Source organism: Hippopotamus amphibius, chromosome 4 (assembly GCF_030028045.1).
Source record: "Hippopotamus amphibius kiboko isolate mHipAmp2 chromosome 4, mHipAmp2.hap2, whole genome shotgun sequence".
In the NCBI taxonomy this organism is placed as follows: Eukaryota; Metazoa; Chordata; class Mammalia; order Artiodactyla; family Hippopotamidae; genus Hippopotamus; species Hippopotamus amphibius.
Window position 1 is genome coordinate 135,210,245 of NC_080189.1, and position 137,679 is coordinate 135,347,923.

The 137,679-nt window shown below is 40.0% G+C and overlaps 1 protein-coding gene across 7 annotated transcripts; it reads right to left on the minus strand.

Annotated features, from left to right (window-relative positions):
- Positions 1-15,334: 15,334 nt before the first annotated feature.
- On the minus strand, positions 15,335-98,678 carry WAC (WW domain containing adaptor with coiled-coil). 7 transcript variants are annotated; one of them, XM_057730433.1, is made up of 14 exons: positions 98,558-98,678; positions 97,660-97,696; positions 95,879-96,074; positions 49,871-49,977; positions 43,689-43,804; positions 42,991-43,103; positions 38,488-38,796; positions 25,955-26,200; positions 24,587-24,709; positions 23,563-23,711; positions 20,885-21,003; positions 19,151-19,337; positions 17,845-17,972; positions 15,335-16,331 (listed from the first exon to the last, which is right to left on the minus strand). In XM_057730433.1, the coding sequence occupies exons 3-14, from the start codon at positions 96,015-96,017 to the stop codon at positions 16,262-16,264; spliced, it is 1,806 nt and encodes a 601-aa protein (XP_057586416.1). In that variant the 5' UTR covers positions 96,018-96,074; positions 97,660-97,696; positions 98,558-98,678; the 3' UTR covers positions 15,335-16,261. The 7 variants fall into 7 exon arrangements, with proteins under 7 accessions (XP_057586416.1, XP_057586414.1, XP_057586415.1 ...); XM_057730431.1 differs by lacking the exon at positions 98,558-98,678 and adding an exon at positions 98,010-98,475; XM_057730432.1 differs by lacking the exon at positions 98,558-98,678 and adding an exon at positions 98,048-98,474.
- Positions 98,679-137,679: the final 39,001 nt, after the last annotated feature.

The following is a 137,679-nucleotide window of genomic DNA, read 5'->3' on the forward strand; positions in this document are numbered from 1 at the left end:
GGAGACTGTGTGATAAACAACAACCCATCGCTGATGCCTCTGGGCACCCTGGGTGGGGGAGAGGCCTCAGGGGCTGCCTCGGTGCCTCTTTGACAAGAGCAGACCCCCAGGACTGAACTTCCGGCGTAGAACCCCCAGCCCCCTGGCCATCCAGAGGCCGCTCTTCTACCCACAGGACAGGCGAGCAGGCAGCTCCCCGGCTGCAGAGGCCACAAGCTCAGGCTTCCTGTGCAGCCTGCAGGGCTTTGGTGCCCCACAAGCAGGAGGGACAGGACCTGTGCCCGAGCCGGCCTCTGCCAGCTTCCCCCACGGCCGCTCAGCCTACCCGCCCAGCACCGGCAGCCCTTGGTGAAGGGCCTTCACCCCCAAAGTTGGGGCCGTGCAGCAGAACTGCCACTGCAGCCTCCCCCCACAACCACTGCCTCAGGGAGCACCCGGGACCAAGAAAGGGGCCCCTTCCTGGAAGGAAAAGCGTTCCCCCCAAATGTTTATTTGGCATCTGGAAGCACAGATAGAGGTGAGGGTTCAAAATAGTTTCCAGCACATTCTATAAACCCGGGTTATGAAAGTGTGGTCAGATTTCACACCTTAGTGCTGCCGGCTGGAACGGCCACTTCCCCGTGGAGAGAAGCTTATTAACAGGAGGAGGGGGAGGGCAGAGTGGGAGCTGGGGGGGCAGCGGCGGGGAGGGGGGCTCATGGCCTCTATTTGCTCCTTAACTTCCCTCTTACCTTCCTGTCTTTTTTTTTTATAATATTTATTTATTTATGTATTTGGCTGTGCTGGGTCTTAGTTGCAGCATGCAGGATCTTGAGTTGTGGCACACAGTATCTAGTTCCCTGACCACGGATGGAACCCGGACCCCCTGTATTGGGGAGCTCGGAGTCTTAACCACTGGACCACCAAGGAAGTCCCCCTTCCTGTCTTTTTGATGGGCTTCTAGAGGCTTCCATACTTAGAAGCTGCATGTGAATCACGTCCTTCGTCCATGACTCCCCAGAAGAGGGCTTTCTTTCCCCCTGGGATGCACCTTTCTTTTCCCCTAGGCCTCCAACCCTCCTGACAAGGTGGGCTTGTTTCATCCTGAGAAACAATCAGCTGGTTGGACTCTGCTAAATGGTTAGAGCAGAAGTGAAGAGGGGCTCCCCTGGTGGCGCAGTGGTTAAGGATCCGCCTGCCAATGCAGGGGACACAGGTTTGAGCCCTGGTCCAGGAAGATTCCCACATGCAGCGGAGCAATTAAGCCCGTGCACCACAACTACTGAGCCTGCGCTCTAGAGCCGGCGACCCACAACTATTGAGCCCATGTGCTACAACTACTAAAGCCCACGTGCCACAACTACTGAAGTCCACGGACCTAGAGCCGCTGCTCCACAACAAGAGAAGCCACTGGAATGAGAAGCCTGTGCATGACGCAGAGTAGACCCCACTCGCCACAACTAGATAAAGCCTGCATGCAGCAACGAAGACCCAATGCAACCAATAAATAAATTAATTAAAAAAAAGAAGTAAGGAAAAACATGACTTGATCTCATCACTGAACCCAAGAATTCCACTTCATTCAGCTCTGCTTCCAGTCAGCAGGGGGCGGGGCGGGGGAGGGGGGGCATCCGCTCAGGCCGATGGGTCCAGTGGTTCAGGGAGCATCTATCAGGCGGGGATACGATCCATCACCCTCAGGGTAAGAGTTCTGGCTGTGAGCGTTGGAGGCCCTGGAGGGGCCAAGACAGCAAACAGGAGCCGCTCTGTCCCAGGCAACTCAGGCGTGGGGCCCAAGCTGCTGGCCGCTCTCCCTAGGGCCAGGGGAGCTTTGGTCCTCTTCACAAAGAAGGACGGTTAGCATCCGAGGAAGTACAGTTCCGTCCACTCTGCCTCCTCTGACCACAGAGCCATCAGCCCACCCGGATCCAGGGCTGGTATTGGGGTCCTAGAGCCAGCGGCCTATAAAAGGCCTCAAAGAACAAAGGTGGGCTTTTATTTCCCCTTGTTTAACAAACCTCGTGTGGCATGTTTGCCAGGTCCACAGGGTCCCTCTGTCCCCGAGGGCCTGGGGCCCTGATGAGGCAGCATCACGTGGTCACGCCTCTGCTCCCACCTACCCAAGGCAGCACCCCCTCTTCAGCCCCTCCCCTGGCATTTCCTAGAGGACCCACCTCACAGGCCAACATCACTGCTCCCCTGAGCCACTTGAGGACCACAGGCGCTGAATGGTGAAAGTGGGGTCCTTACACCTGATCTTGGGCCCCTTCGTGGAGGCTGCCTCCCACCGTGCCAGTGCTGCAGGCGCCCAAAGTGAGCCTGCACCGTCCACAGCCGTGGCCTAGGGGCAACCAGGGCAACCTCCCCATCGCTGCCTTATTTCTGGAACAGTGGGGTCCCCATGACCTCTCCCCTCCTCTCTCACTGTCCATCATCCAGATCACTAGGCAACGTGGCCAGGCCGCCTTCCCAGTCCTCCCAGGATCCTGCCTTCCGTCACCGCCCAGCCCACAGCATCTCTGCCTGGACTGTTGCAGTAGCTCCTAAGGGCTGTGCTTCTCCCCTCACTCCACCCCAATTCAGTCTGTTCTCAGCACACAGCCCTTTAAGATGTAAGCGTGGTCGGCTCCGACCAAAGCCTCCAGGGGACCCGTTTCACTCCTCACGATGCCTCCAGGTCCCCGTGTGATCCGGACCCCATCACCCATCTAAGCTCATCTCCTGCTGTTTCCCCCGCTGACCACGCACCAGCCCTGCTCTAGCCAGTAGGCCTTTGCCGGAGCTGTTCCTCTTCGCAACTTCCCCCAGGTCTCGGCTCCGTGTCACCACCTGACCGTGCTACTTACCATGGCAAGAGGCTCCTGCACCGCCCACACATCTGGACTGTCTCATCCCCCTCCTTTTGCCTCTTTCATACCACTTACCACCTTCTAACTCCCCACATGATTCACTTAAGTGTGATGTTTACCATTTATTATTTGTTTGCCTGTGGAAGTGTGCATGTTCCAGGGGGCAGGGGATTTTTAGTTCACTGATGTGTCCCAAGTACCTGCGACATTTTCTGGCACACGAGAAGATGCTCGATTACTGTGTGCTGCATGGATGGGCAAAAAGAATGTCACTCTTTACCAACAGACGTCACAGCTTGTACTGGGCCCTGAAGCTGCCCTGCAGGTGCTGCTGGGACTCCCAGAGCCCACGGTGAGAACGCCCCTTCCTGCTAACTCGTAGGTGTGTCTGCATCTCAGCGGTGCTGCACAACTGGGATTAAACTGGCATCACCGGTTTAAGCCAAAGATGGAAGGAAGTAGGAGAAAGGGCGGGAGAGCTCCCAGGAGGTGGCTTCCCTGATGTGGCTCTGTGTCAGAGAAGCAGAGGGCGCGGAGGAGGCTTGGTCTGGTTCACAGATCTGGCCTAACTCCCAGCCACCCACCTAGGTCACAGAGGTCATAAAGATGATTTTGTGTGATAACCGAATACGTAGGAGGTACTTGATCGGTGATTGAACGCAGTGTCTGCCTTTGTGGCCCAAGCAGCGCGGCTGCACTTGCCTCTCAAGTTGGTCCAGCATCTCCGAGGCTTATCACTGCTGTCCAGGCACCACTGGCTTGGCTGGTAGCTGCCCCATAGCAGTCCTGGCTTCATGAATGCACCAGCCTGGAATGGAAAGCTGAAAGATCAGAGAAATGCAGTGCATGGACCCGTCACTTATACAACAAAATATCCGACTAGTTCTTTATGCTAACCCCTCTGTGCTTCCTCTCCATAGGACGGCATAAACACAGACCTGACAGAGGGTGAAGCAAACGCACCACGTTCCTGGTTCAAATGCAACATCCACAGGTGTGAACTGCTATATCAAACTCATATGCTCTTTCCCGTCAGGAAGATTTTTCAACTTCCTTCCTCGTTGGGTAAAGAAAGTCCCAAGCTTTGCTTCTAGAGCCGCCACGGTACTGCTCGCAGGTCTGCAAATACAGGAACCACTCGCTCCCTGGTCTCCCTCTTTGGAAAAGAGAGGAATCGGGGTAGGTGGGGGGGGGGGCGAGGGGTGTTGTTGTTTTGCTTTTTCCTACTGCCCTACTTTGGATAAAGTTCAGACTTCCTAGTGGTACACAAGACCCTGTATTATGTGAACCCTGCTTACCTAACTTCTCTGCTTCAGTTCTCATCACTCACTCCCTCAGCCGCAGGGCTGGACATGAGCAGGGTCAGACGGAGAAGGCACGAAGATCTCACCCTATCTGTGTCTGGGAGTCATTGACAAGAGGCCTCCAGAGGACGATGATCACAACTGCATAAATGCAGCCTCAAAGCAAAACCCTTAAGTGTCAAGAAACTCAACTAATATTGATTGTTTTTAGCTAGAGTTAGAGAGGAATCTGTTTCCTTCCATAGATTTGGCCACTCCCGGCTGGTTTCTGCCTCTTTCTGTGCCCCCTGGGGCTCCGAGCAGAAAAGCAAAGATCAGATAGAAGCCAGTCCAGCCCACCCTCAGCCTACTGAGGCAACGTCCCCCTTTTAAATTCTTGCCAACTCCTAAGAGATGCAAACCCCACTATCTTCATAATGCCTGCTTTCCCCCAAATTAGATAGATAATAAGTAGCATCGATTTAGCACCTTCTGTTACATCCTTTATCTCATTTAGTTGTCACAATCACCCTTCAAGATCACACAATCCCCGTGTTACCCGCGAGGAAGCTTGCACTCCCGGAGCTGGTTTTCCCGAGGTCACAGAGCTAGAAATCTGCAGAGCTGAGATGAGAACTCAGGTGCATCTGAATTTCTTTGCACAGGTTGTTCTGGCTGGTGAGCTGGTGTTCCCAGTGGAGATTAATCGCATCTCGCCCTGGACTGTAAACCTAGCAGGTAAGGAAAGCCAGGTACCCATGTGCCGGCTGACTCTCAGCTTGTCCCCAATATCCTTTCAGGGTTCGGCTGCCTTAGTTTCTTCATCTTCCAACACAGACCCTATTTTAGAGAGCCCAGCCCTGAACTACATTGTGAGTTTCTTGCAAGCCGGGACCTTCGTGCCCCTGGTCTAGGCACTAAGTGTTCGTGGTTGTTGAACTAGACCTCAGTGTCTGCCCGTGGTCTAGTCATTTTTCCTAATTCACCCAGGCTCCCACCCCTGAGGACCAGTCCTGCTAGCAGCCCCTGGCGGGCATCTTCCTGTATAAACAGATCACGGTCTACGGTGGGCCGCTGTCCCCCTGGGCTCCTGACCTGTCCCGCCCACTCACAGGAACTCTCATCAAATGGCCCACTTCCCCACCCCACCCCCGCCCGTCTCCTGTTCCCAACTAGCCCAGGTTCTTTCTCCTCCAAACCAGTCTCCAGCCCGGTGGTCCTGGCACACTCGACACTAAAGCCCACTTGCGTGATGACAGTGGGTGGTGAGTAGAACCCCCGCCAGCCACAGCCTCTGGATGGATTTTTCAGGGTGGATAGAAGAGGGTAGGCAGACGGCTTCCTGCAACAGCCCAACACATCCTTCCCTCAGGTTCCATGTTGCTGGGACAAGTTTCTCCTTTGTTCCTTCCCTGTGTCCCAGGCACTACCCAAGACTGCTCATCTCCAAATGGACAACTAAATCATTTGTCCATAGGGGCATCAGAATACTGTCCTCAAGGATGTTTTCCAGCTCTGAAAGCCAACTCTATGATTTAAACACCAAACAGTAAACCTACAGCCAAAGAAACAGCCAAAAGGAACCAAGGAACTGCTGAACACAAGGCTGGATGTGCATCTCAAAGGATGCAAATTTGAGCTACTGTCATGGGCACTGCTTATCTTCCTGACAGCTCCAGAACCATCAGGTCAAACAGGACGGTGAGAGCTCAGATAAAGGGCGAGAGAACTTACCAGAGGGTGTGACTGCTTCAGTTAAGGGCTGGAGGGTTTACTCATTCAATAAATCTCTACTAAGCACTTACATGCCAGGTCCTGCTCTAGGCGCTGGGGACACTGCAGGAAACAAACAAATAAAAACACGGACAAGGCCCTGCCTTTGTGGAGTTTATTCCTCAAGAGGTGGGAGAGAAACCACAAACACATAAAAACTAAATCTCTATGAGGTTGTGCAGTCCTGCTCTATACACGTGGCTGCTGTCACCTATCTAACCCTGGAAAAGAGTCCACTGTCCGCCCAGGTAGCTCTGGAAAACAAGTCGGCTACAGCAGAGGCAGCCAGGTTTTCAGGAGGATAAAGCCAACAGGGACCCGATGATGGAGAGAAACGGATGCTCACGGCCGCAGGGCGTGGCATGTGCGTTGTGTCGGGCACGTGCTAAGGACTTTCCAAGCATCCTCACGTTTGTCCCGCCCAGCAGTGCTACACAGGATAAACAATATCGAGCTTTCTTGAGTTCATGGCAAGTCAACTCTGAAGGGACAGAGCCTGGATTTGATGTCAGTACATTAGACCCCAGGACAGTGCTCACTCAATAACCCCCCAAAAGAAATGTGTTCATAAATACGTTCCCCGTCACCCCCCTCTTTCTGTCTCTTCTGGGTCTGCTCGAAGTTCTAGCATCTACTTGGAAAGCGTAACCATCCTCCTTTCTCGCCCCAGCCTGTGTCTGGGGGAGCTTCTGGCGGGTTTGGAAGATCTGCCTTCATGCAGCCCAACACTGCCACCTAGTGTCACCAGCGGGACGGCCCAGCCTGCACCTTGCTCAGGTATACTGGCCCTGATGCAGCTTCACTTTTTTTTAAATTTTCTTCTCGTGGCAAAAGAAGATGCTTATTGTAAAATTGTCAAGTATGCTTGTAGAGAATGGTTCTAAAAGTTCGCCTCTCCAGTGGAAAGCCCTGATTTCACCCCCACATGGAGATTTCTCTAATTTTTGTGAACTCTCTGAAACTGCACCAAATAGTGTCTGTTCTTGTGATACAGTGTTATTGGTTATGTAAGGGACTATCCTTATTGGTGGGAGAGTCACCCACTAATGTGGAGGGGTAAGTGCTACAATGTCCACAACTGACTTTCAGATAGCTTGGCGGGAAGGCAGGGGGCGGGGCTATAACACTGTTAGTGACGGACTCCAGATGGTAGCACACAGGTATCCATTGGACAGGTCTCTTCGTGTTTCGTGTGTTTGATAGTTTTCAAAATAAAAAGTCACAAACATCACTGGGGTGTGTGAGCACAGAGGCCAAGCATGGTCCCAGCATCAACATCCAGACTCAGGAATATGGACGGTGTGTGCCCTCGAGTGGGACTCCTGGGGGCCTGTATGCTGCCTTGTGGGCAAATCTGACCCTGGGGGACTGGATTCCAGCCAACAGCCTCGAGGGCCGCCCTACACTTTCTTGGAGATTAGTGACTTTCTCTGCTTTAGAAGCTCGGTGACTCTAACCAAACAAAATATGGTAAACCTTGCACGGCGTTCGACAGAAGGTGATGGACAGGAGTGACTGTTTGGAAGCAGAGAGGATGCAGGGAGAGGGCTGGCCTGTAGCACAGGTGCTGGCTTGGGTTGACTCCTCTCAAGCTCAGTTTCTCTCTCCCAGTTGATACACAGGTGTCGCCCCATCCCCTCTCAGTGCCGGACACGGTTCTGCTTATATTCACTTTCGTTTCGATCCAGCTGACATTCCTTTTGTACTTTCATGCTAAAGCAGGAAAGGCTTCAGAAACAAAATGGAAATTAACAATAGGTGAAGGGGCTCGGGGAAGGGCCCCAGGTGTAGGCTGACCCCTCCTCCCGTGGGGTTTGGGGCAGCAGGGACGGTGCACATGGGGGAAGAGAGTCCTCCAGGAGCCAAACCGGACAGGACCACGTGAGCCACAGGTCGCGTCACCCCTGAATTTCATTGCTCCCATCACCAAAACATTCTTGCTGTGGACAAACCCTGAGCTAAAGTAAATGGTTAAAACGTGGGCCACTTCTTCCCATAACTGGAAGCACCATCGAGGGGGAACACAAAGGCAGGGAGAGGGCACTTTGTAAGCAACCCTTTTCCTCCAGGTCTGCGGTGAGGTTCCCCTAACTTAGGTCACTGATGGAGCCCGTGAAAGTCCTGATTGACCAAGCACAGCCTCACCCTTCCTCGGGAGACAGGTCCTGGCTGAGAGAGGGTCTGGTCTGGTGGGTCTGCCCGCTGCCTTTCCTTCTAGTCGTGTCCACTGCCAGGACAGGGGAGACCAGCCCGGGGACTTGTCTATTGCCGAGACCAGCTCGGCGACTCGAGGTGAGTGACGGGTGCCGCAAGCTTGAAGAAGACACAGACACAGACTGAAGAGAAAAGTGGGACCGGGGGGCTCAAGACCTCTCGGATCAAGAGCCCTGCTGACTCATCCCAGGTTGCTTTTATTGAGTTCCTGGGCTAACATTCTCAGGTTACACTCATAAACAATCAAAGGCCTCACATGACTGAGGCAATTATCTTTGTTTACTTCCTGGGTCTGAGTTGAGTAGGTGTGGATTTGAGCTGGGGGTGGAGAGCAAAACAGCCCTGGGGGCAGGAGACCTCTCTCAAAAGGATTAAGGGTCTGTGCCCCACCCGTGTTGGCCCCTCTGCAACTGTGCCTGTCTTAGGTTGTTCCTCCCTTGAGGAATCTTACCCGTCTCTGGCTAACCAGTCATCCTCCAGGGCCAAATACGGTGATATAAGGAAGGTTCTATGCACCACCCCTGTTGGCCCCTCTGCGGCTGTGCCTGTCTTAGGTTGTTCCTCCTCTGAGGAATCTTACCCGTCTTTGGCTAACCAGCCATCCCTCAGGACCAAACAGGGTGATATTCGTCTCCACGCCCCACACCCTCAGCTCCTCCACTGCTCAAGCAGGACATTCTGAATCCCATCGCTCGGCCCACATACTTCAACATTTTCAAGGTTTCAAAAAGGTTCCAGAATGTCTTCCCACAGTCTATGTTTTGATTAACTAAATATTTTGTATGGTCATGATGCTAGTCAGATATGCAGAAGTGTGCTGATGAATATTTAACGACAGGCTTCGGGGGAGTAAAGCCTGATTTGAAGGTGAGCCCATTTCCATGGTGTCAATATTACCAGCATGGCCAATCTCGAGTTATGATGTGAGGTCATTACACACAGAGTTGGGAATAAATGCACACTATTGCAGAGCCAATGCCCTTAAGCTTGACTTCAGGACATCACTGAAAACCACAGAAGTATTTCCCAAACAGTATTGGAAGTAACAGAGGTGATAAAAGTCTTTTTTTGTTTGTGAGATTGTCTGGGACTGAGTTGTACTGCGGGGCCCAATGTGATGTGGAGCCTGACATGCTACCTTGTTCTCCTTCCTCACGTCTTAAGGGAGACTTTTCCAGGCTCCGCGATAAACCCCTCACCTCCCTCCCTCGTGGGTCTCTAATTTATTACCTTGTTTTGTTTTCTTCATAGCAACTATTTCAGTATTTATTAGGCATTTGGTATTGAATTCTGAATTTTTTGTGCATTTACGTTTTCAAGTCGTTTATGATTGTTTTGCTTTCCCTGGAGCAAGCACCTGACCTGCCCGGGACAGAGCATCTTTCTGCTGGTCAGCCTCCTGTTTTCCCCCTGCTAAGAACAAAATGAGTGCACTTGTATTTCCTCCCACTTTAAGAGTTTTATTGAGGACTTCCTAGGTGGGGTAGTGCTTAAGAATCTGCCTGCCAATGCAGGGGACATGGGTTCAATCCCTGCTCCAGGAAGATTCCACATGCCACAGAGCAACTAAGCCCATGTGCCACAACTATTGAGCCTTTGTGCCACAACTACAGAAGCCCACATACCTAGAGTCTGTGCTCCGCAACAAGAGAAGCCACTGCAATGAGGAGTCCACGCACCACAGTGAAGAGTAGCCCCCACTTGTTGAAACTAGAGAAAGCCCGTGGGCAGCAATGAAGACCCAACACAGCCAATAAATTTTTTAAAAAATGTATTAAAAAAATTTTATTGATATAATTGACATACAATAAACTGCATATATTTAAAGCATACAATTTGATATTTTATTTTTTGTTAGTAATGTGTATATGGCAATCCCAATCTCCCTCTTCCCACTTTCTTATTCCAATGTCATCGTGCTTTCCTATACCATGTGCCCCATCTTCTGGGGTCACACTCTAGGTTGCTTCCACGTCACCAGCGGTGCTTTCACCGCCTGCTCCCTTCATCTCTTGGTTAGATTTTGTCAGTTATTGCTTTCTTCAAGGTCTCTGACTCTTATGTATGGGAGTGTCTGCTGTCTTTATATTTGAACAACTTACTAACTGTAACACGTGGCTCGCAATGTGTTTTCTCAGACACTCGAGAACTTCATAGACGGGGCTCCATTACCACCCCTGTCAGGAAATGTGGCTGAAACTGGCACACTTTCTCCCATCCCTTGTTCTGCTAGTGAGGTCAGAGGTCGAGCTGGTTATTTGCTCACTCTCAGGTCCATGTGTCTCCCATTTCTTCCCTTCTCAGTGCTGCAGGACAGGTGCCAGGCTCTCTTGCCCTCTTGCTTCTGGTTAAGTTCTGCCAACGTGGGCAGAAGCAGAGGACGTGGGGAGATGGGGTGTCTCCCTCTCTGCTCAGTTGGCATCTTAGCCAGTGGACTTGCCTTCTCCTTGGACTCAGCTCCCTGGGTGGGAGCTGCCCCTCCATCCACCTTTCCAGGTCTCTGCCTCCCCATTCCCCCTGGTCAGGCCTGCCTTGGTTCACCAACCCTCCCCCCCCACCCCCCCCCACAAGCCAGCTTCAAGTTCCCTCCTTTGGAAATACCCAGGGTGACTTCTACTTTCTGACTGACCCTAAGTCCGGGGTGATGAGATGTCTAAACTCCACCAAAATTTTTTTCTCTCTCCGGCCATCACCTTCAAAGATTATAGAACAGGTTTGTGCTTTTTTCGTTGTTTTGGTATTTGTGGAGGAATGCTTTTGTCTCTTCAAAGACTTCTGTGAAGCATTGGGGGTATTTCATCAGCTCTCCTATCCTGTGATTCCACTCTCAGTATTTTACGTAGTGTCTCTGGAACACTTGTGTTTGTGAAACAGGTAAAGAGAGAGGGAGCCTGAGACTCTGCACTGGCATTTTAAAACTCAGAGTTCTCCAACCATGGAACTATCTTCTGCTTTTATCACTTTAACGGTTTTAGCTCAGAAAGGTGATAAAAGGTCAAGGTATCAAAATGGGGGAAAAAAGTGAAATTTAAGGTAGTGGCCTGTTGACTTGATATTTCAGAATGACCCTGTTCAAGCTCTCTTCTTGAATCATGGTTTAAATAAAAACGTTTGAATGCATTATGCTTAAATACTGAATACAAGTTTGAGCAATCCTACAAAGCAAATATGTAAAATGTATACTCATTCGTGCAAAAATATTTGAGCACACACTATGAGCTGATATTTCTAGGTGATGGGAATACACGATACAGAAGAGAAACAAACATCACTGTCTTTGCATTCTGTCTTTTTCATCCAACATAATAACCCTCGAACTACCTAAACAGGATGAGAAAACCTGAGGTCTAACACACCTACATAGGCTGGTCAAACTGGGCAACTGAACAGTAGGCACATTAAAAAAAGACACCTGTTGATGAAGTACCCCCAGTCCCCAAAGCAGGGAATTTTCACATCCTGTTTTCCTCTAGGACAGATGCGTGTAATAAAGATGTTCCTTCATTAGTGACATATCTTAGAACGTAATATGTGTTTTCTGCCTAAAAAACCTGTCCTAAAATTTAGTCAGAAGGATCTGGTTGGATGTCAAGCCATCATCTGAACCAAATATATGGGCCCATCAAAGCTTCCTACATTGTGAAACCTGGACCTAGTCCCCAACCCCAGCCCTCACCCAGTCACGCCCTTCAGAAACAAGGCCAGGTCCTCCTGGCCCATCTCCCCAGGCTTATCACATCAGAAGTAGCATCTTGCTTCTCAGGGGCCTATTTACTGCTAAAATGTGTTCAAGTTGACTAATCTGGCTGAGAGAGAGACCGCATTTCACAACGCCAGCAATTAAAATGGTTTTGGAGTTAAATCACAAGCCAACTGTGATTTCTTAAAAGAAAAAAAGCCTAGTTGTTGTTCCTTTCCTTATCTCCCCAGGTGAGAAGACCAAAAGCACAATTTGAAGAAAACACCCTGTAATCTCCGTCAATCTTAAAGTGACTCTCTTGTAGCCCTTTAACATTCATAATTCATTCAGCAAATGTCTTCTGAAGAGAACTAGTGTGCAGGCATAGTGATGTTCTGATTTGGATAGGTGGTCAGGGAAGGCCTAGCCCCTGCAAACCCGGCTCTCCAAGCCCAGAACGCAAAACCTTGGGGGTGGGGGCGCCTGTAGTGAGCAAGGGAGACACCGACAGAAAAACTGGACACGAAAGCGCGGTGACACTTGGGGCTTGAACACGCAAGCCATGGGAAGGAGCTGTGGGTTTTGTTCTGAGCGTGACATCATGAAGAATAGGCTGTGCAGTTTCGGGGGGTGGGTGTGCGGTGTGTGGTGTGTGGATTAGAAGTGAAGAGGAAGGCAGGCAGGAGGTCGTGGCAGCGTCAGAGGACAGAGGACTGGGCTGGAAGGGGAGACAAGGGGGCAGCGAGCTCTCAGATCTAAAGCCCATCATGAAGGCAAAGCTTGCGAGTCTTGATGATGGATAAGTACACGGTGTCAGAGCCAAAACGTTTGGGTCTTGAGCAACTGGGGGAACCCATGGCGTAGGCTACTGAAAATGGGAGCAGTGGAGGACAAAAGTCTTAAGCACAAGTTGTTTTTTTTTGTTTGTTTGTTTTTCTTAAAGAGAATTTGCCATGTTAGGGCAAGCATTAAACCAACCTGTTGGGAGCTCAAGGAAGAGACCAGGGCTGGAAAAAATCTGGATAAAACTGACCTAAGAGTGGGATTCTTCACCAAGCGCCTGGACGAGATCACCTAGGCAGACTGCACTTTTAGGGCACTCCCAAAGTTCAGAATCAAGCGAAAAGGGTACAGCAAATGAGAACAGGACCTAAAGAACCCCAACTTTAAGTCAAATTCTTCATTAAAATAGTGCAATTAAGAAGTTATGGGAAACGACTGGAACACAACTGCTATCAAAAATTTTGTAGAAACCTGGTATTTTAAGTTTTCTTCCTCAAATACATAAAATTATGCACTCTTTCAAAACAGACTGTTCTGAAATAACTGCACAATATAGTCAAAACATATTTATTACTTTTCAGTGTCATTTTGTACACTCCAGTACAAATACAAGAATATAGCCATATTTACAGGTATTGAAAAGAAATCCGTATATTCAAACCCCACATCTAAATACAGTAGCTTTAAGTCCTGAACTGTAATAGTTCTGGTTTGCAGTGAAGAATTTCGCGCCCTGCCCCCTCCCCTTTGAAACAATCCCTTGAAGTTAAGGTTGTGTTTAAAGAGAACAATAGATTGTTTCTGAAATGGGTTAACAATTCTTTTGTAAAGTTTTAAGCACCTCCTTTCCAAGGTTTTACAACTGTGAAGCAGATATATAAAATCTGGAAGATAAAATCACTGATTTGGGCTATTAAAAGCAGCATAATGTCTTTAAAAAGGGCTGACACAGAGTGTTCAGTGTGCTTAAAATCTGGAGATAATAGCCCAAGTTTTAAAATTAGAAGTTAGTCAAACTAGTTAAACAGAAAACAAAGGGAAAAGAGGGTAGGGAGGCTGGCTCTTCAGGGATAACACTTTCTAACAGACCCACCTTCACAAAATACATTTTATTACATCAGTTTTTAAGGTTCGAATGTGACACTACTAATGTCCCTTTTAAAACAGAAAAATAAAAACCCTGAGGTTTCCTAGGGGCTATTTGTATTTCTATTCTCAATCTATCTGAACCAAGGTGTCCAACAAAATGAGATACATGCTCAAAGCCATGGCAACAGGACAACCAGATAAACAATATTCTGGGATATTATGCCTATTTTAATAAATATTCCCTGGTTACCTCAAGGTGGTTAGTAGCTGGACACCATGTCTGTATTAAAGTGCAGTATTTAAAATAATTCACTATAGAATAAGTAAATCAAATATTGTAAAAATATTTCCACAAAATTTTTAATTTTTAAAAATTCACTGGGAAATTTCAAATTAGGCATCATATATATATATACACATATATGTATATATGTATATATACACACATCACACACATACGTGTGTGTGAGCAACTCCTTTAGGGAATAAACATTTTTTAAAGTCAAAAGAATAAGGTGACATAGATCAATAAACAATTAGCAAATCAAATTCAAAGTTACCTTAAATCACAAGTCAAGTTGCCATCTGACTGGGAAACATCTGCCTACTACATCATCTTTCCAGAAAAGATACAGGACTACATCAGTAAGGGTTCTAACTTAACATAGTTCTTCAGTTTCATTTACATGCACTAATCAAGTCCAGCAAATATAACAATCTCACAGGTATTAACATTTCACGACGATATCATTGATGACATTTTTCTTACATTTTGAAAGTATCCTCAAGTTACAATTAAAAAAAAAAAATCAGTTTCCAGTATGACTCTAATTCTTAATTACACTGGAACATTTTTATATTTTAGAAAATATTATCCATACTATTGCTTACAGTTTACCTTTTAAAATTTATTGAAAAATCTGAGCATCATCTTCTATATTTTAAATATGCTTAAAGCACAAGAGCAATTTCGAATTTTAGCATCCCAGAATGTAGTAACAATGTCTAACATCACAAAATAAGCCCTTGGTGCTGGCAGTTCTGAAAGCACATGACTACATCTGCCTCAATGGGGAAAAAAAAGTCTCTAAATCGGATAAGATTTTGAAATTAGGAGGTTTTTCTGCATAAAGAAACCCTTGTGATCTGATTTAATACTGGCAGTGTCATGCTAAGGCCGTGTGACCAATATTTTAGCAAAGAAAAAAAAAAAAAAGCCAAGGTGATTTTATAGTAGCAATAGTTTCTTTTTTTATTTTAATATACTTTAGGAAACAATATACAAAGCTGAGCTTTCCCACCGTTTCCAGGTAACAGCAGGAAGCCCCAATTACACAAATTTAGCGTTTTGTGATGGCTAAGAACAGCAGTCAGCACCAGACTTGAACAGTTAGCTACAACACAAACATCCTTCAAAATGAAATGTCATAATAGCAAGACAGGTAAACCAGGGTTTAACAAATGCCAACCACGTGGAAGTGACTTAATCATTCTTGTTGAATTTCATATTTCATTACATATTTTTATACACAATTTCCTGTTAATATGCTTTAAACAAAACCTCCCTTAAGGAATTATTTCAATTAAGTATAAATGTTCAACAAGAATAGTTTCGATAAAGAATCCCCAGGTAGTTCAAATTCTAATATGCACTGACCGAAGGTAAAGAAAAATAACAGTTTTTGTTTGTTTTAACATGTTTATTACAACAGATACAATTCACATCTGACTAGCTCTGTTTCCTCTTCCCCCTCCCACAACCATGTTCATTGGGCCATTTCCTGATATTTGAGCAATCAATGTACTTTCAGCACACATGCCCAGCAGTACTTTTAAAAGTCCATCCTTGCAGGGTGCAAATGGATTTCAATAATTTATACAAACAAGTGGGTTATGCTCAGTCACTGCAATGTGAAGCTACTGTACACAGGAATGAAAAGGTTATAGAAAAGTGCCATAGCAACAGTGCCTTAAGAAAGGAGAAAAAGAGGAGCCTTAAAAAATGGATAAAATCAGATCAAGGATTTCAGAGGGAAATGGAACACACGGGAAATGAAAAACATTTCTCTGCAAAACAAATGGAGAAGCACTGCTCTTGATCAGGTGCGCGTGTGGTAACAGTTGTTTCATGATACTTTGTACACCACCCATATGGTTCACAATCACATCCTTAGAGACACAGACCGCCTGGCGCTTGCACTGAATTTTTGAAAATGCAAGATTTCTGAATGATAAATTAACCCCCCCAATTTTTCGGTAAAAAAGCTCATTCTGCAGACAGGTTTACATGTGAAAGGCTAGGTATTTAGCCACCTCAGCACTGATTAGTTTTGGATGTCTAAGCTCTGTTACACATGGCTTCCCATGGCTTCACTCTACAAAACATATTTACAACGTGAAGAATACATCTACAAGAAATCTACATTTCAAGGGTTTTACAAATCAATCTTGTATCTTTCCCCTGAATTGAATCTCACAGACCCCGACCCCTTGTCATTTCCTTTGCCCAGCTTAACGGTCCAAAGTCTACTTAAATGCAGCTCAAAAATGTTAAGACTGGGCAACAGATTTACAGTTCCTGTTCTCAACACCATGTGCAATTATTCACATCTTCACACCATGAAGGAATTCTGATTTTTTAGCTTTTCGAGTTCCTTAATTTGTTGTCTCAAAAATAGTATCCTGAAAAATAAAAGTGGGCATTAGAACCTATGTGGTCACTATAAATGTTACAGAAAAACCAAACTTTTAACTATAAAAATAACTTTACAAAGAAAATGAGTAACTACTAGTTAAGATGAAGTGATTTAAAAATGATTAGTCTAGTTAAGACAAAGTAACCATTTGAAAATGACATATATTAGAGTATGAGGATGAAAAAAGAATGTTTCCTAGTTTTCTAACCCTTTCTCAATAATTGGTTTGAATAAAATGATTTAAAAGGTTCACTGTATCATCATCACACACAAAAGGCAGCAGATATTAAACATGAGATAAACTTACACTGCATGTTTTCTGGACCATACTATAGTATGCCTAGAATTAACTAGGTGCAAGAGGCTAATCGTTTTTGAAGAACTCTCAATAAAAATGTAAAAATGGAACAGAGTCAAAGTCCAATTGACATGTATATTTAAAACAGAAAATAAAGCACGAACTCCACAGCTAACTAGATTTCCAGGAACTTTGTAACACTGATGCTCTCTGACCCCCTCCTTTTCTGTGAACGAGACAATTACTGCTTGATACAGCATATCTGACTGTACAGTCAAACGTGACATGTGACATATGACTGGTACGGGATGGTGTTTCAGTAAGTTACAGTAAAGACAACCATCTGTTTTAGCAAGCCAAAATAAAGTTAAGTTTTACATATGTGAGAACTGCTTTCAGAGCAATCCTAGAGTAAAAAAATTCCCAGCTGATATTCAGCAAGTACCTCCAGACATTATAGCAGTTGAAAGGTTAGACAAAAACTCACTTTTCCAAGTTTACTATAAACCCCAACTTGGTATTTACTAAATTTTTGTGGTTTCATAACAAGATTAACTCTACTAATGATCCAGTGACTCAATACAGACAGGATGTGAAGCTACTGAAGGTTCTGTAATAGGCATTAAAAAATATCTGTACTATTTAACACGAAAGAGAGATCCTACCTGAGTAAGATACTAGGTTAACAAATGTGAAACAGAGTTTAGGTGAAAACAATTAAAGAAAGCAGATATATATCATTAAACATCTTGGACAACTAAATTCTTAATGTAATTTCCAAGGGATCTATTGATGCTGTGAGGATAATGCAAACAGTGGTTTGAATTTCAACTGAAATATGTACCCTCAGCAAGAGAGCCCTGCTCTCAACCCAAGAAGGGACTCGTGGTAATTGGTTGCTGTTGACACCTCACTTTTTAAACAAAACATCACTGGTACCTTAGAGTGTCATAATGCAAGGAAAAAAAGTCTAATAATGAAGAACTTACCATGGGTTAAGAGAAATAAAATCTAGGTGCTATTACCATTCATCAGGAATATTACTAAATTATGAAAACAGTTTACAGTATTACAGAATGTGATACAATATATCAGAGAGAACTTTAAATTTCAGAAATGAAATTCAACTTATGTTCCTCAGTTTAATTTGAGATACATAATGCTGAAAACACTGAAACATTTATTTCAGTGAAAAGCTTACCTTTGCTCTCGCAAAGTTGCTTGAATTTCACATACTCGGACTAGAGATCTTAAATTTTTTAACTCAGTACAAATTTCTGACATATGAACGCTTCCCATGTTGTGGGCTTCTTCTCGCAATCTCGATGCCTATAATTAAAGGAATGAAAATCTCATGAAATGTAAGTCATATTCACACACAAAAAATAACATTAAATTTGAGTGTAACTTTATACCAAGATCACAGAATAAAACTTTTCCTTTAAATCAAAAATGCTCATGAATCTAAGGGGGCAATTTTTCTTTTAAAAAACTGTCTCTAAAATGGTGGAAGATATTCATTTAAAGATTTCCCCATCAGGTTTCTTGAGAGGGTAGCATTTCCAATCTCACAGAAGTACAGCATTGGGATAGAAAGAAGGACTCATGATTTGGGATTCATAAAAGATGCTGGATCAGCCAAAGCAAAGTTCAGGTGTAACACTGATAAAAGGGCCTTACTGTATCCCTGTATCAAGAGATATACAATGTAACTGCATGAACTTACGAACATTTCAGATGGTCAGTCATCTGATAAAAGGGAAAAGCCAATGGAAGAACTGGAATGTCCTAAAGTCCCTCATCCCTAACCCAGTAGCTAGTCATGGGAGAGTCATAAGATTACTAGTAGAGCTAAACCCTGAACAACAGAAGTCTGAACTGGGCAGGCCCACTCACACATGGACTTTCTTCAGTAATAAACACCACTGTGCAGCACGATCCAGGGCTGGCTGAATCTGGGGTGGGAGACTCTGGATACGGAGGGCTGACTATAAACTGTACCCACCTCAACTGTGTGGAGGGTCAACCCCCAATCCCTGCGTTGTTCAAGGGTCAACTGTACTAATAGGTTCTACAACTATCAGAGCAGCTGGCTGAGTAGAAAAAGCACACTGCCTTTGAGCTGTGTCACTGGGTGGCCTTGATATAAACCTATTTGGTCTTAAGGGCCTCATTAGTAAAATGGAAAACTCATTCTCTGCACTGGTTACCAGCTTTAGAAAGTGGAGAAAATTAACATAAAGCACTTAGCACAGAGCTAAATGCTGAGTACTTGATAAAGGGAGCTATAATGATAATTAAAATATTTCATGTGAAACCACAGTTACCTCACAAATATCCTATAAGTACACATTAAATATTTTATAAAGTGACCACAGACATTCTAATCAGAAATTAGTTGTTTTAAATACAGCTTGATCTACTGGTCCAGATTAGATTTTTCTCAAAGTCAAATGACTCTGCCAGTCATCCAAAGGTAAAACGTCTGCTGTAATCGTGCAACATACCTGCTTCTCTGCATGATCCGCAGGCCATCCTTGAACATGTTTGATGAGACTCTCACTGAAGTGTGCGGCGAGCGTGGGTGTTAATGAACACGGAGGGCGGGCAGACGAATTCTGCGGCACAACTGCTGCAGCTGATGCGTTACTACCAGAAGTATGATTTGGACCAGGGGACGGACTTCTCTGGCTACTAGAAGAGAAAACACAAATGAATGTGTAGTAGTGTGTGTTTAAAATTGAATGTGTCTAAAAGTGGTTTCCAGGTATCCTAATGCCTTTCATTAATTTAAAGATAGCCAACTTCCTAAGAAAAATTTACTATTTCAACATTAAATAAATAGAATTTAAAATCCAAAGTGTACTTATATATTCCTAACACACTTTCAGGGGTTAAAACAGCCCTTTTAACACTAAGGTCAGAGTTGAATTTAAAATATCAGTACTCTCCCAAATTTGAGAGCAGAACCTGTTGATTCTATACACTACAAACACTAATAAGAATGTAACTATGCAATGGTCACATTTGAACCGCTGTAGATATAAAGTACACCTATTATATCTTAAATACATGAAGATATGGAGGGAAAAGTACACTGCCTTTGACTGTTTAATATCAGAGGCAGAATTAATGTAAAACAAAATTGACATTGTAACTTCATAACAATGAATGAGTTTAGTGGCAAAATAAGATCGAAAAAAGCAACACTCTGACACTTGTTATCATCTTCTAAAACTATATGGTTTGGGCTAGGATTTGGGGATGTGGTGGTGAGAAACAAAAATTTAATCACCCAAGTTGATTTCCTATCTGCTTCACACCAGACTTGGCTCTGAATGAATTTCAGTTCCTTCCAAAAAACTAAATTTTCCAAAGGAAGAGGAATTTGCATCACTGAGGATATTTATAATTACACTGCAGCATCTAACGACAATTTAAAAGAATTTCCCAAAAATGTTCTGAGCAATGGCAACATTACTGAAGTTAAGGAGATAGCTTCCCAAAGTGATTATACTGAAGGGAACAACTCATTTGGATGTATATGTTCTGAAGTGCTTGTTCAGAAAACAGTAAAAACAACAGCTAAGTTATTTTGCCACCGCGTAACAAGAAATAAAAATAGGAGAAGCAATCGAATAAAAATCATTTAAAGCTGTATTCGTGAATTAACAAAGAAAAGTGACAACACAATACAGCTCTATCGGACAAGCAACCTGTATGGGATCAGTTAAGGCTGTTAGGAAAGCCTGAGACAGACAGACAGACAGACACACACCCCAGTTGGAAAACACACACACACACACCACCCCCCATCACCACCACCCCCAGTTGGAAAATACTGGCCCAAGTTTTAGATGTGAGATTTTTGGCTTTATAAATACACTCAAATCTAAAACTTCTATTAGGAAGTTAAGAATGGTATTTTCAACAAACGAAGTAGTATAAAATCATGTGCCCTCTACAACAATCACATATTGTTATTCCCATTGTATTCCACCAAGTAAAATTCTAAAGAAAGAGCCATTTTCTTCAAAATAACCCATGATTCAGTACCAGAGACAATCTACTTATTGCAGTAAGATCTGCCTCTGTAAATTTTATAATACACAAAACTATGTTAGGCTATCCATGGATTCTTCCAAGATCAAGTTCTACTATGCAGATATTACAGAATCCAAATATGGCAATATGCCATACTAAGGAAAAACCAGTTGTCTCAACACACAACATCAACTTACTTTGAGCGCTGAAGACTTCGAGGAGAGACAGGCTCATGACCTGGCTGCTTGTCAGCAGTTACAGGCTGCTGTGTGGCCGACTGTGAAACTGGTCCTTGCTTAACTACCGGAGTACTAACCTGAAACATCAAAATCTGGTAAGATAGGCTTCTACCACAGAGACAAAAAGCATGGAAACTACATTAGAGCAAAAGTTCTACCAATGAAACTTTCCAATTATCTCTATTCAGTGATTTTTAAGATAAGAGTTGTCCAAACTGTTTCATAATAAGATTAGTACTGGTGATAGAACCACATTTAATTGCGTAAACTATTGTCATCTAGGGCCCAAACCCACAGACTCCAAGTCTAGTTAATCTTAAACACTATAAAATCTAGAGATTTAAAGAAGTAGAATCAAAAGTTTCCAAAGGGCATGCAGTTAGAAGAAAGTTTTGAGAACTTAAATCTAATTTCTTCATAAAACGGCCCATGGCCAAAAAAATTACTTCACAAACCAGCACGAGAAACTACTGATTTTGAGCCCATTTTTCTTTCCAATACACTATAAGCTCTTCTGATTTACTGTTACTTGTGCATCAATAAAAATAAATGTTACTACATCATACAAATACAGATGCTCAAATTTCAACCACATACGAAGAGAATGTATACACTGGTCTATCAAAGAATGAGCTATGGCTCGTACCCAATTCAACTGGAGTGGGCTTCAAAGAGATGTCACCCTACAGAGGAAGACCAACAGGTCCACGGTTGCTGGTGGGGACACATATTCATATTCAGGTGCAACAGAGAGAAAACAAGCAGTCTTAAACGTAAGCCTAAAATTAAGGCACAAAGGCAGATGGAGGCATCCGTGATTAAGTCACATCCTTCAGCAGCAGAGTTTGTTATTTGGGTGTGTGGGGGTGGGGGTGATTATTAACACCATCCCAAACAAATCTGTTTTGCACTGCTACTTCTGAATATAAAAGAGCATGTTCTTTTATAAAGAACATTTTTATAAGATCTACGTAAGATCAAATGTTCACTTTTAAAAACAACTTGAAAGTTTTTAATGCAAAAAACTGAGAACCACCTGCTTAACGGATTTGAGGTGACAATATTATGACTGACTGTAAACCTACCACCACCACTCATGCCACATGCAGCCACCATTCACTGCACTCTTAGTGTACCACCAAAAGATGAGTTTTAAGTGCTAAGAATAAGGTTTCTTTTGCTAAAACTCACATTTTAATTCCTCTCCCATCAAAATACAGGCAAACAATACGGAATTGCACAAAAAAATTAACAACTGTTAACTCAAAATTTTAAAAATCAATCTTAGAGTGACCCTAAAACACACAGACAAATGGCTGAAGCAGGGAAGGGATGAGCCAACAGGAAGACCTAATTTCAAGCTATGTTTCTATACATTTTTATTTTTAGACTTCTGCTTATGATTTTATTTGAATAAAAAGTTCTCTGGCATGAAAGTTTGAAACAGCCGCACTGTTTTACAATTAAAAAATTTCCTCCTAGGGGCTTCCTAGGTGGCACAGTGGTTAAGAATCCACCTGCCAATGTAGGGGACACGGGTTCGATCCCTGCTCCAGGAAGATCTCACATGCGGTGGAGCAACTAAGCCCTTGAGCCACAACTATTGAGCCTGTGCTTTAGAGCCCGTGAGCCACAACTATGGAGCCCATGTGCTGCAACTACTGAAGCCCACGCACCTAGAGCCCATGCTCCACAACAAAAGAAGCCACGGCAATGAGGAGCCCGCTCACCACAAGGAAGAGCAGCCCCCACTCACTGCAACTGAAAGAAAGCCCGCGCACAGCAAAAAAAAAAAAAAAAAAAAGACCCAACACAGCGAATAAATTAAAAAAATTTCCTCCTATAGTTATCAGTAAGAGTTAGAAAAAAAAAAATTTACAACCTGTATATTCCACCTTCCAAACAGCTCGAGTTTTACTGATGGATGCTACAAAGCAAAGAATGAGAGCACCCGGGAACTGCTTATGAATGTGTGAGCAAGATCCACAGGGTGTAGTATAAAATTTGACAGCAGCATCGCAAGGTTCTGTTCACAGTCCAGTAAGAATGGAAACCAGCAATTTTCTAACTGTGCTCTGAGCAACCAAACCACGTTAAGACTGTGCTTGGACAAACAGGCAACACAGCTTAGAATAAAACGGTTCTGTATTCAGAAAGACCTAGGTCCCAAAATCTGACTCAACCACAAAAATCAGACTTAAAGGAGGATCTAATTTTCTATTAAATGAAGCAAAGTGTAGCTGATGTGAAAATTAAAATAATACATATAAAACTCAGCACAGAAACTGACTCATTTCTGTAATAAAGTATGGGGAAAATCACTGGAAAACGTTCTCTCATATTTTAGTTTAAAAATTCTATAAATATGAAGACTGAATTAGTATACCTTTTTTACCCACAAAGCCAATGAAGAGAACAGCATCAACGTGTAAAAGTGGCACAGATGCAATTCCCTCCTCCAAGCCCTCAATTAACTGAGAACCTAACCTGTATCTATTCTCAATCATCTGTCATTCATCCCCCCACCACCTCATTCCCAAAAGAGGGCTTTTTCTCCACTATATATTCTAAAACATTATGAAACTTGTTTTAACCAAAACTGGTTTCTTTCCCCATTTCCCTCACAGGTGACATACCTTTGGCTGTGATGAAACAGGAGGAGTACTAATCAAAGGTTTGATAGGGACTGTGTTAGTCTGAGGTGTGCTTATTCTTGGAGACACGTATGACCTTGGGGATGATGCATCAGATGTTAAAGACATTGGAGACTGATTAGATGGCTGGGCTGTAGAGAGTAAAATAAACCAAAAACTTCTGTAATTTATGTGGAGGGGACCTTTACATCCCTCCACATGCCCCATCCCCCAAAGAGAACAGCTATCTGAAAAAGTCAGCATCTAAACTACTCACTGGTGCCACACTGACCAAATGAGCTGTTAGAGATCAGCACACCCAGTGTGGCCCCCACTCGAAGTCTGAACACATTCTCACCTGGAAGGTATCCTCCCATTCTTACTTCTTCTTTCTTACTCTACAAGTAGGCCTGACTGTGGCCCTCAGATCCCTGCCTCACGAGACTAACCAAGGCCTGGCAGAGTCTTTTCAGTGCACACTGCATTAGCAGACCAGATGTTCCTGCTCACTCCAGCAGCCTTCTGCACTGGGGCTGGGGGACAAGTCAAGTGACCCTTTCATTTCCCGTTTGCTCCTCTGTGTCTGTCCCCTACTGGATACCTGCACAGACAAGAGGGCTGGCTAACTCAAGGCAGGACTTGAGCACTTCTACATCCTCTGGTCAAAAACTAACACCAACTTGAACCAAACTTTAGCTCTTAAAACAGATCAAATGATTCACAAAGATTGAAGGCATATCCGCTTGTTTTAGCTTTGGAGTAAAATATCTCATTAATGACAAACGCTGAATTAAATATATACTATATTACAGATTTAAAGGCAATAGTGAAAGATAAATGTCAAAAGCTTGTTTCATCTAAAAGGGTAAAGAAAAATACTACTTGTATACAGCAGTTAAAAAAAGAAAACAAAACCATTATTATAGCTATTCTCTCTTCAAAAACTAAAAAATCTGCTACTAATCCCACCTGCCCCCGCCCCGCCCCACCAAGATACAATTCTAGAGGTATCTAAGAATATAAATACCTTGTGTAGAGAGCTGAGCAGCTTGAGAAATCAGAGAAGTTATGTTGAAAGCAGATGGTCCAGCAGTAAGAAACTTATGAATTATAGACTGCAATGAGGCTTGTGTCACAGCTGCTGTAAGAACTATAAACATATTATATCTTAAATTCAAATAAAAACACAGTGGCATATGTGGTATTAGTAACAACTTGAAAACTCAAAAAGAACCCAGAAAAAAACTGGAGTGTTTCATATTAGAACTCCCAAAATAAAAGTCTAGAAGACAGAAGTAATACAATGGGTCTAGAAATGTGACATGATCTGAGGCAGAGGCAAAGAAATTTAATGGGATTATACAGTAAAACAGTACAGTTTCCTTTATGCTAAAATTTAGGTGTCCAGTTAAAGAAAACTCCTCTTTGAGACTTTTAAAACAGCAAAGAGAACTCACTGGAACTTCTGATTACAGCAGAAACCTATCCGTACACAGGCAAGGTGCTTAGTACATTACTTGGAATTAACTGGATAAATAGCAGCTGTTTCATGTGACTGCCTCATTAGACAAGCTGAGCACTCAAACCCTACATCAACACCTACCCCCAACAATCTTTCAAAAATGGATATTAAAAAGCTGGGTCCTTTGGAATACCATGCATTTTTGAAGCATAAGCTCTTTTATTATTGACATTTTCTTAGGCTATCATTTCTTTAAACTGTTTTAAAACCCCACTTTGCCTAGTAAAATGTTTACCTATCAAACAAGAGAATACAGAAATGTTGAGGAGAATAAGAATGGAAGATTAATGACCAACTAGCCTGAGATACATCTATTTTTAGGATAGAGGAAGAATTTAAGCACTTAACACCACTGTTAAATATATTATGGTAAAACATATGCAAATAGGATATTTTGCAATGTTCGTTAATGTTTCAATCTGAACAGTTTATGAATTAAAACTGCAGTCACTTTTATTCAGACTTCAAGGTGACTGCCTAAATCCTTTAGTAGTACACTGAAAAGCAAAGTTGGAATTAACAATGCAATTAATTAGGAAAAACAGCATGTTTTCCATTACTTCCCTTCTCAAAAATGTTTAAGTAGTTTAAAGAAAAAAATTCACCACATACATTAAGCTGACAGAACAGTTATCTTCAGTAACTACCAGGTACACAGCAAGTCTTGAAAACTGCACAGAAAATCCAAGTATCGCTAATTCAATTACAATACCAAAGGCCTTAAGCTATGCGGGATACAAATTTCAAAGCATGAAGTTCAAATGTGAATTTCAAAACAAAATAAAGATCATTCCTACATTGGGGATTTCACTAATTACATAATTTTGCACAATGCAAACGAACTTTTTTGAAATTGTTACAATGAAAATTTACCTTCATTTATTTTGGATATGTCCACATTAGAATTATTAAGTTGCAGCGTGGCTTGCAAAGCAGGAAGCAACTGTCTAAGCAGATTTGGGTCCTGAAGTAATGGAGGTATTGGTGACTGTGGAACAGGAGAGACAGGGATTGCTGAAGCAGATGCTGGAGGTGCAGATGTGGGGTTCAGTCCAGAGGCAGAGGACGTGGAAGGAGTTGTGCAAGAGTGTGATACAGATTTGTCTCCTGATGTAGATTCTAAATAAAAAGGAGGTAAAAAGGCTGAAAAACATTACTTGAACAGAGGAAACTGTAACCAACATCAAAACAAGCAACATCCACGTGCCAGGCACCTAACTCAAGTAATCCCATCTAATATTTACAAGGTAGCACAGAGGGGGCTCAGTAGATATGAGGTAGACATTTTATATCCTGATTTCACAGATGAGAAAGCAACCTGCTTGAAGTCACAAAACCTGGTAAGGCAGTGACTCCTCCAAACCCATGTCTGAGTCTCAAAGTACCATACTCTGTTTCTCAGTAATGTTGTCTCAAATACATGTACAAGCACACCTTGTTTTACTGCATTTTGCCTTTATTACATTTTGCAGTTACTGCCTTTTTCTTCCCCCCAACAATTTGAAGCTTTTGCAGCAACCTTGTATTGGGCAAGTCTATCACTGCCGTCCTTCCAACAGCATTCTTCTTTTTTAATTAAGATATGTATTTTGCTTTTTAGACACAATGCCATTGCACACTTAACAGACTACAGAACAGTGTAAACATAACTTTTACATACAGTGGGAAACCAAAAGATTCATTTAATTTCTTTTATTGTGATACTTGCTTCACTGTGGTGGTCTAGAACTGAACCCACAATACCTCCATGGTATTGTCCTGTATTAGCTACACTTTCAAATAAGCTTCCCTTATGATAAAAAGGGACAATATAATTCTCCAAGACTTAATTTCTATGTATCATAAAATAAGGTAAAAATGTTTACAACTACAAAAACAGTCTACGTAAACATGACAATGACCTTAATACCAATCAGGATAGGCACGACTGGGAGCAGCCCCAGAATGGACTAAGGATGTGATGAATATGAGACTCCTACCTTGAACTTTCATACTTAACAACTGAGTTTTAGAATTACATACTCCTCTTTTGGAATTAAATATATAAGCTAAAGAACTACCTCTATCTGTATCATTTAAAGATTATTAGCACTAAAAAAGATCCTTTTAATAGCAAAAAACTCCCACAAAACCCCAACCTCAGTGTTTAAAACTAAACCAAAAAAATGTATAAAACATGCACGAAAAATTATCATTATCTGAAAGCTGTCATTTCATATTATTTATAGAGCTTCAAGGGAACAAATTAATACCACAATAGCATTTTTGGGTAGCATTTGACAAAATGATCCTGCAACTTATTTACCAACTTATGGCAGATTAAACTTTTGTATATACATTTAAGTCTTTAGAACTAGTAGACAAAAACACAAAAAATAACTTTGATGCAGAAAATTATAAAGAGCAAAATAATTACACCCAAAGTACTGGTAACCAAAATGCTTTAAGGAACTCCTATAAATCAAAAAAGACAAAGTAAACAATAGAAAAGTGAACAAAAGACAGGAAAAGACAATTCACAGCAGAAACCTGAATGAGCATCTTTTGGTTTCTTAGGCTAAACTTCACTGATAACCATGAAAATGCAAATTAAAAAGCAACCAAGTATTCTTTTATGTTCATCAGACTGACAAAAACGTCAAGTCTAACAACACCAAATGTTGGCAAGGAGTAATGGAAACAAACACTTAACATCTCAGATGGAGACTACACTCATATAACCACACTGGAAAATAATTTGGCATTATCTAGAAAAACTGTAGGTACATGCACGACCCAGTAACTCCCCTCAGGTATACACCCTTAGAGAAACTCTGATGTAGTAGATTAGGAGAAATATTCAATAATTCTCATAACAGTATTATGCTTGCTTCTTTTTATACCATGGAATTTTACTAATACAGTCACTTTAATGGAGGAAAGAATTAGAAACAGAGGTCCAGTGGGTAACGACATTAAGACTAGATTATTCAAGATATTCATACATAGTCTCTTACAATCCTGGCCGAAAAGCTCTTTCATTTCCCATAAATACACATTTCTTGAAGATTTTCAAGCTCATATACACATTACATAACTGAATTAAGACCGCTACTATGATGTGTTAAAGTTTCAGGAACACTGTATTTGAATATTACACTGCTACCTAGTAAGTATAAATCTTCATTTCCAATTTTAGGAACTAAACATTCATTAATCTTCACGGCCCCAAAGAAGCCAGGAATTACTGTTAAATAGCAAGCTTATGGCCCAAAAACCTCTTCTATCGGCCTTTTTACAACACTATCACAATGGTCAAAAGGACTAGGGACAACAGCTCTCTAAAATACAGATTCATAGCTGCTTCCAGTACATTTCATGGATGTGTCGATCTCTTATGATCCACTCAGAATGTCTAAGACACCTTCATTTTTGTAAGGCAGATATTTTCATTTTACAAGGCACACATTTTAAAGGAGGGTCCATAAGTCTAGGAGATTGCCTACCACGTTCAGCTTTGCTGTTTCAGAATCATATAAACAAGTATAAAGAAACTTGGAGGAAATAAGAACTTCCTGCAAAAAGTTATTACTTCCTTGTGCCAGTTATTACATTTTATGAGGCAATTATAGACTATAATAGCAGTTTTCTCCAGATCATATACCTTAAGGTTCAGCCTAAGGAAGAGACAGTTTAAGGCAAGTTCTGTTTTTACTTCCTGCATGAACAATTAAATTAGTTCTTATATCCCTCTGAAATGACCCTTTTGTTACTTTTATTGTGGTTTTCCTCTGCGTTTAATGATAGGAGTTGGATAAGGTCTAAGCTGTTTCCAAATTTGTTTCAGTGCTGCTAAATCTATCCACACATCTGAAAAATCAACACATGCTTGAAAATTCTTCAGTGCTGCTATTCAATCCAGGAAAAGGAAAACACTCCAAAACAGAAAACTAATACATACCACCGCAAAGAAGTAAAGGAGCAAAATGTAAATAAATACGTTTACTTATCCCGAGGATAGATTTCCTTTGCAGTTCTGTGAGAGATTATTGATGAACAGTACAGAAACCAGTTGACACTACTCAATACTTATGGGAACCTTGAGCAAGTGAAGTCTCCAAATGCCAAAATCTCTCTTTTTAAAGGTTTGATTTTGAGTATGACCTCACCAGAACTACCTGTAAAGTTTAAAAACAAAGAGCAGATACCAGGGTTCCATCCCTGTTCTAATGAACCGGGGATGGGGCTGGTGTTAGTCCAAGCAAATGGTGAACTTGCATGAGTTCTAGGGGTGATTCTGGCACACACCTTGCTGGTTATGAAAAAACAGCTTAGAAAACTTGCCAAATATTCCTTTTAACTTTAAAAACAAAAGGAAATAAACCAAAACAAAATTTTTAAAAATATAGCACAAACATGGAGAACTAGTGGAGAAAGGGCAAGATTAAAGACAGGAAAGCTAAACCGCTTTTCCAGGTAGGTCTTCAGCATGCTATTTTCACACTATTTAAAAAAAAAAAAATATAGCTTCGCTCACCCCTTTCTTCCTAAAAAACACACCCATACAAATGCCCTCCCAAAGTATACTACATCTTAAACATTTTTAATATTACTTGCTTCAATCTAGAAGTATAACTGAGAACATACGATCAAGTGTGATAATAAAAATATAAAATACCATCTTGAAAAGCAGTCTTGGTTTTATCATTAAGATAGAAAAGAAAGCTCTTAGTGGGTGCCGATCCTGTGCATTTCAGGGCGCCCTAACACAGCCACTACCCAGCATCTTCTACTATACAGCTTATTCTCTCTCTCTTCTATCACAAAATGAACTCTCTCAGGACAGGAATTCTGTTGCATTTATCTCTGCAGCTCTGCTGCAAAATGGGCTTCGGCACCTACACTGGCATCAGCACGCACCTGTGCCTGATCGGCAAGAAGGGCCCGGTGCACGTGCATGTGCGTGTGCTCTCCTCCTTAACCTCCAGGTTCAGAACTTGTAACGGGGAGAGAAGCCTAAGGTCTCCAAAAGGAATCCATAGAGCAGACAACCAACAGCTCACTTTATGCTATTTTTCATAAAGCCAAGTAATACTACACTGTCTTAGAGACAAATTTAACTTATTTAGGCTTATTTTAATAATCACAAAATCCTCAGCCACTTTTCTCTTTTTTTAAACACACAAAGGCAACAAGCAACTATTAACAGTCACTAAGTGTGGTTTTTCTACACAGATATTTAATTTTAATTAACATTCCTACACATCTTTTTAATCTGGAATCTAATCTGTTACAATGTTAGGTTAATATACTTTAAACAGTTTTGTATCAAACTAAACAAATTTAAAATCTCAACCTTTGAAAATACAGATAATGAACTTAAGTGAGAAAATTAATGTGGTGTTTTACATCACAGCCAGTTCAAAAGGCTCTTCTGCTTTTTAATATCAGCCTCCAGTCTCATTCTTTAAATGAAAACTTTTCCAAGCATTAAAGAAACCTAGGTTGCTTTAAGCCTATTTTTTTCAGTTTTTGGCAAAACGATGGTATCTAATTTTAGCTCTAGCATTTTTATTTTGTGTGTCTGTGCCTATGATTTTTTTAAGGATATGTGGCCCTGTTGTCCTACAGTATTTTAAACTTAAAATGAACTCAGTCACTTTCCTACCTCATATTTCTATCATTTGCAGATCTCTAACCAATTCTTTAAGACATGAAATAAGTATGTTACCGTTTGATTTTAATTTAAATTGTGTATATTAGCTTTGATAAAACCCTTGTCTCTCCCTTTATGCTTGTAATTATGAATTATTCACATATATGTCCAATTTTCACCAGTAGGGGGAGTAACCTACCAAAGACTAGACTTCACATAGAAATGTTAACCACCACCTAACTTTTTAAAGCTTAAGGTCATACCACTTGCTTCCTCTAAATATAGGTACCCTTGAAAAATACCCAAGACAGCAAAGACCAAAATCAAAATTTCCTGACCTACACTTTTCTGGTATGCCAAATAACTCCTTCTCAATATGCAGTAAGATCTAAAAAGATATTGCACTTAAAGAGTAAAAGGTACTGACTGCATTTCTAAACATTCATTTCCTACACTGTTCTGACAGTTGCTGTAATAATACTGAACAGGATACGGGCACAAAGCTCAAACCACTGATGCAACAAGGGTGGGCTGCTTGTCCCCTGTGTAGCAGTGGTATTACACAGGAGGGTGCTACATAGGGAAATGATAAGGGAAATAAAAGTATACAATTACAGTAGAAAAAACCATCAAATAGCTAGGTGACAACACCTGCTATATAATCTGTGACTTTCATTTTATTTTTTATAATCCATAATTTTAAATCATGTGTCTGTCTAGAACTTTTCTGTGCATTTAAAATGTACATAAAAGTATTGCACTGATGTTTTATAACAATTATGTTTTTGCAACCTGCTTTTTTATTTGACCGAGAAAATCTTTATGCTGATACACACAAAACATAAGCCTATTTTAAAAATTTTTAACAGATTTTACTGAAGTGACCTCCATAACAATCATCTTACTCCTACTAATTGTGTTTCCCTACATTCAACTGCTAATTGTCACTAAGCCTAAGAGTGAAAAATCTCACTTTAGTTTCCAATATTGCACTGGTAATCCTTCTCTTGAATTCTTTTATGCTGGTAAAATACACAACATAAAATTTACCATTCTAACCATTTCCGGGTTTACAATTCAGTAGCATTAAGTATGTTCACGCTGTCATGCAAGCATCACCACGATCCACGTCCAGAACTTTTCATCTTTCCAGACAGAAACTCTCTACCCAGTTAAACAACTCCCCATCTCACAAGCCCTAAGCACTATTCTAGCTTGTATGTGTCACTATGAAGTTATCCATTCGAAGTTCCTCATATAAGTGGAGTCACACAACATTTGTCCTCTTGTGTCGCTTAGCATAAGGTGTTCAAAGTTCATCCGTGTTGCAGGGTGCATCATGATTTCACTCCTTCCTAGGGCTGAGTAACACTACATGCATACGTATCACATGCTGGTCATCCTTTACCTGCAGGTGGACACTAGGACTGTTCGGCTACTGTGAATAGTGTTGCTGAGAACACTGGTGTATAAATACCCGTGTGAGTCCTTGGCTTTCAATTCTTTTGATTACATACTTAGACATGGAACCACTGGATCTGATGGCAATTTTATATTTCACTTTTTGAGGAACTGCCAAACTGGATTCCACAGCAGCCATGTTATTTTACATTCCTACTAGCAATGCACAAGGGTTTCAATCTCCACAGCCTCAAAAACACTTGTTTTCTTTTCTTTTTTTTATATATATAAAAACCATCCTAATGGGTGTGAAGTGATATGATATTTCACTGCGGTCTGATTTGCTTTCCCTGCTGACTAATGATGTTGAACACTTCATTATGTGCTTATTGGCCATTAGACTATGTTCTTTGGAAAAAATGTCTATTCAACTCTTGCTCATTTTTGAACTGGGCTGTTTCATTTTACTGTCGAGTTACAGGACTTTGTATTAACATATTCTGGATATTAATCCCTTATCAGATATGATACAAGTACTTCCCCCCATTCCATGGGTTGTCTTTTCACTCCAGAGTGTCCTTTGATGCACAGAAATTTTTTAATTTTGATGAACTCCAATTTACTTTTTTCTTCTGTTGCTGGTGCTTTTGGTGTCATATCCAAGAAAACACTACCAAATCCAGTGTCATAAGGATTTTCCCTTGTTTTCTTCTAAGAGTTTTATAGTTTTTAGTTCCTACGTTAAAATCTTTGTTCCATTTTGAGTTAATTTTTCTGTTCTAAACCAAGACTGGCAATCTAAAATTCCTTTTCTATACATACCTGTTTATATCCTTGTCTCATTTTTCTATTAGATTGTTTTTTTCATACTGCTTTGATGAATTCTTGATGTATCCTTAATGTACTGTTATTTATATATGTTGCAAATATTTTCTCCCAATTTGATATTTGTTTTTCAACCTTTATTTTATCTGTCATAGAGAAGTTTTAAATGTCTTACATGCCCAAATTTACCAACTTGTTAAGGCAAATGTCCTGATTTTGGGTCCTGATTTAAAAGGTCTTCCTTGCCCCTCAAGTTATAAACAATATTTCCTAATATTCTTTCATCACAGGTATTCCCCCTGCCCCACTATTTGAAATGCCATCTTTATTAAGTAATGTAATTTTACTGACTAAATCACATTAAATATCCCTGTTAATGTCCTCAGTTACTCAACAAGTATTTGAGTACCTCTATGGCCAATTGGTATAATTTTACATGAATATTTAGTAAACCTAAAAGTAGTTTAAAAAGTAGTTTAAAGCAAAGCAAGGAAGGGCTGAATGTGGCCCACTTACTGCCAGCTATGACCTCCTATGTGAGCTATACAAGATTACTGCCTTAACGCATACTGAAAAGGCTTCAGGTTGATTTTAATTTCATTCAGTCTACAAATATCATCAAAACACAAAAAGGAAGTTTATTCCAAGTGACTAACTCACACCTCATATTAAAGAATGACTAATCCCACCCCCTCCAACCCCCACCATTAGATTAAGACTACAGAACCAGTATGTAACTATGTGACTCTTTAGACATGCTAATTTTCTGAGAGCTGGCCTAAGGTCACTGTATAGCTCTACCTCTGTGGTTACTCAGGTAAGTTTGAAAAGTAAACTATGTTAATAAACCATTACTCTAAATTGTTAAATAAGAAACTTAGTCATTAAACTTTTCTGACTCTGGCACTTATTTGGCCAAATCAAAAAACAAGGACCCACGTCATCTCCTGCCTATTTTGTCATTTCACAAATCTGGAGAAGAGGATGGAATCAGGACCACTTTAGAATGGTCAGTGGGGTGCCAACCTATAAAAATCAATTTCTTTTTTTTTTTTTTTTAAAACACATCGGAGTTTCTCTGTACTTTGTTACATGGCTATCCAATAAAGTAATCGTGTCAACAGATGTTCAAATGTTACCATAAAAAACAGACATAAATCTAAAAGGAGATACCGGACACCCTCACTTCACCCTACCTAACACTACGATTATTCTCTGCAAAAGAGCACAGCTCCTCCACATTTCTGTCCCTCAAGCAAGCACAGACTGATTTATCTTAGGTTCTTTTTATCAAAAGACACATTGGCATTAAAGAGATCTAAATCTATTTCTGGTTTCTTTAATTAGATGCACAACACATATAACACTCTTTCTTTAACTCCAAATACATTTTTTAAACCAGGACCAATGCAGGTGCTTCTGCAACCCTCAACACACGTATTACCATTCTTTCAGTTATTTATCTATATACCACAAATACTCACTGACTGCCTATTATTTGTCAAGTACTGGGGATACAGCAGTGGTTAGGACAAAGATCCTGCTCTTGTATTACTACAGCATTCTACTGCTGACATCCTTAAATGCAGTTTAGCTATACTATTCACACTTAAGACCAACAGACCTATCTTATTTGAACCATCAATCTCAAAATAAATTATTTGTTAATGACAGAAAATCCAAATGAGAAAATCACTATGTTGATGAGAAGAGTGAATAGGAAGCTTAGTTTAAATAAGATGGATATCTCCATTAAGGGAAAAAATATACATCAAATTAATGGACTTTTCACAAATTTAGACTAACTGGAAAACAATCTGAAAAGATCCAAATTGTTATACAATTTATTTAAGAAAATAATATTGTCTTCAATTCACATGCAAGGGGAAATGCTTGGAAAGATCATACTATTTTTCCTATATACATATGCAATGCCAAGGTAATCAAGTTTCTTTCTGTAATTTTAATATTATTACAACATATAAAATTTTCATATAAAATTTGTGATCAGCAAATTCTACATACTTTGTAGAATTTAAACATGATTCGTGTGGAGTTTTGAATTGCTAGAGTCCAAATTAATATAGATTTGTGATGTCTTTCATTACATAGTTTTATGGAAAGAACATAGATTTTGGAGACCCCGCCTTTTACATTGTATGTTTAAACTTTAGTAATGTTCAAGCTCTTCACATCTAGAGACAATTCCTTCTCTCACAATGTTTTACGGAATAACCTAAAATGTATAAAAATATTTAGCACCAAACCTGGTATATGGTTAATTTTTAATTACACTGACATTTGTCAGGAATGGCGCTTGAAGCTTGGAGGGAGAGGGTAGGGAGTGAAAAAGTACAAAATGCAATAGATCATAATGTCTAACCCTACACAGGACAGTCTAATTGAAGGAACTAAAATTATAAAGTGGTAAGTGCAATAATAGACCAAAAAAAAAAAAAAACCAAAGTGTTTGAGAGGATAACTGACACTGAGAACCCAAGGACATCAAAGCTGGCTCTTAAAGAAAGAGTACTGATTTCAACAGAATGGGAATGAAGAAAAGAATATGTCCTTGGGCAGAAGATCTAAATAAGCATTTCTCCAAAGAAGATATATGGATGGCCAAGAGGCACATGAAAAGCTACTCAACATCACTAATTATCAGAGAAATGCAAATCAAACCTACAATGAGGAATCACCTCACACCAGTTAGAATGGGCATCATCAGAAAATCTACAAACAGTAAATGCCGGAGAGGGTGTGGAGAAAAGGGAACCCTCTTGCACTGTTGGTGGGAATGTAAATTGATACATCTCACTGTGGAGAACAGTATGGAGGTTGCTTGAAAAACTAAAAATAGAAATACCATATGACCCAGCAATCCCACTACTGAGCATATACCCAGAGAACACCATAATTCAAAAAGACACATGCACCCCAATGTTCACTGTAGCACTATTTACAATAGCCAGGTCATGGAAGCAACCTACATGTCCATCAACAGATGAATGGATAAAGAAGATGTGGTACACAAATATAATGGAATATTGCTCAGCCGTAAAAAGGAACGAAATTGGGACATTGGTAGAGACATGGATGGACCTAGAGACTGTCATACAGAGTGAAGTTAGTCAGAAAGAGAAAAACAAATATTGTATATTAACGCATATATGCGGAATCTAGAAAAACGGTACAGATCAACCGGTTTGCAAGGCAGAAACAGAGCCACAGATGTAGAGAACAAACATATGGACACCAAGTGGGGAAAGTGGGGGGGGCCCTTGCTGGGATGAATTAGGAGATTGTGATCGCCATATATACATGACTAATAGGAAAGAAAATATCAAATTGTACACTTTAAATATATGCAGTCCATTGTGTGTCAACTACCTCTCAATAAAAGTTGTTCAAAAAAATATATATCCTTTTCAGCAAAGGATTAAAACAGTAAAGAGCATAACACGATCTAAAAAAATGTACAAGTTTGCAGCAGATGAACTATATAGGGAACGTAAGAGTGAAATATCGCAAGCTAGTAAGACAGCTTGCAACCAGACTGTCAAGGACTTGCTATCACCTTACTGAGAAGTATGGACTTTATCCTTTGGATAAAACCATTAGAAAATTTTAAGTGAGGAAATAACACAACCCAATCTAAACTTTGTAATGATGTCACTGTAAGTGGATGACTGGGTAGAAGTATCAGAAGGTTATTTCAAGAGTGATGATATGAATCTCAATCATGGCAGTGGCAGTAACAAGAGAAAGGATCTACATGAGTAAGATACAGGAGGAAGAAACCAAGATTTGCTGATGGATGGGTACGGGTAGATGGGCAAGAATGTTGAAGAACATGGAATAGTTGGGAGGACAGTGTTGTCACTGAGAATCTAAAAATGAAGGGGAAAGGGAGGAACCTGGGACACACCACATTCTGCGGGGATGCTAACAAATACCAACTGCTCAGGGAAGGCAGCAGACGTGTGCATCAGAAACAAAAATTTGGGAGTCACTGACGTAGACAAGGTAGTGACAAGAATTGCTACCTAGCGAAAGACAACATGTTGGTAAGAAAACAGAACAAAACACAAAGCCTGAACTCTTGATACTTAAGGAGTAAGAGAATTGAAAGGAAATTAAAGAGCAGCAGTATCCCAGAGGTCAGGGAAGAAAAGAATTCCAAAAAGGAGGTAAGAACTAAAAAGTGTTTGTTAAACGAACAAGAGGTAAAATGAGATAAAGACCGAAGATCTTTTTAAAGGCCAAAGGATGTCTTTTCAAACAGAAAAGGGTTTTTTAATTAAATTTTTCTGTAACCAAAATAAAACTGGCAAAACTGAAAACCCAAAACATCCTTTAGAAAGCACTACTACACTAACAATGCATTAATTCAGATTTTCTCTCTCAGGAATTCTCTTTTGTAAATTTAATTCTGCATCAGGGCAAAGATGACTTGTACATATGAATTATGGTACAAACCATCTTTGGGGAATTTGACAACATTTGGAATAACCTGTTTATGTATTATGTATACCATAAATGTATGATTTAGTAATGTGTAACAACTGCTACAGGGGAAATTCAAACAACATACATAAAAGGAGAGGAAACTAGAAGCAAAAGAAACCCAGTTACCTAAATCCTCTGTCAACAAGTGAAATCAATGTGAAATAATGAGTCAAACAATAGAGGAAAAGCTTAAAGACTCATTAGGTCCATGTAGCATCTCCTAAACCCAAAGGACGTAAAATTCCTCAACATTTACTGATGCTAATCTGCTAATTCATCTGCTTATGGGTCTACCCATGGTGATTTATTTACTGAACGCCTTTAAATTTCCTTAGTTTCCTAAAAAGCTTAAGTCTGGGACTGGGACTGGTCTATGCAAACATGCGTATCCCATCACCCTGCTTCCATTATGCATCACCTCCCAAGTGGTGGTTGTCACAGTTTTTCTCTATTTTGAACATTCTACGGTTATTAGCACAGAGTTGGATGAACAAAAGTTGGATTGCAAAGTTTAACTTCTACTCTTCAGACTTAGGTCTTAATTCAGACATTAAGACTCCCTATCTCATGGCCTATAACTCAGTTTCCTAATTCACAAACTGAAACCAACAGCTGCATGTTATGTGGAAATGACAAGTTTTTAAATGTCTCTATTCATATTAAATTTTAATAGAAAATTGAGACAATTTCTAAACTAAATCATGAAGACAATTATCACAAAAAACCAAAACTTACTTTATGCAAGTATGATGGGACATTTAGCTTTAATAAGTTTTTTTTATCCATTACTAACTGCTATAAATTAAGCACTTGACTTCAAAGTGTCAAAGGCAAAAAACAGTTGAGGCTTCATAATTAAAAATTAAAAAAAAAACTAAATATGGCTAACTCTAGATCTAAATCTACGCAGTAACATTCTAAAAGACTTTTTAAAAGAATTTATAATTAAGTCTCATTTAAGCTAACGGAAAAAATGTAATATAATCAGAAACTCAAACTGTAGTTCAACGTGCAGCATCTAGTAATAATGGCATACCTTTTCTTTCTGTTTTCTGTGCAGGGACAGAAGATGTGGGTGTAGGCAGTTTTGATAAAGTAGATGCTCCATTAGCATCAAATGATTTCTTTGGCTGGTGATCAGACTGTAGCGTAAATGGACTAGAAGGAACAGTGCTTGGGGTGGCAGTTGGATGAACCACTGGTTTGATGGGGTGCTGTACTGGCGTAGAGCTACTGTGAGTCTCTGCTCTTGGCAGTCTGTAGTCTCTGTCATTGTGTCTGCTTGTCTGAGACAAAATATTCTGTGGGAGCAAACTACTGGCATCACTGGAATGCTTGTCTTCCACTTTAGTTCAGAGTTCGGAAAAAGAGATGTTGGAATGATGGAAGGGGAAGAAAAAAGATTACGTTAGAATCCTGTCTTTAACATCAGCTACTTTAGCAACATACTTGTAACTTACATCTTTTTATAAAACTGCAAGCCCAGTTAGTGTCTGCAGTTTTACCACTAGCATATAAATATGCAAATACTGGAAGAGGAATTTCAGCTCAACTGTAAATATTCATCTATACTCAGATTTCAAGTGGGCTACTAGTTTTCGGGGATTCTTTAGAACCATACCATAGATCAAACGAAACATTTTTTTAAAAGATCAGTATATGGAGTTTAAACATTTTACTCAAAAAAGATTTTTTTAAATAGAAAAAGTAAACGGCCCATTCTTTTAAAATATGGATCTTGATTCTAATAACTGACTGAATTATCCATAGTGGTTCAACTACAAATGAATATTACTTTGTTGTTACAGTATTTTTCTGAATACTGAAGTAGCTAATTAGTGGGCTCTAAAGGAGTTGGTACTAGGGCTTAAATAACCTCATTTAGGGATGGCTGAATTTATAAAGAACTCTGCATTCAATAAGTAAATCAATGCATATTTTTAATAATGCTAACAAATACCAGAGTTAGTTATAAAATCAAGTTACAGATAATGCTATCTGAAAACAGAAGCCCTACATCTGCAGCAAAGTCAAAAAAATATACTTGGTAGTGTCAGTTATGTTAAAAACAGATCCTCTTCCAATTGAAAGCCACGAAAATATTTTAAATTCAAAAGTACTTTTGCTTCCACAAAAAACAGAGTACAAAAGAAGGAAAATTTCAACAACCACAGTAACAAAATTATATTTATCAAGCCTAACTTACAACAGTCTCATCAGTAACTAAAGGATTAAAGCAACTTCCAAGCAGAAAAACACCTTAAGATTGAAGCACGTGATACGTAATGATATTACCAAAGGATGCCCTCCCTGTTGACTACTGTGTCATTTTTTCCAATTCATGGTTCCTCCAAGTCTAGAGACCATGAGAGCACAAAGAAGGAAGCATGCTTAAACTACCAGTCAGTTTTCAAGTTGCCAACACAACTTCTACATGTTACAGACAAACAAAAGGTACTGGGTACTGCCAAAAAACTTCAGTCATATCAAAATAATGTCTTTTGAATCGAAGACTTAATGAAATTCAGTTTTACAAACTATGCATTTATCTTATCAGAGAAATGAACAGACTGAGCTATCACAGCAGATTACAAACATCTGTTGCATGATATTAACTTATCAGTAAACTATCAACGTGCGTGCACATAAAACTTTTTAAGTTTTTTAGTCTAGAGTTTCTTCCTGAAAAGAATACTATCACAACAGAAGCTTTCATAGACAGATATAACAGCAACAATACCACGTCCAATTCCCACCAACTCTGTCACTTCATTATCTATAACTTTTATTTCCTCGCGAAGGAAATGCCCTTTCTGTTCTGTATTGACTATAGCCAAGATGTATCAAATAAATGTATTCAGACAAAAATTAAAGATAATTCTAACATGTGTATACTTTGGGGAAAAAAGAAATATGGCAGCAGCATCACAGCAAATGAGGATGCTATGGCCCCAACAGCTTTCTATTACGACTCATGACAAAACACAGTTAAACAGTGACTCGATCTGCACATCTCCCACAACAAGAACATTTAGCAAAAGTCTGGAGACATTTCTGGTTGTCATGCCTGGAGCGAGGAGAGGTGTGCTACTGGGATCTGGTATGTAGAGGCCAGGTATGATGCTGTACATCTTACAACACAGGACAGACTCCACAAGAATCACCTGACCCAAAATATCATTAGTGTCACTGTTGAGGAATCCCAAGTTAAAGTTTCTCTAACCATAGAGCAATCACTCTATGAGGCACAGATTAAAGGTAATAATAATCAACAATACAACTCTGTCAGCACAATTACAGTAGCAATAATATCAAATTTACAATTTTATCCATACAATTTCAATGTCAAATTGTGGATAATATTGTTTGCTACATTGCCAAAACACCCCAAACACAAAAATGCTGAATCTTTTCTTCTACCTTTATCTCTTTACATATAAAATGTTCCCAATCCTCCCTGTACCCCCCAACACACACATACACACACACCTCTTTAGTTGGCTGTTAGGAACAGCACAGCTGTAAGCCCTACCCTACATGAACACCAATGTACAGGACATATGGAAAACTCTGCCCGCACTTTTTGAATAAGCAAAGTTAAGCACTTCAATGGCTTAATGACTTTTACTATCACACCAGGTATAGTCAGCTGACCAATTTAAAAAAAAGTAGCAGCAATATAGCTAAAACCCTTTCTCAAACATTACTTAAAACTCAAGAAAGTGTGATATGTGACGATACTTCAACACAAACACAGGACCATGGGCTCCTCATTTGCACTTCTTAGGAATTTGGCTAAGGAAGTGGGCAAAAATAGGAATAGCATTGTTCACTTCAGGAAAAAGCTAAAAACCATGCCAGTATCCACAGATAGAGGATTATTTATAGATGAGGGCACATCCAAAAACGGGACCACCATGTAGTCAATATAACACATGCTGATTTATAAAATGACAAGAACACAATGCCATTGCATGCAGCATTTTAGCTTCTGACCAGGGATCGAACCCACACCCCCTGCAGTGGAAGCATGAAGTCTTAACTACTGGATCGCCAGGGAAGTCCCATATCCTCGAAATATTACTGAACAAAAGAAAAGGTTAAGAACAGTAACATATAATTTGATTTTTCGTGTAAAATACATACGTATGTAGTTTTCCATATACTTTTACATGCAGCTAGAAAAAAGTATATGTCCCCAAGTGTTCCCAAGTCATGAGATTAAAATACTTTCCCTCTTTCTACTTTTAATAACAAACACACCTAACTTCTGAAATTATAAAGAAAAAACTGATTTCACTTTTGAAAGAAAAAGATGCACACGCAATTTAAAATCACAACTCTTGATTTTATTTCCTTAAAGATATTTTTTTTAGCAGACAAAAACAGTATTTTTACTTCCATCAACACTTCTATCAGATCTCTAATTACCCCAAGAGATGACAAGGGACTAGATTATTTTGGAAAGAATAAACATACCAGGCTCTGCTTTTCCTCTCTGGGAACCAGCAGCCACTACGTGGAGAGGCCTGGCCCAACAACTAAAAAGTGCTATGTTTACACCCATCTAGCCACTCTTCCTGGATACCCACAATTTCTTCAGGAGGACCACAAGCTGGGCACTATATTTTTTTAACCTGGAAGGGAAAACCTCTCATTTTCAGTTATTTGCCAAAAGTCAGTTACTTAAGATATTAAATGAAATTGGGACTACAACTCGTCTTCCATCTCAAATATAATATTTCTTAATTTCCTAATTTCAGTACTTTAAACCATTTTTATTTTCTAAGAAGTACAATTTCACTGTTATAATAAAAAGTTAAATGTTCCAGGGAACATATCTCAAACATTCAGTCCTACAGAACTGTATTATCTGTTTCATCTTAAACAATTTTTCCCATCAAAAATTCAATATCCCCTACTGGGACCAAATGTATCCCTACTTTTTGTTTTGAGTTACAGAAGGAGAATTCAAACACTTTAAATCTTAAGAATTCCCAAATCACATCTTAAAATTCTCAAAACTTGAAAATTTGATGAAGAGCCTAAGAATTCTATGTGGCATTATGGAGACAGCATACAGATCTATGACCGTGGTAAAACCCATTTCCAAATATAAGGATGAACAAGTTTCTCACTGATAACAAACAAAACAAAGATAGGCACTTCACATGCTATGATTCAATTATTAGATTGGAACCCAGGGAGTTTTGCAACATCCAGTTTAAATGGGGGTAGGGGCTCCTGTTTTAAAAAGTCAATCCGTAACATGAAATTTTACTTTTTAACCAACTCAATGGCATTACAGCCATTATGAGTAGTGATGAATACACATGTATACTATTCTACTCTGCACGCTTTCCCTTTTCAAGAAACAAAATGATGTAGGTTACGAGGACAGGTCCAACATAAAACAAACCTTTTATGTTTCTATTTACTTTAGTTTACATATACAAATGGCTATACACATAAATCTGTAAGATAAATGAATGAGAGGACTTAAACATTATACCGGTTCAAAGAAAAAATTAATACTTACTTCCACTGGCAAACCCACTAGCAGCTGTTGCTTGCATCACCTCTCTTCTGTAATCCCTATCTTTGGGGAAGCTATTAACTGCCACCTTGTTTGCTTCTTTTTGTCTCTGTTCTCTAAAAATAAAAGATAAACCCATAAAAATTACAACAGATACAATGAATCTACACTTAACACTTCTGGTCAAATGCTCAACAAAATGGCACAGGGAACATAAGAGAAGGCAGTAACGTCACTTAGCTGGCATGGGACGTGGGAGTAGCAAATGACAGCAGTTCTCGCTGACGGCAACTTTATACATCAATTATTTATACGCCATTAACCTTACAACCAAAACTCTGCAAGAATAACTTTACACATATGAAGGAAATGTTGTCCTGTAAGACTGATAAAGAGTTCTAATACAAATTACAGGGAAGATTGTATAAATATAGATTAATATAAATGTTTAAATTAAATAAATATACTGACTTTTCACAAGGTTCCTGTGGACAGTTGCTCACCTGTCCTAGTTTTTTGGTTTTGTTTTTTGAGGTAAAGAGAATTTATGGAAAACACAGACAATGGGCCAACCACTGCAAGTAAGAGGAGTGATGAGCACCACACTAAGAAACCTAAACTTAGAATGTTTAGCATCCTAAGATGTTAGCCTGCAGAATCAAGAATGAGAAATACTGTTCAATTAGATAAAGAGCAAATACCTTTCAAGCCACTCTTTTGGTTTTTCCCACTGTGAAACCTCTGTTCGACAATTGTAGTAGTATTTTTTCCCAGAAGAGCTAATATGCTCAGACCAGTCATCTGCAGAATCATAAGGCTTAAAAACACATTTTACAAAATTAGAAAATGTTAATACAATTTAATCACTTGATATGAAATATTAAGAATGTCAATGGTTTTCAAAGCATACATATGGAAAAAGACTTGAGATAAAGGTGCCCTGATTTAAGATGTCTAAGATGTAATTATCTGCATATACATCTTAGGAGACCTTAGCCTATGAAAACCTTCAAGGGTAACAATGGAAAACTCTATAAGATATCAAATTAAATAGATTCGTAGGTTTATTAGGCACAGGAGGAAGACATGAAATTAACATCATATTTACCTTAGAAAAGCATTACAAAAGTTTTAGCTGCTGAAATCTAGTCACATGGAGAAGCCACTCTCAAGTGACTGACTTGATGGCATGAGAGCATCACACTGCATGTGATGGCTACTGTGCCTACACCCTTTGAGGCACAGTAGCCACCACATGCAGTGTGACAGAGAACCACCTGCCTGTATTCACTGCTACTTGGTAGGAAAAAAAGCACACACAAAAAACTTGAATGTAAACACAAAGCTAATTGAAAGCTACAAATTTGTTTCAACTTCAAAACCCACGAGATGGTCAAGTACTAACTAAACCTTGTCTCACAAAATATACAGGATCAGCAGTGTCGCTCATTTTCCCATAATTAAAACTGGTCTGTCTTCCGAAAGTTCTAAGATACAGTCTCTTGCTAGTAATTTCATAGGCACTGTATAATAAAATTATAATGAAGTTAGAAATATCTGAAAGGCTCAGTTCTCAAGGAACTAATCTCAGCAAATGTAATCTTTAAGTGCCTGCACTGGCTCCAGGAAATCTGGTAGAACCCCAAGTAGACTTCTACATGGATTTCACTGTTTTCAAAGGAGCTTTGAGATTAAGATGAAATAGGCTTGTAACTTTTTCAGCCCATCCTTCTTCTGGGTTAACCACAGTGCAGAGGGACACAATTTTAAAGCTTAGGGAAAGGAACTCTTATGCACTACCTACTCAGCTTTAATTTACCACGTAGGAACAAGCTGAGAGAACTTACAAATTGTCCACAGGTCAGAAAAGTAATTACTGGTACAAGAAAGCATCAAAATTCAGGTTTCCAGATATCTATTATTTCCACTAAATCAACACCAATTTTGGAAATGTAATAATAATTTTCAAGATAGCTGAAGAAACACTGCAGACTGCTCTTACACTGGTGTCTCAAAATCACGAAGCTGCTGGAAATCAGCCCTGTGCTTCCAAACCTTTAAAGATCAGCGGAGAGTTAATTCTCAAGCCCCCTAATCACAGAGGGCCAAATTCAAAAGGTCTTTTCCACCACCTTACCACCCCTAGACCTAAATTATCATGCCAACTGAGCCCCTCCACGGATGTATCTGGAAGATTTGGTTTGCTGAGCAGGTAGTTACATGGGATTACTAGTTTGCTCTGAAGAGACAGGAGGAGATTTGAGGCAAGTAGAGAGAAGACATCAGAGCAGAGCAGAGGGTTCTAAACCAGTGCTCTTCAAAGTGATGGTTGTGCGAACTGTGACCTGTCCTGGAGGAAACAAGGAGCTTGCATCAGAATATTTATTAACACACTGCTTCCCAAGCCAAAGGTCTTGCTTTAAAAAACAACACATACCACAGCTCAACTAAACAGTGTATTTAATAACAGTTAATTTCCATTCTGGCACAACCCCCAGGACAGTTAAAGTTCACAGACCAGAACCTTGAAGAGCATGGGTCTATCGAATCCTAGATTAGTACAAGTTAATGTCTTACTTAACAAAATGTGCTCCAGGGTACAGCATTACAATCACATGCTAGTAACTCAAGTTCATCTTCTCCACCCTACTTCTATCCTCAAAACAAAAGGTTAAGGAAAAAAACCTTTAAGTAACAGGGTAATTTTTAAAATGCTGATATGCAACAGCAGGTGTTAAATTTTTTCCCATTGTATTTTTATCAGCTTTACTGAAGCATAACTGACAAATAAAACTGTAGGATATTTAAAACACACAAAGTAATGATGATACCCATATACACTGTGAAACGATTCGCTCACCTAGTTAATTAACTCATCTGTCTCCGTCACCTCACTCACAGACTTGACTTTTTGGTGAGAACATTTAGGTTCTACTTTCTTACCAAATTTTAATTATACAATACACTGTCATCAATTATAGTTCACCATATTATACATTAGATTCTCAAGTTTCTTGATTTAAAAAAAAAGTATGTAAAATTAAACAAAAGCCTTGCAAACATTTCAAGTTTTCTAAATTAGGCTTGGTGTGGCTGCCAACATAAGCTCTAAGGCAATAGTTTTACAAGTGCTGCCCAGAAACCCTTGAGGGACACCGAGATCATTCACAAAACCAAAACTATCTTCATAATAATACTAAGACAATACTGTCTTTTTCTTCCTCATTCTATCACAAGAACACAGTGGATTTTTCTCAGAGGCTGCATAGGAGATCTGATATCACAGAAGAGTGAATGTAGATACTGAATATAGCTATGAAATTCTAGGTATCTTCTCCCTACTCAGGCATTAAAGAGATGTCCAATGTCTATTTTTTTGTTTCAGAAAGTTATTTTTCATAAAAATATATTACATGTGTTGACATGTAATAGCTTTACAATTTTTTAAATTACCTTTCAAATTTACCAGTTGTTATTTTTAATACAGTTACTTACGACAGAGTCCACATAAACGAAAGCTCTCAATTTTCATGAATGTACAGGTCTGGAGACTACAGGGTATGAAAATGGCTGCTCTACAAGATTAGTACTAAATAGTTACTGAAGCACCTATCTATTCTTTCAATTCAAAATGTCTTTTATAACTCTTATATGAACAGCTTTTCTCTTCTTAAATAAAAAAGCATCTCCCTACTTAACTCTCCAAAATACAGAGTTCCACCACTTCTCAAAGTTAAACTACGGAAAAACGAAGTGAATCTCGGAATTTAATTGTGCATGGTTAATAAAGAATAGTTCATTAAATAACATCAAAGATGGCATTCACTGTAACAAAGTATTTCATGGAGTCCTAAGAGTTCTATGATTAAGTACAGTATCTTCAGGCAAGAGTGGTTACAGAGAACAGATCTGAAGAGCCTCAAACTTGAAACCTCCAGAAGATTGTTAACTGATAACAAGGGGAGTTGGAGTATAAATGCAAAGTAACATAGGATTGAATTTAAAGCACCTCCAGCAAAACAAAATTGGTAAACAATACTTAGAAGGGAAGATTCCACTTATGTTTCTAAATGGAAATAGAATTTTGCTTTCTAAATAGATTCTCTGAATAAAGAGGTCACTTTGAAAAAAAGATCAGGAATAGGCATAATATACTCTAAAGTAACCTACATGATGTCTGTAAATCCTATCATGAATTAGGTTAGGAAGGAGGCGGCATTCAACAAGGCAAATATTTAAATTCGACAAGGCCTAGGTATTTACCATGAGCCAGCCAGGCTCAGTGTTAACCACCACAATAAATGTTCCTCATAGAACCTAGCAGACAACTATCCACACACCTGACTATCTTAATCCTAAACAAATAAGGTCATTTCAACTCGACTTTCAACAGTTAACCTGATCAATATAAATCATCCATACAACCATATGTCTGTGCTCGTAACTCCAGGTAAAACTGCTACTGATTTTCAAAGACAGATTTCAAACTTCAAAAGCACAAAGAAAAAATAAAAACCCACTTAAAAAAAAAAAAAAAAAACCCCACAAACTACTGCATATTTTACACTGGGTTAAAACAACGTGCTGACCACGGTTACCTAATATTCATCTGTCCATCTCTTCCTTCATTACGAAAATTGTAACGGAAGGTGATTTTACATTTCACTTTACTACTCAAAAAACTTGCATTAGAAGTGATTTTAAGACAAAATCAGTTTATAAGTAACCTTCAGAAATATTCAAAAGCCAGCTTCTCAGGTAACATTAAATTTATAGTTTGTAAAAATGTCATGCCTGATGGACACATTATGATGAAAAAGGCCACTACTTGAAGGTTAATTATATACCTAGAGTTGAAATCTAAAGAAAGGGGAGCCTTGATTCTGAAAACAGATGACACTTAATCTGTCTTTAGTTACCACTCACATAGTGAAATCCCGACACTAGAATTTGGATCTTTCAAGCTTATCTGATGCCCACTATTTATTCTTCTGATTTCAGTATGTCGATCCATTTCTTGAAAATCAAAATAATCAGAAATGGTTTTCCCTGAGTGAGGAATTTTTTTTTCACCAAAACAACGTCCACATGGCCCACCTCTGTCCTAACAGCTAACAAATACCAAATCTAAACCGTCAGTGATAAAGGGAACATCAGGTTAGTGCTAGCCTGTTAAATTAATGGGGCCATTTTTCACAAAAATAGAGATACTCATTGTAAAATCCTGAGTATATGTCTTAGTGAAAATGATTCAGCACAAGCAGTGTGATGATAACACCTGTGAAGGTTTATCAAGCTGTTGTCTCAGTCTCAATACCACCCCCTTCTACATTCTGTGATGCTAAGGCTGGGACAATGCAAATTACTTTCTATTTAGCCAGCTGGCTTCCTGTCAGATTCTGCCAATATCAGACATTAGAGGAGGATGGAAAGGCAGGAGAAAGAAGCCTTACAGCCACAGCAGGTTCCCGTTTCCAGCTCTCAACCCAGAATCAGAGCCGGCTTCATCATCTCTCTCAGAGGTATTATGACCAACTGTGCTGGGCTCCTCCTCTGAGCAATTAGGTTCTGATAACCCCAGCCTCTTCCTTTTGTTCCCAGCCTTAGAGGTAATCACTATATGTGTTCCTTTTTGTTTCCTGTATTTGAAATTCTGTATGCTAAAATAACCAGTATAATTTCTGTTTTCCTAAATCGGACCCTGACTAATGTTTAAAACTATTCTAAAATTTTTATGAAAATCATTGACATTTCAATTTTCTGTGCAAATGTACTATCCACGGTGATTCAACAAGAGACAAAAAATAAATCCCAAGGGTTTTCAATATCGATTAAGGTGTGATGATCACCTGAATAACCAAGGCAATGCCTGCGACATTCAACCTACACTTGTATAGCCTTCTAATTGTTCTTGCTTCTTATAATGTATTTTCCACACTGCTATCTGATGTTTTTTAAATTGCAAATATGGAACTTCACTGACTATATCCTTTAGTAAGCTCTCCACTGCCTTTATATACAGTTCATATTCCCTGGCAAGGTAGAGAACACTGTGTGATCTGGCCCCACTTCTCTCTGTAACCTGAGCTCCTGCCATTCTTCCACACCATCAAAACCCACATTCTCCAAACGCGCAGTGCTATTTCACACTTCCATGTCTTTGTAGGTACTGTTCCTTTCCATGCTACACAAATCCCAGCCCTCTTCTCATGCTGCTTACAGTGAGGCAGCCAGCCAGCACACCTTCCTCATCCAGGCCACAGTCCCCTCTTGGGGGCTCCCCCAGCAATATTAATATGCATTGTTTTAATGGTTTACTTTTCAGTCTCCACCATAGGTCCAAGAGTTCCTTTACGGTGCGCTACATTTTCTTAGTTCTATACATCAACAACCTAGCACATGCCTGGGAAATTGAAACCTTATTTTTGAATGAATGCGTTAGAACTTTCGTTTGAATCTTGACTTTAAAAAGTTCAACCTGAGTAATAGTTACTTCATTAACAATTACTTCACTTTTAGAAATATCTACAATTTCTCACTGGGTTTCATGCCTTTCAGGACAGGGACCTCTATATCACTAGTGTCTTGTATTGTATATAATACACAGCAGATATTCAACAAATTTATAGACTTTTTAATAGAAGTTTATAGATTATGAAAACAGGAAGCTCAAGTTAAGCCACAAGTTTCATAACCTGAAGTTCTTTGTATCTCAGATATCCCAATGGTGAATTCTGCTCCACCGAGGAATGCTGACGGAACAATACGAAGACGGCATACTCTGACTATGCTCAGTTCTAGTAAGGCTAGCTCAGTAGTTCAAGTGCACTAAGATCCATATATTCCCCCCAAAAAGCAAAATTGGGCATGTTTATATACTTACTGCATCTGAAGTTTTGCTTGGATTATTGCTTGGATTAGAAGAATGTGAATTTGAACTATGAAGAGCACTATGGTTGTGTGAATTTTCTTGGGGAGAGTAACTGGTCCCTTAAAAAAATAAAAAGCAAAGTGAATTATAAATAAGTCATATTTGATGTTTACACTAGTTTCTACCATACTTCAGACCATTGTATATCGCTAACTCATCACTGCAAAAGCTTATTTTTACCACTCCTAGCAGCCTGCAGGTTTTTTAAAAATAAAAGTTCTATTAAAGACACAATGTACATACAGAAAAAAGAAAAAATTTTCAACTGTTAGAGAACTAAAAGTCACAATTATCCAATATGTTTTCGCAATTATTTTTCAACTTCTTAAACAGTTTCCACACTTGCTCTTATAAGTTTTGCCAAATTTCAACTAAAACAGTATCAAGTTTTCAAAAAGTTAAGTTTCAGTGCCTGCTTTCAAGATGATGATGACGACATTTATCTCCTCAGAGCAGGACCAATTCTTCCTAAAAACTGCTTAAAAGTAACTCATGAGTTTTATGAATAATCTACACATCTCAGAGACCATCGGGGATGACATTTTTTATTGTCTTAAGAAAAGCCAAGATATAAAAATCCAGACTTGATTAATGATACAAAAAGGTCCACTACAAAAGTCTATTTGTTAGTATTTCAATTTCATTCCATGTATTTATTTTTCAGTATCAAGGTAACATAATTCAACTCCCAAAAAAATGAGCTGGCAAGTGGAATGGAGGCTAAAGGATAATGAACAAAAACTGGAAGTGGGAAGAGCAATATAGATGGTCCAGTGGTGCTGCAAACTAATTAGTCAGCACCAGAGCTGCTATGAGAAGAAATGAGTAAGAATTAACCATTTCAATCAACAGGAACAACTACAGGCCTACCTCTGTTTCATAGGGCTTTGCTTTATTGCACTTCACAGACACTGAGATTTGTTGTTGTTTTTTAAACAAATGGACGGTTTGTAGCAACCTTTCCAACATTGGCGCCAATTTTTCACTTAGCATCTCAGTGTCACATTTTGTTAATTCTCGCAATATTGCAAACTTGCTCACTGTGACTACGTGTTACAGAGACCCGCGGTGAGGCACCACAAACCACCCCCACACCGGACGGCAAACCTAACCGATAAATAAATGCTGCGCGTTTTGACTCCCCCCATCCCATCTCCCCCTCTCCTCGGACCGTCCTCTTCCCTGAGACCCAACAATACTGAAATTAGGCCAGTTAATAACCTTATAATGGCCTCGCAGTGCTCACGTGACAGGAAGAGTCATGTGTCTCTCACTTTAAATGAAAAGCTGGACAAGGTCAGGCTTACTGAGGAAGGCAGGTCAAAAGCCAAGACAAGAAGCAAGCTAGACCTCTGGCACCAAATAGCGAGCCGAGCTGTGAATGCAAGGGAAAAGTTCTTGAAGGAAAATAAAAAGTCCTGCTCCCGTGAACACACCAGAGGAAACACAACAGCCTCACTGCTGATGTGGAGAAAGTTTGAGTGACCTGGATAGAAGATGAAACCAGGCACAACATTCCCCTAAGCCAAAGCCTCGTCCAGTGCGAGGCCCAAACACTCTGCAGTCCTGCAAAGGCTGAAAGGTGAGGAAGCTGCAGAGAGAATTCTGAAGCCAGCAGATGGGGGCTCATGAGGTGGAAGGAAAGAAGCCGTCTCCGTGACAACAAAGTGCCCGGTGAAGCCACAGCTGCTGCTGCAGAAGCTGCCGCAGGTCACCCATGAGACCCAGCTCACATCACGCATGAAGGCACCTGCACCAAACAATAGGTTTTCCGTGTCGACGCAATAGCCTCCCACTGGAAGAAGATGCCATGCAGGACTTCCAAGGCCAGAGAGAAGTCCATGCCTGGCGTCAAAGCGTCAAAGGACAGGCTGTCTCTCTCAAGGGCGAAGGCTGTGGGTGCCTTGAAGGTGGAGCTCAAGCTCATTCACCACCTGAAAATCCCAGGACCTTTAAGAACAACGGTGAATTGACTCTGCCTGTGCTCTGTAAATGGAAAAACAGAGCCTGGATGACAGCACATCTGTTTACAACATGGTTTACGGAGTATTTCCAGCCCACTGTTGAGACCCCCTGCTAAGAAAAAAAGATTCCTTTCAAAATAGTACAACTCACTGACAACGCATCTAGCCACCCAAGAACTCCAGGGGAGATGGACAGGATGCGTGTTGTTTCCATGCCTGTTAACAAGGCACCTATCCTGCAACCCACGGATGAAGGAGTCATTTCAATTTCCAGTTCTTTTTTAGAAATACATTTCATAAGGCTATAGCTGCCATAGACAGTGAGTCTTCTGACTGATCTAGGTAAAGTGAATCGAAAACCCTCTGGAAAGGATTCACCATCCAGATGCCATTAAGAACATTCAAGATTTATGTTAAGAGGTCAAAATATCTACATTAACAGGAGTTTGGAAGAAGCTGATTCCAGTCCTCAGGGATGACTTGGAGAGGTTCAAGACACTGATGGAGGAAGGAACTGCAGATGTGGTGGAAAGGGCAAGAGAACTAGAACTGGAGCTGAAGATGGGGCTGAATTGCTGCGATCTTGTAATAAAACTTGAATGGATGTTGCTTCTTATAGAGGAGCATAGAAGGTGGTTTCCTGAGAGGGAATCTACTCCTGGTGAAGATGCTGTGAAGACTGAAAGGACAATAAAAGATTTAGAATATTCAATAGATTTAGTTGATAAAGCAGCAGCAGGAGCAGGGTTTGAGAGCACTGACTCCAACTTTCAGAAACAGGAGCTTTTTGAGTAGGGACTAGATTCCACATTCTATGAAACAGATTTATCTAGAACACTCAGCAAAACTAACAAGTGTAACAACTTAAAAAAAGAAGTGAAGAGGAAAAGGAGTTTAGAAGTGGATCAAGAAGTCTCCTCCTTTAAAAAGGTGAAAGGTAGGGGACTCGAATATAATATAATAAACAAGCACTAAGAGCTCAGAATGAAGTAACAGCATGGTAAAAGAAAAGGCAACAACCAAGATTTAACCTTGGATAGGAGCCAGCTTATTGGGGATGCCAGAAGCAGATTCAGAGACCCAAAAAAGCTACTGATATGACAAAAGACAAAAAGGGTTTAAGTACCCAGCAAAATGTAGATGGTACAAGGAAGGAAATTTCCCAAGACTGTTTGAGATGCCTGATGGTTTCTTCATCTACTTAGTTTTCATCTTGCTGGATGGCATGTATTTATGTAAAACACCCTAAATTTTTTTTAATACAGTGATCAATAAATTCCTCGATAAACATTCTAAGGATGAACACAATTGAAAGAAGAAATCAGTCAAGAATAAGCACCATGTACAGGAAAGCTAACATGGCAGCCTGAGACTGCTATCCTCAGAAAAGCCTGCTTGCACAGTTGCTCCTTGCCTAGCACAGTGACTGTTCAGGAGGGTTCCCACAACAATAACTGATGAGTGGGGCTCACTGTGCCTAAGCTGTCATGAGGGCAACATGTTTTATGCTGAACACCCGCTTTCCTACTAGGAAATCCAGACCTTTGGTACAAACTAGGCAGAGATGCCTATGTAAGAATCCAAATCCAATAAAAACCTTGGGCACTAAATCTCTAATAAGATTCCCCGCAGACAACAGTTCACCAGTGTTGTCACAATTCTTGCTGGAGGAATGAAGCATGTGCTGTGTGACACTACTGGGGCAAGATTCTTAGATGCTTGTACCTGCTGTCTTCCAGGTTTTGCCCCATATGCCTTTTCCCTTTGCCGACTACAGTTTGCATTCTTTCACAGTTAATAAGTCATAGCCACGGTAATAACTATATATTGGGTCCTGTGACTCCTCTTAAGGGAATCACCAAACCTGGGGGGTGGTCTGAGGACCCCAACACATTCAGTCACAAAGAAAATTTAATGCTTCAAATTAAGACTTTTTAAAGAAAATCTTAGCTCTATGCCAAAATTTGCACTTTTTCAGAAGTAACTCATAAAATTGTTTTTAAAAATCAGCTTCACAGCAGCATGCAAATAAGAACTAGTAACAGGGACTACTAGAACACCATATTTGTACACTACGAGTTGAAATTTCCATGGAAATTTCCTTAAGTACGTTGGCAATAATGAAGAAGAGGCCAATCTCACTGACTGAAATGATCCTCAGAGTAGTTCATTAACAAGCCCGGGTCAGATGCCGTGACATTTGCTTGCATGCTTTCTTGAGCAAGACACAAGTCTATGAAATAAATGTGCCACACTAAAGATCTGTTAAAAGACATGATAGGGAGAGTGCTCTATAAGCCTAAGATATACTAGAAAGAGACTTACTGATCTGCCATGAGGTTGAGATACAGAAATTCACTTTAGTGTTATACTTCGTATCAACAAAAATTCAGAACCTGACAAGCACCCAATTAATTAAGCTCTTAACCTCTGAAGAAATGACATGGCTTCCACCAGTCTGACTGATGTTATCAGACAGTTTTTAGGTCTACTATGAGTGTTTTCACAGGGCATAGCATAATAATTAAAATCCGTAAGCATCAAGGCACACTAGCCTAAGACTTAAGAATCAAGAGAAAAACTCAATCAGCTGTTAAGAGGAAAGTCGTTTTCAGAAACAGGAGCTTTTTGAATAGGGATCAGATTCCACATTCTATGAAATTTATTTCATAGATTTATCTAGAACACTTAGCAAAACTAACAACTCTAACTTAAAAAAAGAAGTGAGGAATAATTCCCTGGAAGTCCAGTGGTTAGGACTCTGCACGTTCACTGCTGAGGGTGCAGGTTCTATCCCTGGTCGGGGAACTACGATCCCACAAGCCACAAGGTGTCCCCGCCCCCCTCCGAAGAAAGTGAGGAGCAAGATTAAAACACAGATATTTTACTGAAAGACTAAGAATAAACTGACATTCTTAAATAGAATCCAAAGTAAGTAAAAGAGGTTTTATAGGAAGCATGATAAAACAGGCTATAGATTCTTAGATTAGGGCCAGAAGGATGCACTTAAGAAACTGAAGGCAGGGCAAATTTGCCTCTGAACAACATGACTATAATATGTTGAACAAAGCTACAGTTTATACTATCTTCCAAAGTATTGGGGGTGGGGGGGGAGCACGGTATCTCATGGAGGCTTTTCATGTCTCCATGTAGTTTTTTCCAAACTGAAGTAACATGCAAGCAGAAAAATAAGGTCAGAGAAATGATTATGGTTATGATTTCCCACAGCCATACCGATAAAGTGCTACAAAACAGTGTTTCTTTGAATAAATTTTTATATCTTACCCCATGACGGATTTGTATGTTTCAGGATTAAGAACAGAAGGGTTTTGGTTTTTTAGTAGTAGTAGTATAATGCAGAGTCTAAAGCTGAGAAAGAGTAAGTGATTTGTGGATGGTAACATATCCAAAGAAGAGCAGAGACATGCATAAAACTTGAGCTCAGATTTTCAATGCTAAATCCAGATGTGTGTGTGTGCGCGCACACACGCATATGCTGGTGAGAGATCATCTCATAGATGCTGTTTCGCATAACAAAGTAAGGGAAGCAAAAGCTGTTTATAAGTCTGGTGCCCTTTATACTTTCTTTACATTACCAAGAAAAATGCTTGCTACTTTAAAGGAAAATAAATTATTTCCTTAAGAAAAGTAGAATTTGTAGCTAAGCAGAATAAAACTGGTTTTAAATAATACATATTTAAACCAACCTAAAGAAATTAAAGTGAAGACTGATGAAGCAAGTATTCAAGACTTCTAAGAAAGGGATACTACTGAGAATTACTTGGGGTCTTGCTTTTGTAGGAGCGGGCAAAAGGTGCAGGGGGTTATGTTTATGCTTGCAACTTGATCAACCTAAGGAGTGAGCAAAGTTCTCCTGCTCGGTGCTTTAACCAAAGGCAGATATGAAAAGATGTGACAACATGACTGAATACCAGTATCACACTAGGACACACACGGACCTGCTGGGTATGTGTTTTTACTAATAAAGTTTCATCAGAACACACCTGCAGCCAGCCACTTACAAATTATCTACAGTTACTTTTGCTCTTTCAATTGTGGTAATGACTGTGTGGACTAGAATTTTTACTATCCAGACCTTTAAGAAAAAAAGCCTGCCAACTCTTGGACTGGGCAATATTTATCTAAGATAGTTAATGTAACAATGAAAGATGCTGACCTCTTCCCTGACAGAATCTTCACTATTTAAAGGGCAGAATAATCCCTACTTGTCATCCTCTAAACTTCAGAAGCTAGATTTTAAGGGTGAGAAGGATATAACCTACAGTCTGAGAAAGATGGAGCCCTAAGAGAGTACTATGGAAAATGGACCAAAAAATGTAGCAAAGCTCATCTGACTCAGGAAGAAATGGGCATTAAGCAATTAGATTGCCCTCCCATTTAGAAATGGGAACTTGGATATTAGATGGAAAGTGGGAAGTATATACAATTCTATATAAACAAACAAGGCTGGGAAATGCAACCAGCTTTTCTAAAGGTGAAAAAAGTTTCCAGTCTATTCAGGGACAAAATATTATGGCACTTGTGTCCTTATTCAGAACATGACAGGGGACTTCCTTGGTGGCGCAGTGGTTAAGAATCTGCCTGTCAATGCAGAGGACACGGGTTCAAGTCCTGGTCCAGGAAGATTCCACATGCCGCGGAGCAACTAAGCCCGTGCACCACAACTACTGAGCCCACGAGCCACAACTACTGAAGCCTGCACACCTAGAGCCCATGCTCTCCAAGAGAAGCCCATGAACCCCATCGAAGAGTAGCCCCTGCTCACTACAACTAGAGAAAGCCCGCTCGCAGCAATGAAGACCCAACACAATCAATAAACACTTAAAAAAAAAAAAGCAACCACTAGAATTCCCTATTACATCCTCAAACTTAATTTCTAAATCTTAATGTCTTCTCCAAGAAACTGGAAAGCACATTTAAGGTATACCTATAATAATAAATGAAAGATTTCAAGTACATCCACCACCCCAAACTGCTATTCAAACTAATACAAGCAGATAATAGGCATGACTGAATAAGGTTCAGTACTGGACCTCTATTAAAAAAAAGTTGAATTTCACAGAGGTTGTGATTCACACTATATGAGATGGGACCTTAAGACGTGCATTTGTAACAGGCACTCCCCCCATCAAGATGGTTTTGGTGGTCACTATCCAGACCGCGCTCTGTTCCAAGTGTTCTCCTCTCATCACTTCAAACCAGAAACCACAAATATTTTAACAAGGGGATTTCACAAAGAAAGCCGTGTATATATGTAACGGGTATTTCTGCCATAACATAATAAATGTGTTCCTGAAAAACCTTAAATTCTGCAAAATTGCACACTAAAAGTAAAAATTTTATGGGAAAAATAGGGTAGGAGCCAATCACTCAAAACTATGCAACTTTATCATAACCAGAGCACTAACAAAAACTTGAATCAGGCAAGCAGTTCAGCATGACTGCAGACTGCTTCCGGGGATATTAAATTGCTGGGGTTGAGAACATGGAAATGAAGTTCTGAGCACTGAGGCTGCAGTCAGAATGGACAGAGAAGGAAGCGCAACTAGCCACAGAGAGGGAGTCATGCCAGGCGAGAGGAGCAGACTCTGATTTTCTTTAGGGGTCTTGCCGGTACAGCTGCTTGAAGGCCCTTACTCCTGCTATTCTGATTTGCACTGCCTAGAAAAAAAATTTTCTTGTATGAACCAATGCAACTGCAGTTTATGCCATTCTCCAATTTACCAAGTGCATATGAGCTATCTGGCGGTGAAAAGCAAAAGTTGTAGCTAACCAGGCTGTCTCCTGGGGAGGGGGGAACAGATAAGATGATGCGTCAATAACGGGCTGGCATCTGACAGCCTGTAGTTGAGTTACTCCCTCTGGATCTGCAGAATCCAAATGATAGCCACTAGCCACATACAGCTACTGAGTGCATGGGATGTGGCTCCTCTAAACTGAGATTTGCTGTTATGCGTAAAATACATACTGGATTCAAAGACTTAGTACAAAAAGAATGTAAAATAGCACATTAATACTTTTATATTACATAATACATTGGGTTAAAGAGTATATATTATTAAAATTAATTCCAGATGTTGGCCTCAAGAAAATTTAAAATTGCAAGAATGGCTCGCTGGACAGCACTGCTCTAGATGAAGGTACCCACTGACAGTGAGAAGGGTCAGGGATGAATACTGTGCATAGGACATTTCTCTAAAAACTGTTCCATATCTGAAAAATCAGTTTCTAATTAGCTGAGCCTAGAAGTAGATTCTGCTTCATGTAACCTGCTGAATTTTCTTGGAATATAACTGTTGCACAAGTTGTACTGTACTTGGCTTTGTTTTTAACTTTTACCAAAATATTCACCACTTAGAAAAATCTCATCACCAACAATAAAGCCATACGATACACCTGCACTTGTATCTATTACAAAGATATGGTATTAAGGAGACTCCCTTGTTAAGAGATTTGGGACCAAAAATAAACTAGCAGAGATAAATGAAAGATACAGCTCTCACTGACTTCCATTAATAAAGACTATTTTAAAAATAGTACTGCTATCCTATATATTTATCCCAAATGAATATGCTAAGCATTTTCAGCACAGTGATACAAACTACTTTGTGAAAATTACATTTAACATTATTTCCTTTGAAGCTGCCCATCCTTTCCTACTGTTACAATGTGCAGGTAGCATTTATTATTCACGCTTGTCTACAGGCTAGAAATGGGGAGTTTACAAAATACTTGAGAAGGTGCACATGCAACAAAAAAAACAAAGAGCTGGATCCCTTCCTCAATCATACACAATAATTCAAAATGAATCATAAAAATTAATTTAAGAGCAAAAACTGTAAAACTTAAAATATAGGCGTAAATCACTGCCAAAAATACAAGCAAAAAAGAAAAAATAGATAAATTAGACTTTATCAAAATTAAAAACCTTTGTGCTTCAAAGTACACCATCAAGAAATAAGACAATCCACAGAATGGGAGAACATATTTGCAAATCATATGCAAAGGACTTAGATATTATCTGGTTCTACTGGTAGGAACTCTCACAAGTCAATAAAAAAGAGAAACCAGATTTTAAAAGAGTGAAAACAGCCCAAGGAACATTTCCCCAAAGACATACAATGGCCAAAAGGCATGAAAAGATGCTCAACAACAGCCACTGAGGAAATGCAAATTAAACCTGCAATGAGATAACATTTCACATCAATTAGGACAGCTACAGTCAAAAACACTTAAATGTTGATGAGGATGTAGAGAAACTGGAACCCTCCTACACACTGCGGCTGTGAATCTAAACACTCAGCTGCTTTAGAAAACGGTCTGGCAGTTCCTGAAAAGGTTATACACAGGGTTATCATATAAGCCAGCAGTTCTACCTCTAAGTATATGTCCAAGAGAAATGAAAGCATGTGTCCACAAATGTTCACTGCACGCCATTCATTCATGGCACACCATTCGGAATAGCTAAGAGACAGAAACAAACCAAATGTCCCGCAAATGATTAACAAATGAATAAAACATGGTATATCTACACTATGGACTATTATTCAACAAAAGGAACAAGCATTGCTACATGTTATAACATGATGAACCTTGAAAATATTATGCTAAGTGAAATAAGCCAGTCACACTACTACATATTGTAGGATCTCACATAAAACGTCCTTACTAGGCCATCTACAGAGACAGAAAGGAGATGAATGGTTGCCTAGGGCTGCAGAGGACAGTAACAGCTACAGGGTTACTTTCTGGATGATAAAAAACACTCTACAACTGACTGTATACAATGGAAAAAAGACAGCCTCTTCAATAAGTGATGCTGGGAAAATTGGACAGCTACATGTAAAAGAATGAAATTAGAACACTTCCTAACACCATACACAAAAATAAACTCCAAATGGATTAAAGACCTACATGTAAGGCCAGACACTATAAAACTCCTAGAGGAAAACATAGGCAGAACACTCTATGACATACATCAAAGCAACATCCTTTTTGACCCACCTCCTAGAATCAGGGAAATAAAATCAGGAATAAACAAATGGGACCTCATGAAACTTAAAAGCTTTTGCACAGCAAAAGAAACCATAAACAAGACAAGAAGACAACCCTCAGAATGGGAGAAAATACTTGCCAGTGAAGCAACGGACAAAGGATTAATCTCCAAAATACATAAGCAGCTCATGCAGCTAAATACCAAAAAAAGCAAATAACCCAATCCACAAATGGGTGGAAGACCTAAACAGACATTTCTCCAAAGAAGACATTCAGATGGCTAACAGACACATGAAAAGATGCTCAACATCACTCATCATCAGAGAAATGCAAGTCAAAGCCACAATGAGGTATCACCTCACACCGGTCAGAATAGCCATCATCAAAAAATCTAGAAACAATAAATGCTGGAGAGGATGTGGAGAAAAGGGAACGCTCCTGCACTGTTGGTGGGAATGTAAGTTGGTACAGCCACTATGGAAAACAATTTGGAGGTTCCTTAAAAAACTAAAAATGGAACTACCATATGACCCAGTAATCCCACTACTGGGCATATACCCAGAGAAAACCATAATCCTAAAAGAAACATGTACCATAATGTTCACTGCAGCACTATTTACAATAGCCAGGACATGGAAGCAACCTAAATGCCCATCAATAGATGAATGGATAAAGAAGATGTGGCACATATATACAACGGAATATTACTCAGCCATAAAAAGGAACAAAACTGAACTATGTATAATAAGGTGGATAGACCTAGAGACTATCATACACAGCGAAGTAAGCCAGAAAGAGAAAAACAAATACCCTATGTTAACTCATATATATGGAATCTGAAGAAATGGCACTGATGAACCCAGTGACAGGGCAAGAGTAGAGATGCAGATGTAGAGAATGGACTTGAGGACATGGGGCTGGGGTGGGCGGTGGGGGGGCGGCGAAGGGGAAGCTGGGATGAAGTGAGAGAATAGCACAGACACAGATACACTACCAGATGTAAAATAGCTAGTGGGAAGTTGCTGTATAACAAGGGGAGATTGACTCGATGATGGGTGATGTTTTAGAGGGCCAGGACAGGGAGGGTGGGAGGGAACTGTGGGAGGGAGGGGATATGGGGATATGTGTATAAATACAGCTGATTCACTCTGGTGTACCTCAAAAGCTGGTACAAGAGTGTAAAGCAATTATATTCCAATAAAGAGCTATAAATAAATAAATAAATAAATAAATAAATAAATAAATAAATAAATTTTTTTTAAAAGAGCTTAAGAAAAAATTGGTTGTGGTGATGGCTGTACAATTATGAATGGGTGAACTGTATGGTAGGTGAATTACACATCAATAAAACTATTACCAAAAAGTCTACCATACCTCACATGTGACTTTTACTTGTCTAGCTTAGACAGAAGTCCATGAACTTTTCTCAAACTCTAATCCTATGAGATGCTTTGAATAAACAATCTTGCATGGTCATGTGTATCTGGAAAAAGCTGTACATGATATTGTCTTAAATAAAACTTAAATGTACTTTACAGGCTCTGAGAAGTATTGTTAGTGAATAAACTTTAGCCAGGGGGAGGGAGAGGGAATTAAATACAGATACATGATACAACATGAAGGAACCTCAAGAACACCATGCTAAGCGAAAGAAGCCAGTCACAAAAGACCATATAATAATCCACTTATACGAAATGTCCACAACAGGACAATCTATCAAGACAGAAAGCAGACTGGCCATCTGGGAGTGGGCAGGGAGGGGAAGAAAATGGGGAATGACTGAGAATAGGTATGGGAATTTTTTTCGGGGGGGGAGGGGTGATAATGGCACGGTATGTGAATTATATCACAATTTTTTAAAATAATCTTTAAAATAATTTTTCACAGAGTGGGGAGGTTGGGTCTAAGTTGAGAACCACTCATTTAGTGACAAGTACTCGATCAGGACTGAATAAGGCTATTGGGGCTTCAGTCAAGATTTTGCCTCTACTTTACTAAATAGAAAGGAAGAGGTCATAGAACTTCTATAGTTACCTCCACTTGTCAAATAAGGTACTGCCTGACATATAAGGTACTGGCTGACAGTGTGTAGGACTGCAAAACAATCACAACTAAATCTGAAATGCCACACTTATGTTACTAACCTCTTTTGACCTTTGCCATCTGACTTTTCACTGGGGGATTAATGAAGATTTTAGAGTAAGATTTTTATCCTCCCTTCTGTGAGTTCTTACTGAGGCTGTATTAACAAAGCAGCAATACAAGCCTACAGCCTTCAAACTGCCTCTGCCTTCAGGATTCAGTGCCTTATTTGCCTAAAAAAATTATCAACACGTGACTCTCAACTCTTCAGTGATCTCAGGCACTTGACTCAATACCACACAAACAGGCAGTGAGCACTACAAGGCTATGTAGACTTAATCCTAGACTAATGATCTCCTCCTCCTTACTGACTCCAGGAGAAATTCGCTGGGTTCACCATAATATTCTAATTGCTCTCCCACTTTAATTCTTATCTCCATTTCGAGACACTCTCTACAGAATAGTCAAAGTAATCTTTTAAACATGTTTCTCCGATTATGACATGTTTTGAATTCTAATGAGTGCAGAGGGAAGCCATTCACCACACTTTGGCTACACTGGCCTCTTTCAGTTCTTTCAATATATGCCCAGTTCTTTCCTACCCTAGATTCTCCATACATTCTACCCCCTCACCTCTATCTCCTACTCTCTGTCTGCCTATTTCTTGCTCATCCTTTAGGTCTCATCTTAAATGCCAAATCCTGAGGAAAACCCTCCCTGATCCTTCAATCTAAAAACAAGCCCCCATCACACCACACATCTTTCCTTAACAGCCACTTTTATGCAGTGTAATTAGACTCCATCTCACATTGCTCCCTGTGTTTTCTTGTTTTTAAATTAGCCGACTGGCTAGTCTAAGGACAGAAAGTATTCCTTTGAGAGAAAAATATAGGTTAGTATGAAAAATAACAAGCACTTTTAGTTAAATTTATAAAATTATCCTAAGATTCTAAAAGGGTGAGTAGGAGACAATGCAACTGAAAAACTAAGTATCCTCTCCCAAGCTGATGCCTTTAGAGATACAGTACAGCAAACAAGGAGAGAGACAGGCAGGTGCTGGCATGCCTTAGGTCTCTCTCCAAGTATTTTCACCTCCTGACTCTAATCAATTGAGCAAGAAGTGGCAGAGTTCAACTTTGGAAGCCTCATGGTACCCCCTCAATCTACAAAAGGATGAAAAATGAACAGAGGAATCTTCAAGTATGTGCCATGTCCTATTTGTTTCATACACACATTCTCAGTTACATTAAGATAATTAGAGACACTATAAAGACCTAAGAGACTTAACTAGGTACAACGAAATGCAGAAGAAACTTCGGTCAAGGGAAACAATATGAGCAAATGGCATAAAAGGAGGTAAGCATAGAATGACAAGGATTCAGAGGGCAATGAGTGAAACTAGCTGGACAGGAACAGGCGGGTCCCATATGCAGTAAAAGGGTGTAAAGTTAAGTTAAGCTAAAGACATCAAGGACCTTGTAAATCAAACCAAGGGGAAAAAAACCCAGATTTTTATCTTCTGGACAAAGAATTCTCAAAATAAATAATTAAAAACCTATTTTTTTGCTTTTGAGGTTTTTTTTTGGGGGGGGGGGTGCTTTTCAACAGTACAGGGTGTGTCATTAAAAAGCAGATTAAAAGTATGTATCTTTGAACAAACATATGGACACCAAGTGGAGAAAGCGGGGAGGGCTGGGAGGGGAATGAATTGGGAGATTGGGATACCAAACTGTACACTCTAAATATATGCAGTTTATTGTAAAAATAAATAAATAAATAAATAAAATAAAAAGTAAATTGAACTTGAAAAAAACAGTATTTATCTTTAAGGATAACACAAAAGACGACAGAGGATTAAAAGGATTCTTTCTAGAGAAATGGTTACCTAATATTTTCCGCCAACTTCAAGCCACAGAATTTCCTCCTTACACAGCTGGCTGCTCATCCTCCAGGTGTCATTTCACAAGTTACCCCCTAAAAAAGCCTTTCCCTGACCATGTCCGACACCTGCCTCCCTCCCTCCCTGCCATTACCAATGCAAATCATCATTTATTTCCTTTATAGCACAAATCACAATATGAAATTATCCTGTTTGTCTACCCTATACTGTGTCTCTTCCACTAGGAGAGAAACTCCCTGAGCGCAGGAACCTTGCCTGTCACGCCATGCTGTCATCCCTGTACGTAATTACAGCAGCGCCTGGGTTTCTCCATAAACTCTAAAACAGACACATGAATGGAAGCCCAATACCTAAACAGGAGCCGCTCTTACTGCAATGGTGGCAGTGGGGATTAAGGAGAGCTAGCCAGTCACATTCTTGGAACTTCTAGGCACCGTATAGCATCATTTAAAAAGAAATGACATAGATAATTTCCAGAGATTAGCTGTCAAAAGACTGGGCAGCAGTAACAAGTTCTATGTATCATAAACAGGTATATAAACTTCACTTGTTAAACATAATGACAGCAAAAAGGTTTTAAAATACCCATGACCTGAAACACCCACTGAAAATGTATGACTTAATACTTTTTAAAAAACTTACTCTCCATTCTGTTACCTGTACAACATAATATAAACTGGAAAAGCGCTTTTCCCAAAATTATAAGTTACATGAAAGAAAAAAGACAGCATATTCCAGCAGTTACTTCAAGGAAAACATTAAGTTTCCTCTTACAGATAAGACATTGTTAATATTGCTCTTGCATGTCTCTTAACAGAGACATATGCACACAAACAGCATTTACTCTCAAACTCCACCTGTTACGCTGTGTAGTCACCCTGTTTCGTATTGACACAGGTCTGCAGTTTGGGATAAAGCACTGGTGAACTAACGCTGGACACTTTGTACGTAGGTGTTCTCCAACTGTGAAATGGCTGTCTAGTAAAGGGAAAAGTAAACACTGTGATATCGCCTAAACCAGTTTTATAAACATTTAAGTGGCGTATGCAAAATACTATGAGGTATTTTAAAAATAAAAACAGAAGCTCAGAATGATTAGGGGGAAGAGAAGCTGCAGCAGATGGATGATATTTGCTGATAATGTTGAACCTACACATCAATGTTATGATGGCATCCTTTGGACAAAATATTATTACATTATCTCTTCACTCTCCCTTCAATCCCAATCCTTCTGTTCCTCATCACCCTCCTTGTCTAATCACAACTCTAGCCAGACTTCAGATTTAGTTTTATTGAGGAACTGTTTCAAACTTTCAAGGAAAAAGTATATCATCTGTTCCAGAATCATAATCATAAAAGTAACCAACTGGAAAATCCTGGCAAACATAACAAGAATCATAGAGCAATAGCAGAATGAAGAGGATTCCCAACTATACACACGCCTCAGTCCAGGAGTGAACAACGGCTGAATATTAAAAGTCTTGCATGATATACATCCTGAATGTTAATTTTTTTAAATATGCTGTCAACAGATAATGAGAGCATTTGGTAAATTTCAAAGGTGTTAACAACTAATACAGCGTTAACAACTAACTGTAGGAATAGATGGATGCTTCTTAATATGAAAAAGAAAAGCTTCAAATAAGAAATGAATTTTACATAATGACCATCTTATCACCAAGCAATACCAAGAACCACATTCACAATTGAGTCTTCCATTATTTTTTTAATTGAAATAACTATTTTTTGATTTTCTAAAATAAAGAACAGGTATTAATACTATAATCAGAAGTTACAGAAAAGCATTAGGAGGGATAACTGTATCCTCATAGGCTTTTTTACTACATGTACATCTAATACCCAAAGATAGAATCACACTACTTTATATGTGGATTTTTCTACTTAATACCTAGGAACAACTTCACTAACTGTGGTTCTACATCATCATTTTGGCAACACCATACTCCACACTGCACTGCATCATAGTAAGTAATCCCAGGAACATTTATGTTCTCTATTTACCATTTATCTAGGTGTTGGAATTCCTACCCATGCTTAAATGGAATTAGCAGTATCTGAAATTGAAGAGAACCATGTAAGATTCATCTTAAGAGACTGTTCCCAAATTTATCTTAAAAACCACTAATTCAATGATTGGAACAAGAAATATATTTTGATAACTAAATGATTCAGACATCATAAAAACTTGATAATGAAAATTACATTAAAAGCACATTTTCAGAAACATGACAGCGTAAGAAAGGGCAGTCCAGTGGTTAGGACTCCATGCTTTCACGGCCAAGGGCCCAGGTTCCAGCCCTGGTTGGGGAACAAAGATCCCACAAGACAAGTTTCTATGTGTGCCCTCTATAAAACCTATCAAAACTAACTACAGAAAAAAAAAAGTAATAAAATCCAACAAATAACCAACAAACTGGTCCTGACAAATGATTTCAAGAGACAATGAAATCCATGCTCAAGCGCAGAAAAATACTAAAAGCCAACATCCAACTCCTCTGAAGTCTGTTAGGATACATATTTTAGAACTATGGCAGACAGAAGAGGGGGAAAAAAGGGTCACCTGGCCCAACTGAGCAGAGAACTACCTCAATCAGCGGAAAGCCCTGCCACTCTAAAACCTTGCCTGGATCCACAGATGTGACCTCTGGAAAGAAAATTAATCAGACACAGTGGAAGTTCAGAGAAAATAGTATGAACTGCTACTTTCCCACATTTCACCCACCTCCTAATAGACACCTCCCTCACCTCTTTCCCTGAGGTCTGGACTCAGTTTATAAACCACCAACTCCTAAGGATACAATTAAAATAGTGTCCAGGAGAATAAGAAATAAAGAGAATCTAATCACTTTACCTATATATATTTAGAACCCAACAGAATAACTTCGCTCAAGACAGGTACACAGAATCTATCTCACACAGAGCCTGTGCGGAGACCAAAGTGGTGGCACATGACCTGAACAGATGAATACTTTGAAAGAAATCTTAGGAAACCAGTAACTTCTTAAATTCTCTTTTATCTCAAGAAATAAAGAGAACATGAATGCTATGAAAAAACAACAACAAAAAAAGATAAAAGGATACAAAGGAGGGGGATGGAATAAATAGGAGGAACTCAGTGAAAAGATGAAATCAAAGAAACAAAAACCACCTTAGAAGTAACAAAAGAATCAATACTGCTGCAAGCAACATCAACCATAAAGAACATAGACCTGAGAAATATCACAAAATACATGGGACAAAAAGACAGAGATGACAGCATTTAGAGATAAGATGCCAGATATGAAAGATGAAGCCCACATATGTAAAACTGGAGGTCCTGAAGAAGAGAATAGAAAACAGGAGGGCAACCAAGAAAAAAGAAAGCTTCCTTGACATAAAGGAAGATCTCAATCTGGAGACTGAAGGGGCTCACCACATACCAGGAAAAAGCAACAAAGAAGCAATAAAAACTGATGACAAAATGCTCATCCTGGTGAAGCTGCTCAATTTTAAGCATAAAGACAGAATTCTTACAGCGTCCAGGCAGCAGAAGCATGTCACTTATAAAACAAAGAAGGGTTGACCTCAGGCCTCTCCAAAGAAACACTAAATGCCAAAAGGCAATGAAGTAATGTCTTGTGTTAAGAGAGAAAAAAAAGGATGTGACCCAGAGAATTAGTTTTCCAACTAGGATGTCATTCATGAGTAACAACAGAAAGAGGGCATTCTCAAATATTCAAGAATTCAAAAATTAAAGTACTCATAATTTGGGAGGTGATGGGGTTATAGTAGACTAACACAGACAATCCTAAAAAATATCAAAATAACCAACTCACAAATGGAGAAGCTGTACTTTTAAGAGTGGCAGTGTGCACTAAACTCATCTCCTTAATAGCTGGGATCAACAGCCACTTATTACTACCAAGTGTTTACTCTGATACCTGTTTGTTTTGTGCCAAGTGACTGTCATTATACAGCAAACCATTTACTCAAAAAACACTCTTTAAACTTTTCCTTTGTTATTTTATAAAAGCAGTCAATAACATTACACACACACACACACACAGAGAGAGCACTCACTTAACAAATGTTTCATTCACTGAATATTTACTATATGCCAAGGACAGTGTAAGACACTAACAGAACAGGACAGAAATCATTCTTCCCCGAAGCTTAGTACAGTTTCCCAAACTTAACTACATATCAAAAGAAACTGAGGTGCTTTTTAAAACAGTTAGAATTCCTAGTCCCATTCACCACTTTTAATAATTTGAGGATTTTTAGGTTTGAACTTCTCAAGTAATTCTGATAGACAGCCAGGCTGAGGAACTACAGGTCTGCCATAATTAAAACATACATAGCTGACCCTTGAAGGCGGGTTTGAACTGCATAGGTCCACTTGTATTTGGATATTTTTAATAATAAATACTACAGTCCTACAGGGTCTGTGGTTGGTTGACTCCGAAGAATTGGAGAAACCAAGGATGTGGAGAGCCACCTATAAACCACACTTGCATTAACCACTGTGTTGTTCAAGGGTCAAAGGTACTGCAACCTCTCCAGGTGTCCTCAATCTTCGAAGGCAGATTAAATAACATCCAGTAATTTTACTGCTGAATGTCCTGTATTCTACGTTTTTTGACAATGGCAGTATAGTAGGGATGGCATTCTGCTATAAATGTCAGTCTAGACTGTGTCACTGCTTTCTGAACAGTTTTTAAATGTTTTAAATATAGTGTCAGCAAAACTAACTTCTGTGAAAATATGTAACAGTTCAAGAGTTTGATAAGTTAAAAATAAATTACCTTAAATATATAAATATAATATAAACAAATTAAATATAAACAAAGAGTATATTTGTTTCACAGAATACCCTGACCAAATATGAAAGTATAGGTTATCTAGAAGAGTCACCATTATTATTATCTGAGCAAAATGAAAAGCAAATCTGGTACATTTACTGTCACTCCATGTTAGATACAAATACTCAACATTAAATTAGCATCCAGTAATTAAATGCCTTTCATTTAAAAAAATTCACATGTTTGTGTAATGACTTCCAGAAGAATGTGAGTAGAGAGAGGACAACAGATGAAGATTAAATTCTGGCAACAGTAACAGTTTGATAATTGATGACAATGGGTGAAGATTTTCCTACTTGCAACTGTCACTAAAGAGTTAAGCATCAAGTGTACTCTGGCATCTATAACCAAGAAATGAAGTTATTTCACACAAAAATCTGTACATAAATGTACAGCTATATCGATAACAGCCAAAAACTGGAAACAACCCAAATGTCCTTCAACAGTGAATGGTTGAACAAACTGAAGCACACTATACCACCTCAGCAATAAAACAGAAACACGCCACTGATACACAGTCCCTTGGTTCTCAAAGGGAATCATGCTGAGTGAAAAAGAAGTCAATCTCAAGGAGTTACATACTGTGATTCCATTTATATAACATTCTTGAAATGACAAAATTATACAGATTGAGAACAGATTAGTGGTTGCTAGGGCTTAGGGAAGAGTGGAAGGAGGGAGGTGGCTGTGGCAAAAAAAGAATAGCACAAGAAACTGTGTTGAACTGTTCTATATCCAGACTATGGTGGCAGTCATGTTAATCTACTCATGTGATACAACTGCATGGAACACACACACACACAGTGTCTGTAAAATTGGTGAAATGTGAACAATTAGTGATTGTGTCAACACTGTTTCCTGGCTGTTACAGTACACTATAGTTATGCAAAAAAGTTTTGTTGTTGTTGTTTTTTAAAGTAACCAGCCAAAACCAAACAGCTGGGGTTTGAACCCAAGTGCAACTGCTTCTATTCTCCTGCCTGTTAACAAGCATGGGTGGTGTGGTTTTGTTCTCTCACTGCCCCAAAGTTATTCTTGCTGAAGGTGCTCTCTTACCTCTCTGCACTGAACTTCCTAATCCCCACCAATGTGCTCACTCATCTAACCTCTATGGCTCTTCTCTCATTTCATCACCATGCCATCAGCATCGCAACTTCCTCCAAATACATCACTTTGCCTTCTGGAGACCACCCCAGTATCAGCCAATCATGTCAATGAACTCCACACACTTTCCTTTCCCACTGTTCTTGTTCCTTAATTTTTCTTTTAAGTTTTTTTTTAAACACTTCTAGATTTGATGCCATTTCAGAAAGAAAAGCTTGATTCAAATAATGTTTTACTATAATTCTCCTTAAAAATACAAGTCTTATGTGGCTATCATTAAATTCCCATAGGTTTGAAAACTTCCCAAACCTGTTTAGTACTATAAAATATAGCATTTTAAGAGTTAAATTTTAAGAAGTATTTTCAGTAAAAGAAATGCCACATTTAACTGCCCCCCCCCCCAAATCTCACCTGTTCTGTCTCCTAGAACAGGGGTCCCCAACCCCCCCACCCCGGGGCTGCACAGCAGGTGAGTGGCAGCAAGGGAGCTTGCTTTGCCTGCAGCTCCCTGTTATTGCTTGAACCAGCCCCTCCCCCCACCCCATGGAAAAAGTGTCTTCCACGAAACTAGTCCCTGGTGCCAAAAAGGTTGGGGGCCGCTGTCCTAGAACACAATCACGATGGTTTGGCTATAAGCCAAAATTAAGGAAAGACAAATATTAGGCATTACCAAGCATCCTAAGTATAGGAGAAGAATCTGATTACTTGAAAAGAGTCATACGGAAAGAATATGGTTCTTTGTGCCTAAATCCAAATATGTTTTTACTCAGTATCATAAAACAGAAAACAAAAAACAAAATAACATTTTTGACTACCCTGTACATGGCAGGAACTGTTACAGACTTTGAGCATATTATTCCATTTAATCCTCAAGCAAATCTTTGAGGGGATAGTAAAAATGCCTATGTTACAGTTCAAAAAACACAGAAGTTTTAAATGATGAGCCCAAGGCTATAGAGTTCTGTGTGGAAGGCAAACACGGGTTAGAGCCCTGGCCCTGATGCTCATTTTACACTATTTTCTTTGTACCATAACACCGCTAAATGCACCACTATCTACATAAGAAGCATTTGGTACAGGAAAGCCAATATTGAATTAGTTTAACCCCTTCAAATATGGATAGAATGAAATGCCCAAATACTGTCAATTTTATTAATTTTTCCTACCTTTCTGATCCCTTAAAAGTATATTCTTCAATTATATTCAAATTCAGAAACAACTATTAACCACAGCTATTTGCTCATTAAATCACCATACTACCCAGTATCTACTGTGTTCAGGGACAACATGTACCAGACCAAAAAGCACGCTGCCAGTGGTCAGATCACTCTATTTGTATCAATGTCATTGCCCTTAAGGAACTGGGGGAAAAAACTTCTAGAAAATCTATTAGAAAACGGAGCTCAGCTCAAATGTCCATAGCGTATCACGCATCACAATCAGCTCCCAGTTCGTGGCTTCCTGCCCTCCTACCCTCTCATCTTTAACCCCCACCCTTAATGCACTGAAACCGTAATATTTCACCCACCATCCCACCTAACGAAAAAACTTTAAAAGTTCTATAATTCCTTCCCCCCGCCCCCCCACCCCGGGTCAAAGCCCACTAAAACAAACCCATCTGGGAACAAGTAAATTGTTACATCTGTACAATAAAATATTATTCGATCATTAAAAAAACCCACACACACATCTGGGAAAAGATCTAGGTTCCGCTCACAGGTAGGGCATCACAGTGTGAGGCCTCTGCACACTTGGGTGCACCCCGCACCTTAGCTCTCACCAGCCTGGTGGGAAAAGGCCAGCCTCCGGAATTCAACTGAGTGCCAGAGAATAACAGTGTAGAGGGCCAAGATGTCCAATCTGAGGATATCTGCAGTGAATCATAAGAAAATATCCAGCTTGCATAGTATAATATGTGTTCCTTTAAAATAAGAGCAAGTCAAAAAAGATTAATGCTACATGTGTTCCCTGGAAGAAATTATACTTCCTTACCAGGGTTTAACAGGAAATGATATCAAGTCCCTTCATTTCATCATCAATCCTCCTATTGCTAAAATACATAACATCAGAATTATGGCTCATACTGATGCAGGAAAAACCACCACCACAGAAAGAATACTGGTACTATTCTGGATAGACAAGATCACTGGGAGGTTAGAATGGATTCTTCCTCTCCCTCCACCCCCCCCCCGCCCCCCGCTTTAGAAAAACATCATTAGAAAATATTTTGATTAAGAGGTCAACCGAGGGGGACTTTCTAGGTGGTTAAGAATCTGCCTGACAATGCAGGGGACACGGGTTCAATCCCTGTCCCAGGAAGATCCCACACGCCACGGAGCAACTAAGCCCGTGTACCACAACTATTGAGCCTGCACTCTAGAGCCCGTGAGCCGCAACTATTAAGCCCGTGTGCCGCAGCTACTGAAGCCCACACGCCTAGAGCCTGTGCTCCTCAACAAGAGAAGCCACCACAATGTGCCCGCGCACCACAAGAAAGAGAAGCCCCGGCTCACCACAACTAGAGAAAGCTGGGCATGCAGCAATGAAGACCCAACACAGCCAATTAATTAATTAATTAATTAATTAATTAAAAAGTCAACCGAGGGACCTCCCTGGTGGCGCAGTGGTTAAGACTCCGAGCTCCCAATGCAGGGGGCACAGGGTTGATCCCTGGAGTCAGGGAACTAGATCCCACATGCATGCCACAACTAAGGAGCCCACCAGCTGTGACTAAGACCCAGCGCAACCAAATAAATAAATATATAAAATTTAAAACAAAAAGGGAGAGAGAGAGAAGTCAACCTAGAGACCTTGAGTATGGCATGGAGGCACTGCTGTCTAAACCACAACATAAAGTTAAGGTAGTTACAATACTCACCGAAGGGTCTTTTTAGGTTCAATTAAACATTCAGACTCACAAGACTATCTTGGCCTAAATTTGGCACTGGTCTACTCACAAGGCTATGAGACAGAAAACACAGCTTACCAGCAGACCAGCAGTGGGTGTTTCTTTCGACAGAAGTTCTTATAGCAGTCTACATAGCTATGTGGGAACTGTTTTCTTTGGCCACCCAAAAGTGACAGCTTAGTTGCAAGGTAACAAGATTCACGGGAGCCACCCTAGCTTAGAAGACTCACGCCCCACAGGAATGAGTATCTCTTGTTACAGCCCCATGGGCCATCTTCCAGGTTTCCCACACAGGACAGACCATACCCCACTCAGGGAAGCCTAAAGCTATGTATCTTCATCACATATTTATAATTCATTATAAATTTTTCCCAAGTCAGATGTAGTTTACCAATCAGAAATTATTTTTTCCATAAGTATGTGGCCTAGCAATTTGGCATTCTTGTTTTCTGAGCTCTAGGAGAAAACAGCCAGAAAGTTAACCAGAGGTCAAATTCTCATGCAGAACAAGAAAGGATTTCATTAGTCCTTAACCCCCAGTAATAGTATTAACTACTTAAGTTTTGAATTTATTTTTATAGTATATCAAAAACTGTGGTTCTTGGGACTTCCGCTCCCAATGCAGGGGACAAGGGTTTGATCCCTGCTCAGGGAACTAAGATCCCATATGTCACAGAGCAAGGCCAAAAATAAAAAACAAACAAAAAAAAACAAATACAAAACCAAACCACAGGACTTCCTAGGTGGCGCAGTGGTTAAGAATCTGCCTGCTAATGCAGGGGACACAGGTTCGAGCCCTGCTCTGGGAAAATTCCACATGCCATGGAGCAACTAAGCCCATGCGCCACAACTATTGAGCCTGTGCTCTAGAGCCCGTGAGCCACAACTATTGAGCCCATGTGCCTAGGGCCCGTGCTCCACAACAAGAGAAGCCACTACAATGAGGAGCCCACGCACCACAACGAAGAGTAGCCCCCGCTCGCAGTAACTAGGGAAAGCCCGTGTGCAGCAACATAGACCGAACGCAGCCAATAAGTAAATAAAATAAATTAATTAAAAAAAAAAACCACACACATCCACAGACTCTAATGTAAACTGCTTTAAATTATTCTTTTTAAAAACACCAGTTAAAAGTGAGCTTTTTTTTCCTGGTAGTTTTTGTCAAAGGAAAATCTATAAAGGTGCCTTTTAAGGAACAAAATCAAAGCAAAACAGTCAAATTCAAATTATATATATATAATACATATAATTATATATACTAAACCTATTATATATAATTATTTACCATTTACTTAATTACAGCTGGAGAGATCACTGTAGTACCATTTTTTAAGTTAAACATGGGAAGAATTAGTTTCAAATAACTGTCCTCATTTGGCTGTTTGTCATTCCCATGAATTTATTTCCTCTTACTCCGCTCTATTTTTCCACAAGGCAGCACATCTCTCTAACTCACACATTATCAGTTTATCATCTCTCTCTCCCGAGAGGGTCGGCTCCATGAGGGCAGACTTAACCACGCGCAATACCCTGAGTGTGTGGCACACAGGAGACGCTCAATATATTTACGTGTGTGTGCTCCATCAGCGTCTCAGGAAGAACAGCACGCTCCTCCAATGGCTTTTACCTTACACATTCCATCTGTTATATCAAAAAATTCACCTTGGTTAGTTTGTACTACTACACAGTCTTCATTCTACAGTTCTTTGGTATCTTCTAACCTTTCACTTCTAATCAACCTTTGACGTCTAAGTGCCTGCCAATTACATCAACTAAAAAGCCTACCATGTGTAAAAATCACGTTCTATTCTTTGCAGAGTGTCTATTCCCCAGAACAGCCCCACCTTGGGATTCCCTGAACTCCTAAAGTGCATCAGATTTTACTGATTCTGAAGCAAATTCATTGTCTTACTTGCCTTCACTAATATCAGTAACTGCAGTCTTTGACACAATAAGCACAACAATGTGAGCCAAGAAGAATGGAAAACTGAACTTACATAAAACTTATTACGATTTAGATTTATAAAGGTAGACTGTTGCACACAACATTGGAGAACAAAAGCGGCAGCAGGAAAAAAATGAAAAAATAATTTCACAGAAGTTTCCTCTCTAAAGAAGCGAGCTTGCTAAATTTCATATCCTTCACATAGGTAATGATAATTGTTACAATGCCTCAATATGTGATTTTTACTGGCACTGAAAATGCATTAAAGTATGCCTAAAAGTTTATTAATTGATAATACAGGTATTCAAGTTAATATACCTCAGGGTATATATAACCACTTGTTTTTATTAGAAAAAGTTTGTTTCAAGTTAAATAATCTTGGCAAAGTATGCGATTACTGGTCTCAAATGTTTAGGAAAATCTCCATCTTAAAACTGTTATACATTTAATGACAAAAGTGAAAAGTTCTCATTTAACAAAACTACTGCTAGCAGGCAGGAAACAGTCTTTCACAACCCAAAATAACCCACTCACATCCAGGCCAAAAGCTGAGTGCTAATGTACAACAGTGCACAATTACTGTAACAAATACTTGAAATTTTTTGATGCAACCAAAGCACTAAGATAAAAGACATTTCCCTAGATAGCAGGGGTTTGTAAAAATCATTACACACTGTATGTATGTTTCTGTGGTTTGAAACAAAGGTTATTCCGAAGTTCTCTAGTAAAAAACACTAGAGACAAAATGTCACTAAGAATTAGAAGGCATGTGAATACTGGATCCTATTCAGTCCCAAAATTTGTCACACTTGCTTCAGAAAAAATGAAGGCTATTTCTGCAAACTTAAAGGGCTCATGTTCACTTAGCATCAAAGTTTTAAGTCCCAGTTCTTTAAAGTTTTAAATATATTTAAATTAAAATATTTTTAAGTTTTAAAGAATTTTAAGTCAAAGCCTATCCCAGACTTTCTGCCACTAACATGCTGTGGAATCCACCATAACTCCATCATTCATACAGCACAGAGCAGTGGCTGTCAAACTTTACTGTGCACCAGCCTGCAGGTTAAGTTTGCTGACATTTAGGTCTCAGTACCCAGAGGTTCTGTGGTTTGAATCAAAGGTTATTCCAAAGTTCTCTAGTACGGAGACACTAGAGACAAAATGTCACTAAGAATTAGAAGGTATGTAAATGCTTCCACTCCAGTGGAAATGAGTGACATTTTTAAATACCCCAAGTGATCCTAGGGCAAATGGTCCATAACCCATACTTTGAAAAACAATGGTAGTTTCTGGCCATGAAAAACAAACAGAATTCTTCTCTAAAATATAATAAATATATAGATTTCTCTGAAACATACTTAAGTATGTTCTGAAGAACACTGAAAATCTGACAAGATTTATGATTACTGGCAGCATATTTTATAGTATATGTTCAATTTTTGTTCAGAAAAAACCTCTCTGTAGACCTAAGTAAGTGCACTGGATTTAGTTTAAGATTAGATATTTAGTCCTCTGAGGGGAGAAGATTTCTGAGAAACCAACCATTTGAACAATCTGTTGCTGCCCTGGGTGAACCACAGATGTCACTGTGAAACAGGAGCGAAGCGGTCGGGACACAACCTTTAAAAGAATGATACAGCCATAGTACAAGACAAAGACTCTTCAGAACCAACTGGTTCCAAGATGGCAGAAGATTCGACTTCTAGTGGACCCCGAGCCTCATTATAAGCTCATTGTAATGCATTAGCTAAATGACACAGTCAGCAGCGCCATGACAGTTCCAACACCAACCATAAAAGGTCAGAAAGTGGGAGGTGGCCCAATTCCTGGGAATCCCCGCCCCTTCCCCCAAATAACTGGAATAATCCTCCCACTCATTAGCCTATGAAATTACCCAGCCCATTAAAAACTAACCACACCAGGGCTTCCCTGGTGACACAGTGGTTAAGAATCCGCCTGCCAACGCAGGGGACAAGGGTTCCATTCCTTGTCCGGGAAGATCCCACATGCTGCAGAACAACTAAGCCTGTACACTACAACTACTGAGCCTGCGCTCTAGAGCCCGAGAGCCACAAATACTGAAGCCCACGCACCTGGAGCCTGTGCTCTGCAACAAGTTGCCCCCGCTGGCCGCAACCAGAGAAAGCCCCCGCGCAGCAACAAAGACCCAACGCAGCCAATAGATAAATAAAACTAAAAACAAACAAAAAAACTAATAACCATGCCATATTTCAAGGCCTCTTGCTTTCGAGATGGCCCACACTCTGTTGAGTGTTTCTCCCAAGCTCTCTCAGCTTCTGAAATGCCCTGTGGAGCGTGTTTCTCCCAAGGCCTCTCACCTTCTGAGATGGCCCACACACTGTCTGTGGAGTGTGTTTCTCTCTAAATAAATCTACTTCCTACCTATCACTTTGTCGCCAAATTTTTTCACGACAAAAAAAGAACCTTAAATTCACCAGGAACAACTGTAATCCTTCCAATTATCCCATTTCAATTCATTCAACAGTATTACTCCCTAGCAATTATTCTGTATCGCACATTTTTAGATATCATTGTCAAACCAGCTAAGTGATAGAAGATATCCGAGATATCCAGCAGGAAGGCAGACATACCATGAGAGGCAGGAATGTACCTGAAATGCTCAAGGAGAGACAAGGAAGTCAGTGCCGAAAGTCTCAGCAAATCAGGAGCAGGACTAAAGACAAAAGGTCACAGAGGTAACAGTGCTGGAAGTTCAAATCACAGGAGCCTGCAGGCCATTGTTAAGGACATTTGAGAGGGTTGTGAGCAAAGCAGTAACTTGATAGGATTGCTGCACTGAGAATAAACTGAGTGGAAGGTAGGACGGCAGAAAGACCAGTTAGGAGACTCAAGATTATTGGTCTGAGAGAGGCTATGGTTTCTAAACAAAATGCAGATGACTGGCAAAAGCAGGCTTGAGAGGGGGAAATGAGTTTTGGACACTAGAATATAACCACCATAAATAAAGCATTTTATGTGATAACAGATGCGCTAACTAACCTAGACTGGGGATTGGGAGGTTAGAGAAGCAACTTCTAAATTGAAGCCTGAAAAATCAGAAGGAATTAACTAGGCAAAGGAGGGTGGGGAGAGATTCTATTCTAGAAAGAAACAACATGTGTGAAGTATCCATGTGTGAGAGAACTCTATCTTCAAAGAACTATGGAAGGGCTAGAAAAAGAGATGTACACTGAAACATTTGTACTTTATCTTGAGGGCACTGGCAAGACAATGAAAGATTTTTAGATAAAGAATGAGCAAATGTGCTTTTCTTAGAAGGTGATTCTGGCTGCAGGGTGGATAATGAACTGCGGAGAGGAGGGGCAGTAGACCACTGCTTTAATTTAGGCAAGAGAAGATCATGATTTGAGCTACAAAAAATGAATAGACTCAAGAGCTATTTCAGCCACAAGATCTAAGAGACTCAGTAAGTGGATGCTGGGGATAAGAGAGGATAACAGCTTTAAGAAAGTCAAAAGCGAAGCAAACTAAGGAAACCAAGATGCAAAGAGAACCTAAGTTCACACAATCAGTAAATGGACACCCACACCTCAATGCTTATTTCATTACACAGCTAACCTACACAGCATTACAAACAAATACTTACCCATGCTAGGTTACCTGCATTTTGAAAATTTCATTTTCACCAAAAACAAACTGTCAAATTTAGGTATTAACATTTACACGCTACTTACATACTTTAAACTTAAGACCAGTAATGACTCTTCCCTTAACCGTAAATGGCATTCTATAATTGCATAACACACCTTTGTTTTATAGTTTTGTAGCTACCTCATCTATTAAGTAAAAATCAGAAAAGGCTGTATGCTCAAAATACAAATAATACACAAGAATTTCTGGAATATGAAATTAGTATTTCTTCCCTTTTAAAAAGTAAATCCACCAGAAAATGGTATTTGACCAATAAAGTTTAAAATACTTAATACTCAATATTGCCTGACAAAGCAAAAACTGAATACTGTATTTGGTAGGCAACTTAAGACTTAAACTGGAGGCTGTACTGACAAGGTTACAAACTAAACCACTTTTTATATAAACAAAAATGATTTTTAAAGCATATTTAAAGCATATACTATACAGTGAAAACTTTAGGGCTTCTATTCATAATAGTTTGAAAAATTTCAACCTTATTTCTCAATTTAAGCAATCAGTGCAGAGGAAATTATTGTGCTGTTCTATCCTTCACTATACGGTGATGGAAATACTAAATGAACACTGGAGAGAAATATTCCAAAGGTCCCCACACAAACAAAAGAAGCCATACATATTATATATACTTCTGACAGGAAGAGCGTTTTAGTTACCATGGAATGGCAGGACACATAGCAAATATTTGAAAGCATAAATTAAAGCACAAAAATTCAGAAGGTTCTCTTGCACACATTTCACGCCATTTACTTGGAAAGGACCTTGTAGATTATCAATTCAAGCTTGTTTTTAAAAAGGGAAGGAAAAAGAAAGCAGCCAAAAAGTTATATGACTTGCCCAGTCAAAAAGCTAAGAACCAGCAAACAAAAACTACAACATCCAGACCTCAAGACTAGTACTCTTTCACTTTAAATTTTCTCCCCTTAATCCTTGCTACTAAGTTAACAATGCCCAATCTCTAACTGCCTGCCATCCTAAAAGATATACATATCCAAACCCGAAAAAGGAACTTTCTTACAATTAGAATCCAGTCAATATTCAAAGAGTTCTGGCTCTATGATTCAATACTTTCCTTTTTTAGGCTTCCAATTTTATTTGGTAGTAGTTCTTTAACATGATGCTTTGGCATGTGTATTAACCCAAATGCCAACCAATAAGGATCTTCTGAAATAACACTGCAGAACACAAAACAGAAGCTCCCCATACGCTTCCCTGCCTTCCTCCACTGACACCAATCTTAATGATATTGAAAGGTTTACAGAGAGGTAACATCCACTCTGACCACAAGCCTGACTTTCTCCACCTGATTTGATCAATTCTGAGCCAAGATAGAGGAGAAAGCATAATGATACACGATTCCAACTTCACAAAAATAAATTAGTGCTTTTAAGCCAGAAGATAGCTTTTTAAAAACCACACATATCCTGAAGAATAAGCACTGAGAGAGAAAATCGGTAAGGTGGCAAATAATGGGATGATTTTTTAAGAAATAATCATTAGAATACACATACACAAAAGAGTAGATAGGAACCCTTAAAGCATTCACCTTAAGGAGTCTCTAATAGTGAAAACTCTTATAAGCATTTAGTACCCCCTCCTTTGAGAGCCTAGAGTATATTCACTCAAGTATCTTAGGCTAATTCTTTAATCACTGAAGATGTGTTCGCTAAAAACAACTTATAATTCAATGAAAATACTGGTAAATAAGCTAGAAGAAAAGTTTGCTAGTAGTTTGGTTAATATTGTTTCAGATCAAAAACAAAAAAAGGAATTAAGAAAAATTAAGATCAATCTGTTACTATGGCTCTTGGTTTTCAACAAGATGTGAATTCAACCCCAAAAGATTTCAAACGAGCCACTGCTGTATCGAAGTAGCTTATATTCTTTAAATGAGTTTGCTTTTAAAAGTCATAATTTTACTGTCAAGCGCTAAAGTATGGGACTTCCCTGCTGGTGCAGGGGTTAAAAATCCGCTGCCAATGCAGGCGACATGGGTTCGATCCCTGATCCAGGAAGATTCCACATGCTGCACAGCAGCCAAGCCCATGTGCTACAACTACTAAGCCCACATACGACAACTACTGAAGCCCGTGCGCCTACCGGCTGTGCTCCCCAATAAGAGAAGCCACCACAATGAGAAGCCCGTGCACTGCAACCCTGCTTGCTGCAACTAGAGAAAAGCCTGCACACAGCAACAAAGACCCAACACAGCCAATAAACACATTAATTAATTAATATTTTAAAGAAGAGCTAAATAATGCCATCTTATAGTTGCATTCTTTTTTCTGCTGATACAAAATGATCTTCAGTTAACATTTTAGTCACTTTTAAGGAATAAAATCACAACACAATGAATCACTAATTAAAAATAATTAGAGCAGTAATTCTCAAGGGTGAAAAAAATGGAGCATCACATGTGAGAATTTCTAGGGAAATTCTTAATTTCAGTAAGCTTTAGAAACCTTATTGAATACTCAAATATAGGGAAATTTGGAAAAAAGACCAAAAAAAAAAAAAAAGCCTTATAAAAAATACAAACCCTACCTATTATTCTGCCTAACATAGCACAGAAAGTAAAATCTCCTTAAATAGTGGGGCATGAACCTAAAAGGATTTGAGAAACAATGATTTACAAAAAGAATGAATGAATTTAAATGTCATTATTCAAATTAAATATAGTATATTATAGCAAGGTGACTGATACCAGTCTAACCATCACGGTGACTTAAAGAACTGGTAATAATGTGCTGGAATTAACATACCAATTACTGAACACAATTTTTTGTTTATATAGTTTCCTGAAATTGTGGATAAACTATCTGCTTCCTTCATAAACAGTACAAAAGCAACTTCAATCCAACCACTAAGAATTCTAGAATAGTAAATTCTTATTATTTGACTCTTAAATGCACCTGAAAACATTAAATGCATCTGAAGTTTACTACCACTCACCCGTTTCTCACATGTACAAGACATGTCAAGAGGCATTTAACATTACTGAGCACCTCCATTTATATGCCAGGCCCCGATACAATAAAAATTAAAACACAGTCCCTGCCTTCTAGGAGCCTAGAGCCAGCAAACCACATATGTAAACAGTTACAATTCACTGGACAGGAACTATAAGAGAAATAGGTTTAAGGAAGGCTTCATACAATAAAGAACTGGGATCCTGAAGGATGAAGAGGTTTGCCAAGAAAAAAAAAAAGTGGGGTAGGAGAGGACGGTTTTGGCTGTGAAAAATACATACACAAGGGACAACAGTATTTGATGTTCTATGACTGGGCTAGTAGTTCTTCTACACGACTGCAGCAGAAAGGAAGGAGAGAGTGGCTGAGAAAAGCCTGGACTTTTGGCCATGGTGACTCAGAAAAGATTTTTAATTCTTCAAATTTTCTAGCTATATTTAGAAGCAGAAAATCTGAGATGCCAACTTTCTAGTGCAAATGCAACAGTGGCTTCTTTTCATTTCAATGTCCTCTATGTACACCAGATAGGAAAATTACCCAGGTAAGTATAGGAAGAACCAGGGAAATAAGCTCCCTGATCTGGACAGTCATGTTGTTAATATACAGTATGTTTAAATTTATAGTCTCAAATTTTCACTCAGACAGCAATGCATAAGGAAAGAGACAATGGATAGACCTGTCAAAAGGGACAGTTAGGAAAAGAGCAATGAGGTCTAGAATTCTTCCTAAACACAGGAGGAAAATAAAGGAAAAGGAATCAAGGATTAACTCCCCAAGTATTAACCAGGACAGGAAATACTCAACTTAGGAACAGATTTTAGTAATTCATGGAACATCACATGAAACATGCCTAATAAGCAAAAAGGTCTGTGGCCCTGGAAATCCAAGGATAGGTGCAGCAACAACACAGCGACGCAAAGAACACTAGTGTGTCAGTGCAGGCAAATGAGACCCAGAGCTCAGGGATGAGCTTATAATAGCAGCACAGAAAGAAGGACAACATAATAAAAATTCAAAAACCTATCAATAAGGAAGGAGAAATCATTTCAAACGACTTAAGTAAAATAACAACTGGAAGGTTTTCAGTGGACTTGGAAACCAAGAGATTACTGACAATTGCAAAAAGAGAAATCCCAATACTGCAGACAGAAGAGGTCATACAGCAATGTGCTAACTTTAAAAACATTAAAACGTCTTAGTTGCATTAGCCATATTTCAAATATTCAATAGGGAGGCTCAAGAGGGAGGGGATCTGGGGATATATGTATAAATACAGCTGATTCACTCTGTTGTACAGCAAAAACTGGAACAACAGTGTAAAGCAATTACAATTATATTCCAATAAAGACCAAAAATAAAAAAAAAATTCAATAGGCACATGTGGCTAGTGGCTACCATACTGGACAGCTCAGATACTGAGTATTTGCCACACAAACGTTCTTTTGCACAGTGGCTAGATAACTTAGACTCTCCTTCCCAAATGTGAACAGATGTCTTCAAACAGCAAACGACTGAGGAAACCAGTCACATGGAAGAGATGCACCAAACCCAAACAGAAAACTTTCTGAGGACACATATTTGACACGGAAAAAACTAAAATACAATTTAAAATCTCAAGAGTATTTCTACTGAACCAGAGTCAAATTACAAGTTATTTAAAAATTAAAAGTAAATCGTCTAAAATAAAATTTGCAACAGGTGGATAAAATGAACACAGCTTTCAGTATAATGGTGGCACTAGAAGAACCTGCCATGGGATTCTTCTCCCCAGAGTATAATGTACTCTCATTCAAAAAGTATCCAAACACCTACTTTTCACCAAGCAAGGGATAAGAAGAATAGAACCAAAACACAACTAACACAAATCCCAAAAGGAGAAGAGTCAGAAACAATTTTAAAAAGAGGGGGAGGGTGACAGGAAGAGGGGAGAGAGAATGATTCTTTCTAAGGGCTATTAAAACAGCCCTAGGCAGAAGACCAAAAAAAGACCACACTTACAAGGAGAGACTGGGGAAGGAGAAATCCTCAAGACACTCAGGCTGGGGGTGGAAGAGCAGAGGAAAGTAAGGCACATGCATCATAATGGGTAAGCTGCCTATAAATAAGAACTAGGTTTGATGTGGACTTCTCATCTGCAACTATCAATAGTAATCAATTTAGAAGTAGCTTCAAAAAAATAAAATGTTAAAGATTCAAGGAAAAATGATTTTAATCTAGCCAAAAGATCATTCTCCATGTATAGAAACAAAATGAAGAATATGTCTGGGCATGCAAAGTCTCCGATTACCACCCATTAAAAAATAATCATTGTGAATCTCTTATGTAAACATAAAGAATACATAAAGCAAAAAATCCTTTTAAAAAATAGGAAGTGAAATCAACTATCACGAAAACTTTCTCACCTGTCAGGAAACAGATCAAGTAGAAATTAAGAATATAGAGGATTTCTATTACACAGTAATGTACTACCTAATTAAAGAACTTGATCTAAACAGTGTTCTTTGTACCGAAGAGAAAAATACATTATTTTTGAACATCTCAAAAACATTTGCTGTAAAGTATTCTGAGATAACGGGAAAAAAAATCTTAATTCCAAAAGGCCAACAAAGGGACTTCCCTGGTTGCTCAGTGGTAAAGAATCCGCCTGCCAATGCAGGGGACACAGGTTCAATCCCTAGTCCGGGAAGATCCCACATGCCTCGGAGCAACTATGCCCATCTGCCACAACTACTGAGCCCGCGTGCTGCAAACTTCTGAACCTGTGCGCCTAGAGCCTGTGCCCCACAACACAGAGCCACCACACTGAGAAGCCCGTGCACCGCTCAACACAACTAGAGAAAAGCCCACACACAGCAACAAAGACCTAAACGCAGCCAAAAATAAAAAAAATTTAAAAATTTTAAAAAGGCCAATAAAATTAGAAAAAACCAAAAATAAGTTTTTAAAATACAGACTTACAAAATTCATTTAGAATTTGAAGGCATACTTCTAAATACTCCTGGACTTCAAAAAAAAAAAAAAAAATCAAAACTAAAATCACATTTAGGCCTGAATTAAAATGAAATCACTCTAACTCTGCATTAAAATGTATGTAATATGAACAAAGCAGCAAAGTTTAGAAAATTTACATGTCAACCCATTCTACATTACTAAAGCAGGAAACAGAAGTTTCCATATTAGTGAAATTTTGATACTGTTCCCAAACAAAATTATAGCAATAAAGAGGTCACCCAGTGCCAAATACATGTCCAAACCTATCTATCTAGAGTTGACACCAGAAATCTCTTTCCCTCAAAATACTCATATCAACTGCATTCCTCTCTAAATTCTATTTCTACCACCTTAATCCACATCCTAATCACCTCAAATCTATAGTACAACAAGCAGTGCTAACAATACACGGCTTTATACAACCAAAGGTTGGCTTGCATGCCCCAAGTCAGCATACAAAAGGACAGCCTCAAAGCCTAACTATACAGTGTGCCCATTTCCAAAGGCATAAGGAGGAAAGTCATGAAGAGTGTGTCTTCCCCTGTGCTAATAACAACATGGTGATGACAAAGTCCAACTGAACAGCGAGCAGCAACAGCCCCCAGTAGTTCTCCTGCTCTAAAAAGAGCATACTTAAATGAAAATCAACTAATATACAACAGTGTATTAAACAGTAATTCCCTATGTCTGCACTAAAAATAGTGCATTTAAGGTCCATCAACAGATGAATGGATAAAAATATTACTCATCCATAAAAAGGAATGGAATTGAGTTATTTGTAGTAAGGTGGATGGACCTACAGTGTCATACAGAGGGAAGTAAGCCAGAAAGAGAAAAACAAATACCGCATGCTAACTCATATATATGGAATCTAAAAAAAATTGTACTGATGAACCCAGTGGCAGGGGAAGAAGAGAAACACAGATGTAGAGAATGGACTTGAGGACACAGGGAGAGGGGGAAAGGGAAGCTGGGACAAAGTGAGAGAGTAGCACTGACGTATATAAACTACCAAATGTAAAACAAAGAGCTAGCGGAGCAGCAGCATAGCACAGGGAGATCAACTCCTTGATGGGTGATGACCTAGAGGGGTGGGACAGGGAGGGTGGGAGGGAGGCTCAAGAGGGAGGGGATATGGGGATATATGTATAAATACAGCTGATTCACTTTGTTATACAGCGGGAAAACTGGCCACAACAGTGTAAAGCAATTATACTCCAATAAAGATCTGAAAAATAAAATAACAGTTTGACACTTAAATACTAAAACGAGTGCTACATTTTAAAACCTGTTTTTTCCAAGAATCAAGAACATCCCTAAATTATGAGTCAGTATCAGGGACTGACCCAACTCCTTGTCAAGGTAATAAATAAAACTGGTCCAAATCAAATTAAAGAGGAAATTTTGAGGGACCAAGTACTTTGTCTACCTTTGCAAAATAATAAACACTGGCATTTAAGTTATATTAAAAAAGAACAACCCTAATTACACAAAATTACAAAATTAAGGTGAGTCTACAGCTTTAAAAAGTACAGCCTTGTGACTTAACCCTTAATAATATTCTTTATAACTCCCATAATAAAGGACACTCATCTCTACACACAGAGTATTAAACACGAATGCTTTAAAACCCTGATAAGGAGCCAACAGGCAAGCAGGAACAAATCATCACAGAAAAGGCTACAGCACAGTAGAGAACAGTACTGAGCAGAGAACACCACTTCTACCAGCCTATCTTACTGTGTTCCAACTTCTGTGACAGTTTTCCCCAGGGCTTCAATGAATGTTTCCATAACCAACCAGCACATAACTTTTATGAAGCTGAAAGAGTCTGAAAGCTTATTCTTCACAAATGCATGATTAAATGCAGAAATAGTCATCATGATCCTCTCACCTGAGCCAAAATATTCCAAAATAACGTCTTTTACTAGTATTGCTTTTTGGCTACCAGAAAGGACTAGTTCTATGAGTATAGTATAGGTTCAAACCCTCCAAAAGATGCCAACACAATGCCATGCTCTCTTGGCATACCGTCACGGAACTCAGAAACACTGAGATTAAACCAAAGGACTAACACTACCTAAATACATCAATCATGCTCACCCAAAGTTTCTTTCAAAATGCAATTACAGCTGACCCTTGACCAACACAGGTTTGAATTGCATGGGTCCACTTATATGCAGGTTTTTTTTCCAATAAATACATCTTACAGTATTGTAAGTACTGAAGTTAGTTGAATCTGAAATGCGGAACCATGGGTAAGGATGACCGACGGTAGGTAAAGTTACACACAAAACTGCAACGGAAGCTGGGGCAGGGGGTTGGTTGGCATCCAACCCCCATACTACTCAAGGGTCAACTCTATTCTTAAGCAAACAATATTCTTGAAACTGACCCTAACACCTGAAGTCAGCCTGAGTATACCAACTTGGGTGAAAGCCATATTTTCCAAGGAGACAAAAACTAAATGAAGTTTAGCACTGTTCTGTCTCAGGAAAGCCTGACAGCAAGAGAATGTGGGGGGTGGGGGTAGACATGACGTGCGAAGGACATTTCATTCAAAGTAACAGCAGTGGCTTCAGATGCCACCCAAATACATCCTGCTGCCCATCCAGTTGCGAATACTGGTTAGAAACCCCTCCACTGCCCAGAATTAGTTCTACTCTGGGGCATTAGAGACCACATTAGACGCCACAGGATGCTAACTTAGCTATTTAATAGTATTATTTGTATACACACACATTATCTGTGAATCAGGAAAGAAGATGACAGAGAAGAAAATTCTTTAAAACTCTAGAAAGCACATAGTATGATCTGGCAAACAACCACTCTAACTTCTAGATTCCTCATGATAATTCACTATCCTTAACGTCCCTCTCAGAATTCCTCCTCCTCCTGCGTATACTCTCCTCCCTAGATCCAGTTTCCATGTATTTAAACTAAACCACTGTTTATGTAAAAATTCAGTTTTCTAGGCTCCCCCCGCCCCCATTGCTCTGATTCAAGGTAATTCAGATGGAGTCAGGAACTTGTAGTTTTAAAAAAGCTTCCTAGGTGATTTCAACAGCCAACTTTCAGGTAATTACCCAAAGCGTGTGTTTTGGTTTACCCCTCCATTGATACTAAAAATCTCTCAACTGCAGAGTTCTGGCTATGAGCAGGTGGCAAGTCAGCAGGGCCCTGCAGACCCCTTCATGTAGCTCTCACTGACCAGACTCCTCAACTGCCAATACCCAGGATGTTCCCTCCTAAGGAAGGAGAAGGAATGAAGCAGTAGCCTGAGACCTGGGGCTGCTGATCTGACACCAACTCCTAATTAGTCAGAGGAATAAGAGTAAACATAATAATTTATTATGTCATGGTCCCAGCACTGAGCTAAAGGCTTTACAAGTGTCTTAGGTATGTAATTTTCATTTAACCAAACAACAATACTAGGAGAGTGGACACAAAAACACAGATTAAGTAATATGCCTACAGTCACCACCTAGCTACAAGTAACAGCAACTGGACTTAAATACAAATCTAAGCGAAAGATGGCTTCACCCACTGGTTAAGGATAAGATCTCTTAAGTATTCACATTCTCTGAGCACTAACTAAAAGTACACCTGGTCAGTCCTCTCAGACTGAAACTGCCAACACCAAGCATCACTTGAATCCACTATGAAAATATATGCTAATGACAATCCAAATACAACCATAACATGAAACCATTTGTAACACAAGCTCTGCAAAGGCTATGTCCAGAATCCTTCCGATATTTATAGCACAAGAATGGGTGCTATGAAAACTACTGGCAAGATATGAAGCAATTTCATCTTCCCCCTTTCTTTGCAGTTTCTAATTTTCCTATGATAAATTTGTACTAACAAAGAAAAATCTTAGTACAAGCAGACCTATACAGTTCAAGGGCCCATGAACTCCAACCTTGCCTTGCATAAATATGCTATTTCAGAAATCAGGCAGATAAAAAATTTCTTTAGAAAAATAGGAAGATGTGTAAACCTAAATAGGTCAACAAGGTGATCATACGTATTCTTGTGTTGTCCAATTCAGTAGCCACTAACCACATGTACCAAGTTGGCACAGGAAACGTGGCTGGTCCCAGCTGAAATATGCTAGAAGCGTAAAACACCAGATTTCAAAGACTGCACAAAAAAGGGATTGTAAATAAAAACATTAATAGTTTTTAAAGTATCAAGTACGTGCTGAAATATTTTAGATACATTAGGTTATATAAAATATACTAAACCTCGCTTCACTTTTACTTCAACTTGGTTACTAGAAAACTCCAGAGGTGACTTCTCTGGCTCATGTTTTATTTCCATTGTGCTGCCCTAGGACCTTGTTACCCACATGTAGCCAGTAACACCGGCAACATCTAGGGTCTCGTTAAAAAGGCAGACCCTTGGGCATCACCCCAGAACTGCTGAACAAGAATACGCACTTTAGCAAGATCCCCAGATGTTCAGTATACACATACAAGTTTGAGAACCACTGCTCCAGAAAACCGCAACTTCATTTCCCCTTAAATCATAATGACAATCCCAATACTCTTTCATCCACCCATTTACTAAAACGCTCCAACGTGTTAGGCACTGTTCTAGGCAACAGGGATGCAAGGGGATAAAATCATTAACAAACGCACTCCCTGTTCCGGTGGAGCACACTCCAGGGGACAAGCAACCGTCACTTTTAACACCTTTTTTTGAAAATGCAAATTTGAGCGCTACTGATTTATCAGGAAACCATCTGAGCATAACACAAATCTCCCACCTACTGATAAGCAATCTCACCTGCTGACAAACACTAGCTGCACCCAGGTGAACCAAGCTGCACAGGAATTCACAGCACAGACACACACCGCAAACACCGGCCAGCTACCCAAGTTCATCGCCCGAGCTGTGAGTCACATCCATCCACAGCTGGTTACAATTTTCATAGGGTTATTTCAGATAACCCTCCTTCCATCACTTCACAGTAACTCACAAGCTACGACCCTTCCATCAGCTAACTTCAGGTCTTTGTCAAGGTAAAATGCCACGTCTACTGTACTGTTAGTGTACTCCTTAACCATTTAACAAAGTTATGCCAAGATTTTCATAAGATGCCTCCCTTTTTAATGGGTTATTGACAATGTTTTTGAATATTGTGCCCCAACCACATTTTCCCCATAAATCCTGGAGTGCAACTTTGCACGGCATGGTAACTTTCAGGAACACATGCTATAACAGAATGATTAGAAATCAATAATGTCAGGTCACTTAAGTACAAGGAACAAAGCAGTGAAAAGGACAGGCTACAAGGACGGCTGTTTGAATGACTAGAAGGGTAGGAAAGGCCTCCGGGAGAGGGTGGCACTTAAGTCGACACCCCACTGGAGTAAAACTGCACCAGGTGGACATACACAAAGATGAACATCCCAGAAACGAGGAGCATGATGTGCAGAACTCTTGAGACACAACAAACTTCCTGCAGGGCCAGTATGGACCGAGCAGCACAAACCTGGAGAAGTGTGGCAGGTGAAGAGGCTGAAGAAATATCCAGACAGCAGATTACACAGGGCCTATTACAGGCCTTGGTAAAGTAAGAGTCAAGGGAGGGTCCTGAGCTTGAGTGATATAAGCTGACTGGCATTTCACCTGGACCCCTCTGGCTATGTGCTATGTGGGGAAATAACAGTGTGAAGCAAAAAGGATGCGGGACACCATTCAAAAGGCTCTTGCAGAGTCCAGGTAGGAGGAGGGAACAACAGTTTTAAGTATAGGCAATCCGAGACATACCATGGTTCCACTCAGGATATGCTGACCTTACAATGGTGTGGAAGCAACAGGCAGGCAGTGGGAACCATTGTAATTTTGTAATCCTGCTCTTCTCCCAGGCTGGCGATACACAGTATGATATGCCCTCAGGATGGGGCAGCAGCAGGGAGACAGAGCTCCCAGCCAGCCAGGTGATTAGAAGGGGACACGACCCTTACACTTACAGCGTTCTGGACCCAGACAGCCATTCTGCTTTTCACTCTCAGTACAGCAGTCAATAAAACACGAGATAGTCAACACTTTATTATAAAGCAGGCTTTGTGTTAGATGATTTTGCCCAACTATACTAATGTAAGTGTTCTGAGCACATTTAAGGTGGGTTAGGTGTGTTAACTGCATTTCCAACTTAGAATATTTTCAACTTTTGATGGGTTTATCAAGATGTAACTCCAATGCAAGTCAAGGAAGATCTGTACCAAGAAGTGGTTATAGTTGGAGTACAACTTCAAGGTAGAGTTAAGGTTTTATGTGTAGTAAAAAGACTTGCTTTCTACTTTGAATTATATGTTCATCAGTAAAACAGGAATAATCCCAGCCTAATTCAAAGGGTTATGGGGCCAGATGCAAAACTAACAGAAAAGGGCTTTCAAAATCATGAAGCATCATATAGATCGTAAAAAGGAGACTCTTCATAGGATGTATTTTCAAGCTCTTAAATAACTGGTTGTGAAATGACTGATGAACAGTATCTCCAGTATTTAGTGTAAGGTCCCAGAAGCAGAGTTCAGGTACAGAAGCCCTACAAAGATACCCCAGCCCACTGCTACTAGCTCCACTCTTTCCAGCATCATAACAAAATGATTCACTACATAAACGAAAAACCATTCTGCACAACAAAATAAGACAGAGGCTTAACAGAAAGACAAACTAGAATATACAAATTTTCTGTGAATTATGGACCAAAAATCCTAAGTATGTTACACCAAGAACTTTAAATACCTCTCACACAACTAAAACAGTTCAATTAAGGCTGCCTTAAAAGATCAAAGTAAAACATTCCAAAATATTTCTGATTGTGAAATTGAAATCCATTATATGATAAATACATAATAACCACCTCTTTAATAATGAAAATGTTAAACTGTGATGACTACAAGACAAATGACATGGTATGTGTTCAAGCACATGCACAAATGTTTAGAGCATATATTTCCTAAAATTAAGGAATACTGAAGAGTTGAAATATTAAAACTATTAACCCGCCAACCTTATTCCATTTCCCTTGAAATGGAATACCTATTTCCTGTGATCTTAAACTGACCTATGGAAATCCAATGCAAGCTTCTCTACCTAGTTTATCATCTTAGTATATGTTGGGCCAATAAAAAATAGATAATACTTATCTATCTTCACTAGACAGAAAAACACAACATTAGTCAATGGTTTTGAAAGTCTAGTGGATCAGTAAATTTTAGATTCTGTATGAAATTTCCAAGTTGCTTTGAAAAGAAGCCTCTGCATACAGGGGCTTAACTTGAGAAAAATGACTTGTTCCTGGTGAAATTTTAAGTTTTCCCGCTACAACTTATTTTTAAAAGTACACTAATGTGATAATCTGGTCTAGAACTACACACATAACATTGTACCACTGTCAATGCCCTGATATTGATATTGTACTGTAATTAGTTAAGATGTAACCAAAGCATCAAGAGTACACAAGTAAAATCATCTTTATACTAATTTGTGCTATACTAATCACCCACCAAATAAAGTTCAAATATGCCTGAATGTTTCAACAGTGTACACAAGCTACCAGAGAGGACTAAATTTCTAGACTAATTTGCCACTATTGGTTCCTTTCATATAAGTAAATCTTCCCTCATCTATAAACTATAAAACAGGGATACTATCTGTACTATCTACCTTCTAAGGTCAATATGAGGATCAAATGACACTATTCATTTCTATAGTACTTTCTAAACATTACAAATGCAAAGCATATTTCATTTTATTCCAAATGTAAAGTTATTTGAATAACCATAAACCATACTGTGCAATTATCAATCTATTATTTAATGTGAAAATACTAAAACATTAAGTTAATTTTAAAAACTATAAAAACACCAATAATCCCCCAAAACTCCCTACTGTATGAACAATTCCTCCAAATGTTACAGTAACCATCATTTGAAAATTGGATTAAATACATTTCCAAATTTCTCCAGATATGGCTACATGACAAAAAAAAAGATAAAAACTTTCACTATGCAGCTGAAGACTTTAAAATCTTTAGATATGTAACCACTAAGGGCAATTTTTCCCTTGTACTCAAAGATATTTGGTAACTAAAAAGCAAAATCACTAAAGTCCCACAAAGCAGGGAACCAATACAGAATATTTTTCAGTTAACCAACTGAACTAAGCTACCTCCTCGCAAAAGATATTTCTAACAGTTAATTCTTAGAGGGGTGATGTGAAAAATGGGACAACCACCCGAGACTGAAGTTTCGTGGAACAGCTTTACCGAATCCGTGTAAAGATATCCTTCATTCCTCAACTCATGTGTACTATCGTCATTCTTAAAGTTACTTGGTAAAATTATCACCAGAACTAGTCTTCAAGAAAAACATGCTTTAACGAAACGGAAAGAGTTTTAAAATTCCATAGAAACAAATTCAACCTATATTGTACTGTCACACTTCTTAGGTGGAGATGTAAGCTGCACCTTTAAAAACATGTCTGAGCTATAAAAAAACAAATCTAATGATTGTACCCTAAGATTCTTATTTTTGGTTATTTTTAAACAAAAGATTACATTTTGCAGATAAATGACAGAATATGTAAGAATAATATTTCACCAAGTTAAGGAACCTTTTAGGTAAGTTATAATAGCGCATAATTTCCCTTAATTACAATAGACAATCTACATTCCCTTTCATAAATCCTACAAAATAAAAACCTCTAATTCTTTTAACTGTACTTACTAAGTTGGACTAAATCCTTTTTAACTAGAATTCTGGGAGTGACAACCCTTCTCAGTCCCTGCTTTCTCACATTTTATGGTATATCTTCAAGTCCTTTTATATATTTCTCTGAACTGGTACTTTTCAAGGAAATCCAAGGTTGCATGGAAGAAATCTAGTAAACGCTGGGAAAAAAATGTGATGTGGATAGATGCCAGTAAAGCCCGGGGGCGGGGGGGTTACACAGAACCTTAAATGAGGCATTCATTTAAATCATTCGATTTTTTTACATCCTAAAATAAAAACCAATTTGAAATTAGTCCAATATAGTAACCTGTTCTTACATTAAGCTGTTACATACACATGCTCAGCACACAGATAATTCAACTCACTAGCACTTGACTTTGCATAATGGTTTTGACTGTTATGTGAACATTTATCTGCATATATTTGAATTCATATTTATTTAAAGATAAAAATCTCAGGGAATACAAATGCCTGTAATAAAATTACACATATTAACTTTAAAATCTTAGTTTCAAACTCTCATTAGCAAGGAAAAAAAAAAACACCTGGAATCAAAGTATAATGACTAAATATGTAAGTATTAATTGAGGGAAGAATCACCACTACACATCTCTAACACACAGAATTAACATCAAAGATGCACTCTGAACTCAAGAATGCAGACCTCATTTTATGGTGCTCATTATTCCTACACAGTGCAAGGTAACTGGCAGCCAGGTGCATGAGTGATGATACAGACAGGGATGAAGCCCATGTTAGTGAAAAGACTCCAGAGGAAGACAAGGAAACAGCTAAAAAGTAAATCAGAAAGTGGGGCTTCACCTAGCAAATGATCGATCAGAAAAATAAGCTTCTAACAAATGGACCTAAAGATACATCAGCAAGCAGATGCAAATACAAAGCAAACTAAAAGCCAACAAGAGATATCAGGACTATACACAGGAAAGAAAATTAGTATCAAAATGAAGGGAAAAAAGTGTAGAAAAAGCAAGCAGCTAAACCACCGCTAGCTCTCCAGAATCAGAGCCTTTAGGACAGCTTCCAGGCCAGGATCACATCTTAGCATTACTTCCAGGAATACTACACAACTGCTGACACACAGTGGATGCCCAATGTTTGCTGAATGAATAAGCAACAGAATGTTGTTGGGAGTTATTTCACCTGTAAAAAGAATTTATCAGGTGTGGTTCATCACCATAAACATATGAAAGCAATTACATAAGTTTCCTAGAGTACTTAAAATGACCTCTTCCTGGGGTCATTCTTCTTTGGGGACAAATAATAGATTAACCATATCATAATCACTAAAAGAGAACCTGGAATATTTATCTATAAGGAGATGAGGTGCCACATCCTATTAAGTCACAATGACCAAAATTTTAAAGATAAAGCACAGTACAGTGCAAACAGTACTGCCTTCTAAGATCTAACATCTGAAATGAAAACCACTACATAAGAGTGGCTGGTAATAAAATCACCTCAGACTACACATAACATTATGGAAAATTTACTTACAAAATAAAAATATTAGCAGTTTAAGTACTTTTGCCCAAGAACTTCTAACGCTTAATAACCAAATCCATCTCCTGTTATCTACAAATAATGTTTATCTTTATAAGTAGCACAAAGCTGTACTATATTTAACAGAGAACTATATGCCTCTCCCATTCAATAACCATCCAAATATTCCACCTCAATGCAATCTTCTGACCATTATTAATTTCCTCAACCCAGTAATTATATACAGAGGAGGCCAATGTTTCTCAACATCTCATCACACTGGGTATAGCTGATTTCTAGCCCACGAGGCGAAAAAGAGAACCAGAAGATGCAGGACTTTTTTTTTTTGAAGTATGCAAAATATTGAGAAGCTAGTTGAAAATCCAAGACAGAAAGCCATGTGGGACTTAGTACTGAGTTTCCTTACAAGTTTATAAAAGCACAATCAATATGGTATATTTATTCCAAATGTTATCTATAAAACAATTTAATATCTTACACTAGGAAAAATAGAGATTCTTATTTGCCTTAGTGAAATTGTTTAATCCCTCAATGCATGCTTTAGACATGAAATATTATTTTGGTAAATTTGGGGTACATTAAGTCAGAGAACAGTTAAAGAGTTTAGTTACTTCTTCTCAGCCTCCTACCACAAAAAACTTTAAACAAAGTAACAGCTGAAAGGTAACACCACTGAGGCTAACTTTTAAAAAGATGAATACTTGAATAAATGTTATATTAATAAGATTCCGGAAAATATGAAAAATAGTATTTAAATGTTTATAACAAAAACCTAAGAAAAATTTTCTGAATCAAAAATGATTTCTTTAACCTGTGAACGGTCTCAAAATACCTACTAAATTCTTAAATTCACACTTTACCATTAGGAAACATGTCTGAACTCCTTAAAAAATAAATTCAAGCAGAAACAAGGATCTCAAAATAAACCAAGCCAAATAAACTGAAATCTTTACTTGAAAAGGTGAGAGCTCCTTTCCTGGAAAAATGTCCTGCATTTCTCTCACCAAATATAAAGCACTAATAAGCTACATTCATAAACATTATCAGCCACCGGAGTCCAGTTTTGGATGCTCAGGTCAGCATCTTATTTCTACACAATTTGTTTGGAAATCAGATAAATTAATAAAAATAAAATATTCTGATGACCTAACAACATGGTAACATTCGCAAGCTGGAATTATGACTGACACCTTTTGCTTCATAGAGAATTATTATTAAAATAAATATATGTGAAAGTTTCAATAAGAAAGCTACTCACCACCATCCCTCTCTCTAACTCTGTGAATATGCACATTTTTGGCCTTACTGTGACCTGTGCTGTCACTGTATTTGTTTTCAGGACTATCAGATCTCCGCAACATTTTATTTGGTGGTGAAGGATCTGCAGCGTCTCGCATTTTTTCATGTCTGTGATCACCGCTACTGGGGTGACTCTTCGATGAATACTTAAGTGCCTGTAAAACATCACCCCCCCAAAATAAGAGAGAAAGAATTGAAATCTCAAACTTAATATCCTAGGTTAGTTCTAGCATAAATTTTGGTATATTAATTAGATTTTATGAATTTATATCAATAAAATTAAAATTTCCTTTTCCAATTCTGCCATTGAGTTATGCAGACAAGACCTAAATGCCTAAGAGTTACTGTAACTCTTACAATAAGAGTTACAATAAGTGCCTCATACAAACCAAAATACCAGGTTAAAAAAAAAATCCACTCCATTAATTATCTTGTAAATACAAAAAACCAAACACTTTGGTAAATTAATTCCTCCCCCATAAATTTTTCTGGGAATTAAAAAGTTTAATCTAAAGTAGAATACTACTGTAATCTGTTTTGCTCTGCAATTGCTATGCTAGACAAACATAAAAAACATAAACAGGTTTCTGCAATCCAACAAAAAAAAAGAAACCATCAGTTTCTCCAATTCTTGGATTCAACTACGTAAAGCATTTCAAACTAAACTTAACTGCTCTTGCAGGTGTGGGAAACAATTTTAAGATACGGAAATGCTGGCTGATATTTCTGACCCATCATAATAGAACTTAATGGAACTCCCTCACAATAACATATTTAAGGCAACCAAGACATAGCAGGTTTTTAGAACGCATAATTAATTGTTTTAGAGGGCCTGATTTAACAGGGTTTAATCTTTGACTTACCAAAACCTAATGAACAATCTTTTACATATCAGGGTGCCTACGGTTTTTAACTTGGGCTTTAACGAGTCATGCTAGCCAGTAACAAAACTATCAGCTGAGAAACCTGCTCTTCTATCCTTTAAGTGATTAGTTGTAGAAAGTACTTACTTCTAGTGTCATCTGAGAGTTACCAACCATTTATGCGATTCCCCACCACCCCCCCTCCTCCGCCGCCCCGGAAAACAGGGACTAATTCTATCATAGTTTTTTTTTTCTTTCTTTTTTTTTTTTTTTTAACTTTCCATGCAGCCACTGCAGTAACAAAAAAGAACCTACGTGCCTAGAACCACCTTCATTAGAATGAATTACCCAAGTACCCCAAGATCTCAATTCCTATGGAAACAAAAGCGCCATCTTTCACTAGTAAGGCAATTTTCTGCACCGAAAACAAACTGGGAAGGGGGAGTGGTTTACAACACACTCAAGAGTTGCAAATCAATTAGTGGTTTCTTCCCGTGCCTTCCACCTCATTTTGATACCTTTCCATTAACTTTTGAGTTGCACAAAACAACAAACGAATGTGGTTCCGAAGTCACCTATCAGCTCGCCCCACCGAGACCCTCACACCCAAATAATCGAGGCAGATCCTTCCTGGCCGAGGACGATTTTTTGCCTAAAAGAACCTCAACTTCCCCCGGGCACCTGTCAAAATTCAGTCCCTGCAGCTCGCTGGCGAGAGCTCCGGGAGCCGAGCGCAGGGTTTCCGGGCCCCGCCGAGCCGGTTTCGGGTCTGTGGCCCCGAAGGGCCTGCAGCGACTCGCGAAGCCTGCGCTCGAGTAGCAGCTCCTCCCTCCCTCTCCCTCCGGCCCCTCCGGCCCGCGCCCGGCCCCGCTGGTACCTGGTAAGGCTGCGCGTCCCCCCGCCGGTCGTGACAGCTGGAAAACAGGAAGAGAGGCGACCTGAGGCCTGGGGGCCGGCGCCCCCCCACCCCCGCGGAGCGCCGGAGCCCCGGCGGCCGTCCCGGCCCGGGGCCCGCACGCGCACACTCGCCCTCGCTCCCGCCGGCGAGCAGCCGCCGCCCGGCCCCCCCCTCCCCGCCCGCCCGCCCGCCCGCCCGCGCGGCCGCTCCCCCTCCCGGCCGCTCCGGATCAGGGTTAACAACAAAAATGGCGGCGCGGCCGGCCCAGATAAGGAGCAGCAGCCCCCCCGCCGCCCGCCCCGCCGCCCCGAAACGAAAAGACGATTTACCCATCACTGAGTCTCTGCTGTTTCCTCGCATACATTACCATCAATGCCCGGCCTGTGAGCGTGTGTCGGGGAGGGGGGAGCGGCCGCGGGAGCCGGGCGGCGGGCGGGCGCGCAGGCGGCGGGCGGCGCAGGGCCCGGCGCGCCCTAGGCGACGCTCAGCACCTCCCCGTCACTGGCGCCGGCGCTCCCGGGCCATCTCCTCCGTCCGCACCACGCTCACGCTCAGCTCAGGCCGGGCAGCGGCGAACCGGGGGGGAGGGGGCACGAAGACGCGTCCGGCTCAGCCCCGCGGACACCGACTGCCTCCTCCGCCTTCTCCTCCTCCCGCTCCGCCGCCTCCTCCCCTCCTCTCCCCCCGCCGCCGCCGCCGCCGCTGGGACCTGCTCCTCCTCCTCCTCCTGCCGCCGCCACCGCTGGTGCCGCCGCTGCCGCTCCACCAACTACATCCGGGCAACTCGGCCGCTGCGGCCTTCGGAAACCCTCGGCAGTTTCCGCCGCGCCCCTCCTCTCCCACCCTCGCGCGCTCCGGAAAGCCGCCTTCGGCAAACCTCGGCTCGCCCCGGCCCTCCTCTTCCTCCGCGGCCTGCCTCGCCTCCTCGCGACCCGTCCGCTCTTTCCGGTCGCCGCTGCCGTGCCGCACGCACACGTCCGGCCTCCGCCGTTCTAGTTTAGGGGTAGTCCGACTCGGGGAGCCGCCCGAGGCTGGTCCCGGGGGCCCCGGGGCGCGCAGGGCGGGCGGCGCCTTCAGGAGGAGGCCGGTGGAGTGCGCGAGGAGCCATCGCGGACTTAATAAGGGCGGCTGCGCTGCTGCGCGTGCGCCCGGCGGCGCGGGGGCGGGGGGGCGCCCTCGGGGAGCGCGCGGGCCGCCGCCCCCGCCCCTGCGGACTCCGGCCGGGAAGCCCCTGGTTGGGCGGCGGGCGGGCGGAGGCCCCGGCGCTCGCTCGGTGCCAGGCGGCGCGGGCTGCCCCCGAGGCCCGCTCTTCGGAGCCGGAAGCGGGGCCTGCGCGCGGGCCTCGGGCGGGCAGGGCCCGGAGCCGGGCCGTCGGCGTCTTAGAAGTAAGTCACCCCCGGAAGCGCGGGGCGAGGCCGCCGCGGGGAGAGGGCAGGGGGCGCGCGGGTTCCCGGAGTCGCGGGCCTGCGCCCCCAGGATGGGGAGTCCTCGGCGGAAGGGCGAGCGCCGCCCGGGCTGCTGATGGAAAGCAGGCGATGAGCCTGCAGATGGGGGCGCGATGCTTGGAAAAAGTGTTGCTTCATATTTTCCACCCTCAGCCGTGCCCACCCCACCCTTTCTTTTATTTCCCGTTTTTCTCTTTTCTAACTCTTTTTTGCCCAAATCCAGTCATCTGGAGGGTCTGCGTGTGAATAAAGGCTTGGGGAATGTAGGTAAATGGCTGCAAGTTGAATTTTATAGACCGCTACAGACACAGTAGCAACATTGGCCTGTTGGGAGGGAAGAAAATCAAGTATACCCCCAAATTAAGCTTTACTTGAGGGTGGTGGTATTCAGGTGGTTTTCATTCTCCTAAGTTTTTTGTAAGGAAACACTGAATAAAAAAGATTGTAATAAACATACGCTAAGTATACAACAGTTTACATGGAAGAAAAAGGCAAGGTAGGAAACAAATCAGAAGACAGAAGATCCCTCCAAAAAACAGTATCAAAAGACTGATTTAATTGGTATCCAACCGGTTACATTATTGTTGGCTAATGAAGAGATGGAACGATGTGGGGGGAAAGGCCCAGAAATCACAACTGATTGAAAGTAATAGAAAATAATTAGCCTTATTTGTCACGTCTACCTGCCAAGGTTAAGATTATTGCTGTTTGGGAGGGCCAGGTAAAGGCCTACTTAATGCCCACTGAAGCTGTCAGGGACTAAAAAAACTGCCAGTGACTGAAATGAGAAAAGAAAGAAAAATCGGAGTCTTTTAAGTGCAATTTCTAACACTTTTGTAACAATTACTCTGAAGACAAAAGACATCAGATTGAAAGAGCACAGAAAGTAATACGTAAATCTCACACAGAAACTTTTTGAAGGTGGCAGCAAAATTTATTACTAATTTCTTATTTGATGATTAGATGTCTGCTGAACTTGTTATATACCGTTTGATCAAAAGCAGCAAACTGGGCTTAGGTACAGAGGAAACAGCTCTAAGCAGTGTACAGTCGGTCCTCATTATTTGCAGATCGCATATTTGCAAATTCACCTACTCACCACAATTTATTTGTAATCCCCAAATCAGTATCCACGGGGCTCGTGGACACGCACAGTGAAAAATGTGACTTGCCTGACAGGCACTGCTGAGGTTAAAGAAGGCGGCACTCAGCCTCATTATTTCAGGTCTTGTACTGTAAACAATTGTGCTTTTCACAGTACACACGGTGTCATATTTTAGGCATTTTGGGGTGCTTTTCCTGTTTTAAGTGCCCCACCCCCACCCCAAGCATAGTGCTGAAGTGTTGTCTAGTGTTGCTAAGCACGAGAAGGCTGTGATGCAAAGAAGAGTAGCCCCCACTCGCCACGGCTAGAGGAAGCCCGCGTGCAGCAACAAAGACCCAATGCAGCTCAAAAATAAATGAATAAATTTAAAAAAAAAAAAAAGACTGTGATGGTCTTTGTGGAGAAAACATGTCCTGCATCGAGTTCATTTAGGTTTATCGTTAGTGCTCGTGGCATGATGAGGTCAGTGCTAATGAATCAATGGTATATTAAATAAGATGGCTAAACAGAAACACAGGTAAAACAAAGTTATGTATTGATCAGTTGATGAAAATGTGACCAGAATATCTCAGGAACCTAACCCTGTGTTTATTCCCCTAGGAGCAGTTCAGCTTTCCCGGCGACTTTATAAAACACAGCTGCCTCAGATAATGAGAGTCGACTCTTTACTAAAGGACACATCTAAACATTACAGCTTTTTTTTAAAATCTCACCTCATTGCCTACCTTAGATTCCATTGTCTGTTGTTATGACTCCTCCTTTGGAAATACCTTCCGTCTTTCCATCTCTCTTCCTCCACTCTACCTGCCTAACCCACAGCCCTGCTCAGTTCACTACATGCTTGAGGAAAACATACTGGGTTGCTAACTCTGAAATGAGCTCCCTGTGTTCCTCACCTGCTCTCGCTAATTTCCCTCATCCATTTACCCTGCCCTCTTAAACAGCTGTTTAATATCTAAACCTGACAGTGCATCCCCAGTCCTCGCTGTGTTGTTTCTTGTTTCTCTAAGAAAATAAAAGGAATCTGAAAGCTTAACAGTCCTGGGCCACTCCCACCCTTGCATCTACCAACCTTCCTCGGTCTGAATACGCTGCTGGCCTCCATAACAGGATGGATGGTCAAAATTCCTCTCCAAGACCAAAATTGCCACTTTTGTATTGAGTTCCATTTTACTCTTTGCTTGTAAAATTTTCCCTCTCAACCGGATCAATTTTGTCAACTTCTAAACATTTTAATAGCTGCCATCTTAAAAAAAATCTTGATCATATCTCCCTCCAAATACTACCCCAGTGTTCTTGTCTGCTCTTCTGTACAGGGAAACTTCATCTCCACATCTACCGTTCTTCCTTGAACCCACAAGTCAGGCTGATCCCCAAACTCCACCGCAGCTGGTGCTCCAGACCCTCAGGAGCCTCCTTGGTCTCAAAGCCGATTTTCACGTCGCGGTCTTCATCTCACCCCCTGCAGCAGCATGGACACAGCTGATGATTTCTTCTCCTGCAGCTCCTTGTCTTGCCTGCCAGAATTCCATTCTGTATCCTCTTACTTCCTAAATGACTGTTCCTTAGTCTCCTTGTTGGTTCCCCTATTTTCCAGCCTCTACACACTGAAGTGCCCCAGGATTCACACCTCCCACCTTGCACTCCTCCTCTTCTCTGTTTCTTCTCCCTCGGCAGCCCCATCCAGGTCTCTGGCAAAGTGGAACCCACGTTTAAATCTCCAGCCACACCTTTCCCCTAAACACGAGACTCGCTCTTAACTGCCTACTTGACAGCACTGCAAGGCAAGTTTAATATATTCTAAACCAAATTCTTAATTCCCTCCTACCCCCCAGAAATTGTGATCCAGTGTTCCCTATTTCATGAAATGGCAGCTCCATTCTTCCAGACTAAAAACTTTGGAGTCATCCTTGATTCTTTCATACCTCACATCCACTCCATCAGCAAATCCCACCAGCGCTGTCTTAAAAACATACCCAGAACCTGATATCTGCTCACCACCTCCATCACAGTCACTGATCCAAGCCACCATCTTATACCAAGACCACAGCAGAGGCCTCCAGACTGATCTCCCACTTCTACACTTGCTTCCACGCCTTCTGCTCACTCACGCAGCAGTTAGGGTGATCCCTTTGAAAGTCAATATCATTCCTATCTGAAAACGCACTAATGGCTTCCCACGTCATGGTCGGCAAGCCCCTGCGTAAACCACTCCCACCCACGTGACTTCTGGTTTCATACCCAGTGACTTTTTTGCTTGTGCAGTCTTTTTCCACACTTGATCCTCCACTCTCCTCCACTACCAAGCACATCTCTGTCTCAGGACCTCTGCACTAGTATCTTCCCGCCAAATGCTCTTCCCCTTAGTACCTACTTGGCTCACACTGTCACTTACTCAGGTCTCTGCTCAAATCTCTTATCAGAAAGGTCTAAGCTCTGAGAAGTATGTAAACAGCACCCCACCACCATCTCTCTCCCTTACCCTGAGCTGTTTTTCTGCTTTTCTAATGTTGTGTATTTTGTTTATTGGTTATCTCCCACTAGAATGAAGGCTCTATGTGACATAATCAGATAAATATTTGTTGAATGAAAGAATATTTACCTACAGAAATATATGCAAAGAAAACAGCAAAATATTGTTATTCTCGAGCAGAAAGGTATATGGTTTTATTTCTGCTTGTTCTCTAGAAGAACAGTAGAATTATAAATTCAGTCCAGCTGTCAAATTAAATGAGGCAAAGCTGTATTACATTATAATACATGTAAAATATTGTGAAAACATTGGAAAGTTTACATAAATTTGCACGTATCGAAATCTTACGCAGACTGCTTGCATTTCTTTCGAATGAGAGATCTCAAAGTTGTAAATGAGCAAGAAGATCCATATTTCAACCAATAAGTTAACACAGATCAACCAATGTGGGGGAGAACTATCAGCCAAAAGGCTGTCAGTGACCCTGATTTTAACGTGATCCTATTGGTGGAGGAAGAATCAAAAGTCACATCATCAAGGACTTCCCTGGTGGCGCCGTGGTTCAGAATCCACCTGTCCATGAAGAGGACACGGATTTAGTCCCAGGTCCAGGAAGATTGCACATACCAAGGAGCAACTAAGCCTGGGCACCACAACTACTGAAGCCCATGCTCCTAGGGCCCTTGCTCTGCAACAAGAGAAGCCAGCGCAATGAGAAGCCCGGCAACCCTAATGAAGAGTAGCCCACTCGCTGCAACTGGAGAAAACCTGTGCTCAGCAACAAAGGCCCAACACAGCCAATAGATATAAATAAATAAATAAATTTATTTTTTTAAAAGTCACATCATCAAGCCTCTAGTTGTAAAAGAGACTTTAAGAGGTTTTGCTCGAAGTTTTAAAAGATCACAGAGTAAGAATATATTCCTTGAAATTCTCCAACTTCTTTTCATTTCTCTTTTTTCTCTGTCCTTGCCTCTCTCTCAACTTGCCACAGTATAGTGATTAAAAGCATGGGTTTTGGAATCAGAATGACATAATGTAGAGCTCTGGCTACATGATTGACTGACTAGCAGTGTAACCCGGGGCAAATTACCAGAGTCTCAGGTTATGCTTCCTCATCTCTAAAACTGGCTTGATAGGGTATAGGGCTGTTTATAAGAAGTGAAGGAAATCCTGTAAATAACCTAGCAGCACATGGCATGTCATGCTCCACTGCTGGTGGGTATCATTCATTCATTCAAAAAGAAGCGTTACTGAGTTTCTGTGTATCATGTCTTGAGAACATAATATTAAGCAAATCTGCTCGGCCTCTGCTCCTTTGGAGTTGATGTTTTAACTAAGTGCAGTACACAACTAAAAGGAGACCCTTTGTGTCCTCAGATTTGTGATGGGAGGCTTTCATTCAGCTATGAAATTGAAAACTAGCAAAAATGCAACAAAAGTTATGATTTAGGAAAGGGGAGTAGAAATTTCCAGGAGAGCACTATATCAGTGTATGGTATATCCTTCTGAGCTGGGATAGTAGTGTAAATAATAAAATCAACAGGTCCTGGGATTCCCCCACCTCCACCCCCAGGATCCTTATTGACTTGTGTATTCACAGTTGGGCTAAGTTCTGGATTTACAACTTGGCCATTTTTTTAAAAAAGTTTCTCCCAGTGATAATAAAGTGCAGCCAAGATTGAGAACTATACCCTAAATATTTTGCCTCTGGGAAAACTTCAGGCTTCATTACCCCAACTATTCACTTTCTCAGTACTTGGAAGCTGTTGCACTTGGCTAAGGGCTGTTGAATGAACTTCTAAATAGGCTGATTCCACTGAAATCTCATGATCACCAAACAAATGGACCCTCAGTACAGCCAGGCAGTCTTAAATTTCTCTTCAACTTTCTCATCTCCAAAAAGTTTCTCAAACTTACACTCCCCACTCTGCTACCTCCCCTTCCCTTTCAGAAGATAGCATCACCTCCTTCCTCCAAAACTGAAGCCCCCAGATGGAAGTTTCTTCCTGCCTTAAAATATCCAAATTTACCTACGCTCAACTTATCCTTCTATTTACTCAACAGTTTATTGAGAACCCTCTAGTGCTGGAAATACATCAATGAACACTACAGACGAGAATCTCTACTGTCCTGGGGCTTATATTTGAGTGGGAAAAGACAAATATAAGTGATATGGTAATTTGGGAAATAGTAAGTGCTATGGAGAAGAGTGAAGAATGATAGCAAGAACTGGATTAGGAATAATATTTTAAATAGAACAGTCACTTAGGTGACATTTAAGCAAAGACTTCAGGTGATGAGAGGAGTGCTGCTGGGAAAGGGAACGGCGAGAGAAGGTGTTCTGAGACAGGTGTCTGGTGTGTTTAGGAACAACAGGGAAAGCTGTGTGGGTGACACGTGTTGACCGAGGGGGAGAGTATGAGGAAAGGGGGTCAAATAGGTTAAAGGAAGGGATGGGGGTGCAGATGATGAAGGATCAAATAGGCCATTATAAGAAGGCTGGCTTTTATTCCAAGACAGATGAGAAGCCATTGGAGAGTTGAGCAGAGAACTGACGCTGCTGCGTTGAGAATAGTCTTTATTGCAAGGAAGGATGCAGAGAAACTAGTTAGGAAGCTACTGCATTGTCCTAAGGTCACCTTCAAAATGAGTTATGCCTCATCTCTAAGGCCGTTTCCTTTACATATGCTTTCCAACCTTCCACTTTAAGGAACTAGAAAAAAAGAGTAAAGTAAATCCAGTGCTAACAGAAGGAAGGAAATAATGAGGATTAGAGGAGAAATAAATGAAATAGACAAGAGAAAATAGTAGAATCAATGCAGTCAGAAGTTGGTTCTTTGAAAAGATCAATAAAATTAACAAACCTTTAAATAGAATGACCAAGAAAAAAAGAAGATCCAAATTACTAAAATTAGGAATAAAATGGGGATGTTACTACCAACCATAGAGAAATAAAAAGAATTATAAGAAAATATATAAACATTTGTATACCAACCAATTTGATGACCTATATAAAGTGTACAAATTCCCAGAAACAAAGTATCAAAACTGACTCAAAAAAGAAACAGAATAGACTTACAACATTACAAGTAAGAATATTCAATGAGTAATCAAAAAACTTCCGGACTTCCTAGGTGGCGCAGTGGTGAGGAATCCACCTGCCAATGCAGGGAACACGGGTTCGAGCCCTGCCCTGGGAGGATTCCGCAGCTAAGCCCGTGAGCCACAACTATTGACCCTGTGCTCTGGAGCCCGTGAGCCACAACTGCTGAGCCCATGTGCCACAACTGTTGAAGCCCACGCACCTGGGGCCCATGCTTCACAACGGGAGAGGCCACTACAGTGAGGAGCCTGCGCACCACAATGAGGAGTAGCCCCCACTCGCAGCAACTAGAGAAAGCCCGTGTGCAGCAGCAAGGACCCAACACAGCCAATAAATAAATAAAATAAAATAAATTAATTAATTTAAAAAAAAAAACTTCCAACAAAGAAAAGCCCAGAATCATATGGCTTCACTGGTGACTTCTAGCAACTATTTGAAAAAAACAACACCAGTCCTTCTCAAACTCTTAAAAAAAATAGAAGAGAGAACACTTTCTAACTCATTCAATGAGGCCAGCATTACCCTGATAACAAAGCCAGACAAAGACATCACAAGAAAATAAAACTACAAACCAATATCCCTAATGAATATAGACACAAAAATCCTCAACAAAAGTGAACCCAGCAGCATGTAAATTATTACATACCATGAGCAACTGGAATTCACAAAATTATTAGAGCTAATAAACAAATTTAGCAAAGTCAGAAGATATAGGATCAACATACAAAAATCAGTTTTCTTTCTATACACTTGCAATGAACATTCCAAAAATTAAGAACACAATTCCATTTACAATAACATCAAATTTTATTTCATAAAATAAGTTTAAATGAGGTGTAAACTACATTGAAAACTACAAAACTGTTGAAAGAAAGCTACAAAACATTGAAAACTGAAAACTATTTACAAAATAATGTTCAAAGAAATTCAGGAAGACCTAATTAATGGAAAGACATTCCCTGTTCATATATTGGAAGACTTAATATTGTTTGGATGCCAAACTGATCTACAGATTCATTGCAATCCCTATCAAAATTCCAAATACGTTTTTTGCAGAAATTGACAAGTTGATCCTAAAATTTATATAGAGTTACAAGGGACCCCAAAACAATCTTCAAAAAGAAGAAAGTTGGAGGACTCATATTTTCTGATTTCAAAGCTTACTACAAAACTACAGTAATTAAAACAGTGTGGTATTGGCAGAGAGTTAGAGTGATAAGCCAATATAATAGAATTGAGGGCCCAAAAATAAACCCATACATCTGTGTTAAATTGACTTTTTAAAACTAATTAATTAACTTATTTTTATAGATTTATTTTACTATCTATTTTATTTTTGGCTGTGTTGGGTCTTTGTTGCTGTGTGGGAGCTTTCTCTAGTTGTGGCAAGTGGGGGCTACTCTTTGTTGCAGTGCACAGGCTTCTCATTGCAGTGGCTTCTCTTGTTTCCAAGCATGGGCTCTAGGTGAGTGGCCTTCAGTAGTTGTGGTTCATGGGTAGTTGCTCCACGGCATGTGAGATCTTCCCAGACCAGGGCTCAAACCCATGTCCCCTGCACTGGCAGGCAGATTCTTAACCACTGTGCCATCAGGGAAGCCCTAAATTGATTTTTGACAAAGATAGCAAAGCATCACTGGAGGAAGAATAGTATTTTCAATAAATACTCCTGAGAAAATAGTATATCCACATGCAAATTAATGAATTTGAACCCTTACCTCACACCATATAAAAACATTAACTCAAAATGAATGCAAGTGTAAGAGGGAAACACAAATCTTAGAAGTAAACATTGGCATAAATCTACATGACTTTGGATTTGGCAATGTGTTCTTAGATATGACATCAGAAATACAAGTAACAAAATGAAAAGTAGGTAAATGGACTTCATCAAAATTTAAAACTTCTGTACATCAAATGGCATTAAGAAAAAAGCCCACTGAGTGAGAGAAAATATTTGCAAGTCATATATATGATGAGAGTCTATTATCTTAAATATATAAATAACTTTTATAAAGTCATCAATTAAAAAGAAAACCAATTTTAAAACAGGTAAAGGACTTGAATAGACATTTCCCCAAGGAAGATATTTTAATGGCCAACAGTATATGAAAAGATGTTCAGTATCATAAGTTATTAAGGAAATACAAATCAAAACCACAGTGAGACCACATTACACCCACTAGAATAACTATAAAAATCAAACCAGTGTTGACAAGGTTGTGGAGACACTGGAACCCTCATAAATTGCTAGTGGGAAAGTAAAATGGTGCAGCCACTGTGGAAAACAGTTTGGTAGTTCTTCGAAAGTTTAAACATAGGATTATTTTGTGACCCAGCAATTCTACTTGTAAACATATACTCCAGAGAAATGAAAAAAGGTATTCAAACAAAAACTTGTACCAAATATTTATAGCCAAATAACGACCAGAAGTGGAAACAGCTGAAGTGTCCATCAACATATGAATGGAGAAATTGTGGTATGTCCATACAATGGAATATTATTCAGCCATAAATAGAACTGAAGTACTGATAAATGGTACAACATGGATCAACTTTGAAAACATGCCAAGTGAAAGAAACCAGACACACTAAAAAAGCACATAAGATTCTGATTCCATTTGTGTGAAATGTCTAGAATAAGCAAATCTGTAGAGATAGAGTAGTAGTTGCCAGGGACTGGGGAGACATAGGGTTGGGGAGCTAATAGGGTTGGGGAGCTACTGCTTGATATGGGGTTTCTCTGTTAAGGGATGAAATGTTCAAATTTAGATAGTGCTGATGGTTTCAGACATTGTGGATGTACTGAAAGTCACGGAATTGTACACTAAAATGGTGAATTTTATGTTGTAAATTTTACCTCAGTTAAAAAAAGAATCAGTCCCTCCCCTCACTGTTTTCTTTCCAAGCACTCTATCTACTCCCGTGGCGTCTGTGTGTAGCTACCACCTATACACAGATGACTCACTAATTTGTGTCTCTAGCTCAGATCTTTTTTCTAAGTTCCAGGCCTGAATATCCAACTACTTACCCAACACCTCCACATGAAAGCCTCAAATGCATCTTTGAAAAGTAGAAAACTGAGTGCATTCTCTGGCCTTTCAAACTGGGTCATCTTTGAATGCTTCCTATCAGTAAAGGCTAAAAATAGCTCACACTCACTGAGGGTTCACCTCCTCTTAGGGCTGAAATAAGTGCTTTACATCTATCAGTTCATTCAATCCTCATAAGAACCTCATGTATTATCTGCTTTTCCCACTGAGAAAATTTAGAGGTCAAATAACTTGTGAATATCACATACCATGTAAGTAAAGCTAAATTTGAGCAAAGGCATCTGGACATCTCAAAGTCTATGTTCTTAAAACTGCTCGACCATCATCCACTTTTTTATAGAAACCTAAAAGTCATCCTTGTCATTTCTGTCCTTTACATGCCATGTCCAATTCATCATTAGGTTCTATTGATTTGATTTGCTAAATACCTCTCACTCTATCCATTTCCTTTTATCTCTGCTGCCACCAGCCTCATCCAAGCCACTATCTTCTGTCTATACAGTGGCCTCCTAATTGACTTCTCCACATCCACTGAGAACAACCTAATAAAAAATAGTTACAATTTTGTATCTTCCAAGTAGGGAATTCATATTGTCTTGTGCCCAAAGAGCGTTTCCAAATACTAATCAAATTTGGCCACATAGAAAACCTTACTGAATTTCAAAAGCTGGTAATCTTAAAAGCTACTCTTAAGATCTCAGTGCAATAAAATTTGAAGTCAACAAAGGTTACCTTTATTTCTTGGTTTTTTTTAAGATTTTTTTTATGTGGACCATTTTTTTTAAGTCTTTACTGAATTCATTACAATATTGCTTCTGTTTTATGTCTTGGTTTTTCAGCTGCAAGGCATGTGGAATCTTAGCTCCCCAACCAGGAATCGAACCTGCACTCCCTGGACTGGAAGGCGACGTCTTAACCACGAGACTATTTCTTGATTTTAACTTCTGGTTCATTGTCAGTATCTCCAACACTCCTGCTTTCCTTCCTGGTGATTTTAATATGCATATCAACACTCTTTCTAATACTTTGACTCCCATCTTGAACACCTCTCCTTCTCACTCTACCTAAATCATTCCCTTAATCATTCTCTTTTAAAATTATTATTATTATTTTATTTTATTTTTTGGCTGCATTGGGTCTTCATTGCTGCACACGGGCTTTCTCTAGTTGAGGAGAGCGGGGGCTACTCTTCATTGCAGTGCATGGGCTTCTCAGTGAGGTGGCTTCTCTTGTGGAGCACAGGCTGTAGGCTCGCAGGCTTCAGTAGTTGCAGCACACGGGCTCAGTAGTTGTGGCTCATGAGCTTAGCTGCTCCGTGGCATGTGGGATCCTCCCTGACCAGGGATCGAATCTGTGTCCCCTGCATTGGCAGGCGGATTCCCAACCACTGCGCCACCAGGGAAGTCCCGCCCTTGATCATTCTCTAGTTGGAGCTTCTTACACCAGTAACTACAAACCCTCCACGTTCTCAGTTTCACACATCCCCCTCTCTGACGATCTCCTCCTGTCTTCCAGCTCACCCCCCATAGCTATCTGGTTCTCAACAATTCTTCAAACTCATTGAGAATCCCAGTATGTTGATTCTATCACTGCTTCACTGCCCCTTACTCTTAGTTCCCTCCTTCCTCTGTTTAAACTCCATAGTCGATCATTGATCACTCCCTTAGATAGTCCCTTGATTTCTTCTCTTGGTTCCTCACACTCACCTGGCAAAACCATAATTCAAATCAGTGTTCATTTGCTTCACCCTGGCTCCCAGGTAGCTGAACACAACTGGAAGAAAAATGAAAGCATGTTAAGAGGTCTCACTTTAAATTTATGAACACAAACCTCAAGTGATCTCAAAATGCTGCCAGGCGATCAATTTATATTTGCTCCAAGTTTATTCACTCTCCCCTTTCTTTATAGAACTATTTTATACAATTCTTCAAATGTTTAGTACTTTCTACTCTCAGTCTTACCCTCAGTGATACCTTTTCCGATTTCCTGGAGGAAACTGAAACCATCAGAAGAGAGCTCCTGCCGCTATATCTATCTGCCAATCAGCATTTGAACTCACGTACTCTGCTTTCCAGCCCATTACTATACGAAAATCATCCATGTCCTCCCCGCTCTTACCCAAAATCGGCATCTCTGCTTGTGTACTAGATCAGGGATCAGCAAACTACAGCCTGTAGGCCAAATACTAATCTTTGTTTTTACATGGCCATGAACCAAGAATGGTTTTTATATTTTTAAATGGTTGGGGGAGGAATTTCCTGGTGGCACAGTGGTTAAGAATCCGCCTGCCAATGCAGGGAACATGGGTTCGAGCCCTGGCAAGGAAGATCCCACATGCTGCAGAGCAACTAAGCCCAGGAGCCACAACTACTGAGCCTGTGCTCTAGAGCCACAACTACTGAGCCCACATGCATAGAGCCCATGCTCCACAACAAGAGAAGCCACCACAATGAGAAGCCCTCGCGCCACAAGGAAGAGTAGCCCCTGCTCGCCACTACTAGAGAAAACCCACGCACAGCAACAAGGACCCAACACAGCCAAATAAATTAATAAATAAAACAAAATAAAAATAAATTTAAAAATCGTTGGGGGACAAAAAGAATATACAACAGATACCATGTGTGGATCAATATATTTGAAACTGCAGCCCCTCTACCTGCCCTCATGACTCCTCTTTCTCTGCTGTTTTTGTTTTACCTGTAGCATGTGGCATGCCCTAGCGTGCTATATAATTCACTTATTATGTGTATTGTTTATTGCCTACCTCCTGCCCATGAGTGTGAGCTTTGGAGTCTTTGTCTCTATTGCTCACTGATGTTTCCCAAGCACATGGCCGACAGTTGATGTGCAATAAACATGTGATGAATAAATGAACAAATTTTTTTTAAAAAATTTGACTTACTAACTTTCCAATCTACTACACAATTATTAAATCATAGCAGAAGTCAAACTTGAGATTACAAATTTAATACAAATTGAAAAACTAGAACAGTTCATACGAAAATCTATGAGATATGAGTAAAATTTAAAGGCTGAGGAAAAAATCGTAATTTTCAAGGACTATAATGCCCCACATAAAGCGTTTTACTGTGATCAGAGATCTGACTTGTGCTACCTTCACCTCTTCATCTCAGCCTGGCTACTGGAGTTTCCTCCCAAGGTTACTGCATGAGAACAGTGGTTCTCAAAGTGTAGTTATTGGGCTAATAGCATCAGCACCTCTGGAAACTTGTTAGAAGGCAAATTCTGTTTTAATAAGCCCTCCAAGTAATTCTGATGCACATGATTAAGATTCAATGTATTAGAATCAGGGAATGTATTTCTTACTGACTTTTCTCCTTCCAAGATCCAGGAAGAGGAACAGAGTCTACTTTTGACTCAAATACTCTGTTTTACTTAGGAGACAAATTTAATGGATAAGTTTATTATCTATGTTAACCAACATATAATTATCTTTAATTCTTTATTCGAGTAAACTTTGAGTACCTTCTGTTTTTTAATACAAGGCAAGATAAAGATATTGTACAGAAAAAAATTCTCAATCATAGGCTTACATCTGTCTTACAGTTTTTATCTTCATTGAGGTTGATAATCACAGACAGAACTTTGCAGAATATCCTATTTAAAACGTAAGAGTAAGTTTAAAAGAGGTACCAAGACCTATACTGAAGACATCTTCAGGATTTACTGAAGGATGTGAAATAATTTGACTAAACTGAAAGCCACTTAATTTCCTGGATGGGATAACAATATTGTATACGCGGACATGCTTCCAAACTAATGTGTAAATGTAATGCAATTCCAGACTTCCCTGGGGGTCCAGTGGGTAAGACTCTATGCTCCCAATGCAGGGGGCCTGGGTTCCCTCCCTGGTCAGGGAACTAGATCCCACACGCCGAACTAAGAGTTCGCATGCTGCAACTAAAGAACTGGCACAGCCTAAATAAATAAATAAATAAATAAATAAATAAATAAATAAATAAAATTTAACAACAACAAGAAAAGATACATGCATTTTTTAAAAAAATGTAATGCTGTTCCAATCACAGTCACAGCTTTGGGGAAGTGAATGTTGTATTTGGCAAATTCATACCAAAATTTATCTTGAGAAATGAATTCATTAAAAATTCAAAATTATGAGAAAGGAGAATGATGAGGGGGAGCTTTTTGTACCATACATTAAAATTTACCATAAAGCAAAACTTATTTAAATTCTATGTTATGGATACTGGAAGAGACAAATACTGTATGGAATGAAATGGCCAAAAATAGGTCCACGTGGTTATAACAAATCACTGTATTATAAAGCAGACATTAAAAATCAGTAGCAAAGTGATGGAATAATCAAGAAATGTTGAGACAATTAGTTACCCATCCTGAAGGAAAGAAAATTAGCACCTTGCTTCATATCATACTCCAAAACAAATTCTTAGTGTATTACATCTCTAAATATTAAAAATTAAAGTAAGAACTACTAAAATATAAAATAGGTTTGATCTAGGATTAACATGATATGCAACCCAGAAGTCATGGAAGGAAAGACTGATAGATTTGACACATACACATTGAAAACTTCTTCATGATGAAAAATGTATCACAAAGTTGAAAGATACATTATGGATTGGAGAAAATAATTTCAATACATAAAATAATCAAGAGGTTAATATGTATACAGTGTAAAGAGCTCCTAATATTAGTAAAAAGACTAACAACTCAAGAAAAGTGAATAAAATATTAATAGATGAGTCAGAGGAAGAAATACAAATGGCTGACATACCAAAAATGTTCAACTTCACATACAAACTAAGAAATAGAAATAAAAATAATAATGAACTTCCAGTTCAAGACTAGACTGAACACCTACCTGTCCTCTCTTTCAAGTTTCCTTTTTATTTTCCTAATTTCACAATTGTATACCCTTATCTTTATCACCTCGTTATTATCTTCATTTTACAGATAAGAAAATTAGGGCAAATAATGGGCCGAAGTCACAGAGATAATAAAAGCAGGAGAGCTAGGGCATTTCGGCCCTAGAAAATACCCCCTTATCCACTGCACCATGCTACATCGAAATGAATTAAAACAGAATTTTCAAGTGTAAGCTGGGAGTAGTAAAGACCCTTTCAAAAGACCTCTGAAGTCAAAACTTTTCATAATAATAAAGTATTATTTGATATTTTCACTCTTTTCTGAGTGTACAGTACAGTTTTCCTGCGGCGACATGATGTGTGATATTGCGAAAGACTGAGTGCAAAGCACGTGTGAGAATACAGCTGGGTTCCATGAAGCCAGATAGTAACGAGACTTAAAAGATGTAGACAAAGCCACTCTATGTTTTGAAGAACATAGTCATTTTCCTAAAAATATTTATGTTAACATGTAGTTTATTATGTTAAATGAATTAATAAACATTTTTAAATATCCTCAGTTTTAATTTCTAACATGGTAAATATCAATAGATAAAACCCACATAAACAAAAGTTCTCTGGAGTCCTCAATAAATTTTAAGGATGTAAAGGAGTCCTGAGACCACAAAGTTTGAGAACTACCCAATCAAAGAATTACTTTCAAACAAGAGACAGCTGAGTTGGCTGGGCCTCCATCCCGCTTGCTTTCTGTGTTCCTCACAGAAGAGATTCTCTGGGGGGGGTCTGTGGCTTCTCCCTCATGAATAAAATCTCGAGAACTATTTTCTAGACTAGAGCAGTGTTTTCCAAAATGTGGTCCGTGTACAAAGTTATTTGAGATGCTACTATCCCACGGTCAGCCCATTTCTACCCCCAGGGAACAAATCTATGTACAGCTCCCTCTGTTCAATAAATAGCTACCCCCCCCCACCACCACCACCCCCTGGGTGCAGGCAGATGTGACGGGCTTCCTGTAGGGAGAGCGCGTGCTTCTCTAGGGCTGCCAGCAGGGCATGTCCAGGATAACAAGGGAGTAACTGATGTTTGTAATCTGCTGTGGCCAGAAGGGCACCTGATTCTGGCTTTCCATGTACAATACTGACTTTAAGGTTTCCTTTTAAGATAAATTTAAGTTTAAAAATTGAGTTGATTTGAAGAAAAGTGTTAGGAAAACATGTTACATATTATGTGAACATGACAGTAAAGAAAAATCAGATATTGTGTGAATATGGCAAAATTGCTAAGTGAGGGAAGTTTGAGAAACGCTGCTCTAAAGCAAAATCACTGATCTGTCTGGGGTGCATCTTTATATGGTTGTTGGGATCTGAGAAAAACAGGGCAAAACACGTAATTTCACATTCGCACTTTAAGAAAGATACAGAGGAGAGCTCTGCTGGAGAGTGAAAGATCAAAGCCCCTTACTTTGGCATTTGTGGGGGATTTCTAGCCTCTAGTTACCCCTTCCCCCCAAGGAAACCTGCTTATCAGTATGTTTCCTTCCCGTACACAAAGCTGGTGTTCATCCCTAGTGAGCCGTCTACTGCTACTCAGCACAGATGCAGACTGAATTACCCCTTAAAGCACCACCTACTATCATATCTGGTAAGGGATTGATATCCAGAATATATAAAGAGCTTTCTACAATTCAACAACCAAGAAGTCTGATTTTAAAATGGGTTAAGGACTTGAATAGCCGTTTCTCCAGAGAAAATATACACATTGCCCATAAGCCCATGAAAAAGTACACAACATGACTAAGCATTAGGAAACACATGTTGAAACAACAACAAGATACTTTCTCACATCCAGTAGGATGGCTATTATTAAAAAATTGTTTTAAAAAACCAGAAATAAAAAACATGGATGAGGATGTGGAGAAACTAGAGCCCTTGTGCATTGCTGGGTGGGAATGTAAAATGGTGCAGTCACTATGGAGAACAGTATGGAGATTCCGCAAAAAATTAAAAATAGATTTACCATGTAATCCAGCAGCTGCACTTCTGGGTTTATGTCCCGAAGTCAGCAGGGACTCAAACAGATATTTGTTCACCAATATTCATAGAAACAATATCCCCAAAGGTAAGAGATGGAAGCAACTCAGTGTCTATTCAGATATATGGATTTTTAAAAATTATACACACACACACACACACACACACACAGGATTATTATTCAGCCTTAAAAAAGGAAGGCACTTCTGACACATGCTACAACATGGAGGGACCCTTGAAGACATTATGCTACGTGAAATAAGCCAGTCATAGAAGGACAAATGTATGATTCCACTTATATGAGGTGGCTATTGTAGTCAAATTCACAGTGACGGAAAGTAGAATAGAGGTTACCAGTGCCGAGGAGAGGAGGAAGGGAGAGCTGCGTTTTTATGGGTACAGACTTTCAGTTATGGGACGATGAAAAACTTCTGGAGGTAGACGGTGGTGATTCTTGTGCAACAATGTGAATTACTTAATGCCACTTAATGCCCACTTAAAAATGGTTTGAATGGTAAAATGTATGCTATGCTTATTTCACGACACAATTTTAAAAATAACACAATGTGAGGAATTCATATCCACAGAACTTATTATCCACAGTACAATCTGAATCATAACACTGTACATCTCATGTGAAATGCATAATCAGACATACAGCCCAGGTGACCCCAAGATACTAACCAATTCCTGCTCACCAAACCACGATATTCAATGTTAGTTGCAAGGCATTGTCTACTAGTAGGTAAGCTCGTTTACTCACAGACTAACATTGTAGTCTGACAGAACACTGCTTCTGGGTTCACATTTTACACTTTACTTTCCTTCTGCAATCCTGGTAAGATTACAGTAAAGCAGGCTGGATCCAAAAAGGAAGTACTCCATTTTACCGGGAAGATGCCCCCAAACGGAAGCAACCTATTATCCTACCAGTATATGTGGCTGTACCTCTGGTGGGGGAGTGAAAGTGCTCCCTGTGCTAACAGTGCTCAGGCCTTATCTGTTCAGATCCCTGGTTTATCCAGGCTGTCTTGCAGTGCAAACTTTCCTCTGACAGCTTCTTTATGCAAAACAGTATAAAACCTTAAGAGAGTGGTATGCAAATTTTCAAATAGGAAAGCTGATTCTTATTTAGAAAAATGTTCATCATTTTATCTACTTTTTACCAATTACTCTTTTCTTGTGAACAAATGGTTTTTATTTTTAAATTTTTTTAAATGTTAGGAACCACATAAACTGGCAACATTTCTCCAAAAAAAGAGAGCTTCTCACTGCCCCAAGGCTTCTGTTTTATCCTTCAGTTATTATCTGCCTTTGAATCAAAGCAGAGGAAAAGCCTAACCTGGTTGCTTGGGGCCCTTTTAGTCTCTTAAATTTTAGAAAGATTACACCATTTCAGGGTCTTTGGTAAAGCAAAATAAAATGCTTATAAGACTGTGGTGAACTCTAGAGGCTCCAATACGTTTTGCAATGATTTCTCGTTAAAGCAGGATTTCTCCGGATCCTGCAGCTAACAATCACCACCCCATCAACACTCCTGACAGGACATCACTTCTGCAAAATCTTCTGCAAAACCTTCCAAACATGCATATACATGTGTTTCATTCAGAACTTGCATTTCTGGGATATCACTAGATCAAGGAAGTCATAAGGGGTATAGCATCATCCAACTTAGGATAGAATTAACATGGTCCCCAGTTTTTCGTGCAGCGCCCAAGGAAATATGATCATATCACTCATGTCGATGCCCAATATCTCCTAATTAATCGAGATTTATTTCAAGATGGTATGACTTCTGTAGAAATATCCTTTTAAGCTCACTATTGACCTGTATTATGTGCTTTTAGGCCACTGCATTAAATGCGTGGCAGCAGGGAGCACCCTTGGCACATAGGAGCAGGTATCTGTCCTTGCAGCCCAGCCCAGCTGGCACAGCTCCAAACTTGGATTAGTGTTGACTGCTTGCCAGTCAACTGTATGGTACCAAATAGTATGCAACTGTGTGGTACCAAATTCTCTCCTTTTAAAATGCTGTTTTCCACCTGGTTTTCATCCTTTCTTGCATCACAAAGTATACTTCTAGAAGAAGGAACAGTCATCAGCTCTGTTAAAAAAAAAAAGACAGGCCATCTTAAATCAACATCTAAAAAGATTAAATTTCATTTGCAAAATTCTAAAATAGATTTTTGAGGTTTTTCTATATAAAAGTTACTATCCTGTTCCAAGGAATATCGACCTGTTTATATAGTGAATAAATTTACCTACAGAACACTGCAAATATAAAAGCCCTCTGTGGCAAAGAGGCTTTCTGCCAGTATCTTTTCTCCTTTTCTTTCGTAGTAGAACCTTGGTTTTTCATGGGGCTCATCTCTTCCCAGAAGAAGACTGTATTTCCTCACCTCCCTGTAGCTTGATGTGGTCATGTGACCCACTTCTGTCGAATAGGATGTAAGCAGGAATCATGCACGGAACTTCCAGGAAATCCTTAAAGAGAAAGGGCCATTCTCCCTCTCTCCTTCCCCTGGCACAACATGAATGTGTGCTTGAATAGCTGTCTTGAGCTGTGAAGTGGAAGCCGTGTGCTAAGGATGACAGAGCAAAAGGCAGCAGCCTGGTTTCCTGACACCGTGGACAGGCATATCGGCCTGAGAGAGACTACCACCAGATTTTTACATGTGAGAGAAAATAGCCTGCCATTTTGGTCAGCCACTGTGATTTTGGATCTCTTGCTCATAGCTAAGTCTAACTCAACTCTCGAACATGGAAAGAAATTATCTTCTTTTGAGAATATACCATATTGTGCTCCAAGTGGTTTAATTTGGGCTGATGGTGGCATCTCCATTTCATGAAGGAATTCAAATCTGAACGATGTCCCTGTAGTAAAAAAAAATAATAATAACCACACAACTCACCTCGATTTCTCTCTCTGAGGATTTCAGTACTTTCACCGTGATGTTCACTTCCTTTGAAAGAATGACATGTCTTGATAAGTGGAAATACGTTATCTAAAGCAAATACCTTGCTACTTTTAATCTGCTGAAAAACAAACTGTATTCATTTTCAATTCTTGTGTCTAATGCAATTGTGGAAAATTCATGTTCCAACGAATTCAAAAGATTAATGTTGAATTAATAGTAAGTGAATTTTGTATTGAAGATGATTGCTTCTCGAGTGCTGATAATTTATTTCTTGATCCAAATGGTGGTTGCATACATTTTTACTTTATATGTATCCATTAAACTGTATATATGTTTATGTACTTTTCTGTATTATACATTTCATAATAATAAAGGATTAAAAATGTGAATTTTGTGGTTTCTTTTAAAAATACACCTTTCATTTATTTTGAAGCAAATATTTTGTTTTCGACAAAAAGAAATGTATAATATAAAATTATAAAAAATATTTTATTAGCAAATTTCCTAATAAAAATGTATTGCTTTGATTAACAATTTTAATCAAATATACGTGGTGTTTTCGTTGAAACCACCCAGTAGTTTAACTAAGGATAATTCCAGAAAGTTATCAGACTTTCTCTGTATAACACCCACTTTAGCTAAACCTTTAATAAGTAGGATCTAGTTGAAATATAACCACCCCACGTTTCGTAGAACAAGCCTAGAATGAATGAATGGCTAGATTAGATTTTTTTAAAGTGCCAGTAGCATTCTAGGACATATTTCTGTAAAAAAAAATATAGCATAGTTAAAGAGCATTGGTCTCCACTAGTGTGTTTGGACCAGGCACTTCAGTTTTTGAGTTTTAGTTTGCTCTATCTATAAAAGAGGTATCATAATCCCTGCCCTCCTATCTCACACAGGTGTAAAAATACAGTGTGGTATGTGAAAGACTGTTGAATGACCACTTTACAAACCCGTTTTTATTAATATACAGATTTGACTTAACATGGATATGGTCCAGATTGAGCCAAGTTCTCTGAGGCTTTCTGAGTCAGCAGAGGGGATGTGTCCATTGGCTTAAGCAATACTAGCTGCCTTCGCAGGCACTGTGACTTCTCAGGCAATTAGCACAACGCAGATGTATTCCTCCATCCCATCCTAACCCAGTGTGAGTCACGTGGGTCCCTTTGGTGGCTCTCCTACAATTCTGGGACACAGGATGCTTACATTTTGCAACTCTGCCATCTTAAAGTCCTTTACTTCCAGCTCTACTGACAGGAAGGAAAAGACAGAGAACTCACACCTGCTCGTTATGGTCCTGGACTGAAAGTGTTATATGTCCTTCCTCTCAAAGTCCTCGGGCCAGAACTGTTTCTATAGCCCCATCCCAGCTGCAGGGGAACATGGGTATTTATAACACTGCCTCTCACAGCAAGCAACTTAAAAGCAAGCTACTTGATTTAAAGCAGCAATTCTTAATATCAAGTCCATGGAATGGCTTTAAGATGTCTGAGTAATCCCATTAGATTTTATACAAAAGTCTGGGCCAGTGTTGTGATGTTTATTTTTCTAGAAAGAGAAAGGCCTCAAAGAGGTGCTCCAGAAAAAGTTAAGAATTACTGATTTAAGACAATGGGTAAGGGGAGACAAATATGGAATTGGCTTCTGTCCTTTCTTTTATATTGAATATTGCCTACAGTTTTCTGCCTGCTTAGTGTAGAAATCACATGGACTAATGAGAAAAAAAATATCAAATTGTACGCTTTAAATATATGTAGTTTATTGTGCATCAACTGTATCTCAATAAAAGTTCTTAAAGAAAAAAAAGAAAGAAAGAAAGCAATCACATGGACAGTAGAGGTTCCACACACAATGGAGGGCCAGTCATTACACCAGGCTGTTTTCATTTGGAACCTTTTATCTTCACAATCACCTTGAAGGCAGATACTCTCATCCTCTTTGTGCAAATAGGGAAACTGAAACCCTGTGGGCCTCCCAGGCATGGAGGCCCTCTTGCCCGCCATTTCTTGGAGGCAAGACTCCAGCCTCCCTGACCTTCCCTGAGTTCCAAAGGGCAGATTGTGGAGCAGCTGCTAATCAAGGGAGCAGCAGCCAAGAAACCACCTGAGGCAAGATTAGAGGGACTAGAGAAGCTCATCCAGATTAGGAGACCACCTGAGACGAGATGAAGGGCGTGCAAGCCCTGCTCACATCCTCATCTTGTCAGAGACCCCACCCTTAAACCACTGTTATGAAACCCCTCATCAAGTCCTCCCCGCTTGGGACACAGTTTTTCGAGGCAGAAGCCTGGTGTGTTCCCCTTTGCCCGGCAAAGCAATAAAGCTGTTAGGGGAAACACTGACTAAAATGGCCCGCTTTGTCCAGGCAAAAACAGTAACAATTTGCATGGGTTATTTTACTACAGGAGAGCCTGGTAAGGAACACGGAACTAACAAGACACCACCAGCCAGAAGAATATGGGAAAGGTCAAGAGGAGAGAGGAACCGCTAGGTCACGTGTCCTACCAACCTCCCAGAATCCTCCTCGCTAGAATCCATCTTGGCTGAGAGATAATGCACACGCCACCGGAAAGGACCCTGCATCAGAATGATTGGCCAGAGACAACCCGGAAACTGATCCCATCACCATAAAACCTGAGACTGCAAGCCACGTGGCAGAGCAGTCCTCCTGGTTTCCCTCACCCTCCTGCTCTCCCCCCTGGCACCCCTTCCCAATAAAGTCTCTTGCCTTGTCAGCACATGTGTCCCCTCGGACAATTCATTTCTGAGGGTTAGACAAGAGCCCACTTTTGGGCCCTGGAAGGGGTCCCCCTTCCTGCAACAAAGCTATTCTTTTTCTATTTCACCCAAAACTGTCTCCAGGCTTTGATTCGGCACCCGTGTACAGAGAAACTGAGATCACATGAGGTGCCTCAGATCACACAGCTAGTAAATGCAAGGAATGGGTGCAAACCCAGGTGTTGAGCCTCAAAATCCTCATATCAGGACTTCCTAGGTGGCCCAGTGCTTAAGAATCCGCCTGCCAATGCAGGGGACATGGGTTCGATTCCTGCTCCAGGAAGATCCCACATGCCGAGGAGCAATTAGGCCTGTGTGCCACAACTACTGAGCCCATGTGCCACAACTACTGAAGTCCATGTGCCTAGAGCCCGTGCTCCACAACAAGAGAAGCCACCACAATGAGGAGCCAGCGCACTGCAATGAAGAGTAGCCCTCATTGCCGCAACCAGAGAAAGCCCGTGCGCAGCAACAAAGACCCAATGCAGTCAATAAATTAATTAATTTAAAAAATCCTCATATCACACTAAGCAATTTAGGTGTTTATCATCCACTATGATGAGCTGTAAAAGACAATATGGCCTGAACATATTCATAACTTTATTTTCCTGCAAACTGAACAAACCAAACAAAATACCGGTCTTTAGCAGAAATGTCATTGAAATTTCTGTGGTCAATTGACAGACTCCAACACTGATGAGGATCTGTTGTGTACCAAACTGGCTACAAACAGAAAAGGACCAAGTAGCAAAGAAAAAAAGTGAAAGAATTTCTACCTGATTCATATTTAAATAGAGAGATGAATAGATAAATAGAAATACGTGCTTAATGCTTTTCTGATTTTGAGATAACTTTGCAAATAATTTTCAGTAGTTGCATTTAGCTGGTGAGAACTTGTTTTTATTCTTTCTAATTTTTTTCCCTGAATTTTCTACATTTTCATTTTAAATATAAAAATTCATTTAGAAATATTAAATATGTCCCTGAAGTATCCAGAGTGATGCGTGATCCACTGAGCCACTTCAGAGAGCACTGCGGAGCTGGTATCCTGGAGCATTTTTGGCAATAGAATCCGGATTTTTTTTTTTCCTTGTGAAAAACAAAAACCAACTCTGTCTATAATAAGCAAAATGGAATTTATTGGAAGAAGTTACAGAATTCCTGGAAAGATGGGACCCCCAACTTGGACAAAGAAAAGGAACCAAGTTGCTCTCAAGGGTCAGGAAGCAAGTTGTCAGCAAAGTTCCTGCAGCAGTAACAACGCTTTGTCAACTTGTAACTGTTTTCATACCAGTGCTTCACTGATTCAAAATTCAAAGTCTCAAAGAGTGTCTAAATGTCCAGTCCTCAATCATAGGCTCAACACCCCTCTGCCTGATATTTCCCCACCCCTACAGCCTTTTGTTCCAATAAGGGAAAGAAGACACTTCCTCCAAAAATGACACACGATAAAGGCTTCTCAAAAAAGAGATTTCTATGCCAGTAGAACAGCCAAACAATAACTAACTGCCTCCACTAACCAGCCGTCCCCAGCTCACTGACACAAGGCTCCTTGTGTATAAACTTTTAGAAAAGGAAATTAAAAAGTGAAATGTTTTAGTCAAATTTCTTTGTTTAGTTACCTATGCTAAATGAAAATATAATAAATGTATTCTATAAAATAATATATTAATGTGAAAATATCACTCATCTCAATCACTGCTGTTTCTGTCCCAGTACTTATCAGGGGAACAAAAAGTGAGTAGAGTTACGTCTTTTAAAAGAATAGTATAGGGACTTCCCTTATGGCACAGTGGTTAAAAATCTGCCTGCCAATGCAGAGGACACAATTTCAAGCCCTGGTCCAGGAAGATCCCACATGCCTCAAAGCAACTAAACCCCACGAGCCACAACTACTGAGTCTGTGTGACGCAACTATTGAAGCCCACACTCCGCAACGAGAAGCCACTGCAATGAGAAGCCCTCGCACCACAACAAAGAGTAGCTTCCACTTGCCACAACTAGAGAAAGCCCACACACAGCAGTGAAGACCCAACACAGCCAAATGAATAAATAAATAAAATAATAATAAAATAATAGTATAGGAATTCCCTGGCGGTCCAGTGGTTAGGACTCGGTGCTTTCACTGCTGTTGCCCAGGTTAAATTGCTGGTTGGGGAACTAAGATCCTGCAAGCCATGCATGAAACAGGGCCAAAAAAAAAAAAAAAAAAAAAATAGGGTCGATTATACTGAAATAGGTACCAAAAGGAAAAGAAATCATGAATAGTTAATAACAAGAGTAGGAAGAGGTAGATAGAAAAAAGAAATAAGGGATGAAGAGACAGACCCTGCAGAGGGAAAGAAAGAGAGGCTGTAGAGAGAAACGTGGATGCAAGCCTTTGGCGACCTGTTGCTGTGGCCTCGCTCCTTCTGCTAACATGAATTCCTTATCACCCTCCCCTTCCCGAGATCATGACTCCCATCGGTTCCAGTGAGTTCCCCGCACCCAGAAACAAACCTACACCCTACAGAGGTTTAGGGCTCATGCAGGTCCCTACCCCGTGCAGCTTCCTTGCACTATCAAAACAGCAGCTCCAGAAAGCCGCAGCACTGGCCACAGCAGCCTGTGGGCTCTGGCAGAAGCCTGATGGGCAGAGATGACAACAGCCCTCAGAACCTGCTCCTCCTTTTTCTTCTTTAAAATCCTCCCAAACAAAGCTCTTCCAAAAGAAGAGAGAGCCCTTCCCTAGGGGAGCCAGTGTAACACCAGGGAAGCCAGCTCACCTGCCCCTCTGACCTGCCTGTGATCCACCAGGAAATTCCCCCAAGCACCAGCCTTCACAGTCTCCCTCAGATTCAGGTTACCTCTTCAGTTTTCAAATTTTTCCTCCATGAGCTTAAGCAGAAGGGACTGTTACAGAACCAAACTTGGGTCCACTCACCCACAGGCAGTAAAGACAATCTACTGACACCAGGTTGTGGTGAAAGAAAATGCAGTGTCTGTTGCAAGGCTCCCAATGTGGGGCCAAGCAAGGAGTACAGGTAGTTAACGCTCAAAAGGCCCAAACTCCCCAGTGGCTTTCAGGGAATGGATTTTAAGGACAGAGCGAAGGAGGGGGCTTCGGGGTGTGTGTGATCATCTCATGAACGTTCTTCTGATTGGTTGGTGGTGAGGTAATTGGGAGTCAACATCATCAGCCTTCTGGTTTTCCTCCTGGTCTGGGGTCTATCTGCAGGTGGTCAGCATGCAGTTAACTTCTTCCACCTGGTGGAGGTTTCGGTACCTGCAAAACAGCTCAAGGCCATGGCTCAGAATAGTACCTATAGCCCTTGAAGAGGAACTAAGTGTCCTTGACTTTGGTTAATGGCTAACCTATTATTATCATGTCTTGCTTGACTGTTTTCCTTTGTTTCTGCATTCTCTCACTTCTCTAATCAGATGTGTTCTTTGGAACTCAGGGAAGGCCTAGGAGGCTAAAGTTGTTCATAAACAAGAGGCAGGTGGAGGACATGGGGTGGGGTGGAGGTCTATCCCAGGAAGGCCCCATGGGGTCCTGCTTGGGAACAGGCCTGCTCTTGTCCAAAAACTTACAGCAACATGATCACTGGTTACGGAAATCCTGAAAAGGCCACACAGCCCCTAAGTTATAGTCTACTTGTAATAGCTATATTAGACAAATACAAAAAGTCTAAGAGTGGGATACTCCTAGATGTTGTCTAAGAGTGTGTCCAAGAATCTAAACTCTAAGATTGTGATTAAAGTCCAAAGTAGGAAGAGGAACAGAGAAATTAGATTGTGATGAAATCTTTCTACTTTATGTTTTCTCAAGAGAGCATTTTTCTTGTCCCTTTCTTTGGGAGTTACCCTGTTAACTCCCTTTCCATATTAACTGTGTGTCTCAACTGTGGCCAAATTCTGCTATGTTTTGTAAATCAACTTTTTTTTTTTTTTCTATCAGAAATAGCAAGCACAGAACTTTTTAAAGAGGAATGACTACATCAGGACTAAGACTTGAGGAAGGATAAAAACAGGTCAATTTAGGCTTCATTTTATAGAATATGGGTTTTATAATATGTATTATAATTAAATTTAGCATATATTTCTGCTACAGAACAGCAAAAATGTAGAGGAGGTTCTATATTTGGACAATTGTTTGATAAGCATTTTGGCATTTATTAGGAAGAGCCAAAATCTTAAAACGGAGAAATGTAGGCTTTGCAAATTCTATTTGAAAATGAATATAGAGTTGGCAATATATCCTGGTAATTGGGTGGTAGGCATATGACAATATTTAATGCAGAAGACAATGGTTTCTAAGAAAACCAAAATATGAGCCTTGTGTCACTGAGATGGGCTGGCAAACATTGAGAAGAATCAAAATACCTTAAGTTTTTAGAGCAACCATGCTTTCTGCATGGATGTAAGAGCCTGAAAGCAGGGACCATTGAGAGTGAAGCCTGGCTCTGTATTCCCAGAAAAATAGAACTGGAGTTAAGAGCATTTTGTAAGATTCATTGTTAAACTGGGTAGGGGTGTATTTGGCTATCAAGAGTGCCTTTTTTACTTGGACTGGAGGCCAGGCTTCGGGCTCAGATGAAAAGGAATGTGCTTCCCTAACACCCAAAGGAACTGAGAAAAAAGAAATTGAGCAGCTGCTTTAAATCCTCTTAGTAGCAATCAGGGTATGTGTCTAAACCAACTAACTAACCACATGGCTCTGGTCTTGGCCTGGTCATGCAAAGACACAGACTAGAATGAAAACTGGAAGCAGTTTAAATGACAGCTCTGTGTGGGAACATGAGCTAAGTGGCTTTAAGCAACACATATGCTTATTCACTCCTGTTGTATGTAATTTGTGCCTGACGATGTGCCTGGACTAGAGTAAACTGGTTTGTACACCCTAAATTGTTGACAGCGAAGTGGGTCTGGAGCAAGAGCACACGCAACATGACCCCAAGGACATCCCAGACCTTCTCGTGGACTCTCAGTTCTTTCTGGTGTACCTGTATGTCTCTGCAATGTGACTGTGCAGTGCCTCCCATCAGGAGACTGTCCTTAAATCTGGACTTGATCATGGGGCTCACATTGCAAATGCAGTGCAAGTGAAGGCTTGACAAGCACCTGTGTACAAGGCCTTGCCCTCTCTTGCTGTTGGGAACTCTCCCTGTTACCAAGTCTAAGCTCAAACGGCTCAATGCACAACAGGCCAGTCAATGAGAGACAAGTTGTTGGGGCAAGGAATAGTGATTGTATTCGGAAAGCCAGCACATAGAGAAGATGGTAGACTAGTGTCCCAGAGATCCATCGTGCCCAGATTGGGTTGTAATTTCTTCTATGGAACAAAGAGGGGACAGTGAGGAGGTTAAGTAAGAGAGGCGGTGAGTTGTTGCAAACAATTCCTGGTTCCAGCCAGACTCCAGAGGGGATGTGTTAATTTCTACTTTCCTGCAGCCATTCACTGGTGGGCCTGGTCAAGATGTTTCCTGTGAGCTACACAAAGGTATTTTTAACTTAACGTTTAGGCATCAGAGGCAGGGTTCCTGGAAATGGGCCATTATGTATACTTTAAGCTATAGGCAACATCCCTTTAGTGATTAACTTGTGACAAAAGCAATAGAATACAAAGGTTAAAGTAAAAGAAATAGATCTAATATGGAGTCAGATGTGTTCTTCCCTATTACCTGCCCACTCCTCTTCAGAAAAAGTCCAGGCTAGTCTCGTAGAGGAAGAGTGTGTGGAGAGAGGACCCAGTCACGTCAGCCAATCCATCTTCTCCAGATGAGACCTGCACACAGATAGGGAACTGAGTCCAGCTGACCCTGCGTGGAGCAAAGACAGACCCAAACTGCTGACGCACAGAACTGTGAGCAAATAATGGGACTCTGCTTTAAGTCACTACATTTGGGGGATGATTAGTTATACAGTAGAAGTTAACACCATTACTATTCAAACAGAAAATGTTGTTACAAGGCTTCAGCAAACATGCATGATATGGAGATAATTTTTTAAGGCTAAAATAAATCTAATATATCTTTATTTGTATTCTAATTTACTATATATTTTAAAGAATAATAGAACTTAAAGCAGGAGTTAAGTACAACACTTAGCTACAATAAGGTAATTCACTGGCATTCAGATATCCTCAATCATTTAATCCAGGGGCCAGTGAACTACAGCCTTCAGGCCAAATCAGGACCCTGACCTGTTTTGTAGATAAAGCTTTATTGGAACACAGCTGTGCTCATTCAATTACATATTGTCCATAGCCTCTTTATTACTGTGACAGCAGAGGTGAATAATTGAGACAAAGACCATGTGGCTTACAAAGCCTAAAATATTTACTATCTGCCCCTTTACTGAAAAAGCTGGCTGACTCCTGTTCCAGTGCTTATAATTCAATAAATATTAATCAGCATCATCATTGTCATACATTGTCATTGTCCCTGTTCTTGTAGCCAATGGGATGCAAGTGGAAAATAATTTTCCCTTGTTGAAAGGACAGACACCTAAACCTATAAAATTACCATTCCTAATCTTTACCCGAACTCTGTAGTCAGCAGGTGAAGAGAAACACATACTCTTCTCCTCATCTGAGGAAGTACTAACAGAGAACTTGCCTTGTATTGGAATGCATTTGTCTGCCATCTAACTTGCCATCTAAGTCCACACATATAATTTTTACATAATTGCAAAGATGATATATTTTAAAATCTTTTCAGATAACCATTAACCAAAATTGGTTTAAAATAAAATACAGACAAAAAGCAAAAATTAGGCTCGGTTTATTACGTGAAACTAATTGTTAGTGATGTTTAGGGATATTAGCTGTTACTAAAAATCTTAAATCTGTATTTCTACAGAGGAGTACGGTATTCTGGGGTCCTCAGAGAAAAGGATAATCCAGGAAAGGAAGGTGTTTGTTTTTACCACCTTTCATTTGATTTCTTTTTTACTTTCTTGGATATGATTGAGTCTTTCTTGAATTCTGGGGAATTCTTAACCATTATATCTTTGTTTCCTTGCCCCTTTTTCTTTCTTACTTTCTTTTGGGATGCGGATTGTATGTGCATTACTCTAAATCTCTGTCTCTCAACTATCCTTCACATTTTCTATTCCCATTCTCTCTCTTTGACAGTGTCTATTGCATAGTCAATCCATTATATTTCTAATTTCATTCATTAAAATTTTAATTTTTAGAAGTTCTGCATAATACTTTTTTAATGCCAGCTTATTTTTAGTCATACATCTGATTACCTTTTTGGTTTACTTATGCAAGTTAAGCTTACTTAGTTTGCATTCCAAATCCAAAAAGTTAAATACCTTTAGTCTTTCGTATCTGATTCTATTATTTATTATTTGTGCTGACACACATGGTGGTTTATTTCCTCGTGTGTTTTGTGTTTTCTGATTGTGAGTTCATGTTTGTTATAAATTTATTTCTCGTAATTCTTTGAAGTCTGCATTTAAGTTGGGTTCCTTCAGAATGAATTAATATTTGCTTCTTCCAGGTACCTAGGGACACATAGGTAGCATGAGTTTGTGCCTTAAAACTGTAAGAGGACCTGCTTGTCATTGGGAATTTTCAGGAAAACTTTACCTAACCACCTGCTTCCAGCCAGAGCCAAGGCTGAACTAGGTACGTTCTATTACTATCTTACTTGAAGGGTTGGGTTACCAAATTTAGCCAATAAAAATACAGGATGTTAGTTAAATTTGAATTTCAGAAAAACAACAAATTTTGTAGTGTAAGTATATCCTTTTTCAAGAAATGGATTGTTTGTAATTCATCCAGCATAGTGCCTCCTTTCAGTGTATTCACTTTATGGGGGGGAGGGGGGGAGGGGTCTCTGCCCTAACTTTCCACCTTGCATGGGCCCTAAACTGTAGCTGTTGTACCCCTCCAGTCTAGAGAAATCAGCAAATGCTTTCAAGATAGCTGCTGCTCTAGCACATGCTTTTCTGGATTCATGATTTCTTATCCTTTTTTCTTTTGTTTTCCATTTTACTTCCTTCCTTCTCTCCCTTCCTTCCTTCTTCCTCCCTGAGGATTTCTCTTGCTTTACTATTATTGAGCTTTGCTTTAAATATTAGTGGGAGAAAAGTTACTTGACATCAAATGCTTGCATTTGTTCTATCCTGAGCTTTATGTGTTCAATAAAGCCTAGGGGAAAAAGTCCATAATTATCACAAAGTTGGCATAGGTCTTCATCTTGCCAGTTTGGAATGGTTTATGCCAATACAAAGAATGAATTTTAAAGCAATATATCCAAATTCCATTCAATCAAAGTTTTTGAAAATGAAGAAAAAAGCATCATTTTATAATATTCCATACCAAGCTCCTTGTTTTAATGTGTATGTTTCTATGTTTAAAGAATGTTCTTGGCCAGAAAGTTAATAAGCTTAAAAGTCATTCCAGTTTTTCAGTTGAGAGCATATACATATGAAAAAATACAGGGGGCTTGATGAGTGACAAGATTTGAGAAGATAGACCCAAGAACTAAAATGTGTATGGAGATGAGTATGATAAAAACTGGAAATTTTAAAAATCTGGAAGCATGGGTCTCTGCCTCATAACCCATTTTTTTGTTTCGTTTTTGTTTTTTATGTGTTTGTTTGTTTTTGTGTCAGAAAGCTTCTAAGAGTTCTTTGATGTTTAGCAATATCCTCCTGAAATTGTACAAGAATGACATCTGTTAATATGTATCAGTCTTGGATGGGGAGATTTTCTCTGTTATTGCTTTGGTTACTATCTCTGTTCTCTTCCTGGGATTGTAATCATGCTCTTGGATGGAGCCTACATCTCTCTCAATCTGTCAGCCATACTTTCTTTCACTTTTTATCTGTCTGGAAGTATATGTTGACTTAGCTTCTTTTTTTTTTAAGAATTTTTATTGAGATATAATTGACACATAATGAACTGCATATATTTAAGGGGTACAATTTGTTTTTTTTTTCTTATTAGTAATGTATATATGGCAATCCCAATCTCCCAATTCATCCCACCCAAACCCAATTTAGCTTCTTTATTTTTTTTAAGATTTATTTTATTTTATTTTATTTATTTATTTATTGGCTGCATTGGGTCTTCACTGCTGTGCACATGCCTTCTCTAGTTGTGGTGAGCGGGGGCTACTCTTCATTGCAGTGCAGTGCGTGGGCTTCTCGTTGTGGTGGCTTCTCATTGCAGAGCACAGGCTCTAGGTGCATGGGCTTTAGGAGTCGTGGTGCGTGGGCTCAGTAATTGTGGCTCACAAGCTCTAGAGCACAGTCTCAGTAGTTGTGGCACACGGGCTTAGTTGCTCCGAGGCATGTGGGATCTTCCCGGTGCAGGGATCGAACCCACGTCCCCTGCATTGGCAGGCGGATTCTTAACCACTGCGCCACCAGGGAAGTCCCAACTTAGCTTCTTAATTTATGAATATGATCTAAATAAAAAGAAATCAGCTTCAGATATATCTAAATTCTTACTTAATATTTTATATTTCTCTTGTCACTGTTAAGATATATTAACTGAAACAGAGACTTAATCATTGGTAAATGCTTAATAATTTTCTTAAGTTTTGCAAAAAGTTACTTATCAAAAAACCCAACAAACTATGGGAAACAGTTTGGAGGTTCCTTAAAAAACTAAAAATAGAACTACCATATGATCCAGTAATCCCACTGCTGGGCATATACCCAGAGAAAACCATAATCCCAAAAGAAACATGTACCAAAATGTTTATTGCAGCACTATTTACAATAGCCAGGACATGGAAGCAACCTAAATGCCCATCGACAAATGAATGGATGAAGGAGATGTGGCATATATATACAATGGAATATTACTCAGCCATAAAAAGGAATGAGATAGAGCTATATGTAATGAGGTGGATAGACCTAGAGTCTGTCATACAGAGGGAAGTAAGTCAGAAAGAGAAAGACAAATATTGTATGCTAACTCATATATACGGAATCTAAAAATGGTACTGATGAACTCAGTGACAAGACAAGAACAAGGATGCAGATGCAGAGAATGAACTGGAGAACTTGAGGTTTGGGGCGGCGGGGGTGAAGGGGAAGCTGAGACGAAGTGAGAGAGTAGCATAGACATATATATACTACCAACTGTAAAATAGCCAGTGGGAAGTTGCTGTATAACAAAGGGAGTTCAACTCGAGGATGGATGATGCCTTAGAGGACTGGGACGGGGAGGGTGGGGGGGAGTCGAGGGAGGGAGGGAATACAAGGATATGTGTATAAAAACAGATGACTGAACTTGGTGTACCCCTCCAAAAAAATAATAATAATAAAAAAACAAAACAAAACAAAACCCAATGATCTAAAGAGGTTGGCTAATAATGGATACTCATTTCATAAATGACTCATAAATAACAAAAGTAACTAGTGGCTGAGTAGGAGTAAAACATATTGACTCTGAATTGGGTCTAAATGAGTCCACAATGAGTAAGTACTCTTAGCCTACTCCAGAATGAAAATATCCACTTCTAACAAATATATTTTAATTTTCTTTACAGTAGTAGCAGTTAATGAATCTTTTAATTACACTTATACATCATTCTCATCAGCCCAGCTCCCAATGGAATTATCAACCTTTAACAAATACCTGTCTTACTAATAAAGGGTAACTGTTAAATATATAGACAAACACTTAAAACTCGAAGATACCTAGTGCAACCTCTTCATTTTTTATTTATTTATTTATTTATTTATTTTATTATTTTTTGGGGGGTACACCAAGTTCAATCATCTGCTTTTATACACATATCCCCATATCAACCTCTTCATTTTAACAACAAGGAATCTGAATCACAGGGATTGAATGATTTGTCTAAGATATAGCTAAAAACAGGGTTTCTTGGTTCCTACCTCATCAATAAACAATCCACTGTCTTAACTACCAGCATAACTGGTCTTGGTGACAGTGAGATGTACCTTGGGAACAAGCCAGACTTATTAGAAAAGAACATGCTGTGCACAGAACTGCTTGTGGGTAAACACACCTAAATGATCATCGGGACACTGCAGAGGCCAGGCTGTTAGAGATGCCAGGCACTGAACTCGAGAAGGCAGTAAATTAGAGAAAGGGATGTAGCATAGTGAGCTGTTACTAAAAAGGACCCTAAGCCCTACCAGATACAAATGAAATCAATCTACAATGTGGCCTCACGATCTCTGTGCCAAAACCACACCTACTTTTCTCTTATTCGCTTCTCTCTCAAAGTCCCTTTCCCTTCTCCTTTCCCCATCACTACTCCCTCAAAATCTAATTTTAACCAGATCTCATCAGTAATTTTTTTACATGGCAGGGGAGAGGGTAAAAAGTATAGAACGCTTAAGTAGTCTAATTTCCCCGAAGTCCTGAATTCCTTAAACTTTATCTTAGCTGTGTAGTTTAATAATTTCCCTATATATTTAATTTAAGAGTACGTTAAAAATAAAGATTTATTTTTTTCCCTTTTAAAGAATTATAAGGTTACTGCATTATGTACCTCATGATCCATATTTTGGAGAAAAAAAAACTTGAAGAAAAATAAAGAATATTAAACTTACCATACATTTATAAGACTGGAAGTGTCTCTTTCTATGAATCTTGCTAACTAGGGGATTAAGTACCTTAAAAGAAATAATCTTTAGGACTTCCCTGGTGGTCCAGGGGTTAAGACTCTGAGCTCCCAATGCAGGGGACATGGGTGTGCTTCCTGGTCAGGGAACTAGATCCCGCATGCTGCAACTAAGAGCCTGCATACCGCAACTAAAGATACTGTGTGCCACAGCCAAGACAGGTGCAGCTAAATAAATAAATAAATAAATTTAAAAGAAAAGAAATTAAAGAAGTGCCTCTACTGTGAAATTTATCAGTTAGAGGCTTCAGTATCTGTAAAGGAATAAGAAAATAAGAGAAGCCTACTCTTTTTTTTTTCTTCTAACATACACTTTCCTCTAAACATGAAACAGTCTCCTTGATGGAGTAATAGCTTGGTGCTTGGACTGTGCCTGGTGGTGGCAGCCAACATGTCAATAATATGAAAGGACTGTCTATCCTCATCACGTTGTCAAAAGGTAATGAAAACTCAGAATTTCTCAGTGGTTTTAATGATACGTGAGTACAAGCCAATTTACAGTTATTCCATGATCCTATTTTAGTCCCCTCTTGATAATGGAGTCCCCACTGTGTTGTTTCTTTTCAAAATCTCATGCTTTTGAGTAAATTGACATTCAATGCGTGAAATGTTTATTTCTATCATGTAGTGTTATGAAAGAAATTACCGTCTGAAAGTGTGAATGCAAAAAATTGTACTTCTAGCTTCTTGAGGTTATGATCTTCTGAACCCTAGGAGTCTACTTCCAGCACTGCTTAACCCCTGTCTTCAAAGCCAGAAAGTCCCAGCTCAGACTCTGAAATAATTCAGATCCTCTGTAAATAGTAGGTAAAGAACCCTAAGTCCACAGATCACCAGCCCAACGCTGGATCAGACACTAACGACTGATAGTGTCTGACCCTTTACCCCAGTATTTCCAGGAGATCAATTCCCCATTTACAGCCTGCACCCGAGTGCTCGCCTTCTACTCCGGAAGGTGGAAACTTGACTACTGCTTTTCTCCCGGTGCCTCACTGACGCACCCCCCACACGCTGGGTACCCCCCATCCCCATCCCAGCCAGCCGAGTGAACATCACTGTGCAATGACTGCGTATCCAGTACCTACTCCTAGACCTCCTCTTTCTTTTGGAGCTTTTCCAACATCCTGGGATTTGGACATGCCCCTTGTCACCTACCCTGCTGAAAGCAGCCTGGCTAAGCTAAGATTCATCACCTCCAAAGACTGTGCTTGTCTACATTAGATGGGACTGCTATCTTTCCTGACATCTTTACAATGTTCTCCAAGTGAGAGATTTGGCAGTGGGGGCTCTGCAAAGAAGCCCTCCTGAGAACACCTGCTTCCTAAACCGTCACCTTATAGGCAAAAGCCGGCTCTCTTAGTCCAGTGGTTGGCAAAGGTCCTGAGAACCGTGGGGCATGGAGGCAAAGATGGCCCATCAGAAGGTGACCTTCTCACATGGCAGCAAAGGCCAATTTGAAGCTTTCTTGGTCTATAAATCAGTCTATAAAAATAATAAGCCTTCAGAGTAACAGCCCCTAGTTTTGGAGAGTCAAACAGGCATCCAACACCCAACATCCTGAATCGGTGTCTTTCTGAGGCAGAAGGGAAGTGATACATCTACCACATTTTGAAATGAAAGCAGAAGTTACTCTACGGCAGAGCTACAGCTTAATGTTTCAGCAACATGGATTTTATTTGCCCTCTGGCTGTAGGTCCTGTTCACATTTAAGTGGAACTGAGACCAGGATCCAGAGAGATGATTAAGGCCTAAGCCCTGAACTTGCCTTGGGTCAAACCACTGTTTCAGGTAAAAGCCTAACTAATGCAAATTATTGTCTGTTGTGGCCGTGAGAATGTGCCTCTCAGCTCTCCTGGTGCAGGAGGCATAGTCAGCCTCTGTTCCTGGCTGCTATCTGCTAGTAGCCAGGCTGGACTTCCCACGGGTGGCTCCATCTGGTGACTGAGCACGGCAGGGAGGCCAAGGGGACCCACTCCTGGGAGGCAAGGCTCCTCCGATGGGTGACATGGGCTCAAAAACCCATTCAACCTTGCTGAAATTTTCTTAGAACCACACAGCCTTCTGTAGCTTTCCTCCCTACATTTATCCTCCTCTCTGCCTCCCTCTCTACCTGCTCTCCCTCCATCCCTCTGTCCCTCCCTCCTTCCTTCTCTCCTTCATGGCTGTCAGACCTGCATCAGGTCTGCTGGCTCTTCCCACCTCCTCCTGCTCCCTCCCAGGCATTTCCCCCAGTACATCTCTTCTACATCTAACCCCTTCTTGGCATCTGCTTCTCAGAGGACCTGGACTACATCCCTGTTTGTTTTGTTTCGCAAGTGTAACTTAGGACCAAACATACTTTCTGAATTCAGGGCCAGATATCATTCATCAGAAGGAGGAAGACTTAGTAATGAAAGAATGTGTATGTGAATTACACATACTGACCAATTAACTGTTGACCTCAACACGTAGAGAGCATTTCAGTTCTTAATTAATTAATTATTGGCTGTATTGGCTCTTTGTTGCTGTGTACGGGCTTTCTCTAGTTGCAGCGAGCAGGGGCTACTCATTGGGGTGGCTTCTCTTGTTTCAGAGCATGGGCTCTAGGCCCACAGGCTTCAGTAGTTGTGGCACACGGGCTTAGTTGCTCCACGGCATCCCTTCCTGGGGCAGGGATCGAACCCGTGTCCCCTGCATTAGCAGGCAGATTCTTAACCACTGCGCCACCAAGGAAGTCCCAGCCTTTCAGTCCTGAGTAACTTAAAATCTCTAGAGCAAGGCCCTGTAGACTGGAAGAGCTGTTGGAAGAGCCACAAGGAAAGAGGTGAGGCCAGGCCGTCTCCTCTTTCTATGTGTGCTGGAATGAACTTGTAGAGGAGGTGGTGTAACCACCGAGAAAGCACAGCACTGCCTCACAGCTTGGCTGGGGGTGGACAGGGCTCTGAGGGACCGGCTGTCCCCTTATTACCTAGTGACTCATCCACACAACAAAGTCTACTCAGTACCCACTCCACAATGCGCTTGCCCAAAAGGATGATAAGGCACACCTTTCCAAGTCATCACTTTGCAGTTTCCCTCTTGTTGTCGTAAAAAAATCAATATCAGAAACCTCAATTAAATAGAGTCAGGAGACCAGCAGGGGACGCTCTCATGACCTCCAACGACGGCAGAGCCCAGCTGGAAGAAGACAGACTCCCCTCTTTCCTGGCCAGAACTCAGCCAGTGACAAGCCCTGGACTCTGTTCACTATGGCCCTAGTAAATCTTCCTTTCCACTCTATAAAAGCGGTCTCCTCCCCTTACTGTGTAGGGACTTGCACATGATTCCCCATGGTTGCAGACCTCAAATTGCAATTCTCTGCTGATCTCAAATAAACCCATCTTTTTAATTTAATTATTATTATACATTTATTTATTTATTTATTGGCTGCATTGGGTCTTTGTTGTTGCACGCGGGCTTTCTCTAGTTGCAGTGAGCTGCAGCTACTCTTCGTTGGGGTGCTTGGTCTTCTCATTGCAGTGGCTTCTCTTGTTGCGGAGCATGGGCTATAGGTGCACAGGCTTCAGTAGTTGTGGCACGTGGGCTCAACAGTTGTGGCTCACAGGCTCTAGAGCGCAGGCTCAGTAGTTGTGGCAAAGGATCTTATTGCTCCATGGCATGTGGGATTGTCCCGGCCCAGGGCTTGAACCCGTGTCCCCTGCACTGGCAGGTGGATTCTTAACCACTGTGCCACCAGGGAGGTCCCTCAAATAAAGCCATCTTTGAGGGAGCAACATCTGGCCATCTGTTTGTTTCTGGTCAATACTAGGAACACAGGTGTCCATCGATGTGTCTACCTTCTGAATTCCCAAGTTTTCACACTGTATCCAGAAATCTACTTGACCTTTATCTGTCATTAAAGTTTCTTTGTAAAAAGTAAGTATATGGGATTTGGTTATAGTTTCCTTTATATTTTTCTATTTGTTTGAAGTTTGTCAGATTAAAATTAGGTAAAAGTGGAAAATGGTTTCATAGACTAAAAGAAAGTTGCCCCTTTTTTATGTGGAAATAATTTCACACTTACAGAAAAGCTGAAAGAATAAGAATAATACTAAGAACATCCACATTGTCCCCTTATTATTAACATTCTACCCCATTCGCTTTATCATTTGCTCTACCTTTGTCATTTGCTCTACCTCTTCTGAATATTTTTTCCTGAATTATTTGAGGGTAAGTTACATACATTAAGGCTCTTTATCTCCATATACATCACTGTTTATTTCCTAACAGTTGCACAGTTATTAACTTCAGTAAATTTAACACCATGCAATGCTTACACCTAATCTAATGTGTCATTGGTATCAGTATTCCAGTTCTGTCACTTAAATCAATAATGTCCCTTATAGAAAATTGTTTCCCACCAGCACACGATTCAATCTGGCGTCTGGTGTTACATTTAGTCGTCATGTATCTTTCATTCTCCTTTTAATCTAGAACATTTCTATAGCTTTTTTTGAAATGTCTGAAAAATAGAGCTCTCCACCCCCTTTTTATTTTACTGTTTTTTAAAATTAATTTATTTTTATTTATTGGCTGTGTTGGGTCTTTGTTGCTGCACGTGGGCTTTCTCTAGTTGCAGCAAGCACGGGCTACTCTTCAT

Bases quoted from the DNA above. Each gene is read 5' to 3' on its own strand.
- WAC (XM_057730430.1), bottom strand. From the start codon at position 98,050: ATGGTAATGTATGCGAGGAAACAGCAGAGACTCAGTGATGG. The intron at 21,004-23,562 runs GTATGTCACCTG...TTGATGTTTCAG, and splicing joins CTGTTTCATCACAGCCAAAG to GTTAGTACTCCGGTAGTTAA. The intron at 19,338-20,884 runs GTAAGTTGATGT...TTTCTCTTCTAG, and splicing joins CGAAGTCTTCAGCGCTCAAA to TAGCCAGAGAAGTCCGTCCC.